The 144179-nt window shown below is 41.9% G+C and overlaps 1 protein-coding gene across 6 annotated transcripts; it reads left to right on the top strand.

Annotated features, from left to right (window-relative positions):
* The first annotated feature begins 47675 nt into the window (after positions 1–47675).
* Positions 47676–127520, top strand: gria3b (glutamate receptor, ionotropic, AMPA 3b). Of its 6 annotated transcripts, XM_076738445.1 has the most exons (17): positions 47676–47936; positions 48423–48581; positions 71742–71981; positions 88121–88308; positions 99103–99156; positions 100150–100311; positions 101093–101260; positions 101727–101831; positions 103863–103967; positions 105828–106034; positions 109016–109389; positions 109830–110028; positions 117980–118227; positions 119004–119144; positions 122492–122606; positions 124087–124334; positions 125713–127520. In XM_076738445.1, exons 1-16 carry the CDS (start codon positions 47858–47860, stop codon positions 124330–124332), a joined length of 2790 nt encoding a protein of 929 aa, XP_076594560.1. In that variant the 5' UTR covers positions 47676–47857; the 3' UTR covers positions 124333–124334; positions 125713–127520. The 6 variants fall into 6 exon arrangements, 5 of the variants coding, with proteins under 5 accessions (XP_076594560.1, XP_076594558.1, XP_076594557.1 ...); XR_013077535.1 differs by lacking the exon at positions 125713–127520 and having other exon boundaries at positions 119004–119118; positions 124087–124225; XM_076738443.1 differs by lacking the exon at positions 119004–119144.
* The last annotated feature ends 16659 nt before the right edge of the window (positions 127521–144179 follow it).

Genomic DNA, 144179 nt, shown 5'->3' with positions numbered 1-144179 from the left:
ACTTGTGGACAATTATCCCTCTGATGACAGGAAGAGTCCAATCATGGTGAGGTAATGGCATTTCGTTTTCGTTCTCTGTGAAAAGCCTCAAAATAAAAGCTATAATCACACATGCAATTACAGCCTCGCGCCTCGTTTTTCCTGAACGGTCTTAAAATTTACCGTGGAGGTTAAACTGGTCACTCACCCTCTTGTTTCTATTTGTCATTTCTATGAAAGGAACATGATTAATTTCTTAATGGGGGAACTGAAGCTTTAAGTACAGTACAACGTAAGTCAGTTAAAAAGAAGAGGTGCTGGAGAGAGTCCACAAAATGTGACTGAAGTGCAAAGACATGCTGATCAGAATGGATGGCACCTAAAATCAAAACAGGGTTGGTCCCATATGAGAAGCCCCCCCCTTCAAAAAAAAAAAGAAATTCTGTGCCCCTCCAACAATATCTTTTTCTAATTAAGTAGAAATGTGTAATTAAAGGTTGCTTTATTGCTGCAATCTATATGTTTAAAACAATTACTTCATTCCTCAGTGTGTTTTAACACCAGGAGCAAGCAATCTGTTTCAGGTTATAACAGCACAGAGCAGATCACTTACTGCTGCGTATGTACTGAGCTAGCTAATAGAAATGGGCATTACCACTGGCAGTGCTGTGTTTTTGTCTGTTTTGGCAACACTGTTGCTTTCAGTAAACCTTGATGATGAATTGCATAAGTGTGCAGTTGGCACACAGTTGATGTGATTTCATCTTTCTGTGATGTGTGATTGTTTTGTGTCTTCTGTTTTTATGAGCTCTGCTTGGTTTTAAGGCTGTTAATCATCTAAAGGTACCCTAACTTGTTCAATATCTTGATATCCGCTCTTACTCTGTCTTCCATCTGTAAATCCAGCTACCTGCACAGTAGCTGCAGCTCTCGAGTATTTTTTAAAGTGTCAGAAAGGCAGTGTCGTCCGTGAGTTGTAATCACATGTTGGGTATCTCATTTTGAGTTTGAGGTTGCAAAATGAAACAAAAAATTGAACAAAGGATAATGAAATAATGAGAAACAAAGAAAACCCACCGCTGATGATATAATGTTGCTTTTTGGTGTTATAATGGAAAATTCCACCTTAAATCAAGCCTAAAAATTCAACAGCTACATTATTCAGTTCAGACTTGTTGCAATCACCAAATAGTCTTCATGAGGAGCTCCTCCCGAGAGACAGCCAGTGAGAATGAACCACACTGTAAAAGTAAAAAGGAATTCAAAAAACAGATAAAGGAGTCACTTTAGAACATTTTATAGACCAGTGGACATCTGCTATGGAGTTTGTGAGATCTGATAGCCAGTGCCTCTAGCTTTAATTAGCTCACAACACCGGGCATGAGCATTACACCAATTATCTTTCTTCAGGCATCCACTGGGAAGAAACGTTACCCATGGCAGGTTCTCTATAGGGGATGCTTGGCAGCTGCACATCTAATTACACCTATGGGGAGAATCTCTTGGTTATCAGAATGGTCCAATTTATGCTCATACTGGGCAATTAACAGCCCCTGTATGCCCATGGCAATGACTGAGCACTTAGTTTTATTAAAAATACACAATGTCCGTGTGTCATGCTTAGACGTGTCCTCTGTGGTGGGTTGCGCCTGCTATAGGAACATTTCTGTGGACGAGTGTGACTGATGCATATGAGGATTAACCTCCTCTCAACCCTGCACTCTGCATGTAGTGTTTAATTGCATGAATATTTCAACAGATACTGCAAGTCCTTTCACATGTTGTATCAGCAAGATCTCAAGTTTTTAGATACCCACTTGAATAATTCATTCAAACACACAATTTCGTGCTATCCTGTTTCATGCGGAGCCTGGATATTGGAAAGCCCATAAGACAGATCACTGGATACTAATGCTTCATGTTATCCAAATTCTATCAATGAAGTTCATCTCTTTTCACTTCTCTCTGCAAAACATGAACGAGAACATGCACAAATAGACTTGTGTCTTTGTCTGCACAAAGAAGTGAGTGGGCCATGCAGAGATATTCATTCTCAAAGGTCAGTGGAAGATCTGTCTATTCCAACTGCCTATTTGACCAAAACAACAACAACATGTAAAATGAGAAACACACCATTTCACACATTTCCATATGCCACATGTAAAGCTGTGAGTTGAAATGTAAGCCGCAGATTAGCCCTATACACTGTTTTCAATGTATTCTTCCATTCAAAGTAATCAGAGATTACATTTTCAAAAGGTCAGCTGGAATAACACAGCCCACGGCAAACTGGAGGCACAGCGTTTCAGGAGGGTCTACGTTCAATAATGTATGAATGCTTGGTGTTTCATTAAAATATACCCCAATTCACTGATGTCTTTGAGGAATATCCCATTACTGAGATAACCCCTTAATGCAAATAAAATGTCAGTGTTTTGACTGTTTTTTTGGCCAGAATTCACAGCGAAATGATTCAGTGCCCATTTTTCAGCCGGGCGGCTTTGAGGCCGATCGCACCCCACAGTCAGCCTGCTCCTTGTAAATTGAGATGGCACTCCGAAGCCGTTTCAGCGTTACTTGTGATGATTCTGTGCTTTGTCATGCACTTGAATGCAAGATTGGTGCAGTCACTAATTCACGATAAAGCTCATACATAGTGAATGTTTTTCTTTGATATAAGAGATGATTGCCTAACTGCAGTTACTGCGAATCAGTATGACCAGATGGTGATGATCTTTTTTTCTTTATAGAGTCACATTCATCAACATATTACTTACTTTTCAAAGTGTGCTATGTGATATTAATATTTACCATTTCCTCAAGAAAACGTTTTCCGACGTACTTTGCTTTAGGTCCAATGCTATGTCAGTTTACCCATATGGATAAGCTTCATTTTTATTTAGCCTTTCAGCTGCCATGCTTGGATGAATGGAAAGAAAAGCCTCTGGGAACTCAGAATACAAATGAGACTGAAAATGCTTCGACACATGCCGTGTCAGAAATGATAAGTTTTAATATTTTTCCCTTCCATTCTCCCGGTGCCTTCCTAGACTTCAGATTACTGACAGGCCACTTCATATTTCCAGATTTTGAGCGAGAGCAAGGTCACAGGCCTCACCTATAGCAGATGACCACAGGTGACATCCCTTTGATAGAGAGGGTCATGGTCTCACCTGCTTCCCCCTCGCCACTTGGCAGCTTGCCTTTTTCAGGAGAATATCCAGACTTTTTTTTTTTACAGTCTTGTCTTGTGCGCATGACCACTGACACAGAGGCCACTGGCCCTTCCTTGTTTGTTTTTAAAGCAGTTTCCAGAGTTAGCGGAACTCAAACCGCTGAATAAACACAGAGGCAGATGCAGATGCTGCAGATATTAGAAACAAATATCAACATAAAACTGAATTTTAGAGCTACATTTTTATTTTTATCCCATGTCACATGTGGTGTCACACTGACGCACGTGTGAATTAAGCTCAAGTGCGTCCAAGCAACTTTCTTGATTGGTCAACAAGGAATTGAAAATGCAAACTATGCAATACCTGATTGCTTCATGGTCAATTAAGGCTTAGGGGAGAAGGCAGATGAGATCAATGCTGTTCTTCCTGAGGATTTATTGGAGAATTAAGACATGTTAGGAAAACCCAACATCTCCCACCATTAAAAACTTTGGGGCTTGTGTGGGAGTCTGTGTGTAAATAAAAGAGGGCAATAATAAGCTCCCTAGTCTTGATAATTGCAGTCAATTTAGCTATGAGTAGATGTGAGGGTGAATGGAGCTGGTGTTATCTACACGGGACCAGCCTGTGATAGTAACGCAGAGTCCCAGGGTCCTGGGAGACTAATAACACAGTAGGATTACTGAGCGCTCACTCTGCTTGCACCAAGGACATTTGCCAATAACAACTTTATCTGCCTCCTCCATGCGCCTTGGGTTCTGGCATTTGTAACTGCTGGAAATTAAGAATCGCTTTGTTTTGTCTCCAAGCTGGGGATTGCTGACTGTGGCTGTAATCAAGAAAAAAAAAAAAAAAAAAAGATTCTTTCAAAAACCTTTTTGATAAAACCTTGAGCAATTTCATCATGTCACTGTCATTTTGCCTCGTCCTTATCAGTTGATTAATCAGGGCGAGTTGTACGCTGAAGACAACACCATTTGAGATGTTGGAGGATTTTCTGTGACGACAACAGTCCTCATCCTTCATAGGGATGTCATTATCACACCGCCTGCTAACGTATTAATGGGGGCTGACAAAGGCCTAAAATTTTGATTTGCATACAAATAGCACAGCCATTTTAACCTCCATCATTTTATGCCTGTGTCTGGTAACCATTCCACATCTCTTCAAAATCTCCCATCATAAAATACAGTGCGTGCTAATGTGATGACACCTTTTACTGCAGCAGTATTCAACACAGCCTCCAATTTCAGCTAAAGAATCTAAAGATGCCAACTTCAGTCTGGGAAACTATAATTGGAATTTTTCACTATTTTCCGTTATGTTACAGACACTGTGATTCAGCTATTAATCAAGTAGAAAGTAATCACCATGCTCATCAATAATGAAAATAACCCGTTACAATCCTGATTTCAAAAAGCTGGGTGCTGTGTCAAACCCAAATGAAACAAAATGTGATAACTTGCTCATCCTTTTTGACAAACACTCAGCTGGAAACTGCAGTATAGATGATACATTTAAGGTTTTACCTCATCAGCGTCATTGATCTTTGTAAATTTATGCTTATTCTGAATTTGATGCAGCAACATGTACCGAACAAGTTGTGACAGGAGCAACCAAAGACTGGGAAAGCTGTGGAATCCTCTAATAACATTTCCTGTGAAATACATGAACATGGCAATTCTTTACTCCTGTTGCAAAGCATGTCTGCTCTCCACTTTGTGCTCTTCATCAGGATCCACATTGCATAGTGGTGCCAAAGAACAAGTGCTATTCCTTCGACCCCTCATACCTGAGGTAAACATGAAGATGTCGCCTCTTTAATTTGTGGCATTGTGGCACACTGCACGGTAAGAAAAATGTTGCCCCTCTTCCCTGAAATGAGCCAGATGCTCCTGACACTGCTGCACCGCAGGGAACACCTGACATTAACACAGTGTTCTTCAGGGCTGTGTTTAATATGTATAGGAGCCCTTTTCTCTTTTAGCAGACAGACCCCTCATTGGTGTGCCTCACCGTCTCACTAGCTTGAAGAGATGAATTCAAACGCTGACCCTCATCCAGCAGCGAGCATGCGCACGCCTGAAGTGATGAAGAAAAGCACAGGCAGAAATGTTATGAAATGCTGTCAGTAGTGTTAAGAATTGTTTAAACACGCTCATCTCTCACATGTCAATTGCTGGTGTAGAGTTCAAGCCGTGTATTCAGCCTTGTTCCTCCCAGGCTAAGCTAAGCTTAAGGCTTAATTGCTGCCTAGGGCTCATTTTGTCTCACTAAGAGATATCAAAAGCGATCTCAATGGACAGGTCTCAGATTTGTTCCCTTCCCCCAATTAGTTTCCATAGAAACCACAGAAAATGCAAGTGCTGCTGTACCCCATTTTTCATTGAACTTTCCACGTCAAAACATTTAATTCTAATCCATAGTCTAAACTGTCAACCTTTTATCAAAGAATACAGCCTCTCACATAACAAAAGCACAAACACATAAAGCAGGCTCAGCTGTATTTTACTAAAGCTGTTTTGTTGGCTTTACTTAATCTTTACCATTGACTTCCAGCAAACACAATGAGCTAGGATGTGCTTCTGTGTCATCTCAAATAGCCAAATTAGGTACCACGTGAGAAAGCAGTTACCTATTACTCCCGTAGATTTGCCTTTGGAGTTGCAAAGTATGTGGCAAACAGGTCATATCATATCTGATATTAAACCTTTGTGCGTAGATTTCATACAAAGGGCGTTTGTTACACTGTGGACCACTTCCAGAAAGGGGCGGGCATTTTAACCTAAAATCTACATCACTCACTGTCACAATATTAAAAAAGCAAAAGAGACACTCGACTGAAAAAACACGATTCTACCTCTTTTCACTCCATTAGCAGTGTAAGGGAGGGACCGTACAGTATTTTACAAAGAAATTATAACAAAAAAAAATGCATGTGTTTATTGGCTCCATGTAGGAATGAAAATATAAGCCTATGTGTGTTTTGGAAGGAGTAGCTGCCCCATAATGTAGGTTAAGTAGTAAATGTAATGTGGTTCATTCTCAGAGTTAGACAAGGGGTAGGATTAGGCATCTCAACAGCATTTATTTGGCAGAAAACCCAAAGTATATTATATAAGTGCAACAGTCAGTGCACCACAGGGCATGTCTATCAAGTACATTTACATACGCAGTAACAGACACACACACACACACACACACTGACGCAGCAGAGGGAGCTTTCCTGTAACAACAACACCAGCTGAACTTGCGTTGCAGTATGAAGTGTGGAGATAAGCCAAACTCTAACCCTACACAAAAATCAAGGTGAAATAACAGTTTGCCACATCCAGGTTACTACTGGCTTCAAATGAGGCGAAACACTGACACAGTTTCTCTTTACTGTCCCTCAATATTACATACACCAACACTGCTCCAGCGTGTGGGTCTGTGATGGATAGCTACTCGCCACATCACCCTCTGAACCTGCTAACACCAAACTCAACAGGCTAACCTGCAAAATTAAAAATAAAGTGACCTAAAAAAGACCTAAAAAACTTCCAAGTTCTAAGTTTGAAGTTGGTATTGATCCATTCTTGACCTTCAGTTTTGAAGTGAATCCCACTTTGTATTGGCTCTCAAAGCAGTCCTGAGTAAAATGATTAGTGCGCACACATCCAAAGAGTTTTCCGGTTGTTGTTGTGGAGACATTTTCCATCAAGTTAAACGTATGGGTCTCCGATTCCTGGGACGGTGGGAGCAGATTTCTTTGTTCGTTCTTACAGCCAACAATAGAGAAATTGGGACGCAGTGCTCACAATGTTACCTTCCACATCTCTGTATTACTGGAGTCAACATTATAGTAAGGAGAATAGTAGTTACTAGATGTAACTCCAGTTCTATGAATGCATGCGCAGCCTTATACCTGCATGTTTTCGCAGCCACAGTAAAGCACATTATTTTTTAATATGCTAGAGCATCACGATAATGACAGTAATTTCTCATGATGGCCCTACTGCTGTGTATGAGTGGCAGTACATCAAAGGGCAGAATCTAACAATTGAGAGGGGCCATTTATATACCATGCATGACATGAATACAAGAATCAAGGTTTTACTGCCAAGAATCAATTGAAAAGAATTTGATGAAGAGCAAGCACTCCATGTCAAGCTGCATAAATAGCAAAGAGAAAATTGACGATAAAATATTCAAAACTATTAGAAAAATATGTACAATACATTGTTTAAATGAAAGAGATGTTTATATATGCCTCAAACAAACCCTGTCACCTCATGGCAGTCTGGTCTACTTAATAGCCCAGAACCTATTACTCACTGTGACCTTTCAACTTTCTCAAACATCAGCAATTAAAAACAGACAGCATGTGGCTCCAGAGTAGCAGAAGAAGTGTAGCTAGCACATGGAATGGGGCTGAATGAGAGACCGAGAGGAGCTGCTGTAAAGTGAAAAGCATTGTAACGATGCATTACATAACAAAGATAAAAGGGTGACATGAAAGAGACATTGTATGATGGCATGAGATGAAGAAATAGAGATGCGGGTTGCGGCTGGCTTGCTCAGTCTCAGAGCTGATGGGGGTCTGAATACTGAAGCTCAGTGGCTATTTCAGTGCTTGTTCCCATTGGGGATGGGTCTTAGCAACATGCCACAGGACATTATTTCATGCATCACTGAGCTGCCTTGAAACTAATGCAGCCAGTTCTTGATTTTTTGGCTTCAGCAGAGCTGACTTGTTATAGAATATTTTGATACTTTTGTTGCTCAATCCATGTCACCTCACTGTGCCTTATCCATGTGTGAACCTGTTGGTGAATTAAAAAAACATAAACTTTACAAACTTGCAATGGAGATTCTTGTTATTCATTCAGTATCAAAACAGGAATGTGTGGTAAAAGCACAGCACTGGAGACTGAATTCTCCACTTGCTGCATGTGGCAACAAAGATAATGTGAATTAGCATTTTACAGGTCCTTTCTTTAGACTGTGAATGCCATTTTAACTCTGGAAAACAATGGACCTCCAGGAATAATGGTTTCAGCAGTAGCTACACATAAAACTCAGTTGAGACCTGTAATTTGTGCTTGTAATTGTATGCTGTCTTGCTGTCCAGTCCCCATTACTCCATAAGAGCCTGCATAAAACGTGATGCTGATCTTCTGCCTTTGCTAAAGCACTGGGATATTTTAATTGCACAAAATAATTACTGGTGTTGCAAATTGTAGATATGCAGTTATTTATTCTGTGAACTGCGGTCATTATGTTATTGTCACAATGTTCTTTATCTTGACAATACTCATTAGCTCCGTCCTGATCCACAAAGAGAGATTCAGTGCGATCTGCTTGTGTGCGTCCATGACCGCAACCTCTGAAAATGGTGGCAAAAAAGGAACAGGAAATCCCAATATGAGATGACATGACAAATAGACTGTGAGGTGAAATCGTGAGAAAGGGTTTAACGGTTTCAGTTTCTTACACTTGAGAGCCTATGATTATAAAGCTAAAATTGTGCATAGAGAATAAGCTTTTTCCCCCCTCAAATACAGGATCTCACATTATAGCATCCTAATTATAGTTTAAACAAACTAATATTTGGGTTTTACCACTTCCAATTTGACGTCTACCTATATTCTGATACTGATAAGTGGTCTAATTTGAGGCTGTATTTTAATGCTGCGATGCATGTTTACAAAGGAACCACAAGTCCAACCTTTCCTGATAAACCTCCCACCTTTACTACACAGAATAACCTCACTTCAGAAGGCACTCAGCAACATGGTTGCTCTATGAGAAATTATACACCACATATGTATTTATGTATCGGTTTTCCAGAGCTGAAAGTATAAGAAATGAAAATGCTACGCCAGTAAAGATAAGCTTTCTTTTCTAGATAAAGTACAAATTCTGCTCTTGGAGATGGACCAAGGCTAGCTTTGCTCCAGGTAACATTAACATTACTTGCATGTAAGTGGGTGTCAAAACGGAGACACGCACACAAACACACACGCATCACAAACAGAGAAACCACAAAACAGGAAAAAAATTCTTGGCAACCCCTTATGCTCTATTGTGATGCAACTATTGCCCTGACTGTAGGAGATAGCACTTCCTTTAAATGTTAATCACTGGGCCAACATAATTAGCCGCTGGTCCAGTGTAACACCCCGTGTCAAATGAAGAGCAGGACTTTCCAGTGGAGAGTGATTGCACTTGAAAGTCTGGAAGATTACCACACATAAGCATAGCCTCAGACAAAATTTCCCGGTTGGCAAACTTGATATTTGCTATGCAATTGCCTTGAAGGTTTTGAAGATTTAGCAGAGAAAGTTGTGATTGTTGGACAGAACATCTACAGAGACGTTTGTGTGAAACTCCACTCACATACTGTAGACTCATTTGAATTCAGAGTGGACATTCACAGCCTGACCGAGACTCAGAGAGAGAGGCTTGATGAAGCTTTAAATCTTAATTCCATGACTTGTTTAGTCATATAAGAGTGGACACATCAGCAGACAATAACATTAAAATACAACAAGACTGTCCCAATTTATGTCCTCGTCATTTTCCTCACCACAGACATTTGTTCAGGCCCTTGAGATGTCACATCTCTTGAGGCTTTGTTCATTAAATTAATTGTTAAGATTCTGGCCTGCTCTTTCTCATGATAAAAGGAATTAGACTGTCAAACAGCAATAACCCTTCGCAGTGCCTCGCTGTATTGATTTTTGAATCTTGCTTTGAGACACTGTGACAGACTGTGTTTCTGACTGTCTCTGAGTCATCTGGGATACATTTACCAACTTCTGACGTGGTTATCTCTGCACAATACTTATATTTCTCTCAGGGGAAATCAAAGAGAGGTAGAAAAGAATGATTGGAAGCTACTCGGTAACTCCATTTTGGTTGACCAAATAAAAGGAGGCTAAACTAACGACGAATTAAGGCACACATCTGTGGTGTGATCCATGAGTTGCATGCACAGTCAGTTGACTGTAAGTAGTGCAGAACCTCGTGACCTGGCTCCAAATTGCAGTCTGGCATACTAAATATTGATCAAAGAGGCAGGCGCTTCCACAGGCTGACAGATTTTAAAGGCAGGACAGGCCAGACAAAGAGAAGTGGACAGCTATGTGGATGAATATATGAGTGCCTCAAAGACACACACACATGCACGAACACATGCATGCACACACACACACACACAGGCGCAGACACACATACACACAATACACTGTGAGTCCAACAAGATAAAAAGCACTTCAATTAGCGCAGGAAATATTGATCGCTATGCTTTTCTTCATGTGTCCATTGTAAAATGGGAGACACAGAGCATCAAACAGAGAGAAGAGCCAGGGTGGATATCTGCTACGGCATCTAAATTTCTTTGTCATTGACACATATGCACCCTGTTGGTTTTCACCACATTCATTACACACAATTAGAATATTTCACCAGAGTCGCCGGTTTCATGTTTGGTAATCTGAAGCTGTTTTGGGGACTGCTTCTCAAGGGCCCCAGCCTCACATCCATCATCACAAGGCTTACACTTAAGAAAAGCGTTCCATGTTCACTGCCACCTACATTTTGCTCTGTGTGCTTTTTTCCATGACTATTTTAGCAACACAATTATTAATGTGACAGCAGTGTTTACACGTGTCAGCATAAATTATTGACATTTGCACGTGCTCAGCTATAAATAGTGTTGCGGGAGAGGGTTTGTGCCTTTATCCTTTGACAGCCTTTCCATCGCTGTCACTGGCCACTCTCAGTTTCTACAGTACAATAGTAAATGGGCTTACAGACAAGGAAGTGCTTCTCTCACACTATTCATCTGTGAGGTCGTTCTGTCGATCTGCGCTCTGTCTGTGTTACATATATTACCACATTACTGCACCTCCCACAAATGGGATAAACAAAATTAAAATGTGTCTTGAACTTATTTTGTACATGTTCCATTTGAAAACATCACCTCTGCCTCAGTAAAAATTGTGAGGGACATTGGTCTATTTTCAGACTCTGATAGGCAAAACAGTTCATCAGTTTATCGAGATAATATATCAGTTTAGTAACTGTAACTATTCAACGGCAGCTTTGCATTTCTTTACATGTGATGTGCATGAGGCCTAAAGCACAAGAGCAAACATGTGAGCAAAAGGTTGAACATTGTCTTTATCTGTTCTAAATGTTAGCATGTCTGGTTTATTAGCATACTAGCTACAGTAGTAACCAAGCGTTATGTCCAAAGGCAGTAGGCATGTTATTAGCTATCTACATTGCTCAGTGGGGTTACAGGTAACATTAGAAAAATGCCTCTCTATGTCAATCTGTGAGCCAAGATGCAGATATATCAGAATTCAGAGTAATGACAGCAGCTCTGCCACTGTAAACTCCATATGTGCAGCGGCAGAATGTTAGCATTATGTCAACCCCTGCCAGATATGTTTGACAGTTTTCAGCTATCAGAGGTCTATTACCACGTATTGTCCAGTATGGCGGCTGAAAACTAAAAAGACATTCGATGCTAAAGATCTTTTGAAGACTTTAAGAGACAGTGTCACCAGTTTGTAAGCAGAAAGCACTGACACATTTGTTTTTCACCTGTGAAAAGTCCAACATAGTTTATCTCTTGGCCACAACTCATTGATGACCAAATTTAAGGAAATCTTATCTAAACTAACTGTTTCCAAATGACACAGTTTCATACCTATGTCACAAAATCATACTGTTGTGCAGACGTCTTAAACTCACATTTAAGGTGAGCACAGAGACACTCCCCTCAACAGACAAATCTTAAAACAGCCTTCTATCATCAAACTAAACATTTATCCTTCTGCACAGCGAAGGTCAAATATCCAAGTAATGATATCAGCAGAAGACATTTTTAGGACTTTTGAACTGTCAATGACGGAGTGATGATTTAATACTTGAAAGTTTAAAGCACATCTACATATCTGTGGACCGTGAAATTTAACTCCGCTCTTAACTTTTGATTGAAGACAAGGGAAGTGGGACATTCTGATAAATACAGCTGCATCAAAATGAAGAAAAAGACATTTAAATAACTGGTTCTCTCTTCTCCTTATCTTTTCTCTTTCCCTCTAACCCTTTCTGCCTTACTCTAGTAATGATCTGGCCTTATCATTCATCATATCTTTTATTTGTCTCTTCCTTTCTTGTTCTCTCTGTGCCTCTTTCTGTCCTCTGCTTTTGCTTCCTACTCACTACTGCAGCCTTGTTGGGTGAAGTCAGTCAAAGCCTGGGGATCTTCGGAAATCCAAACAGATTAGACCATAAGAAGGACCTTGGAGATCCCAACTTTCTATGCCCTCTAAGGTGATAAATGTCGGCCCCGGTTTTAGCCACGACAATGGCATGCGTTAAGAGGGGGCATTCCATCAGACCTGTTCGTCCAGTGAGATTCATTGGTAACAGTGACCGTGTTTGAGATATTTACCACAATGGCTATTGGATTTCAAAACAGATTACACCTGACATCGGTTTTCCTCCAAAAATGTTAACAAGCCAGATCATTTTCCCTTGACTACAATTACAGGTCTTCTGGTGAGGATGGATGCCGAATCAGTGGCTGTGGTGACAAGCTATGCTGGGGAGCTGCATGTTGTAATGGTTTACCATTGCTCAGTGTCTGTATGAATGAGAGAGCATGCCATTAGCACCACAGGCTGCTCCATGTCTGTGTCTCCAATAATGGGCCAATCAATGGGGACACAGGACTTGAGAGCACAAAAAGAAGGAATTGAAAGCATTAATGATGTCCATCCAAGGCGCTCGGACAATATGTCTGCAAATATGTGATAGGCCTTTATAGTGGTCTATCACATATTAGTGCACATGAGTGTGATGATGTTGAAGATGCACGTCCAGTCTGCGCTCATAAGAATAAGAGCTTTTTGGTGGCATTATGAGGAGAAATTCTGCACTGCGGCATTAATATTTTTGAACAACAGCACAGTCTTCTATTGAGAGTGCCAAGCAGAAGCTGAAATCTAAAAAGACGTGACCACGCGTTCCTTTCCCATTAGGAAGAGAAAGGGTTTTGGAGGATAGGCGCTCGAAACTCTCCACATCCAACAACAGATCCCAATTATAGATCAGGGCTGTGCCCGTCTCAGTCTGCTTTCCTTCAGATCACACTCTGGAGTGCATGCATTTTCTCCCTCAGCAAAACAAACACAAAACACATTCACATTCTAAACTGCTTGCGGTGAGGACAGCGGCAGCCAGAGAGAGCAAGAGAGAAGGACTATTTGAAATCATGTCAGTATGTTCTAGTTGGGAGATAGTTTTACCCAGAGCTCTCCAGCATAGGAGGGAGAGGCCCACTGCGAAGATGGAGCTTCAAAGTGAATAACTGTGTGAAACTACCATCTGTTTGCTCAGACATATGAATTCTGCACTTTAAAAAAAAAGGCTTATTTTAAGAGCAGGGTGTTGTAGGCTTTGATGTCGATAACATGCTTATGATGCTTTAAAAATCTCAGTAAATATAGATATTTTGCCTGAATGATGTTTTCTCGGACGGTGCTTCACTGCAAAATAACAGAAAATGCATAATTTTTTTTTTTTTTTATCATCATCTGGTTTATTTCTGTACCTACATATTTCATAAACTCCACTGGCCATCTCTGTTACACAGCATTGCTATATTGGTGCAGCGGGAGCTTATTTAATTTGAAATATAGCATATGCTGTTGAGATCCCTCTGGTGCGTTGGTTTTGTTCTCACTGGAACATCGCTCTCTTCTCCTTTTTAATTGAACAATCAGTTTGTAAACAGAGCAGACATGTGTCACCCCCCGCCGGTAAGGCTGGACACCAAGTATCACTGTGGGTCTATTTACCCAACAGACAAGAACACAGACTCTAAGTTCATCCATGTGTCAAGCAGAGCATATTATTTTCTATAAGGATTAATCAAGTGATATTTTTTCCCATTTTATCTTCTGTCTAAAAGCAGCTTCTTAACATCACATCAACGCTGTGGACAGCAACATAATGATGAGAAGTCTCACCTGCTTATGTTTCTCTCAAAGGTCAGCTGCACTTGTTGGACTCTTTGCCTTTGAGAAGAACTGCTTCTTGAAGATCAGTGTCAAATCTTCCATGTCCATCCATAAATACGCAGCTTCTTCCTCTGCAGTATACTCCAACCAGTGCGCACCCCAAATGGCACTCAGCACTAATGCATTTTACCTATCAAGATGCTGATTAGACAGCATGATTATTGCACAGGTGTGCCTTAGGCTGGCCACATTAGAAGGCCACTCTGAAATGTGCAGTTTGGGGGGGTCTGGCGGGGGTCAGAAAACCAGTCAGTATCTGGTGTGACCACCATTTGCCTCATGCAGTGCAACACATCTCCTTCGCATAGAGTTGATCAGCTTGTTGATTGTGGCCTGTGGAATGTTGGTCCACTCCTCTTCAATGGCTGTGTGAAGTTGCTGGATATTTGCAGGAACTGGAACACGCTGTCGTATACGCCGATCCAGAGCATCCCAAACATGCTCAATGGGTGACATGTCCGGTGAGTATGCTGGCCATGCAAGAACTGAGATGTTTTCAGCTTCCAGAAATTGTGTACAGATCCTTGCAACTTGGGACCGTGCATTATCATTCTGCAATATGAGGTGATGGTCGTGGATGAATGGCAGAACAATGGGCCTCAGGATCTCATCACGGTATCTCTGTGCATTCAAAATGCCATCAATAAAATGCACCTCTGTTCCTTGACCATAACATATGCCTGCCCATACCATACCCCGCCGCCACCATGGGCCACTCGATCCACAACGTTGACATCAGCAAACCGCTCACCCACAAGACGGCACACTCGCTGTCTGCCATTTGCCCTGAACAGTGAAAACCAAGATTCATTCGTGAAGAGAATACTTCTCCAACGTGCCAGACACCATCGAATGAGCATTTGCACACTCAAGTCGGTTACGACGACGAACTGTAGTCAGGTCGAGACCCCGATGAGGACGACGAGCATGCAGATGAGCTTCCCTGGGACGGCTTCTGACAGTTTGTGCAGAAATTCTTGGGTTATGGAGCAGCTGTCAGGGTGGCTGGTCTCAGACGATCTTGGAGGTGAACATGCTGGATGTGGAGGTCCTGGGCTGGTGTGGTTACACATTGTCTGCGGTTATGAGGCCAGTTGGATATACTGCCAAATTGTCTGAAACGCCTTTGGAGACGGCTTATGGTAGAGAAATGAACACTCAGTTCACGGGCAGCAGCTCTGGTGGACATTCCTGCAGTCAGCATGCCAATTGCACGCTCCCTCAAAACTTGCAACATCTGTGGCATTGTGCTGTGTGATAAAACTGAACATTTTAGAGTGGCCTTTTATTGTGGCCAGCCTAAGGTACACCTGTGCAATAATCATGCTGTCTAATCAGCATCTTGATATGCCACACCTGTAAATTGAGATGGATTATTTCAGCAAAGGAGAAGTGCTCACTAACACAGATTTAGACAGATTTGAGAACAATATTTGAGAGAAATGGTTTTTTTGTGTGTGTATATAGAAAAAGTTTTAGATCTTGGAGTTCAGCTCAGGAAAAATGGGAGCAAAAACAAAAGTGTTGCATTATATTTTTGTTCAGTGTATGAAACTATGTGCTTTATAATAATCGCTATGATGAGGGTGACTTTTCCACAGGGTGGCTTGCCTGTTTGCCTTGTTTGATTTTGAGGGTCTTAAGAACCTAATGTTGCCTCAATTAAACCTCCACAGTTAAGCATATGATGGACAAACATTTTCATTGGATTATAAATCAGCATATGCACTCAAGCAATTCAGTTGGAAAATAAGGAAAAATAAATACCACGTCCCATTTAAAAACTGGTCCAGCTTAAATTGTTTACTGTACTTTAACAAACTTGCCTGGGAGCAACAAGGATACCTAGGTAAGGTTTTTGTCTGCAAAGTATTTCATGAAGTGCCAAGCAAACAATATTACTAATACAGCGCTTTATTTCATGGGGTAAAGAGAAGATCAAACAGACTGCACAGTTTGTCTCTCAGAATTAATAGGCATTACATTGTGGATCTCCCTAGTGATGCCAGCAGCACGGTGCCTCTGCAACACCTCTGCTATGACTAATCATTCTTTTCTAGTGGCAACAGCCTTAAGGCTTCAAGCATGCATTGACATTTCATGGCCACTGTGTGAAAAATGGCAAGATTAGACCACATGGTACATACTGGATAAAGTGTTGTGTATGTTTTTTTTTCTGTATCTGGAATAAATAAATAAGCAAACAAAGTTTCATACAATAATATTCACTTTTGTCCTGGGATTGCTGAAGGCGATTGAATTCCTTTCCATTGTGAAGGGAAACAAACACATTTTCATTATTTTGCAGGAGCAGAATTGCAATGATATACAGTGTGATGTACAAACTACCTCAATACAATGTGATGGAAAATGCTCATAACTGCTAAATTTATCAGTAGTGCACAAATGGGCAGCAGCAGGGGGCGGCTTGCAATAGCTGTGACCACCCTGGAAACCTCCATCTATCTTAATGAAAGTGTCACTCAGTCAGTAGAGGATGAACGCTAAGAGTTATTTGAATGACAATGTTTAATTTACAAAAGGAGATAACAAAATACATGAACATGGCATTCTTTCTTTTCTCCATAGTACTATATGCCCTAAATCACCATTATGTTACCCTGACTGCCACAGAGAGGCGCTGTTGCACATTTACATGCAGTGAACACAGAGTTTCAGATGTCGTGCCAAACAAATTAGAAATTCATGAACCCTCAGTTGTGGAATCGTGTTATTTGTATTTAAAAAGAGCAAATGAAGAAAATGACACCTAAAACAATAACTCTGAAGAGTTAATGAAATGACAGTTAGTGTCGCTAGCTAGCGCCACTGACATTAATGACCTATGCAGCCAGCTAGCATTAAGGTCCAGTGTGTAGGATTTAGTGGTATCAAAATATGTAGATTTCACCATCACCCTCCCTTATGATGGGCACTAAACCTGCAGAAGACGCTTGCTAAAGCCAATGTTTATATGTCCCTTCTTGACTAGTATAGAAACATGGCGGCACAACATGGCAGACTCTGTGGAAGAGGACTCATCTTTACTGATAAAATCTTGTATTCATACATACTGGTGCTTATAAGTGGTGAAGCATTACCTACAACCATGCAGCTTTTGAACAACGTGTTTTTCTGTAGCAATTTTTGTTTTGTTTTTGGAAATGGCATGGATTTCATGTAAGCTGCCAATGTTAAGGGTTAGGGGGCTCCCCGCTGTGTGCTGGCCCAGAGTCCTCTTTGCTCGTAATCCGTGGTTGATGGCAGCTTCATCTCCTATATTCATCACCAAGAAATGGTGTCTGCAGAGATGAAGAGAGTACACGACTTTAGAAGCTGGGCTAGATGTGCTCTTCTCTTATCTATTGCTGTGTGTGAAAGAAGATTTGTCAGATTTTTACATCGCTGCAATATTGTGTAATTCCTACTGTTTGAGCACTTACAGTTATTAATGTTTCAAGGGTATGCTTGGTATACATCTAGGTATTTAAGGTGTGTGGGCAGACATTACCACACACCTGCATTGCAAAGCTGTACATACTGTATGGCATAGTTGACTGTGCTCACTGTCTATTCACATCTCAGTAATTTGGCTTTGGGGCAAATCATTTCCATTTAGACCTTTGCTAGCTTTTTGTGTTTCCTCCACAAGTCTTTTCAGTGTCAATTATACCTTTATTAAAACAACCTTAAAGGTCAAGGCTGACAACTATTGGAAGAACATGGTGTTTAGACTTGTCTGTCTATGACTAGATGACTCACACTGATACAGACGGAGGCACAGAGTCTATAGAAAGCCAACAAAATGCCAGTGGTAGCACTAAAGTATATGAAAAAAAATCATATTGCAATTATTTTCACTGATATTGTGATTACAATATGAGTCGAGATTTTAGTGGGAATGGTAATTCTTGCCTTTCATTTTCACTGAAAAAAATCAAATGGAAATAATAATTATGTGATTTTTGCTGGGGTCTGTACCAAACAAGCATGTTCTCTTATGGAGAAAGGATTTGTAGGCGGAGGCCTCTCTGTGGCACCAGAATGCTGCATTTATAATGGTATGTTTTTCCACATTTTATCTTTATCAAAAAAAAAAAATTGCAGCTACTGTGATTTGAATATTGCATTTGGCCACATTGCAACTTCATCAGTACAGTATTTCAATGAACTGTTTGCCCTTTTCAGCAGACACAATAAAACTTCTTTTAGTTAAGTTTATAGCACTGAAAGCAGCGAAACTGATCACATAATAATAAAATAAACAATCACCTACTTTGGTGGAGTTGTGCTGTTATAATATGAGACAGGCATCTCATGCTACATCTCACTCAGGCTATTGTACTTACAGTAGAAGACATTGACGTGCGCCAGTTGAAATGCATTGTTTGGTGCTCCAGCCCTTCCCTAATTATAAAATGCCAAACTTCATTCTGTCTGGTTCTCTTTCTTGTAGGTCGACAGCTAGGCTGTTCATGCTTCATAGCACTTCCCTCTCTCAAGCTATTTCCCCCATAGCCTAACCTAATATTGACTGGAATTGGAAATTCAAAGCTGCTGTAAACATTCAAATGTCTGAAAAGCCCACTTCCAATTTCACAGATACAGACCTGGGAGTTATTATGGCAAAACAAACTGCAATCTTGCTGTGCATGAAAGAGAAAAAGACAATACTGTTCTGCTTTCTGTGCAAGGTCTTCCAATCTTGTACAAGAAGTAATATTTTACACGGAGAGCTAAATCAAAATATCTAGTTGATTTGTGTTTTCTCAGTAACACACCATTTTGCAGGTTAATGCACTGCCTCTGCAGGGAGTTTGTTGAAAATGATGGTAATAATTGGCATTTAAGGAGCCAATGTTTACCTTTAAGGCTTATCTCAGCTGGGGTCAACCCCATGCCTCGCTACAACTTGAGTGATTCTGGCCCTCCTGTACTAGCAGGCCTTGGAGGGGTCAGAAAACCATGTCAATGTGTCTCTCAGTTTAATTCTATTAAGCACAGGTTCAAGCTCCAAATTAAAATGCAAATTACCTCCATAATAAAAGTGAGCGAGAGTACAGGCAGAGATAAGGTACATCCTTCCCTTTCATTGCCAGCGCTTATGAAGTACAAACCTTGTTTTAATGTAAAACTTAATTTAATTCTGAAGAACAAAGTGTCTCAAAACACATTGTCTCACAACAGGTTCTGTCCAACTTGTGTCATGTTTGAAACAAAAAAGAACGATGGCTTCAAAGCCTGCATTGTGTCTTCTCGCATTTATTGACTGGGCGTCTGAATTACACGGACACTTTCTGTGCAGTTGTGTTCGTACAATTAAGCCCAGCTGCATCTTTAAGATGAGTGTGCAACTGTCATCAGGATTTGTGCAAAATATAAAATAAAATCTGATTAATTCAATCAAAATGAGAGCTGTCTCCCTTCGCCTTGTTGGGTCCCTGCAGCTGTCTCAGTGAGAGCACTGTACCTTTTGGACACATGTTACCAAGTATATGAGGTGAATGTCAGCATCAAGGAGATAACAGCTTGATGTCTCGCTGGTCTGTTATCACTGTGCAACGCTCTAGAGCAGCACAGCTGCAGGAGCAAAAGTCTTATCAATCTCAGAGTTAAGGTGAGAGAGCAGCAGGAGGATGAGACGCGAAAACCAACTAGCATGAGCCCTTCAGGCTCCCCTCAGTGACGCCCTCTGACTCCCCACATGCAGATAGTGCGACTAATATTCCGAAGGACCGACCTTTGCATTCCTATAAGGAGAAAAAAGGGGGGAAAACAATGTCATAATCCAAGCTCTTTAGTCATCCAAGGACAATTAGTAGGGTGCCCTACGACACAGAAGGTGACGCAGATTCTTTGACGGCTCAGTGCATACTAATTACAGCTTTTGCTGTACAAGGTAGACAAACTGTACACCTCAATTATAGGTCACCTCAAATCTCTGGGCTGAAAATAAATTAAGTAATTAAAAACAGACAATCATGCCTGGCACAAACAGAGAAGAACATGATGAAAGATGCAGACAGAGATTCGCAGACCGTGATGCAGACAAGCATCAGTGTCTTCAGTATATGACACAAAGATAACATCACCTTGGTTATCTCACACCAAAAATACAAGACAGTGTTGCATATTGTTCACAGTCACAGTGAGTTGTTGAATAATTCAGTATAGGTGCGCTGAAACGAGCAGAGCATTTTAAGTGAATATATTTTGTTTTATAAATGAACATCTGGTAAATGCCTGCAGGCTATTCTTCACCTTTTTCATGGATACATTACTTAAGCTGAGCGGTAAACAATACATAATAGATAGCTCTGTACTGTGAAGTGTTTTGGCCTGTATCAAGGCTATGTGTGAATGGTTGCATGTCACAAGCTATGTGAAATGACAGTGAACTAAGCAAATGAGAATTTCTGCTGCCCCTTTTATTTTTAGATAGCACTCACAATGTATACCAAGCTGTTAGAAAATACCCACTGTGGTTTTCTGCATATAGTTTTTACAGTACTGTGGCATCTACCGCTTTAATTTGGGCCACTTTACATAGGCCATTGTGGACAATGCTGCAAATCAATGAACAGGCCGCTTTTTGACAGTGCTACATTTTTATATGATTCTTGAATCAATGCGATATGTCTTTGTCAACTATTTAGACTGCTGGATTATACCAAAACACACATTCTTGTCTTCTTGTTTTATCCATGAACAGTTTTTCAATTGATTTTCCAGAAATTACATACACTGTGATGGAGGACTGTGTGTGTGTGTCACCCACCCATCATGCTCCTCATACTGGTGCCCGTGGAGGCTGAGTAAGGTGCAGCATTGACCAGCGATTTAGCATGGCACTGCTCACACACACACTGTCATACTCATGATGGACAGTTACAATTCCAAGTATTTTTCTTCTTGTCATTACCTGGTGCCTTCATTACCCACAATGCACCTGACTGCTAGCAGCTTGGTCAAAGATCTGGATGTGTTATCAGTGTTTCCCCAGTATACACTTCAGTCACTTTCTTATCAACATAAAAATTAGCATCAAATTAAATTTGTTTTGAATGCCAAAGGAGGGAAGTCCTCCTTACTAATGAGAACATATTTCCTTGTCATTTATAAGTTACTCCATTCTGTTGATGTTTCGAGTTTAGAAGAATAAAACAATTAGACTGGTCTAAATTACCTCTAAGTTTTTCTCAATGAAATCAAGCTCTCTGCTGTGATGTTAACCTTGCCACCGCATGACCTTCTGTTCACATTTGAGCGCTCATTATGAAAGGCTTGGGGAAGTGCTTGCTCATTGGGTTCTGGTATTACATAAGCGACTGTGCAGACGTTGAGGGCGAGCCAAAAATTAATCGGCACGATTAATTACAAGAGCCATATGGTCAGTGGTGTCTCAGTGCCATTTCCAGTTAGACTGCTAGGGAGGTGCTGGGAGGCCTGCTGACATTTGCACAAAGTCCCTGAATCCAACATTCGTGTCCCGCTACAGTCTCTTTCTCTGTCACACAGACACACACAAATAGTATTGTATAGGTCATATACTCTATATTTGAACTGCATTACCAATACTACACCAGCATCCATTCATCATCCAGCCATGAATGTTGATGGAATATTTAAAACATTGCTGAGCACCCAGAAAGAGACAAGTCATTAGAGACCAGACTTCAGAAGAAGTCACAGGTTTTATCCTCTCCTCCATCTAGCCTCAGTGCTTGACTATGTATGGGAAAAATGGAAATTGAAGTTAATAACACCAGAGAAGATTCAAGAGCTTACTCAATCAAAATGACAGGTGATCGTACACCGTTAAAAAAAACGACAAAGCAGAGGATGGCACCAACACGCTCCTCAGAAATGAAATGGATATTGTCCCACCTGCCAAAGGCTGTATGAATCACGGCAGACGCTGGTTATATGGTGACTGTGCTGTGTACACACAGGCTGTATTAATCATGCATACATTCCCATAGGGAGTATACTGACTTTTCAGCTGAACTACATCTTCCTGATGATAAACACTTTGCTTTGCCAAAGGTGCAACATGTAGGAAATTAAGTATATACAGTGATCCGCGCAGTTGCTCAAGTCAAACATGCCATTGCGGACGCTTGAGAATGTGTTGTAATGTTGCGTAATTGAAACTATGAAAATGAAAAGAGAGCAGGACAAAAGACTTTGAATAATTAGAAATTAATGTGTTAAGGTTAAATGTAATGATGTAGATTTAAACTAAATGAGCTCTGGCTGAAGCACAAAAGCCATAACACTCATCAGAATAAATTTAGGTGCTGCTGTTTAACATTTTTATTGTTAGAAGCTCGAATCAGTACTGTTGATGTCCTCATTTTCAGTGTCAACACTGACTACATGTACACACACACTAATAGTCGGCTATCATTCGGAATATGACAATATTTTTTGTTTGTTAATAGAGTATGCATGGCTGCAGGCAAACAGGAATATTATTACAATATTCATTGAAAAGCTTAGGAGGAGTAATTGCAAAAATGTAGTTAGTGTTGGCTATCATGGAGCACTTACCATCGAAATTAATTATGTGGTCAGTGTATTTACTTTTTTTAAATCTGTTTACTGACATTTACAGAATTGTGTTCGTGTACAATCACATTTTACAAATAAATCACCCCATTCCCTCCCTCCCCACTCCACACACTGACCATCTAAATGAAATATAAATTAGAAAATTAATAAATTGCTCACAGCTTAATCTTAGACAGAGAGAGAGAAAAAAACAGAGGGCAGTAAGTACACAACCTCTGAGTCAATAAGGAAAACAAACAGCTTCAACATTATTCTCTAAATATACAGAAGAAGTACTCCCATCCTACAATTAATACAGGTTGGGCCATTCAGGTTGGGAGGTATCCCAACTTGTTAAATTGCTGAAATCAGGAAATGCCTTATTGCCCCTCAAGGTGAATTTTACGTTCACCAACTCAGGCTGAAACATGGTATCCCTGATCCATCTGACATGGGATGGAGGTTTTGAGCTCTTCCGCTTTAAAAGTATTAGGTGTCGGGCCAGTGAAGCCTCAAAGGCCACCACATTATGCATTACGTCTATATAGAGTCATTGTCTAAGACATCCAGGTTGTAAATTGTTATAAAAAAGTGACAGGAAGCAAGTCTGGCAAGAAATGCACACAAAGAAGTCACATGATCAGCACATGACCTGAGATATAAAAGTCACAGGAATGACTGAAATGTCACTGATGCCACAGGAGATGGTATTCCCAGCAGCATATGAAAGAAACCATTCTGAAGTGGTTTGTCTAAGCACAACATCATTGTATTTTAAACCTATGAACACGCTAAGGCAGCGTGTGGTCCATCCCAAGGACGGCTTCCAGCTTGACCAGTCAGTCCTGTGTCGTAATAAAACTTTGTACCTCAAGAGGCAGTCTGATTGTACCTCGAACTGTAAAAAAAAAAAAAAAAAAAAAAAAAAAAAGCAGGAAAGGAACTATTCTTGCACCTATTTTCCTTTGCACCTTCTGAACTCCAGTTTTTCAATTCTACAAAACTAAGACCATCAGCTGCCAAGTTAGCTCATCAATACAAGCTTCACTCAAACTTGACAGAAACAAATTAGAACTCACCAAAACTGTCTTGGTTATTCTTGTTTGGTTGGTTGGCTCTCACTCGTTCACATGCAGACCATTAACTATGCTCTCTGACCTGATGCATTAATAAGAATGAGCTCATAATCTTTATTTTCAAATTCCTATTTCCTCATGAATTCCTTAGAAATTCATCAGTGTCTGTTACACAAAACCAACACTAAAACAAAATCCACCAATGCTCATTTTCAGCAAATAGCTGTGCAATGTTTTGCAGGGAACTCTTGGCCCCACAGCTCATACTGCTGCACTACCGTCTTAAGTAGTTCATTTCTCAGAGGAACTGGTGACTTATTTTAAAATCACTTAACAAATGGCACACATCAAATTAATTCATCATCAAAGTTAAAATAAGATTAAAAAAATAAATAAATAGAGAGGAAAAAGTCCCTGCAGATGATCTGGTATGGCCACTATGATTGCAGCACTGGTGTTCAGTGCTAAACTGATGTTACATCTACTCTACTGTATTTCCTATCTTGCTCTAAGTAGCTGTGGTAATAGGCAAACCAGTCGAGGACTTGTCAGACCAGATCCAAATATGCTGATTTTCTGTGCAGTGATTGACAACAGCTCCTAATGCCCTAGGATATTCTGTCTTCCTACCATTCCAGGAAGATAGGATTGAATGACGGCTTTTCTCTCTTTTCAACAGCATTTTACTTATTAATCACATTGAGAGTATGAACCGTGAAATGAAAGCCATCCCGCTAAACTACTCCGGCCTTGACTAAATAAATGGTCCTCCAAGGGAAATAACTTTTCATGGGATTGGTTTGGTGGCAATATTCCGAGACTATGCAAAATACCCCAAATATGCTGTAAATCAAACTCAGACATAAACCTCGAAGAGAATTAAACGAGCTGCTTCTTTTGGACTGGTTTCAAAGAACTTCAGATTACTGGAGATAATTTTAAAAATAACCAAAAATGATCAAAATGAGCTTCAACCACCAGTGCACAGAAGAGGAGGCTTTCTGATAGATTGTTAATTTCTTTCTTCTTACTTCTTTAGATATAATAATGTAATATAATGTTGTGGTCCAGGAAAACCTCACATGCATGTGCAAAATCTCAGTACTTTTATTGTTAATGTGGTCCAGACAGAGGCCTTGGACATATATAATGACCTCTGGGTATTATTTTCTGTTACATTCAAGTGACATTATGTAATAATGTCCAGTGCAAAAGCAACACACCAAACAGAAGACACACTCCATACACACTGTGGAATCTATAATGTTCTATGTTTGTAATAGAAGCTCATCACCACTACTGTATGTTTAGAGTCAGCAGAGAAGACCTGAATTGGAAGCCTGACTTTTAACACTTAAAAATCCCTCCCCAACTCCCTCTGATGCCACATTCTTCACAACAATGTAAATACAGTAGGGCCTAATACCGAGCAGTGCTTGGCATCAACTTTGCCATACTATATGAAAATGAGTCAGTTGCATCTTTTGATTCATTTAAATGAGCTCAACGAACTGTGAAAAATGTTAATTTTCTTCATGGGGGCCTTTTGTGTTCCACATCCCTAAGGGAATGGCAAGAATACATTTCCAAAGTTGGACCAGCTCAAACTTGGTTCAAATTCAGAAGTGATGTCACTCTGTGGGCACAGTAAAATGTGTCCTTATTTTAGGCCAGCTTTGCTTCACTGATCTTACATGGTGCTTTGGGTCCAACATAAAGGCAGCTAACTTTGAAGAAATGGTGATACATGGGAATAACAATATATAAAAACACATTCCTCTTAACAACGACAGCATTTAATCTTGTGACACAGTGTAATCTATTTTCCAGAGAATGAATAATACACATGTATACTGCCTAATTGGCTTGTTATATTTGAAGCTAAACTCTCCAGTTCAAAAATAGTCTTGGCACTATCATAAAGTGTATCACCATATGTTGTTCTTGCAGGTGGTTCTGTATATATTACAGTACATCAAGCTTCACACGCAACACCAATCACCACTGGGTTGCATATATGCTATCTGCAGTGCAGAATAAAAACAATGTAATTGACTGATTTTGCTTGAGCTTTGTACAATTTTTCCACCTACTCTCTACACATATGCAATATGGTGCATAGTTTTACTGAAGATCAGAGACTTCTCTTATGATTCAAGATACAAAGGATCATATATGCCCCCTGGTATCCATCGGCATTGTAATGTGTAAAGTGTTTAAGCTGTAATTATAAACTATGCATGTCCATGATCAACTCTGACATCTATAATCATCATTATATAATCCATCAAAGAAAATGTGACTCTTCTAAGACCTTTCATCATAGTTCAAAGAAACCATGTCAGTCCCATTTGATATGTCTTCTGCATTATCTGATGGCTCCATTTGTAAGAGGCTTTAAAGCTATGTAAAACTCACATGAGTGGTAATGACACTGCTCTCACTTAAGGGTCTTTTTTCATCACAGTCCTGTGTCAAAACCATTGTGTTTTAAACAAATAAAATCCACGTTATCACTTTCTGCACCCTGCAACAATTCCTTTTACAGGGACAGTGACGTATGAACAGACTTAAAGCTGCCAGGGGAAACACAAAGGGGGCTGAGGGGGACACAAGCATTTGTTTTACTGATAAATATAGGTGGCCATTTGGTTTGTAAAAGTGAATGATGGTCAGAACCACTTACTGTTACAGTCAGTATTTACCAGGTGTACTGTAGACAGTAATTCTACCATGTGTTAGTCTCATTCATGGGACAAAGAGAAGGGACAGACAGAAGTGATGGCCATGTTTGTTATTATGAAACACTGTTGTACAGTCCCACTACCACCACTGGCTGCATTAATATGACCAGTAAAGTCATAGTGAAATATCTTTTCCTGCTGGGCCTTGCATGTCCTACTTGCATACATGACACTCATCACAGATCATTGGTGCACCCAGAAAGAGAGAGAGGGCATCATTTCTGGATTTGAAAACAACCAAACCTGAACCGGACCCGAGTTGAAAATGTGTGCAACTAAACTACCCAGACCAGAACCCAGACCTGATACTGTGTCTGGACGAGGAATGCCAACAGTTAACCACAGATAATATTGGTGACAGGTTACACATGTTGGTCTATTGGTTAATTTGCATACACAGACACCAAACTTCATTATTGGCTTAGCCTAGCCTAGGGCTAGCAGCTCCCTTAGCCTGGGGCTAGCAGCTCTCTTAGCTTTAGGCTAGCAGCTCTCTTAGCCTTAGGCTAGGTGCAGTGTAAAAAGCCTATGGGGAAAAAAAAAATGATGCATGCTAAAGAAATCTCAGTGTATAACATTTCCTACAGAAAGTCAAATGTAAATTGTGAGATGCTGCTCTTCCGTTTAGTAATAGTACTAGCACCATGCTGTACGACATTAAGAACAAGCACCTGGCTGCCGTGTCAGAGGATGATTCACAGCCAAAGAGAGCTAGCCAGCGGGGTGAAAGTGTGATGCCTGCCAGTCTGACGCCATCACCCAGTTGGTCTGCCAAATGATTGAGAGAGATATGCTGCCAATGATTGCAGTAGAGGGTGTGGGATTCATAGTGCTGGTTCGGTACCTCAAGCTCGAGTACGTAATGACATCCAGAGCTACTCTGACTGAACACGTTGAAAAACACTATGCAGGGAAGAAGGACGTGATAAAGGTCAAGCTAGCCAAACAGAAACAGTCCAGTCTGCTCCTCAGCTCAAAATCAACCGGTTAGTTACTGATTCATGGCAAATGCAAGGTTAATCAAAATTTCCATCCCTATTCAGGACAGATAAGGCTCAGGTCAGATAGGTAGCTTGAACACGTTAATGGGGCAAAATATGGTGTCACACAGACTTCATCTGTGTAAAATGTTTATATTTCGATATATAACGGCATCTAGGTAATAACTGTATCTTGATATGTGTAAATTACTTGGTTATCACATTTTTAAGACTTCATTGACTGCATTATGGCATCATGAGATGATGTGTTTAAGTCTCTATGACTTACCATCACAGGCTACCCTGTAGGTTTGAAATCATACATAAACCCATACAAGCCAAATGGTTATAACCTTGTCGTCTAATACCCCGAACTCTATAAAACTGGCCACAACCAAACAGGACTTTCACCTGACAGCAAAACAGCCCTGTGCATCAGCGCTTTCATAACATAAAAACAGCTGGAAATAAATGTAAGTCATTAATTTTTTGTGGACAGTTAGTTTCCTTTAATGGAAAAAAGACAAATGACCTTTCTCGTCGGTGAGAATATTAATGGAGATTTGTACCTTTAGGTAACTTTGAGGCCAGCCGCCTTGATGAATGTACACCAGAAAGCAATTCAGGAGGCCGTTAGAAAAGTGTCAGGTTTGTGCTCTTTCAGACTCCTGTCACCGAAGATGAGAGTGGGTTCATGCGGTGCGATCTGTGACAAGCCAGGGCATTGATGAAGGAAACAGCAGGGGCCACACACTCTACGTCCCATCTCCATGGTGCAATGTATTAAACTCTCATTTACTGACAAAAGACATTCAGCCCTGCTGTTAGTCACACTAGTGCTACAACAAGTATTGGCAGAATGAGAGATGGCCTCTCTTTGTCTTAATCACCGTTAAACATATCTACTCTCTAGCTTTTCAAGCTTTTCATTGGCTCGAGGCCTAAAATATGAAATGCAGAAAGGACAAACAAATTATAGAATTCGTACTGAAGCACTTGCCATAACAAGCAGAAAGGTACATTATGCTGCTGAGCACTGTGATTGTATTTTTTTTTTTTTTTTTTTTTTTTTTTTGCATGTTTCACATCCAGGAAATGTAAATTTGCTCCACACAATTTGGTTCCTATGTTGATAGAGTTACTGTTTTCCATTTCAAACGAAAATTAGAGCGAGAATCCTTTCAACGGAGCAGTCTAAATTCCTACAGAACAGTAAGTGGTTTTAAAGCTGCGGACAGGGATAAAAAAGTGACTGTCTGTTTAATGGGTGGATTTTGACATAGAAACACCCTAATCTGCTGTTACTTCTGTTGTAAACAGAAGTGTTCAAGACAGCTTTGTCAAAGGAAGCACCGTTGTTTTATGCTGCTGCTCCCATAACTGATCAAAATGCCGTCTGGTATTTTCCAAAATGCATTTTTTCTTTTTCAGCGTGCAGTCATTTCTAATGGCAGAGGTTGATTGTATATTCTAGCGCATTCAAAGTTCAGCTCTGCGTATTAACTCTGAAAGGGAATATCAGAGGCTCATGTCATGCTTTATTGTCAGAAACACATATGCCACAAACCCTTTTCCCTCCATATTTTACCAGAAGAAAAAAAAAAAAACACACTGTAGTTGGTGTTCCTGTCAAAAACCCCGGCTCACAGAGCAGAGTTTCTGCTGTATTCTGCCACATTGGAGCACGGCGTGAATGTGCAATGTAAGAACAGGAAAGAACAAACAAACTGGAACACAAAGTGAGGCTGCTCTACATTTGCCATTATTATACAATGAAGAGGTAATCCAAGTTTTCTGGTTTGATTTGTGTATTTAATTATTCTCTCTTCACTGATGTAACTACGCTCAAGTTAGGGGTTCAAATTGCATCATGAATCACACAGTATAAATGTAGCTATAGAAAAGCTACTTTTACACCAGGAGTTTCAGAGTTTCACTGTGTTTTTATGTGACTGTCACCTGTGTGACGGTGAAGCTACGCAGTCGAAGATGTATGTGGTGATTTTTTTTTCAAAAATACAAAAAAATATTAGCAAAATGTGCTGAAAGTATCAAAGTACTCATTATGCATCTGTGTTCTGATGTTATATATTATGATATTGGAGTATTTATCCGATGCATTAATGTGTCAGCAGCATTTTAAAGTTGTAGCACATTAAAAGTATTTCCTTTTAAAATCTAGTGGAGTGGAAGTATAGCGCAGCATAAAAACTCAAATACCTCAATATTTTGCTTAAGGACAGTAATTATGTAGTTACATTCCACAATTGAATACAGTACAAAATGTATTATTTCTTATTATTATTCCAACAAACGTCAAAATTTCTAGTTGTAAAATAAACAGAAAATATAAATGCTGTTAATTTCAAATTGTTAGACTACTCTTCTTTGCATTCACTGACATGTTTCCACTGAATTGCAGTGAAGCTGTCATAGCTTTGTTGTTCTTACCATGACAGCACATTTAATTAAGACCTATATATTACAGCATTAGTTCAATCAATGTAAAACAAGAGTCACAACACACCCATAAGCTCCCATATGTCCAGCTTGTAACCAGCATATGCCAAGTTGTTGGAAGAGAAATTTTCTCTCGACTTTAATGAAGACTGCCGGAGCAGCGTTCCATTTCTGCCTGAGGTCCATAAACTTAACAGAGCTTATTACTCCCCTTGGGAAATTTGTCTTTTTGGTCACTTTGTATATTAATGCTCAGGGGGCAATTTAACACAGACAAGCAGCATTCACATATATCATAAAGAAATCGTTCAATTATTTGAAATCAGAGATTACATGTGCATATTAAATGTGCAAATTCTACAAAAACAAAAAAATAATCAGAAAAAAAAGAAAACAAAGTTCAGAATGCTTCTTTCCTTGTCTGTTTGGACCTTTCCTGTAGACCAAAGGAGACTCTGATCATTCAATAGTTTATCTTATCTCTCCTCATGCAGGCTCAACTCTGCAAGGTGTCTCATTCTGCAGAATAGTGCAACACCAGTATTTTAAGAATGCCCTGATTCAACTGAGTACAATGTTTTCTACAGCACGACCAGGAACTTTTACAGAAACCTTTGCAGAAACAAATGTTTCTGCAAGATAAACAAGACACAATAGTCAAGTTCAACAATAACAGGCACCAGTTTCCTCACTGTGCCAAATGACTACTGCTGCCTAATCAGGATGGAGGCTTTAAGGAGCCGTCATAGAAAAAAAAAAAAAAAAAAAAAAAAAATCAAAATGGCAGAACTCCAGACATAGAAGGACAAAGCTGCCAGAAGAGAAAGAGAAGACAATCGGAACACACATTTCTCAGCTAATGATAATGTAAAAGTTTGCCCTCAGGTCCTTTGAATACCACAAATCATGGAAAAAAAAAACAAAAAGCCCAGCTGTAAACAAACTGTCCCTTTTCTCACAAAGTCACACTATGTTTGTGTAACATAGCATATTATAAAAGTAGAGTAGCAGGACTGGTGATGAGACTCTCTTTATTGCAAGAAATGAAATGTAATTTCAACATTTTCTTGACTCAAAGCCCAGTGTGTAATCTGTATTCCAGGCTGGAATGGTTCTCTGCTATTGCCTTGTCTTTACTCATTCACCTTGTTCACAGCAGCTTTGGGTGACAATCCCAAACAGAGCAGAACACATTGAGGAGTGCTGCGGGAAGGGGATCAGTGCCCAGGGAATGAAAGCTGTTCGCTTCAGACACGCTCACGTCAATGAACTGTGATATCTTAAAGACAGTGAGGACCCACTGGACACAGTTTGAACTGTGAGAGACCTCAGGGGGGAGGCCGGGCCCGATGGAGAGTGCGCTGCACTGCCAAACCTCATCTAAAGCTTGGTTAAAAATTCATAGACATGAGCATGTTTATTACATGGACATGCTTGTCCGGTGCTGATTGGATGATGCGACCAGACAACACATTTTCAACTGTTTGCCAAATAAATGATTAGCTAACTGGTGAGGGAGGGCGAGTTTCATTTGGGTTAGGATTGGGTTTAAACAGCTCAAGTGTTCATTAAGACTGCATGAAGGTTTGTTGTGTGGCCACAATAAATAGCTGTCAATCAGGGAAGTTTATGTTTCGACTGTAAAACGTTTCAGCATTGATTAATGAGCATTAGAAGTGCTGGTTAGTGGATTTTGTTACATTTGGATAGAGCCAGGCTAGCTGTTTCCCCTTGTTTCTAGTCTTTATGCTAAGCTAAGCTAACCAGGTGCTGGTGGTATCTTTATATTTAGCGGTGGTATTGACCTTCTTATCTACCTGTCTCCATCAGGCCCATAACTTAAACCATATGTTTATTGTTGTCACCATGAGAATGATGCTCCCATCATTTTAATCCAAAAGATTATCTCATTTTTCTACCAAACTTCAACCATCATGTTGCTACATCGTAAAGCAAAAAATTTCAAAAGGAAACGAAATAAATGGACATTTTATGATTTAATTTGGAGGAACTTCCACAAATTGTTTAAATATGATATGAATCAACATTTTTAGCCCTGTGTGCATCATACTGTCCAGTCCTTGTTGTCCTTGTCTCACTACACTATTTCAGCTTTTCTTATATTTTGACACTTTGCTGTTTCGTCATTATACAAACTCAGCGTGTCTCTTCCATGCCATGCCATCCCCTCATGTGCATATTATAGTGGTTATACGGAATTACATTACATTTCTCACAGAGCTCCACAGTGATAGGTTATTCAAAACACACATGAAGTCCATGAAGACAATTTTTGTCTTCTTTTCCTCTCTTTAACAGAGGAGGTACCTGCTGATTTAATGGCCTTTAATCTGGTCATTTAAAGTCGTGTATTATTCCAGTGCACAGCTGCGGGTGGCTTGTGTCATACAGTTTGTGTTAAGTTAATTCGGTGGAAAAACAAAGGTGTTGCAATTGGGGCCCATGTAGAAATAAATCATTTTATAGTACATTGATGTTTTGACTCTCCCTTTAGAGCTCAGTGAAAATCCCATTACCAATTATTGTAGCAGCCTGACAAGTTACCACATGAGAGTAGAGCCTTTATTTTAATGCAGGTTCATTTTTCAGACAAAATACTGTGTGGCAACAACTAGAGGCAGGGCCAATTATTTATACAAATTACATTACTTACAGCCGTGTGGAAGCAAGAACTGTAAACAACAGCAACACTTGCACAGCAAATATAAACATATTTGTGATTATCCTGGTTGGATATTGGTTGGATTTGTTGGCAGGAGTGGCTGCAGAACGGATGGAGCCCCTCAAACACTCACAGCTCTGAAGAAGCTTTTTGTGTTAAGGGCCAAATTAAAAGCACAGCTGTCCTCGTCTTTTCTTCGCTTCATTAGAAAGTATGATTACAGCAGCTTATACAATCAGAGAAAAATAATTAAAAGCTGTGTGACTTTCAGTGGGAGAAAGTGTTAATGTCAGTAAATTTACCCACGGACATTTACTTTACTGGACGCTTTCCATTTTCTGCTACTTTGTGCTTTTACTCGAATGCATTTTTACTTTTTACTCCACTTCATTGATAAGTACAGCTTTAAGACTTCACATACAAAACAGATGACCATCGTGTAAAATAGGATGCACTGATTTACATTAAACTACCTAATAAATATACATGTGGTTTAAATGACTTTCACCTCCATCAGCTACTTTAAAATGCTGCTTGCACATTAATGCATCAATACTGCTAATTGTTTTATTTATTTATTTATTTATGGATTTATTTATTTAGTATATATTATCGGAGCCATTCTGAGAAGGACCACTTTTTCTTTTGATACTTTAAGTGCAGTTTGATGATGATTCTTCTGTATTTCAGTATAATTTCAGAGGCTCTGAATCCTCGATCCACCACTGGTGATTTTAGAGGTATGGGGCTGTCTCAGGGGGGATCCAGTGTTTAGTCTGACATGAAGGCCACAATGCCTTGTTTCAGGCTGCGATTAACAGTTACTTTCATTTTCAATGAGCCTACCAATTTTCCCAATCAATCATTTGGGGGATAAAAATTGCCCCTGACAATATCCTAGAGTGCAAAGTGATCAAAGTGATCATCAAATGCCTGTTTTGGTCTGGCCAAAGGACAATATACTAGACTGTTTACTAAAATGCAGCAAAGTTAACACATTTTTTGTTATTCTTGCTTGAAAAATCACCTAAATGATTAGTCAGTTATTAAAATAGGTAAGAGTTTTCTGTTGACTAGTGGATTAATTCATTGATTATTGCAGCTCTAAAGGGGTTTATTATGTAGTATCCACGTATGGATTAACAGGACAGCTGGGCTGTATTATAAGCAGCGGTGTGTGTCAGTCTTTAAAACAAAGCAACAAAGCAAACAAGCAAAAACCAACACTGATTATTATGATCATAATCATACAAAAGTCAGACCCTGCTGTAGGCCTTTATGCCCTTCAGACCTGTCTTTGCCAAGTTTCATATACTGTCGTACTTTAAATACTGTATACGTGCTGTGGCCAATCTCAGTGAGAGACTTTCTAAAGACTTCTCAGCGAGGTAATCACCAGTGCACTATTCTGCTCCACCTGTTTCAGATTTCATCTAGATAGACAGATTTTCTGTGGCAAGCTGTGTATTTATAGCAAAGAGGAAAAAAGCTTAGTCAGGACTCAAAAGCATAGACTGAAATATCCACATATTTATCAGTCCTTGGCCACAAAGCTGCATCATAGACTTCATTACTATAAAATGTACGTCTCATACAGGTAAGTAAAGTGTCTGGCACTCGTCCTCCCCATTCCACAAATACGATACTATACATTACTATTATAATTCGATATTCCCTAGATTTTATTCTACATTACACTCTTTATTATGTCTTACAATGCATTGCTGCACTATGTTAAATTACTTACATTACAAGATTCCATCTTTATTTAGATATTTTTTTTAGCCCATTTTATCGTAGTATATTGTATTACACTATATCATATTACATTATACTGTTTCATTAAATTATTTAATATATAATATTCCTACACAGGCAAACACTTATCAGTCAATCATATTCTCATTGTGCTGTATGCTGTTATAGTAGATGGTGTAATATTACATTTTTACATCCATTAATGACACCACCATGTCACTTCACTTCAGACACTATTGCACTACTATTAGTTTAGGTACAACACTATTCATGGGCTCTATATGTATATTACCTGTCATGTAAGTTTGAGTTTAAATGCTCTTGTGTAGTTTCTGCTTTGTATTTCTGTTCTTATTTTTATTTTATATACTTCTACCTTTATTCATTGATTTACTTTTGTCTACTTATATTAAATCTGTGCGATCCAATTCTTACCTTCATAATTTGCAAATACATATGTATTATTATGTTGCCATAGTGGCACCTGTCTGTTGTGTTATCTTGATCCATCAAAGTTGCTTTGACCATTTTTTACAGCACACGTGATCATAGTCAGAAAATCACAGGTGTTAGAAATAACATTAACTATGGCTCTGTTCATTTCAAGTGTCCCAGTCAACCATGACAGTGGGATAGGGAGCCAGCATTCACGGTACCAGGATGCCGAAAGTGAAGCAGCTAAATGGAATCCAGCCATCGTTCTTTTTATTACTTGTCATGACATGTCAAAGTGTCCTCTGTGAAATACCTGAGATGGAATGAAAGGCAGTCATCTGTGTTGTGTTGGGTTAACCCCCTAAATAATGTGCTTAATTAATTGAATTTACTCTGAAATCTGCTATGTAATCATATTGCATGTTCCGTAATTCTGTCTGTGATGTGATGATGTGCTGTCACTACCGTCTCGGCAGAGTCTTTATTTGTGTATTACAGCAGCGATCTGCTGCCGTGTTTCGCTGCTGAGTGGGAATACATAGAAAACCCATCTACTGATGAAGTGGAAAACTTGTTGTACATAATAAGATTAATATTGAAACGCTGAGGAGAAAAAGCACACGCTTAGAGAGAGTCCTTGTTTACTTCTTCAGAAAACTCACCAAAGCACGTAAACATGAACGTCTTTGAGCACAGCTACCGTTCGCTCCGCCTGCAGCCTTCCCGGTGTCTCCTGACAGCATCAGAAGGCTAAGCTGAGCGAAAACTGTTTTCAGTTTCAGGACATTTTCTGCAGGCATGTGCCCACTCTGAAGTGGCAACAGCAGCCTGGATGGTGCTCAGGGCCACTGCATGGGCAGATTATATAACGTCTTAATACTGTACAGCAAGGCAGATGAAATCTCTCAGTGATGTGTCTGCTTACCCCTCGACGTAGATACTACATGATAACTAATAAAGCCAGACAAACAAAAGCAGCAAAAAAAATCAGAAGTAGCACAGTGCATACAGTGTTAATTGTTCTTGTCAGTCTGATTTTTGAATTTAACGAATCGTGAAATGACATGCCAGCATGCATGCTCTCATATTTAGGGCTACTGGTAAAAGCAGACGATCTTTTATTCCTAATCACAGTGTTCCTGCAGAATAATGTTTTTGTTGGTAACATCTCCGCCGCCAGCACTTTTCCCTGGAAACTCGCACAAAACACAGACAAAGGCAACCACATGCAACCTCTACTCCTGCGCTCCAAATAGTCAACCACCAGCAGTCTGCACGGTGACAAATGAATGCTGTCACTTGGCTAAACACCTACTTGCACTTTTATTACAGTTATGTACTGTAGTTCTGTTTTGTTTTGCTATGTTTGTGTGTGTTTGTGTGTGTGTGTGTGTGTGTGTGTGCGTGGGTGTGTGTGTGTGTGTGTGTGAAATGCCCAAAATAACACACTGAGATTTTTCTTTTTCATACAAAAGCCGAACCTTGCTCAAAACTCTCACACACCAAACACAGAAGATAAAAATACAAGGTTTGCCCTCAGCTGCATGAAGAATGGGTTTTTTTTTTTTTTTTGAATAACAGCAGGGTCTTGTATCACTGATATCTGGGTGTGAACGCTACAATAATAGAACACATTTGACTGGATAGAGATGTGGTTGAATAAAACTGTAACCCTGTGCCCTTCACGCCACCCAGTTTTGCTCGTCTATCTGAGGGCCATTAGGAGAGTTGCTGAGAGAGCGAGTGTCACTCTGCATTAGTCCACCGGTCTCGTCCGTCCATTCCATCCTGTCTGATAGGACACAGTCTTATATCATAACCCGCTGTGTCAAATCTGAAATCACAGTCTCCACCGAGCATTATCGCCCCCACACTGATCCTAATCACACTAATGCTTTCTTTTATGCAAAGGCGAGGACATGATGTCTTGGTGAGATGATGTCCACACACGAGGATCCTGGTAAATCACCGTATCTGCAGCTGCTCTGTGTTGCTGCCATGTCCAGGCAGCAACACGAGCCTAGTTTGGAAAAATCACAATTTAGTGTAAATTGAGCAGAAACGGCTCAGGAACAAGAGGTCACGCTCTCCTCCTGTTTGACCCGGAGAAAAATAACATGAAAGTGCACCAGTTTACTGTAATATTTCTGCATGTGTGACAGTTAGAGGGGATGTTTCTGCGTGGCCTGGGGCTCGGAGGCCATGAGTAGTAGGGTTTGTTTGTGTGGGTGTCTGTGCAGAGAGCGCAAGGACACATTGCTCACATTGTTACATGTGATGAGATTTTCTCCGCTTTTTCATTTTGGCAAGAATGTATGTCTAATATCCGAACAATAGGCTGAACACACCTCTTGAACCTGTCACTTCAGTGCATCGTGTGGGTGTTTTATAAGTGATGTGATTATTATGTAAGATCTCACCACTCCAATTAGATCCTCTGGAGCGGTAGGAATGATATACAGTATATTAGAGCTACTAGTGACTGTGTTACAGTCAGTACACAGGCAATGGAATCAAGTTGATTGAAAAGCGGTTAATTGTAAGGATAAAGGGGAGTGAGGATGGCAGAGATGGCAGAAGGTAGAGAGGTGATGGTGGAAAGCAGAGTTGAAGAGCAGGAGGCAGACAGGCTGGAGGGCAGAGATCCTGGAAGCTCAAGGGCTAAAAGACTGAGGCCAAAGCTCCCAAGCAAAAGTCCTCACACATCAATTAGTGATCCATATCTAAGACAAAAAGCACCATCTTTCTTATTGCAGTGAGTGACACAGCATGATTAACTTACAGAAACTGGCACTATGGAACTGCATTTCTAATAGTGAGACTTAAACTACACATCATATTACAGTATTTCCTCCCTCTATTACTGTATCTTTGATCTGACCTGCAGCCACTGCTTCTTCCAAAGTGTTTCTCTAATATTTGTGAGATATGTCTCCAAAATGATTAGCTGATCATTTTCTCTTTGGGAAGAGATTATTTAATTAGCTTGCCCTTTCCCGGTAGCTTAACCTTTCAAAATGTCAGGTGAAAGGGTTTTAAAACAAGTGTGCCATATTCTCAGGAAATTCCTCTTTTAGGGGGCTCATGATGACCTATAGAAGTGTGGCGAAAAATAAGCTCTGACAGTGATGAATCTTAGAGCTCAGAGCAATTTGTTATAGTCCAGATATGTTCTTGGAAACCCCTTTCAAAGCACAACTCCCACTGAGCTGGACTGACCTGTCTGTGGGCTTACATAACAACCACCTGTCCAGACTTCTGAAGAACTTAGAAATGTTGTCATATTAGGTTTCTGCTCAATATGGTGCTTTATTTCTACATAATATAAAACAAAAAATCTGGCTTAACTAGATGGGCGATAGAGGACAAATTATAACTATTCCCCACAGTGACAGGGCCATTTGTTTGCTCTAAGGCAGATCAATCCAACTCTATCTTCTCTGAATTTCCTCTGCCTTTGTTGTCACCACTCTTGCTGTCTTAAGTAATCATCAGCTTTCATGTCAAATAAATGGGCTGTTTTATTGCCAGCTCCACCACTGGTCAAAATAAATGGAAATGAATAAGGGTTGCCTTGCAAGGACATACCATACACGCAGAGCAAACGTGGCCGAGCAATAAAGGCTTCTGCCAGAGTGAATTGGATCACATGGATGACACATCTACTGCACTTCACCTCCAGAAGAAAAAGAGAAAATATGTGAAAATTTAATGAGTCTAAGAGGAATATGGTGTTCAGGAAAAGTGATGCGATAAACTGCAGCCTGTCGCGGAAATGTCACAAGCACACGATGTTAAAATAAAACGCAAATTGTGGCTAAAAAAAAAAAAAAAAAAGGTCTTGTTGAGATCTTGTTGTTGAGTCAGTGTTGAGATTATGTTGTCAGTTATTTTTTGCTCAATATTGCAAGCAGATCGTTTTTACAAACCACAAAACAGCATGCGCACCTGCCACGACAGCTCTGTGGTTATCAGTTCAACTGCAAGCAGTAATTGTTATGAAGACTTGAGTGACTATAGAATCAATTCTCCAGCTGTCAGGTGTACTGCATATTCTACACATACAGTAGAGCATCTGCCTTTACTCTGCTGGCATCAGTAAATAATGCACTCCTATGCATCTGCAGCCCGACTTAATACATAATTCACACAACGTATGCGGTGAGCAGCCCTGATGCCATTCATGGGAACTGTGCTTAAACCTACAGCACTTCTATACTATAATCCTGACCTCTATTAGCTCCTTGCAAGTTTGTTTTGTGTATTGTCAGTAGAGCCATTATCATCAGCTGCACCACTCATCTATACCACCCATCGTTGAGCTATCGTTACAGAACATCTTAATGCAAAGAACAAATGACTTTACTCTCAAACATTTGCTCAGAGTAACACTAATAGAGAGAATAATACACAGCGAGGATGTTTTAGGGCTATGTTTGCTGTCTTGCTGTCTATTTTCTATTTTCTTTCACATTATTTTATCACATATGAGTCACCGCTGATGGAAACCTTTCTGAAACAGTGCAGGCTCTGCTACAGTGTTTTACAGAGTCACGCAAGCATGCAGAGATGGTTTTGAAGGCCTTGTGTACCGCAGGTGGTGTTTATAGGCCGTCAGTGGCCTTGCAGATGTCCTAATATAATTATAGCAATAGTTGTCTGCAGAACTGAACAAACAGTGAAGCCTCTCTGCGCTCCACCACCACCACCCGCTGCTGCCACTGACAGCACACTACATGAGAATATGCAAATGCGCATCAAACCTGAGAACATTTCCATTAAACTTCATATTTCAGGGGGATGATTCGTATTGGAAATAAAAAAAGAAATGCATCATTCTCATTCGCGTGCAGGCAAGCTACCTGGTCTTGGCCCTGTCAAGCACTCGTCAGCATCATACAGGAGAAATGTTGCCGTTGAGACTTGTTGGGTTCTGTTCAGTCAGGCAAAAAGAAAAAAAAGTGGCTTCATTTCAACTTGTGCTGCTAAACTATTCTGTTGAGAGCATTGCATTAGCTTGATTATAGTTTTATCTGTCAAATGAATGCACAGAAATAGCTGACATAACATTATGTTGCAAATCCAATTTCATATTGATTGACAGTGCGAGATTCACCAAGCCCATGTTACGGCTTCCTGCACTATTAGAGCGTATTGCGGTGTTATTTGCTTTGGAAAGAGAGGGCATTTGCTGGGAGTAATTAGTTAAGCTCCTCTGACTTTGGAAATTTAATTGCAGGTACAGTAGAACCAGCTAACAATGGGATAACTGAAGCATTACAGTCTGTGAGGGACTAACAAACAGCAGGAGCCTCCCTCCTGACAAACAACACTGGAACACACAGACAGACACACACTTACATGGACATACGCTGACACACACTTTAAGAAAAAAGCATACATCGCCTCCTGCCCTCTTGATTCTTTGATCCATTAATGACATGCAATATTTATACGCGCAGCTCCTGAATGTTTCATTATAACTGCAGAGATGTGGAGTGCATTACTAAGAAGTATGGCACAGACCACCTACCAAATGTTTATCATTTATCATGCGTCGCTGGCAGGGGCCAAAATTAGCATTGGCCACTCTCCAAATGCAAGTAAAAATCTACGTCGACGAAGAAAATAAATGAGGTCAGCTGCCATTGGCTGGTTGTTTGAATCGCACTACTTCACAACAAACTCTTGTCACTACAGCACATAAGGTGATTGACCATGTTTTGTTCTGCAGACTGGCGGCGGTATGCAAAGTATGACCATCAATAATTGTATCCCAATTCTTTGACTGACCCTCGCTGCTCACCCTCGCTAGCATTACGCTTACTTTTATATTGTATTTCAGCCGCTGTATTGTTTTCAGTTTACCAACCATTGGCAACTAGATTCATTATGTGCCCTGGCTGTTAGCTTAGTGTGCTGTTCCTATGAAAAGCTTGACCTTGACTGCTGCTTTCATGCATCCCCATCAAACAGCAGGGGACTACCATTAGGGACTACCATTAGGTTAATATCATGTACTAAAACCTGCATGTCAGGTTACATAAAGATGAATATTTCCCTTGCTTTTCCAGTGGTTATCATTATTTGCCACAATTTATGAACATGTGCTGCTCATCATGTTTGCTGTTCAGCCTACACAAAACCTCTTGTAATAGAGTTGTTAAATCACCTTAAACTGTGGTATTTGCTCGTGGAGAATATCTATCATACATTTTAATATGCAAGATTGATTTCTCTTTACATTAGCAGGTTTATCTTAACACCCATAATAGCTGGGAAATCAATCACAGGAACAGTGCCGGGAACGTGACACAGTGGACACTGGTAATTATTTAAAAGGATCACTGACTATTAATGGTATTTTGCCTCACCTTTCCCATTATCTGTAGCAACCAGTTTGTTTTCCTCTCAATTAGGCACGCAGGCAGTGAGCAACACCCATCTCCTATTACTGCGATATGGCAACAGAGGCCATGGGGGAAGGGAAAATAACAGGCTGCTGTTGTTGTTACCGCTGCTGCTGCTGCTGCTGCTGCAAAGGGATTGTTTTTAGCATTTTCTTGGCTACATTTCATTTCACTTTATTCTCTCCACCATAACTTGCCTCTGCTATTAAACCTTTGTCACTCCCTTTTGGAGGTCTAAAATGACTGGGTCATTGAAAGCTAACCTGAATCAAAGTCGTGATGTGTTTGGTGTGTGTGGTGTGTGTTTTATACCTCTTTGGTGTGCAGAGGATATTAAGCTGAAAAAACAAGCCTGGGATGTAATGAAATTCAGCCAGTAGCAGACAAGTGGGATTTAACGTGTTCCTTGAGCTGTAGTTATATGTGGCCCTGTTTGTTCTTTGGAAAATGGCTGTACATTTACATTAACACACAGGACTTTAATAACCACATGCAGGATCTGAGATTCAGCATTTGTCCTGTATGATCAAGTATTTCCTGCTCTGCTACAGTGACCATGTTAAGGCTGCAAAATATATATATATATATTTGTCATTGATTAATCTGTTATTTATATTTATTATCTAAAACTCAAAGATATTAATTTAGAATAGTATAAACACAAGAAAAAATGCAAAACTAGCATTTTTTGTCACTTAACCTAGCATTTTAACTAAAACTTGCATTTTTAAAGGCTAAAACTAGCATTTGTAGCATTATGTTTTGACATTTGTGTGTTTTAAATGACCAGCATTTAATCAGTTATCACACTGATGTCCATAATTTCTCTGTTGACCTGCTAATTGTGTAATCAACTAATAGTGTAAGCACTCGACCACATATGACCTTCTGATCACCCACACTTGCGCACTGATAGCATGATTAATCACAAATGCTGTGTGATTTGCATTGTGCATGTGTGTGTGTGTGTGTGTGTGTATGCAGGAACATGTTTGTCCAGTACATATTTGTGTGCTGAGGGCGGGGTACCCTTCTGCCTGCAGACGGCCTATTCCACGAAGCTCAAACCCCATGTGGTGAAGATGTCTTCCTGCCACGCTGCGCTGACTGCTGCAGTTGCATGGTTCTGACTCTGCAAAGCCCGAGGCAAGAGAGTGAAGTGTGTCAGCCTGTGCAGCTGATAACACCGCCTCTGTCACACTCAGGCCAAAGAGTGTTTGCCGGGGAGCCAAAGCGCGTGATGGGTTTGTGACGCAGCACGCAGCGGCATTCAAATAGTGAAATTGGGGTAGGCACTTCTCTCCTCATCCCTTGAACTATGTCACGTCATTTATTTTATGCCACATGATGCGTTTTCATTTTCCTCATGGGGAGTTCACAGCCATTCATCCCAAACATCTTTTCCATCACAGTCTGCAACTGCAACTTGACATAGTTTTATCCCACGAGAAATTTTTTTTATATACACTGTTAAACAAATGTGATTTCGGCATTGTACGGTGTTTGCATAGAATGTTTTATTCGGCTAAATTTGTTGTTTCTTTACATCTGTGTGACACTTTGCCACAATGGCAAGTGCTTCTCTATCTCCTCAGGCCATTGCCTTCCCCAAGTCTCTTTCATGGGAAGTGGCACTGACAGAATAAAGAAGAGCTCCTTGAGAGCAGAGTCTCTTATCAGCCTCCAACATCTGGCCAAGACTGATGGGCTCTTGGAATAGCTCTCCAAATCATTGAGTTTGAGCCGCATAATGCTTGTTTAACTGCATCCTTTCTACAATACTAATTCAACCCCTCTCATTATGTGTCTTTCACCAGAGGAACCCATTTCTATGATTACTGAATTTCAGTCCTCAGCGGGATAGGATTGATGTGAGGCGGCGCACTAAATGGTAGGAAACACAGAAATTGAAAGGTGAGTCAAGTCACATGCGAGCAAAGGAAATAAAATACAACGTGACCAGTCCCGAACATACGTTACGAGTCGGAAAGATATTCAATTTTCAAGCTGTTCAGTGTTTAAATCTTTGACATGAAAAGCAATTTTCTCTGATGTGCACACATTTTTCTCTAAATTGAAGTCATCATCGTAGATTTCAAACGTGCGGCCCTGATGCATCGCAGCCCATTAGATTGAAGCTCTAAGGTAATCTGCAGCAGATTTAAGAATTTACCCAAACACCTGCTTCTGCACGTCACTGGATGCCAAGCCTGTGATCGCACACGGAGAGAGGTTGAGCAGATGTGTCACACTAAGACGCTGTTGTTCTCGTCTCACAGCAGTATGACATGAGCAGGATGGACCAATCGATTATGTTCATGTTTTGATCACAGGGGATCAAAGCATGTTATCTCTACGTGATTCACTTTGATTTCTTGCAATCAGGTTCATAATCCATTTGCCAAAACTGCTTTTGTACAGTCTTTAGATGAAAAGGAGAAAATTCTCACGAAATTGTAATCCAACTACTAATGACACTACTGAATATTTAATGGATGTGATGGGGAGTGTTTGGTCAGTGACAGCTGCAGACAGCTCTAAAGTGTTATCTGCTGATTTTTTTTTAATTTATTTGTTTCCATTTTGGTATTTAGCCCCCCCCCCCGCCCCTTTTTTTCCCCCTATTTGTAAAGGCCAAATCCCTATGTACTGCAGAGCCCGCCGTGGTAACACCCACTGCTCTCCGAGGGTGGGTGTAGACAGCCATGTGCTTCCTGCGATACACATGGAGTCACCAGCTGCTTCTTTTCCCCTGACAGCGTGGAGCTTCACCAGGAGGGTGTCGCACATGCAGAGGTTCAAATAATCTCCTGCAGATCTTAACCCTGACTCCAGGCAGACGTCCCAACCAACCAGTCAGAGTCACCAGCGCAGTTACAAGGAACACTGCCAACTGGGTTGTGTGGAGCCGGACACACTGGAGCCGCAGATTAAAGCTGAACGCTGCAGTGGTGGGTGGGCTTTTTCGCTCACTCTCCAATGTTAAATTTAGGCAATAACGTTGCGTGCCTTGGCCTCAGAAAACAGTTTTGTTTGATTGACTGTACCAAGAGTCAGCACTACACCATGACATGATTTATCCACTTGAAACAACTGATCAGTTTAATTTTTGATGTCCTGCTTAGCACATTCTGACGTAACAATACTTTCAGGTTTATGTAAAAAAACACTGTCAGTTTCGGTTCATTTGGGTGTTGGTCGCTTGACAGCCAGTAACTGGTAACGAACTGGTTAATTTTGAGCTGAGGAGCAGACTGGACTGCATCTCTCAGTCAGCATTGATGAGGCGACATGTATAGTTTTGAGGTAGCTTTTTTTTTGGGAGCCATCCAGCAGTTGGTGGCCAGAGCTCACCTGTCTGCCCTGGCTAGCTTGACTTCTAGCTCATCCTTCCTCTCCTCAAAGTGTGTTTCAATGTGTTCAGTCACAGTCAACGACTTTATGTTCTTGGGCTCCAGGTACCGAAGTAGCTCCCATGCCCTCTACCACACTGAGTGGCAGCATATCGGTCTCAACCATTTGGCAGAGCAACTGGGTGATGGCCTCGGACATCACACGGCATCACACTTTCTCCCACTAGCTAGGAGCGTGATGTTTGGGTGTGTGCCATCCTTGGACATGTAGCCGGATGCTTGTTCTTAATATGGTACAGCATAGTGCTTCTACTGTGACTAAACTGAAGAGCAGCATCACATCATTTACATTTGACTTTGTTGTCTTTCTGGAGGAAATGTTCTCACATTGAGCTTCATTTAGCGCACTTACCTTATACACATTTCACACTGCACTTAGCCCCAGCCTATGCAGCTGCTAACATAGTGTGCGTATATGCAAATTAAACTTTAGACTGATGTGTAACTGATTCATGTTTAACCAATTAACTGTTAACCCTTGACATCCTTAGTTGGGAATCACTGCCATCAGGTATGTTTCTACCTGCGGACCATAGATAATTACCACATAACACATGCTTTTATCTCACAATCATAACAGGACAGTTTGTGTAAAACCATTATTTTGTGATACACATACACACACACACACACACACACACACACAAAACCATAAGCTGGCTCTGTCAAGATGACAGAACAATTATCCAGTAATCACGAGCAAATCAGACCAAAAAATGATTACACCCATGGCCCCAAGACTCCTGTAGAGAGAGAGACTGTCATTTTTTAATAAATGTTATAGTTTCTAACTTATTTGCTCACATATCCTCAAAGAAGCAAAGATGAAGAGTTCATCCTGTTGTGCTCGGAAGAGAAGGCAGGGAGCAAATGAATAATCCTTGCTGGTGAGGCTCTCACTGCTCAGAGCTATAGCCTGTGAATCATCATCATCATGAGATAAAAGGCAACATCTTTTCATCTGTTTTTCAGTCTTTTCATTTCGCCCGCTCGAGTAACGCTCCTGTGAGTGTTTTCAAATCCAAAAAGGCATATCATATAATTATTTGTTTTCATATAGATCATATCTGTGATTTTTTTTCACACCAAATTGAATTCCTGCAAAGGTTGAGCCTTGAGGATAACACAGCGTGGCCAAAATGTCCTAATTGCAAATAATGCAGCAGAATCATCACCATTTAATATCAATTACATCAAGGGCTTATCTAAACTGCTCGGGCTCCCCTCGTAGCGAATAATGTTTTTTCTTTATGGGTTTTGTTTGAAATGATGCATGATTAGCCCAGTTCACACTGAGAACCAGCATGCACTGTAAATGACCAATTAAATGTCTCTTTCAATTAATTGTTTTACGCAAACATTTTAGCAAAGCAGCATCACAGGTGGCCTCTCACTTCCATTTAGGCAATCTTCAGCATTTCACATTCAGGTGTGATGCGATGACAGTTGACTGACCAGGGAAGTCGGTGGGTCACAGTTTGACATTGGTCATTATGGCTTCGGCCATTAAGGTCAGGCAACCGACGTCCAATGACTCTGACACAGAGGCAGCGGGGACCACAGAATCAATGTGATGTCATCTCAGATTCATCCCCAGAGAGCCGCTGAGTTGTGGGAGTAGAGATCAACTTTGACCCCGTTTGGAAAGGAAATCCTCCCCTCTGATGGGTCACCACACATCATTACTTGATCAACACGAATGATCAACGGCACGTCCTCGGACACATGATCGCTTGTGACTCGGCTGTGAAATATAATGGATCTTAAACATTAAGCCATTTTCTCTTAACACTGATACCACAGCCCTGTGTCCATCTGTTACTGTATCGTTTCCTGGGGCAGAGCCTTCTAATTTATAGTGAGTGGCCATTCATTCTTCTTTATGATCGGGTTACACGGTGCACACCAGTTTAAAACAGGGCCCACAGTCTGCCCCATGTTAGAGGGAACTCTGAGCATTGCGGTATCAATAGCCGAAGCCCCAGCCATTTCCAATGCAATTAAAAACTCAATTTTCAAAGCGCTTTGCTGAGGGTGATAAATGGGCCAGTAATCCCTTAATTGTTCTCTCTAAGGCAGAACCACAGGAATGATAGATGTTTCATTGGAGACAATGTAAAAGTTAAAGTAAATAAAAGGAGATGCAGGTTTTACTCACAGCCCGCAGTCGGTTGATTATGGTCAAGCTTCCAAAGAATGGGTTTTTCTTTTATGTGTTTGTGATTTGTGCTGAGGCAAATAAAACGAGCCAGCCTTGTTCAGTTACTTTCAGCCTTTTCATGATCACTTTCAGGACCATAGACAGCTCTGTTGGCTCTCTGTCTCTTCCTCCCCTCCACCCTCATCTACTCTGTGCGTGTGTGCACGTTTGTGTTTGTGGGTGTTTTGAACCTTTCATCTTGCAGTCATTTGCTGCTTTACCCCTCTCTAACCTTAAAATCGCCACCGTGCTCTCAGCCACGCAGTCCTTTTGCCAAATGGATGAAAAAGACACCGGTGAACACAAACTTTTCCGACAGAGTGGAGAATGAGCGCAGGTCTCCGTGTTCGTCCCGCGTCCTGCAGCCTCTCCGCGGGTTCTAGAGACGTGCAGCAGCTGGAAGCGGCCGTGCTATTCACAGTCATTGGCCACCTGAGATTGCAGTGTTTCTATTGATTCGGCCAACAGAAGGCTACTATTGACAAGTGCTGCGCTTATTCCAGGCCGTCGTAATCTAGCAGGCTGAGGCTTTTTAATTTAACGTCAGATCAAGTTTGACCAACATTGGCCCGCCGCGACGGGTCCAATCGGAGTTCAGATCGGCTCCTCCATCCCCTCTACCACCCCACCTCTTCCCCACCAGCATAACCCTCCCTCCTCTCTCTCTCTCTCTCTGTCTCTCTCTCTCTCTCTCTCTCTCTCTCTCTCTTCCTTTCCCTCTCTCACTCTCCCTCTCTCTTAGTTGCTCTGCAGCTGGGCTGCACCTCAATGAACCTAATTGGCGCACAGTGAGCGACCATCATCTTTTCTTTCCACTGGATTTCCATCGCGCCCGGCTTTCATCCAGAACATATGAATTTGCTTAGACACAGCCTTTTAAGGAGTTGAACAGACCGGTCGGAGAAAATGGCACAACGCGTGGTTTTGTTCCTACTGTGGCTCTTTGACAGATCCTTCGCAGGATTTCCTAATCAGATTAATATCGGTAAGTGTTTGCCGTGTTAGACGGCTGCAGATTTAGGCTTTTCTCTGAGTAGATCAGAGGCAAGGTTGCAATTTTAAACCAGATTGATCCGCACGGAGCGCCGGAGCTCTGCGCAATGATAGAGACTAACTTGATTTTACAGATGCTGCACGCTTAAAGCCGCTGAAAAACTACGTAGATTACAGCTACATGTAGTGTTGACTGTGTCATTTTAATCAGTGGCTGAAGATAAGTGGAGTGCATGATAAGGAAGACGGGAGACGGTCAGTTCCCCCCGCTCGACCTGAAGAGTTACACACAGGCGCTCTGGTCAGAAATGCACGAGAGTTATTTGAAATAGCAATCAGCCTGCTGTATGTTCCAATGGGACGAATGGAGTTCTTCCTCACTGAATATAACCAGGTCCAAAGCTGATAGTAGACTCATAAAAAGGCGCAGAGCAGAGTGTGAGAGCGTTGTCTGATCTTTGTTTTTCATCTCTTCAAGGGGGACTGTTCATGCGTTCCACGGTGCAGGAGCACAGCGCGTTCAGGTTCGCTGTCCAACTCTACAACACCAACCAAAACACCACTGAAAAGCCTTTCCACCTCAACTACAACGTCGACAACCTCGAGTCGTCCAACAGCTTTTCAGTCACCCATGCGTGTAAGTGTGCTTCTATTTTCAGCCATGTCCACATTCCACACCGCTTGTGTCCACGCAGAATGAGCAGAATAATTTATGTCCAGCTCGTGCAGTGTGGAGCTTATAGAAGCTACATCTCAATCCAGGCGAAGCAGTCAAGTTCATGTCACTTCATCCTGCTTCGCAAAGTCTCAATGGGAATGATGAGAACATGTACGAGTACACATTTAGCTAATGCACAGTGTTCTTCCCATATTTATCTTGCTGAGTTTTCTTGCAAATGCATTCACCCTTTAAAAATATATATACTATTTATTACAAATAATAGCAGTAGCTATGGTTGGAAACCACAACACTGCTGCATTTTCAGCATTTGTGTCCATTTTGAGTTCTACAGAGGTGATATTTTATAAATACATGAATTCCACACTGTAAGACAAGTTCCTTTGGCAGCATGCTGTATATATGCTGGCCTTGAGAAGAAAATACAGCCAGTTACACAAACCCAGTGTCAAGGAGTCAGTGCTAGAGGAGTTCATGTGTTGTGTAGCGGAGCAAACCTGGATGGATGCAGTGGATTTTAAAACTTGAATGTTTGACATCTTTCAGTTTCATCACATAAAAGATTCTCATCCAAGGATATCAGTTAGTAGCTATTATATAAAATTAACTTCTTCCATGCCTCTCCTTGGGTCCTGTTATGTGGTTATTGTCCATCCCATTGTGCCGCTGGTACAGTGGGCGATCCATCAAATAATCTCTGTTTTCTTATAACCCCCTTGGCTGCAGTTTCTTGAAATCGGCAGAAACAGAGCGGGCAAAAAGCAGAGGAAATGGAGTCAAGAATGCCATTTTGTGATGCAACTCTAAATGATGGGATCAGTTTGGCTGAGCGGCCGACTTTGGAGACACGCGGCTCAGCCGGACTGGTGCGGTTGAGTCCCTCTAACCCCTGTGTGGCACGGCCATAATGGCCCCTCTGACTCTCCTTGTGCCAGAGCCTCCCCGCCTGCTCCATCCCCCTGACTCCCCCCTGTGTTACAGAGCATCTCCCCCAGCATTGCAGAGTCAGCTCATTAGCACCCAGCCCTCATAGCACCTCACCGTGCTGTCATTGGGTGAAAGGGGGAAAAAAATCCATAGCTCCCCAACCAACGCCAGCAAATGAGTTGGGCTCAGACCTGCAGAGGAGGTGGGTCTGAGCAGTAAGGGAGATGAAGAAGAGCGTCATATCACAGGCTGCAGAACTGCAAGTGCCCTAACGAAGGCATCCATAAGACACAATAAGCAAATGAGAGTGAATAAATAATAGATAGTGCCATGCAATTTCACGCATGTTGAAGAGGAAGGGAAGCATAGGAGAAAAAGACTTGATATCAGAATCTAATTAAATTCAGGGGCAGACAGAGCTTTAGTGAGAGGAAGGGGATCCTGTGGGAGCAGTGGCCCCGTTTCTTGTTTCTTGCTGCCACGTCTTAGCATCTCTCCATCAAGAGCACTGTCTCAGGACTGCCTTGAACTTCAGATACAAGAAAACTGTGAGCTTTTAATGATGCAAAGCAACCAGTGCTTAAAAGAAACTGATTGTTCAGTGATGCAGAAATACGAGAGCGATTGTCAAATGTCATTAGAATGTTTGGTGAGAGCATCGCTTTTGCTTTGATGTGCACATTAATAATCTGCTCGGCTAGAAATTCCTCTTCTGTGCTGAATGTGTAGCTGCTTAGAAAGGAAAGAAGTTTTACACTAACACGCTGAGAGTCCTCCATATAATTGTAAAATGATTAACAAACCTTGAGCAAAGACTACCCTGAAAACAGTCAGCGACGCAGGTTTCTTTCCAATCTGGTTTGTGTAATGTATGATCTGAGACCATTTTAAAGGTAGTGCCCTGAGACTCTTGTCAAGCTGAGCTCGCAAATCGCAGACAGCTCATGCTGAGCTCACAACAGTCCACAAGCACCTCAGATTGTCTCTACCAATGTAGTGAACAAAATAGAGACGATGGTTATTAAATATCACTTGTCTGCTGACTTCCAGGCCTTTGAGGCTTCGCCTCTGGTGAGTGAAGACCTCCTGTGTTCTGAGTTTTAGATTTGTCAGCGCTGTTGTTTGTTCTGCAAACTGTCACAATTATTTAGTGGACATTCAAATTCCCTTTGTCATCGATAGCCCCGTGTGGGTGACTCAGACCTTTGTCAGCACTAACACACATCTACTTTATGATCGGGCAAAGTAAGATTGCACAAAAGTGGCGTTTATGTGGGTCTGGGGAGTAAATCTATTTTGAGCCAAGCTTCATTGCTTTGATCAAGATGAGATCTGGCTGCCTCGGGCCTTGCAGAGTCATTGAAATGACAGCATTTGTTTTTTTTTGTTTTTTTCTCTCGTTCGGACTCCTCTTTTCTTGAAGCTGACGTTTTGCTTTAATGTGCATTCTCCCTTTACTCTGGGAAACATACTGCCAAAGCCCTCTTCTCTGACTCATCGTGTAGATTGCTCCCCCTCATTTGCTGTACATCCTTTAAAAGTAATAGAGGCCGAGGATCAAGAGGACCTGCGTACAGTAATTCAGGTTAAACTTGCATAGAGTTTATTTTGCTTTTTAGAAACAGAATATGGAAATGATGAAGGCACAGTCATGTGTCAGAACAATTTCTTTCAAGTCAGTTTAAAGCCTTATTCTATTAATTGAATTAGTGACCGCTAGCAAAACAAAGTGTGGCTTCAGTAATCCTTAAGGCTTGGCTTTGTACTGCAGAGGCATGGTGTGTGCTTTGGTGGCAAGACTGTTGTTGCTTTGAAGTGACATCAGAAATTGTGAAATGTGTAATTACCAGTGCAGGGTCCATAATCGCAGTGGGAGCTAGGAGTCAGGTATGCTCACAGAGAAGAAGGAGTAGTTCAAAGCAAAGGGTATGCGTTTAAAGAAAGCACAGCAGACAGCATTAATGTTCCTGATGGTCATGGCTAGCCAACTTAATGACATCGCCATCCTTTTCTCTCCTGTTTGCCCTTCTTCTCCTTCCTTTACCTGTGCCGACAAAAACATCAGCCCCCCCCCTCCGCCTCTCCTTGCCATGCTATTTACTAGATTACTCGCCTTGATTCCTGTTAAAGGAAAATTTTGCAATGCTTGGCTTTTGAATCTCATCTCCCTATTCCTCATTTCTCATTCTGTCATTAAGCTAATGGTCTGTGTCCCCTCTGCCAGCCTTTTTACATGTGCCTACCCCTCTTTTATTGAATCCTTCAGGTCCTTAAACCCTGGCAGTAGCAGATGCTTCTTTGGCTGCACCGTTCTCCCACCGCTGTTAGCTACTGTAGAAGAAACAGTTTTGTTCCAATAGTGTGGGGAAAATAGACAGGATAAAAGAAGTTGCTTTGAGTGTGCTCGTCATATCCAAAGGCAAGGAAAAGGAGGGGCAAGAGCGAAAAGCAGAGTGATTGTAAGGTGACGCGTGTCTTACTGTAAATCAAACGAAGATGAGGTTAAAGGAACAGTTTGGCATTTTGGGAAATATGCATATTGCTTTCTTGCCAAGTGTTACATGAGAAAATGAATACTGCTCTTATGTCAGTACGATGACTATGAAACTGGAGCCAGCAGCTGGTTAGCCTAGCCTAGCAAAAAGACTGGGAACAGGGGAAACAGCTAGCCTGGTTGCTTGAAAGGTACTAAAATGTGTCTACCAGCACCTCTAAAGCCCACTAATTAACATATTATATCTAATTTCTTTGATCTTTGATTTCTTGGCCAGGCGAGATTCCAAGAAGTTGCTGGTCTCAGTCAAGAAATAGCCTGGTGCATAGTTTCTATATGGATTAAACAAACAAAATACAATCTGTTAATTATTGAACTTTGGTGCTGCTAGGTGATTTTGAAACCTTTGGATGGAGCTAGCCAGGCTAGCTTTTCCACCTTGTTTCCAGTCTTTCTGCTAAGCTAAGCTAACCAGAGGTTGGCTGTAGATTCATATTTAGCCTACAGGCAGGAGAGTCTTATCAATCTTCTCATCTAACTCTTGGCAAGAAATTGAAGCTGTGCATTTCCCAAAATGTCAAACTATTCCTTTAACACTGCTTCAACTGAATAGAAGTTATCGTTTCGTCTGCAGAAATATGAGCTATTGCATGTAATCGTGTGCTGCATTCTGACCGGATGTTGGATTCCACTTGCTGCAGGGTAATCTATGGCGATAATGTGTGAGCCGCGTCGTCCTGCGTACAGCATCAGGATCAGAGAGAGCAGAGCTCATTAAGACTCATGGCATTTCATGTCAAAGTTGGGAAGAAAACACCAGCAGATGCTTGTATTTACATGGATGTGGGACATCAACATCATTGATTAGGATTATCATAAACACTGAATAACATAGTAATTTTTTTCTAGACACAGCACATCCTTAGAAACATCTTCACTGACCTTTATGCCCACCCAGAGAGTGCTAGCTCTGCACATGTTGCCCAGAAACACTAACAGTCTCTTTACACCGGCGGCCTACACTATGACTGAACACATGTGGCAAATGGCATATGTTGTGAAGCACAGACGAAAGAACCCTTACCAAATCTTAGTGTGTATTGTTGAGTATAGCTTTTGGGGCTGTTATTGTTGGTGGTGGTGGTGTGTGAAAAGATGGTAAACAAAGCGACAAGGCAGACATGTTTTTGCAGACAGGCTATGGTCGAGAGAAGCTCCTCAGGTAATTGTAGTAGTGCCACACTTCTTCTTCTTGCAGGCTGTAACTCAGCTTGAAAGGTGTGACCGGGGAAACATGGCAGGGGAAGCTGGGAAAGCTGGGGGGGGGGGGAGTGGTGGGAGGATAGAGACAGAGACTCAGAGACTGCAGTAAGAGAAAGCGAGAGGAAAAAGAATTTGATTAAAGAATGTTTTAGAGCTTTCTTATATAGAGAGTATTAAGTGTGTGACTGTGTGTGAGTGAGAGACTTCTCCAGGCTATGGGGGTTGTACCGGGACATGCCAGCTGTGTTGGAGGCACAGATGGAGGTTTGTTTATGGCATGTGCATATGCATGCGTGTGTGCGCACATATGCACAGAGTCTCACACACACAGACACTGTAGGCATATGCAGTCACACATGCATACACAGACACATCCTGTCTCCCTCTTCACATTTGTCACTGCCTAAATCTCACTGTTTTGTATGAAAACTCCCATGACACACTTCATCTTTCATCTAAAGTAAAGGTCATAGTAAAAGATATTGCTGGCTCACCCCGCGTCTCTTTGTGCAACCAGCTGACACAATTTTTGAAAGTACCATTTTGAAACAGATGCAGGCAAGGATTTATGTCAAATGGAAAGACTAAAGGAGCATCGAGCGTATTTGATAAGTGCCATGACAGTGCAAAAGCCTCTGAGAGGAACATGAGCCACCATACTGTAACGGTGCGATTTCGAGGCCAGCGGGCCAGGCGTGGTCTCAGAGGCATGTGGAGGGCCTCAGTCAGATGAGCGGTACAGTAACGGGCCAGGGTGAGGTTGCATGCTCTGGGAACTGCAAGGCCTCTGAGAGGGGAGCAGGAGGGGTTGACTGGCAGATCGAAAAGGATGAGGCAGAGAAAGGGTGGAGTTTTGTCAAATACAGTTGTATGTTATAATCTGATTTAAGCTTAAAAATGTCTGGCAGAGTTATTATCGTTGTTTCTTTAGGGACACTTCTACTGAATTAATTTCCATAAAAGTAATATTAATTGTTACCACAAGTGTTAGAGTAATTGCTTCTACATTTAGAGCAAAATACTGTGTGTCTCGCTGAGATTTACTCCTGATGAAATACTAATAACATTTTATAGGATTTCTTGAAGTCTTGCTGGCACGATAACGATCCCCGCTACAGTTTGTGGTGGTCACATGAGGTTAAAGGTTTTTCCATACAGCAAACACATGAAAGGCTGGAAAAATTCCAAAAGCCAAACCTCCAAAGGGAACATTATTTTGACCTAATTTTTGGTCATGAGATGCCCTCCACTGTATGTTTGTTATTTATTTATTTATTCTACAGTCAGGCGCGCAGCTGAAGCAGTAATTAGATTTAGAATAGAAAACATAGAGCACACTCTATGGCTGATTCAACACAATGAATTTTTAATCAGAATATCAAAAGATCCTCTTAAACCCAACCTGAGGAGAAGAGTTGCTGTCGAAGTGTTATTTGTCTTGGAATCAATGACGCTGGCAGATGTTGTTTGATAAAACAACAGCTTTCCTCCCTCGCTGCTGTGGTAGCTTCGTATCTCCATATATCTTTCACAAACACTGGGCTTTTGGCCATCTCAGCAGCTATGGAAAATAAAAAGCACATAGGACAGAGGCATACTGTTGATTTGGAAAGTCAGTAAATGGCAACATAGATTTATGTTGGTACTTTTCAAAGATTTCTCCAGCCCTGGCAGTTAGCAATCTTTTGTGGTGTGGTCAGACCTACTGTGGGGATGTTGGTCTTGAATTTCTTATTGATTTCCTTTATTTATCTGCCAGATTTCAGGGGATGTGATAAATTGCAAGTAATAAGAGGGATTAAGGTGAAATGATTATGGACAGTCATGGTATTCTCATTCATCAGAAAGCCTTTCAAACACGTTATTGTTGTGAAATGGTCGTCGTTTGATTAGGTTTAGGCACTAAAACATTGGTTTGGGTTCAAATTAGTACATTTATGTACATGACATTACTTATGTGATGCTCCAATGTAATGTAGGTTAAGTATGTTATGCAAGTTCACTCATGTACTTAAGTTACAGTAAGTCAACACTGACGTCTGGTTTCAAACGGGAGACAAACCCCAGGGTGAACGTCCTGTGTTTTACCCATCCATCGACCCCAATCTCCTTCATATGCAGACTTTCCGTTCTTTATTTTAGGTCACCTTGCTGTGAAATTGTTTAAATTTGATGAACCCGCAGATGGGTTGACATTGGAGTTAGCTGAAAGCCCAGCGCGGCTCGGACAGACGCTTGTACCGTGCGTGTCTGTATGAGACGTCAAGGGGCCTGACGAAATGTCAGTATTTGACTTTCTGGGAATGAGAGCGGTCTGAGATATCATCAACTACAGCCTGCAGTTATTCCACAGCCAACATAGAATTACTGTGTATAGCAACGTATTAACATGATAACTGATGTTTTTTATGTAATACAGTAGTTGTAGCTGCAGTAGGTCTGGCACACGTATAAAAACAACTGACATAGCGGAGCAATAAAAAATCTCATGTTACCGTTAAGCAAACAATGAAGAATAAGTTAAAATTGTTAAGAACAATTTGTGCAACAGTGACCCATTTGGGAGCTTTATGGCAAATCCATGAATGAAAGCCGTAGATCAAGCCCCCTTTTTCGTCAGCAGACATGATGCAACATGACATCTATGCTCCGCACATCTGTTCACCACTGCTCAAATAATGGGGCGGTTTCTGAACTATAAGTCAGCAATGACAGGCTAAGTCTGTGTTCTGTTATTGAAGATGATATCAGCACTGTGTTGTGATGAACAAGAGGAGTTGGCTGACCATATAAAAAGCCAGCGATAAACACTACAAGGGACCACACAAGAGGAGGCTGCACAAAATCTTAGTGATGCATTGCAAGAATTGGTCGCTGTGCTCTGTGTGAGGAAAAACTGTTTATGATAGAAAAAGGATGTACATGTGGTGCATTCTAAGCAAAATGAACAGGGGGCAGACTTCTGCTGTGAACTATTCATCTCAGGTGCATCGGGGATATGTCTGCCAGCAGCTCAGCTCCATGTGATGGCTGCTTTCCATTTTGTTTCCTCAATGGGAAAAAGCTCTCAAGGAGAATGGGATACGTCATTTGTGGCGGAGATTATTTGTCATCTTAAAAAATGGAATTTACCTTCATGCACCAGTCGTGCAATGGCAGAGACAGAGTCGGTAAGGAAGAAGAAAAAGAAAGGAGGAGCATTTTCAAAACTTGTCACTTGTAAAGATCTCTGACATTGCAGTCAGCATTTTTTACTTCTACTCCCCCTCTCTGTCTTTCTCATTTCTATCTCCCTCTCTTTATATATATTTAATCTCTCCCACAAAGCCCATTACATCTATGTTCCTGCAGCCGTTGCAGTCACACTCAGCTAGCTATTGGCCATTCACTAGACTCCCCTACAATACCCATAATCACTGAATCAGTAATCCCCTCCTTGAGCTGGAATAGCACATCCGCATCGTGCCTCATCGGAAGTTGCTGCATTGGCCTGGCTTCACCGGGTCCAAAAGAAAAAGAGGGAACTCTGTAGTCTTCTTCAATAGGAGCTGCTGACTGCACTGTCCTAACCAAGGTCAGACAGCTTATGAAAGGAAACACTTTTGGGCCTTTTATTATTTCTAAAGAGCCTGGAGAAAAGCATTAATTGGCACCTATGTTCTGTCTAATCTTCTCGGTCCACTTGGACTGCGTTATTAGCTGTTTATTGTTTTGGATTCCCTCTGTGTGTGTGTGGTGGAGTATAGCTTCTTAGGAAAAGACAGTCAAAAATGAGGAGGACATCAAGGCGGTGTTGTGATGAATACAAAACATCAACAGGGAGTGTCACGAAGAGCTCTCCCAACTAGTAAATATTGGATCACAGTGCTATGAGGCTTCCAGCTTCCAGCTCTCCGTCTGCCGACTGAACAGATTGATCCGCACGTTTCTGGCCTGTTTCAAAAGAGGCAGTCGCTAGCAGAGCCCTGCCAAAGCTGCATGTCTGTGCAGAAACAAGGGCTCCATCATAACTGATTGCTTGTGACAGTTCACAGTCGCCGGGCCACTGAAGCATCATAACCTTGTGAAACTAGTGTACGGGCACTCTAGCATACAGGCTGAAGGAGAGGAGGGAAAAAATTGATATTAGCATATTCCTTGCAGTGATACAGAGATGCAAATAAGACATGCCGTGCCATGAATAGCCTCTGTGGTTAATATTAAAAATGTCTTATGTAATGAAAGACATAATGCAGACCAACACCTCCGGAGACCAAGTGGATTTATAGACAATTACTGCAACTGTGATTGCAGCTGTAGATTGAAGACCTCAGCAATGTCAGAGCGGGATCTGCTGATGTGCTGGAATGAACAGTTGATGACACTGAAACAGAAACATCTTCTGGCGGTGCCCGAGGAGCCCACCCAAGCCGCTCAAATCACTTTGTGTTGTCACAGCAACAAGCGCCAATATATTTCTGATTGTTCACTGATTCACGTTGAACGCGCAAATTTAATCAAATGCGCACAAATGCTGTAAAGAGTGGCCTGATAATCAAATGGCCATAAATAATATGCTTGGAATAATTCGGTTGTAGGCGACTGTCAAGCTCCAAGGTGCTTTGACTCATCTGCTGCTGGGTCGTCAGGGAAGCGGCTGCCGTCGCCGTTCCCCAGTTTGTCCAACTTATATTAAGAGGATGTTTCTGTAGGTGTGAAGGAGAAAAACATCTCATTGTGACGCGGTGGTGTGGACTTACTTTACATGCGTCTTACCGCAGTTCTCCTGTCCCTAGTGTTCACTATCCCCACGAGTGAGAATTAAGTGAACATGATGTGCTCGCTCAACCGTCGCCCTCCTCTGTTTCTCCCTCCAATGGTTAATTCGGAGAGTGCTGTTGTGTGGCTCTTGCCATTTCACACATGGCTACATAAAACCTGTGGGCGGTTGCTCCCAGGCCGCTGTCCGTGTTTGTGTGTCCATGCATGACTCTGTGATGAAATATTGAAGTGTTCTATCATCGACCATTGGGTCGCCGGCGGCGCGATTCCTGTCCCTTAATTTTATTTTTCCTTCTTTCTTTTATCTCGCTGGCGTGGCTTTATTTTGCCCGACGTGGCGTGCAGATCAGGAAGGCAAACCTCATCTGGACCCGTGACAGAGCTAATCCATCGCAGCTGCAGAATGAAAAGGCCGTTTGGAGTGAATCCATTCCAAAGGCCTCAATGGAAAGCTTCTCTCAGATGCCTGTGCCCTTTGCAGCCCCGGCGGTGCTAGAATATGATGAAAAAGGACTTGGGAGAGTTCAGTGGCTTAGCTATGTTTATGAGAGAAGGAAATCGTGGAGGAGAGCGGTACAGTGCTGAAGATGGAGAGATGAAGTGACCAACCGCTGTGTTTGTGTATGCCTGCGTGTGTGATGTGCACTGGATTGTAAGCACATAGCACGGCTTCCTTTATCTCTGCATATACCTGCCTTCTATACTGTCCACACTATGCTGTCTGACGATGTGCAGGCTTTCAATATCAGACCCACAGTGGCTGTGATGTGGACAGTGGCCAAAAGCAGCCTGATGTCCACTTTGAAATTATCTGACCATAAAGGAACGTACTATATGTGCGAACAGTTGAAGCCAGATAGCACCTTGCTCATTCCAGTGCAAATGGTGGTGAGACTGAATAACATACCTTTCTTAAATATATCGAGGGCACAGAGAAGTCTCAGTTTCCTTCCGTTCTTCTCAACACTTTGCACAATGTCTTTTCCTCCTGCCCATTGTAGTGCTGCTGCTGCTGCCACTGTAGGCCCATCCCTAAGCTGTAAGGGGATAGACTTTGGGCCTTTTATGCATAAAGAAGCTTAAGTTTGGAATTTGCTCTCATGTGGCCGAAGTTTGTGAAAAGTCAGTGAACATTTCACTCCCAATTTCAGGGGTTTGTCTCAGAGTAAAGCTTTTTAGCCCTGGGATGCCCTGTAACTGAATGAAATATTTAGCTATAATGAAGACTCTTGTTGCATGATGAGCTTCCTATTGTAGAAGTTGTGTAGCAGCCACATTATTTACGCAACCCACCAAAGAAAGCACAAAATGGAGGGACGATTTAAAAGATTGTGTCTCACAACTAGTGGTCTTTACCATTGCTTTTATTAACCCAGGTGTTGAGATATTCACTGAGATGAATGAAGGGTTCCTTTTAGTATGGATAACCCTCAAAACATGCTGTTAAAGGAAAACCACAGTTTATTACAACTGTGCTTTCTATGATCTAGATATCATCACAGGATAGTGAGAAAATATGCTTTTTTGAAATTTATGTCCACCAACCTTCAAATACAAAATCATTATTTCATGGCAAATTTGTCAATTTAGCTTTGAAGTTCATTTACTTTGCAGTATTTTGCTTTGCTGATTGGTCTATCCTTTCAGTGCATCTTTATCATGCTGTCATGAAACTGATATCTCTAAAACTGGAACTTATTCCGACTTGACTACACGGCAGCACAGTGACCATATCAGACAAGATATCAGACTGCCAGCAAATTAGACTGAGATTTTTCCTATTGGTGTTAGTGCCCAGCACATATCCAGGCAATGAAAGGTCCACTGAGAATAAAACGCAGCACATCTTTTCATCTAATGCGAGAAAACTTCTTGCTCTCGTCTCTCTATATGAAATGGCTCTAAAGTGAAGCCCCTTGCTGAAAATCTTTATTGGTTTTTATGGGGAAATTTGCTGTAGAAAAGTAAGGTGAGTGAGGCATATTCAAGGGTTTGCATGCTGGGGACCTGGAATATATAGGATTACAGCTCACTCACTGTCGTCGCCCTCTGTTTTCCATCTCTCTGTCCCTTCTACCTCCAGCATTATAATTCAGGCATGGAGCAGGAGCACTGTCTCAGCAAGGGCACTAATAAGATGAAAAGTGGCACTGGACTCTACATACTTAACCAGGTCTGGATTAAGGCTGAAAAGGAGAGGGAATTCTTTATGTGATGTCTTCAAGGTTAAACAACTGGTCCCATCTCCCGTCCTCATTCACTTATTCCATTATTCCTCGGAGAAAGGCGCAGACCTGGGAGAGACTGGTCCTGGCGAGATGCTGTTTTAAAATTCAGCCCTGTAATCAAGCTTCACAATGCAAATCCCTCAATGGCTTGGCTCGGTTTGTTTCATTGCCACAGGATATGAATTGTGACATGTAATTTGATTAGTGACACTGGGGGCAAAGGCTTAGTTTACATGCACATGAAGTGGACCTCGTGAGAGTGGGAGATAGTCATCCCCTCTTGGTGGCCCTGTGTGCACACCCTTGACTTTGCATGTGCAACTAAGCCATGCACGAGACACTCGGATCAGAAATCTCCCTAAAGGACAGAAACAACCAGTCAGGAAGCATTAAACTCAGATGGTTTGCACTCTAACTGGAATATGGAAATTTCAAGACTCATTGCCTTCCTGTCTAGGAGCTGAGGAAAAAGCGAAAATGACAAACAGAAGCTAGTTAAGCAAGCGACACTGAAGAATAGATAGAGTTGATGTACACAGGAGGGCAGGACAAACAAAGCGGCATTTTGACATTGATGGAAAAATATATGTGGCTGCCACACATCCACAAACTTTGCTCCGGTTTTTCTTCTGCCAGGTAATTCCCTGCTGTGCAGAATTGGATTCAAAACAAGTCAGTCGGGTGCGGCACTCTTTTCTTGAAATATCTCCACAAATCTTTCCCCAGGTCGAATAATGTTGAGGTATCTTCTTAAAGTATTATTTTAATCTCTTTGATATGGCTGAGAGTTTTCTCCTTGTGTCTTTCTTTCTTGAAGGCAACTGTCATGGAGTCCTAAAATGAACTGTTTCCTCTGATTCAGCAAAGCTAATCTGGCCTGTTTGTTGTGAAGGCAGAACCCCAGACCGCTTCTGACAGCAACAGTTTGAATGTTTGCTGTTGTGGTCTGACATGTTGAACTCTGTCTCCCTCGTTCCTCTTCGCAGCTGTCCCAGACGCCCTGCCTCCTCTAGCTCGTCTCACTCCCAGCACAGAGACGGTGATTAGGCCGCGTGTGTTAGGACTCGTCGGCACGCCCTCAGCGGCCATCTGCCCCGACGCGATCTGCACCCCTCTTCATCAGCGATCCCCTCGTTCTTCCTCGCTTCACGCTCCGTTCTCTTTCTTTTTCCCCGTATTCATCTGCAAAGAAGAGCACGCTCCAGGCCCGCAGTGCTGATTGGGAGGATTAGTGGTGTGTGAGGGACTTTGTCACCAGCTTTCTTGGAAATCCAATTACAGAATATCATAAGCCTTACATGTTTCATACTCGGCTGAATCCTCCTTAAAAATGCACACAGCCACACTCAAAGGGTCAGTGTTAAGCAGCTGTCCTTGCTGTGGACTGTGGTGACATCTTCCTGAAGGTGAGAGGAGTGATCATCTTTGAAAGGATAAGACAAGTCCCGTAGCACTCCTCTCGCCCCTGCATTGCAGCAAATGGTGGACTGCATGAGCCTGTCGGAGAAGGGATTGTTATTTGTTCAGCGTGATGGGTCGGTATCTCGGAGCACGGCTCTCGAGGTGAGGCCAGGGCCAAGGGTTTAGGTTTGTTATCTGCCCGCATAGATAGTCCTTAATTGCATGTGTCAAGGAAATGACATGCAGCGGACGAGGGCATGCAAAGTGGTATTTCTGCATGTATCGTAGAGTCCTATCAAGCTGATTTTCCCTGGAGTTACTCAGCAAACCACAAGTCTCATTGCTTTCACCACAACGCTGTTATCTGGACTATTGAAATGTCTAACGTATTGAACATTTGAACAGCATTCTTGTTCAAACCTCCTGCTCTTTCGCCCAGCACAATGATTTTTGTTTGGTCAAACGAAGGGCACTGCCATGATAATGAAGACACCGCCACATGTTCAGCTCCACTGTGGCGTGTAGGTCTGTTTGACCTTCACAGTGCTTTCAGCCCTGTGTGTTGTTCTATGTTCAAACAAAAGCATGATGGTAAGACCTTGAAGGTGAAAGTATCTGTCAGAGGGAGATGGAGTTGAGAGTCATTGACTCCCTTGGGGATTGCTCACCAGCCACTCTCAGAAGTACAGGACTGTATCAGCAAGATAGCAGGTGGAGGGTAAGGGAAAGGAGCGGCTGGTTGAAGGGCTGCAGAGAGAAACAAAAGAGGAAAGAGAGTAGTTAATGAGCTGAAGTGATTGAGAAGTACGTGCTTGCAGGGCACATCTGACCATGGTATCTCACTACATAGTGCATAGTCATCTACAGCAGGCAAACCTTTGATGTGTCCAGAATTATTCATGATGAAGTGTTCCTCAGTCCATGTATTAATCTCCTTTATACAATCATGTGTTCATAAAGTGGTGAACCTCGCTCCATCCTCGCTTGTGAGCGACTGAGCCTTTCCAGGACGCCCCTTTCATACGCAACCATGATACTATCAACTGTCACCAATGAACCTGTTTACCTGTGGAATGTTCCAAACAGGTGTTTTTGGAGCATTCCACATCTTTCCCAGTCTTTAGTTGCTGATGCCCCAACTCGTTTAAAACATGTTGTGGCATCAAATTCAGTATATACATATATTTACAAAAATCAATGAATTTTATGAGGTAAAACATTAAATATCACCTTTGTACTGTTTTCAATTGAGTATATGTCAAACCGGATTAACAAATGATGACTTTTTGTTTTATTTAGGTTTTACACAGCATGCCAACTTTTTTGGAATCATGGTTGTATTATTAGACTGTTGTGAGAGTAGAAATAATATAATTAACAATGAATATTTTCTTATTTAAGTGTTAAAACTAGATGCAAGTAGACAGTAGATATCTTCATGAATGCTCCATTTCAAGGAGACATTTGTCTGCAGTCTGTCACCTGTCATAGAGTCTTAAAAGAGAATTGAAATGATGACATAAACCATGATTGCTGGCCAATCGTTGCAATTCAGTCACATCTCAAAATCTTTCAAAAACATTCTGTTTAATTGGAATTTTGGGTCAATTTAAGAAGCCGACAATTCTTCTTTGCATAAGTAATCGTCCCTCGGCTTACTTTGGCAAATATGCAAAGATTGGACAAACAGAATCATTTCACATCATTCAGATGTGATTCCTCAGCTTTTAATTCTGTATTTCTTGCTGTGAGAGCAGAGGTCCAGTCACATCTCATTAGGACTGTGTAGGTTGTACATGAGCCTTTCATCAGAATACTCTGACAGTGTGTGGCATGGAGTAAGTGGTTCTCCTATGGATGCCTTTTAGGTCTGATTCTTTAAGCTTCAAAGAGAATGTAAATCATGCTAACTAGAGTCTGAATGTTATGCTTTCACACAGATTTCCATAATGTCCTCCTCAATTGGATGCACTACTCTGTGTCGAACTCAGAGAAAAATGGAAACAAACAAACAAACAAACAAACAAAACACAGATATCCATTACTTCCCTCACAGAGGATATTTCACTGTTTACCTGAACTATGCAGCTCTGTGAACATGTTTTCTATTGACAGATACTGTGATCAGTTTCACACAAACCAAAGTAAATATTCAATGTTACCACGATGCCGTGCTAATAAATGCATATAACATTTCAGTTTGCTTGTTCACACCGATGCTAGCCATGTAGTGGGCTTCATGTGTCAAAAAATTTCCTCTTCAGATATTAAAACCATTCTATATATATTCTTGGAAAAATTAGCTTGTGTTATTTCTAACCTTAGATTTGGATCAAATTTGTAACTGTGAGCAAAAATCTCACACATGCGATTGCCATGTTGTCTGTTTCCCCTAATAGCCATCCAGGACATTTAGCTGCTTCTTTGGTCTGTAGAGGTGACATTACAGGCAGCCACTCAGCCTCCTCTTTGATAGAGAAACACTAATTTGAGCCATTAAAGTTACTGGCCAGTAACCTTTTTTGATGTGACTTTTACTAATGTATCTAACACAGAAGGAAATGCACTGTTCACAGTCTGCAGCTGAATGCACCAGAGAGATAGACTGTTGCTAAATCTATGCATGCTCTATTGCAGCTTTACGTGGCTCCAGCAAGACATATGAATTTTTATGAAACAGTATATACATTTCTGGCGATGAGTTATTCGGTCATCACCAAAGTCAAAGTTTAAAATAATAGATACAAAATATGATTTGACTTCAGGAGCTGAGGAAGTTAGAAACCTGTCCTCAGCACGTGGGGTTCTGGTGAGCTCCAGGCTAACAGGCCTTGGTGACAGAGCATCCCCAGGCCAGGCTCCTTATCCCCTATATCATCCATCATGCACTCAAGCAGTCACACACACAGACACACCTCTTAACAGATTCCCAAACTGGCAGGGTGAGCAAACTAGCACAGAGCAGTTCTGTACAAAAAGTGCGTTTTAGATGTTATCACCTGTAAAACAGCTGCTTTTCTTTAGCATATTTGAGTAGATGATAAAGATCGTTGGATTGTTCTTGTAAACAATCAGAAATTCTGTTTACCTTCAGTGTCACTCACCAAAACATATCGTATGTATCCTAACAAACATGTTTAGACCTTATAAAGCAATTTGCAAAGCAGATTTTGTTTGAACATTTTGTTTACGTCTTCATTTACTTGTGAGCAGTCTTCTTCCATGTATTTCTCTGGCACATTGCTGTGTTTCTCAGCTGCCACTGGCAATCAGTGGAATACTGTGAAACCATTAGCAGGACTGTGTATCACCCATGTGCCTCCATGTGCTTCCATTAAAAAACTTGTTGTTGAAACCTCCACAGAGTATCTTTAAATTGAATTTTTTGTGCCGTCAGTTTGGAAAACATAGCCTGTGACAGCGGGCTGGGCAGTAAGTCTGAAATTACAGTAATATGGGGTGCCACCACAGCTTGAGGGTTAAGACGCCAAAAAAAAAAAAGAAAAAGAAAAAGAAAACATTTAAAAAAGAAATTACACTCATGTCAAAAATATTAATTAGAATATTTTTCCAATATATATGATAATAAGAAAAATGTAGGCAAAAATCATAAATCAAGTTGGTGTATTGCAAAGCCCATTGTTATGCATTACCTCTGAAAAACATTTCATACTGTATGTGTAAAAAAGCTTATTTTCAATTTCTGCATTGAATCCAAAAAAATGCAACAACAGATTTTTGTTTAACAACAACAGGATCATTTTGTCTCGATACGATTCCACTGGAAGTTTTAATATTAAAACAGATCCTGCTGCACTCTATAATTACTGGATACATTCACTGTATGGAGTAAAGGTGGGAGTCTATTTGCTCTTTTTCCACAGTCTGACTGAACTCAGCAGGTTATTTGAAGTGTAAATAGGTGCTCGATGTTGATGGAGCAGGAGTAGTAACAGTTTCCTTTAACGTTGCGCGGCGCCGTTACTGTTGAGTCGTTCTTGAATGTGGGTCTACCATTTGAGTTAACAGTTTGAAGCACTTCACATCTCTATATGACAAGAGCTGATGCAATCCCCCAGGGCACTTACGAGCTATCTCCCAGTGACAGCATCCCATCTACAGAGCAGGCTGGTCCTGATGTAGGCTGGTGTGTGATTGGGGGGGGGGGGCACCAGGAGAGGAGCCGCGAGGTCCGGAGGGAGAAGGAGACACGGGCAGGAATTGGAGGACATGTGGCTGAGAGGAGAAACAACGGAGCCAAACGGAGAAAGAACGTGGGTTTTGTAAGAAAGAGGAGAGAAACAGCTAAAGAGATACAATCATCGTTGACATTTACTGTTCCCGACCCCCTTCCCAAGGCTGTGCAAAGCTCTGGCTCATGGGCTGCCAAAGAACATGGGATACTAATACTTTGAGTGCATGAAAAGGTTTTTTCTTTTTTCTTTCTTTTTTTTTTCTTTTTATGAATTAGCTCAGCATGCCTGCAGGACACCACATATCCCTCTGAACTAGCATTCCAGGCCAGCCATCTCAAGTGATGCATCAGAAATGTAACATCCCCGTAGCACTGCCAAGTGTCCTGATTATAGAAGGGAATGAGGGCGGCACACTGTGTGTGTTTGACCAGTGAACTGGAGATGGGATGCATGGTTCCCTGCAGCAGGATGGGGGGGGGGGGGGGGGGGGGTGAGGAGGAGGAGGAGGAGAGGAGACACGGTTAGCTGCAGAGGAAGAAAAAAAAAAGGAAAAATTAGATCGGAGAAGAAGGAAAAGAGAAGGAGCAGAATTATCTTTGTGTTGTTTACCTCTCAGCCCTCATGCAAGCTAATGACTCCGAGTACATGCACATGGTTGTCTGAGGACTTGTGAGTAAATTAGCATTATTGAAATTCAAGGTGACACAGAATCATTGCATTATATTAACTGATGTGTTATTTCTTCAGAGTTGGAAACAGGTTCAGCCGCCTTATTTCCACCTGCAGCGCCACATTTGTTTCATTTTAATTGAATTATTGAGAGGGATGAGGCCGAGGCTGGGGCACTGCCTTCCAGCAGCCCTCTCTCCTGACTCTGACGTGCACTTTTTTTTCTCTCCAACAAGTCCAACACCAATCTCTGCTCCACTGATGGAGCGGGGCGATATTATGGGGGAAACAATGTGAGAGGGGAAAAAGAGAGGCACTCAGGTGGAGAGAGATACTGCCATGCTTGAAGAGGGTGTATGCTTTGGGGGATGACCAGATGGCTGAGGCAAAACACAGGCAAGAAAAGGAGAGGTCAAATATGGTGGTGAGGATGGAGAGGAAGAGAGTGGAGAGAGACGTTGAAGGAGGGGGTGGGAGATCAGTACTGCATGGACAGTCATCTCTGGGAGAAAGTGAGTGAAGTGTGGGAATACATACATATACAGAATACAGCTCTTGTGTGTGGAACCTTTCAGAAACAGCTCAGTTTGGCTCTTAAGAATCAGAAATAATAGGAAGCTAAATACATAAGAGTTCAACAATGAAGGTCCAACCACTCCTTTGTGATTAAAGCAGAAGCATTTTTCTTTTAATTAAGTTATTAAGCTGAAATCTTGGTGCAATTGACTTTCCTGAGTTCGACTTGGTCAATATGTTTCTACTGATTACTGTTTTGTTTGCTATTTCCTGTTAATAAACTTGCCACTGTATGTGTTCTGCTCATTTGTTCTGCTGCCTTGTTATTCACCCTTGACTGAAAGACAATTAGAGTTTATTCAAATTGAAATGGTTAAGAAATTTACATGCGCCACAAATTAAGGTGGTAGCAAATTGGTGCAGCTTGTAGCAAAAATGCAGATGAATTACAAAGTTACAGTCTTCTACAAAAGTATGTCATTTAAAGAGGGAGGCTAGTTTGAAAAGCCACCTGCTCATTCCTCACATGTGATCCCACCAACACCTACACTGTTTCCCACTGTTTTCTCACTTCAGTTTGTGAAAATGGTGGTCGTAGCTGCCTAGACTGCCAAAGCGAGGGTAATTTTTACTGATGAGATGACACATTTGCGTAATCGGTCACAATGAACAGCACTGCGAGCTCCACCTGAAAGTTCCTGCAGCTCAGATTTACTATCACCTCCAGGCTGCAGTATAGAAACACCACCTGAACCCAGGAAGCCTCCACAAGTAGTGCTGGCTAGTTAGCCTTTGACCATGGAAATGGGCCAACAGTGATTAAGAGTGAGAAAACAAGAGCTTTCTGCACAGCACAGCTATGGCACCCCATTGAAAATCAATAACACTGCTTCCATTAAGTGTATGTAGTGTTACGCTAACTGTGGTTTGGTCTATTTATGGCAATGCATACATGTGGCTGTGAATACCACTCCCATACAGCCATGTAACCTGTCACAAATGCCCACGAGGGCACACTCTGGAGGAGGTGCAGAATGGGTTTATTGTGAGGAAAGCATTGTGCAGCTCTTGTGGCAGGGTGACTTGTGTCTGAGGGGCAGAGTTGCAGAGTTGCTGGCAGATCTGGTCCAGTGAGACAGGCTAGTGCATGCCCCCTAATCACAACAGGTCATTCTTTGTCTAGAACATCCTTCTGAAACTCGCCGCCGTGGGAGAACCTACCCGGAGCTCAGATCACTCCAGATGGCGTAGCTCTTGGGATCCCTGCAACATGCAAACCTTTCCCCTGCAATAAGAGGGCGACCCTGAAAAGGTTGCAACACAAAGACACTATCACTAACGGGAGCAAGACAAGAGCACAACATGGGGAGAGGGACTGAGATGGGGGTCTGTGGACATATCTGTTACTGAAGCTTGGGCTTGCTCAAAGCTCAACCTAATAAGCAGAGGACAGCTGAGCAGAGAGAAGAGCCTGCCAGATCTGGTCCCCTAGGATAGGTGCTGTGTCAGTACTGGCCCAAATTAAGAGGGAGTGCGGAGAAAACTGGGCCTCGACGAGGGCTGGAACTCCTAGTGGCTCCCATTCAGTCTGGGAGATTGCACCACTCACCCTGCAGCACTTACCCACAATACTGCTGTCCATCTGTTGATTCACTTATCAGGAAGCAGTGTTGTGTGTGTGTGCGTGTGTGCATGTGTGTGAGCATAGAGCTTTGCCTGTTTGTGTATGTGTGTGTTGCTGAGAATGGATGCTTATACCTTGGGAGAGGTGTCTGTACCAGGACAGATAGGGAGGGAATAGAATTAAAAAGGATGAGGCAAATCCCACCAGTGACTAGATCTCTCATTCACACAGCAATTGTGCTTCAAGCCGAGTACGTGAGCACTGTCATGTTGTCCTCTGAAAGGTTTGCACATACTGTAGCACCGTTCTTGACAACGACTCTCACCGCCAGGAAAAACAAAACAAAACATGGTTATTGTGTGTGCGTCCCTGTGTGATTGGATCTTGTGCTTGATTAGGATGAAGGCAAAAATACAAGCTGTCATATCAGTGATGAATTGTTTCCAGTTCAGCATCAATAGCCTTAGAGAATGCTTAAATGCCTTATTCAAACAAGAGCCTAAGCTACGTCTAGTGTATCCCACTACAGGAACTGAATGAATATCCCTATGCCTGTCACAGTTGTTGCATATAAAAACAGCTGGATGGAAGCCTGGCTAATGTTAAAGTGCTATATAAATAAAGTTTATTATAAATATTATTATTACTATTGGACGAGGTCTTTTGCTTCAGCTCATATGAGGTTTATGTCTGAAAGTGGCTTAAATGAACAGAAAAAGACAATTAAATCTTTAATTATTTGTATGACAGTTAATCATCAGCTTAAAGTTCATGATAGTGACAGCCCTAAATGTTCATTAGCCAATCAGGAGCAAATATTTGACATAGCCATTACGCGAGATTAGATGGAGCCTTCCGTGCTGCCATCCAGCCATTGTGCTAGAATACTGGAAAGTATTTACGGATGTTAAGAATGTTTGATTACCCAGCGGGAACACTTTCAATCAGAATAAGATGAACAGCCATTCATGATAGCGTAGGAAGGCAAAACACATCTGTAGCTCTGAATGTTAGTTTACACATTAATGGCTTCTGACTGAATGGAAGTTGCTCCTGCCTGACAATTTGCGCTGTCCCACCAGAGCGCAGGATGAATACCCAAACAAACAGAAAGTTTCTTTCTGCCTCTGAAGACATGTCATCAGATGCACATGCTGATTAAAAAAAATGCTTGTATTACTGAGATGTTCTTTCCCCCGAAGTGGTTGTTATAGATTTGTTACAGCGAAAAACATTCAAATGATTTTGTAGCTGTTTATTTTCTTTTACCTTTGGACGCCTCAGATAGTAATTTCACTGAGCAGCGTCTAGCTTTTGTGCAGCTTGTCAATAGGGTTGTTTTTTTCCCTCAAAAATGGACCTCCCGGCTCAGTCTTCTATCAAAATGCGATCTCTATACGTGTAACTGAAAACACTTTGTCATTAGATCTCGCTCGTCGTCCAAGCTGTGCAGACGTACAAAGTATCTAGCTGTGACTGACGTCGTGGCATCAACAAAAACAAATGTTGTGGGTTTAAGGTCATTGAAAGTGAAACTGTGTTCACTTTTCACCCGAGGCAGAAAGAGTCGTCTTTTTCAGCTCTTTCGTTGGAGGCAACAGAAGCGGCGACAGGCAGCGGTAGAGCTCGCAGCTGCTGTGAATGGTGCAGTGAGTCGTTCACTGTGGATGAGGAAACAGAGTGGTAACTGGCGGGGGCTCCTGGTGGGAGCTGGAGACCTTCGGTCAATGCTGTGACGTTTCTGTCCTTTGGCTGCCACGTTTCTACCAACACAAACACACGCTGCACCGCCTGCATTTACACCTGCATGATTTTTGCTGACTTCCTGTCACAATGCAGGCCACTGGAAGCCGAGCCGTTCACTCTCTGATGCAGTGCTTTCTGTCTCTTTGTGCATTGTGTGCTAACATGCATTTCTCTTATCCAGATGGAGACAATGAATATTAATACCAGGTGTAAATGGGATTTTATAGTGTGATCACTGGGGATCATTAGGCTGCAACTGTTTTTTTTTTTTTTTTTTTCATTAATAATTACTCTCCTGATTATGTTCTCTATTAAATTGGCACTCTTGTGATTTAGCAGGGACTCAAAGCAGCACAGAGGCTGAGATATCCTGATTTTTAGTCCCTCGTGTGGGTCAAACTCAAACGACACAGGCTCCAATGCTTCCCATAATGCAACTTGATAGTGTCTTTAATTAGATGCTCTCTGCCTGGGAATTGCACTCCACAGTAGTTTGTAACACTGGATTTCTGTAACATTTTTGTTGGCTCTAAAAGCGAGCTGAGATACCCCTGATGACATCATGAGGGTTATGCTGTGCCCTTTTAATTGTTTGGTCTATGAAATGTAAAACAGTGGAAATTTCCATCACGGTTTCCTTAAGCACAAGGTGACGTCATCGTGTTTGACCAACAGCCCAAAGAGATTCACTTCACCGTCACAAAAGACAAAGAAGCAAAGTTCCTACCAAAAACTAAGCATTATTGCATTTTGTTCACTAATAATGATACCAAAACCTTACTTTAAATAACTGCCATACTTTGAATAATATCAACATCTTTTTCTTGAAAGCTTCTCTTCATTTCACAATAGATGCAAAAGTTCTCAGATGTTCAGCTTCTAAACACAAAAACTCACTATTGGGCAAAATAAAATTTTCTTAATTTGGCAAATTTTGATTTAAATTAAGAGCAATCTGAAATCAAAGAAACGCAGCGATAACTCAGAAGTCTATTCATCGATCAGCTGATGATTGATGAAAACTTAATTTTTCAGTTTAATTAATTAATTTTCATAATGTTTTAAGAATAAAATGTTCATATTTGATAGTGAAGTGAAGATTTTGTGGTTTTTGGACTGATGGTCAAACAAAACAAGAAAACCAGAAAAATATTTCAGTAACTTCATGTTCTTGCTATTATTATGAACAGTGTTATTAATGTTTCACAGTGTAAAGTGATGAGGCACACATTTGTGAATGTGCGTACCCTTTTTTTAATGCTGCGTCCTCTCACCCTCTGCCGTCCCCTGCAGTTTGCTCCCAGTTCTCCCGCGGAGTGTACGCCATCTTCGGCTTCTACGACAAGAAGTCCATGAACACCTTGACCTCCTTCTGCGGAGCTCTGCACACCTCCTTTGTCACACCCAGTTACCCCACCGATAATGAGGTGCAGTTTGTCATCCAGATGCGCCCCGCCCTCCGGGGTGCTGTCCTCAGTCTGCTCTCTCACTACAAGTGGCAGAAGTTTGTCTACCTCTACGACACAGAGCGAGGTAAGTGACTGTGCGGGCCTTGAGTCGGGACTCAGAGCTTGAATTACAGCAAAGGAAATGTTACAGTGAGTCAGAATAGCAGCCGTACGCCGGGGCTAGCAGGGGATGGATTTACCCTGTAATACTTGATGAAAGCCTGCAAATGCTTGAACTGTTAACACTGCACTATTTTATACAGTAGTTTGGTGGTATGTAAATGTGAAATAAATTCACTAGCAGCTCATAACACTTGTAATAGCATATTACGCTTGAAGAAACGGCATATCTTATGAGCTATAACCTTTGGATTCTTCCAACAGTTGGCTGCTTGGTGTCACTTAATCTTCTGTTTAATCATGTTGTTGATATTGGCTCGTCTTTCATCTGAAATGAGATATGTCACAGCTGCTGCTAAAATGTTTTCTCCAGAAATCCGAGTCTCTGCCTGCCTGTGGGGGCTGCTTATTGTGTTGCATCAATGGGGGTTTTTGTGTAGTTCCCAGATTGCAGTGCCTTGTTGACAATAGACAGTGGTTTAATGCAGCAGCGTGCCGTGCAATGTGACGACCTGTCAACATGGCGAAGCGTTCATTTCTGGCTGTTCTAATGTCAAACGAGAAAATGAGCTCATTATCTCTCAATAGAATGATGATCACCTCCTCCTACAGAAATGTCAATTTGTTCAAACAGCACCTGTGCAGGAGGGAAGGATATGTTTAGGATATGACAAAGACACAATATGTCATGGGTGGCTACACATTCCTCCTGAATTGTACATAGCGCTGTGGATTTGCTATGTTTACTTGCTCATTATTGAAAGGTCCTGACCTCCAGATATGCTTCAAGCCACTGGTTTTCTCTGCTCCCTGTATGGTTCTTTATTTTTGGTCCAGCCTCACACCCCCACCTCTGTGCGCGTTGCTTTGAGGCAGAGGAAAAGTGTGCTTTAGTCCTCTGTCTTTGGGTCTCCAGGCCTGTAGAGTCCAGAGCTGAGGGCCTTAATCCTCCACACAGCCTGCAGATAATATGTGGTTAATTAGGGTCACTCTGACTAGAACACTCATTGGATCTTCCCTGAGGATGCAAGCAACCCACACGTCCTTCAGTACGACCAATACTGCCCAGCTACCGGTCCCCATCCCTCTGCTTTTCCCCTTCTGTCTGGCAAGTGAGACTGTCTGGGCCACAGTTGGACACATAGCGGAGGTGGGGAAAAGAGCCTGAAATACAAACACAGCAGAGGTGTTGGAGAGAGAATGAGTGATGACAACTAGACATATACTTTAAAGAGAGAAGAGAGGGACAGAGGGCAAAAGGTGGGTGGGGGAAGTGAGAAGGAGGAGGAGGCAAAACAGCAATTCAGTCCAGCAATTAAGGCAACAGCAGGCGCCTGTGATTTACACCCTGTTACCTGTGTTCAGACAATTCCCCGTGTACTGTACATCCCCGTGCTGAGGCCCATGCCAAGCCACTTTTACCTCTCGCCTTACAGCCAGTGGTGTAAGACGATCCCTTATTAGTGGGAGGACATTGGCCCCAGGAGGGGATTAAAGTCGTTTATTGATGCACTCCATCCAGCACTTTGGGGGGCTTTGACACTTGGCTCATCAAGCAGACAGATGTGTCAGAGAGCTCCTACCTCCGCTTATCAGGTAGTGCAGCTCCCCTGGCAATATGGACACTGCTGGCTCAACCAAGAGGAGTGACAAGGGAAAATAGTCTTCAAGGATGCTTTTTTTTTTTTTTTTTTTTTGGACCTTCTGGCCAAGAGGCAATAGAACTGCTTTTGTCTGTATTATTTTGAGTTTATTTATTTGAGTGGTTCACAACCTTTAATGGCTACCATACGCTAACCCTGTCAGATGAGCTCGAGTGCCCCTTCATTGACCCCACTCCTCACATTCCAAATGTGGAGTATCTAAGTCCTTTTGTTCATGTTTGCATTTAACTTCCACTTTGAGAGGCAGAAGCTGGACCTTTCAACCATTTATCCATTACCTTTAACTACTTGCTTAAATTGCCGGTTACTTTAGGCAAATTATCTACACTATCTATTTCTTTTGGCTAATAATTTCAGCTGTTTTAGCTGATGATTTGGACTTCTCTGTTTACTTGCTAACTTGTTTTCATGCACGCTCAACATAAGGTGTTATTTCTGACTACAAATATATAAATATGTTTTCAATCAATAGATATATATTTTTTTAATTAGTTGAGCTACTTCACACATTTTTCTCATGACTGCAGAAGTACACCCTCGGGTGCAAGTACCCCTGGGTGGGAGTCACTGATCTGTTTAATCCTTTGTTCAGTGATGCTGCTTTGGGTCACCTAATTGAGAGTCAGTGAGGGATCATTGTCTTGCAGCCCACTGTGTTATTACTCCACCGTGATTTTCATTGTCTGAAAAAGAGGATTGACATGCTGAGAAAAGCTGTTTTTTGATCTCTGACCTGACAAGTAAATAATCTTTACAAAGGTTAAGGAAGAAAATCTAACACTACAGCTGTAAGCAGCTGGTTCTGGCAGATTTCTAATTTTGCCCAAGATTAACATTGAATGAATAAATGAACCCAAATGACAAATGACCCTCTGCTCACGATGTGCGCCGCAAAGCACCTGTTGCCATGAATTATTTTTCTGAGTGCCCCTTTGCATTTCGATTTGTGTTTGATAAAAGCATTGATCATCCACAGCACTGGAAGTAACTTTGTAATTATTCTCCAAACTCTTCTATTAGGGAGGGAAAACACAGCTAACCGAGTTCCAGCAAGAGGTTTTATTCAGTCAATAGAAAAGATTAATTACAACCACACTATTCATTTGGCTCTGTTATTGGGCTGGCGAAAAATGCTTTTAGGCCTTAGTGCAGTGCTTTCAGTGGGAGAGTGATGGTCCATATGCGTCAGCCTCAGATGTATTGAAGGGAAATGGAGGTAAATTTGTACCCTAAATGCCAATATCAGACAGCTGTTTGAAAGCAGACGTTATGATGAAGGAGCTGCACTGGAAGCAAATGGAGCCTCCGTAGGCAGTGTTATACCAGCCTAATGAGTGGCTACTCTTCTTTTATCTGATGTAGTATATTGACAGGGTATGTGTGTTAACACGTGTGGGTAGCGAGAGATGAAAGAGCCAAACAGATCTTGAAGCGCATCTTTTGAATCACCCCCAAACATCACATATGGGTGATCTGAAAAACTGACAGTCCCTGCAACACTCAACCAAACCCTCTATTTTCCCAGTTCTTTGCTCTTTTTTTTTTTTTTTCTCTTCTGTCCTTTCAGTTTGCATCAGCGGACGAATTTCCCCTTTAAACTCCCGAGCTGCATAGGGTGAAGGTAGATGGATCTTGCCCTTTCTGTTGTGGCGGTCAGGTATGGGCAGATAATTGCCAGGTCTGTGCAGCAGAGACAGATGATTACAGGCTTTATTGTCTCTCCCAGGCACAATCAACCCTGATTCAGCAATCTCACCTCTACTTGATTTATGAGTCCCTCTCTCTCTTTCTCTCTTACTCACTCCTCTATACCATACCTCTTCCTTATATGCCTTTAGCTTGCTCTCATGTCCTGGCTTCCTGAGTGTCTTAGCTTTAAGCCAGCTGTGACTGTAGTCCAGCCATCACAACCTTTGCTCTCTGAAATGCTGCAGTGCGGCCAAGAAAAGATGAATTATGAAACAAGTGGTTTGTCGGCATGTACAGTGTGCAGCTTATAATGATAATAGATTTAAATTTACCACTAAAAATTCTTACTAACTCTTGGAGACAAAATCATGCTTCTCATTTCTGCCTGGCGAACATCATCAGCTGCTACTAGCAAGTTAGCTGATTGAGCTAATGTTTGCTCCATGAGCTGGTTGAAAACACCTCCAGCTGACATCTTAATGTTTCCAGCTGGCTCGTTTTGAATGGAGCACCCTGTAAAAAGGGGTCATGATTATGGCTTCATTGCATTTGCTCAGAGACTGAGGCTAAAGATAACACGACCCAGACCAAAAGTCAACATGCGCATCAGCTGATCCGTGTACATGACATGCAAAGGTAGAAACAGCATCCCGTCTTGCAGTGTAGAGCTAGTTAGTCACAAAAATGGACTAAAATAGAGTTGTACTAACACTGTTTGGCTGCTGAACTTACATACTTGTTTGTGTTTTCGAACAGTATATTGTCACTTTTAAAGTTCCGAAAGAAAAGCCTTTTAGGATGAGGACTAACCAATGTGTCTGGCAAACATAACGCTATATATTGCTGAAGTTGCTGAACTGGAAACTTCCCCAGATCTAATAAAGAGCAGGACAGAGCCTCTAATGTCTCCCTAAACTCTGACAGCACCCAGAATCGACTTCCACTCAGTCTGAACATGCTGTAGTGGATTGCTACCCATGAGTAGGCACTTTTGTAATGTAACCTGTAACCCTATAAACAAGAAGAAGAATCAGGGGGAGACATTCCCCTTTATTATCACACAACATGCACATGCTGGACACTGCACACGAAGGTGAAATTTGTCTTCCGCATTTCTCCCATCCTGGTCGTCCTTCCTCCCCGGCAGACCAGGAGCGGTGGGCTGCCATCCAAGCGGCGCCCGGGGACCCAATTCCGTTTTGTCACCATTGGTCAGGTGGTGATCTTCTGCATGTTTTTAGTGGGGGTATGTTTTACGGAGGATACCCCAGGTGAACACGGGGAGAACATGCAAACTCCACACAGAAAGGCCCTTTTTTTTCCTCGAGCAGCAGGCACTGAAGGCATGGTGGAGGACACATCCCGGTGCCCGCATCGAGAATCGAACCCGGGACCTTCTTGCTGTGAGGCGACAGTGTTGCCGCCGTGCCACCGTGCCACCCAAAGGCTGATGTTAGCCCTGATGCTCGTCTACTTCTGTAGGTTTTAAGCTGGTTAGTCAGACAAGCTACCAGTCGCATCTTACGTTAGGACAGACAATCTATTCCTGAGTCATTTCCTTTGGAAAGGCTTTAACAGGACGACGAAAAATGTAAATGCAGAGGATCACTGTAAATCTAAAGCTTGACAGGCCTGCTGTTTGGGGGCAGGGTTTAGCAAAGGTGTGATCGTATGTCTATCCTTCCTTCATTGCTCCGCTGCCTCCATGCCTTATTTTTTATTTTGTCCGTCTTGAGAAAATCCAGTTCACCTTGAACTGAGCAGCAAGACAAAAAAATAAAGCAGCGTGAATGAAGATATAAATATGACTGATTGAGTCCTCTGGCACTGTAAAAGCACTTAATATTTTCCATTGACATTTTGTGAATAGCAATCTGCAGAGAACAATGCCAGTGGTATTTTGTGGAAAGACCTGGAGCTGCCACCTTTTTATATCCATTATGGTGTTGTGAGACATGGGATTTTAGCCTGTCCCACAATATCCATCGCCATACCAAGGTGTTGATGACATATTAAGAACAATGCTGCGTCTCCAGCCGTCTCTTTCCATCATGTGCTCCACCAATCAATATTCTGAATGAGATACAGCCGTGAGAAAAACGATCCAACATGTAGCTGCAGCACAGAAGCACAGAGCCATTTACTTTTATCATTTAACTACTGACAGTTGAAGCTACAGTTAAAATAGTGTTCGATGTCACAGCCTCATTATAGCACCAGGAAGTCAAATGCACTTTGAACATAAATCTGCCAGGTGGTAGTTGTTTTTTTTTTTTCTTTACCTCTCACATTGAAAATATCTCCAGGGCATTTCTTTCATTCACTCTGTCAATATTTGCGATGGCTGCAACTGCAGCAGTCAATTCAGCAAACTTATGTGGAACAATAAGGCACATGTGCAGTATCGATCATAAGAAGTTGTTGTTGTTTGTGTAACCACAAAGGGAATAGCTTATGATGAAATATGCAAATATGTGCAAATTCTGACCTACTGTATGGTCTCCAAAGTGTATGCGAGTGCTTAAAAAGAATTCATTTAAGTCAATTTTCTGTCACTATATTGTTAAAGGTCTTGAAATGTCAATATTGAATAAAAATATAAAAATGTCTGGCAGTGTTCCTCATACAGGGAAGTTGAAATACACGAAGTCTGTCCTCCAGAGAAATCTATTTACTTTCTAAAAAGAAGTTAGTTGTTCCTTCTTTATCGCACAGGCAGCTGCGTCCCAGACAACAGTCTGAACGTAAACCTAAATCAAACAAGCCAATTTGAGTTTCTCACAGTGGAGGCAACGATGCGCTTCTGTTGTTTTTAAACACAAATAAATTGATAAAAAGAATTTGTCCTTCATATAAAGAAATGAAACTATGCAAATGTGTGGTTCCAGTCTTTTTACTGTCAAATATATTGTTGTGGGAGACAAAGTTTTTCTGTTTGAACTACTTCGAGCCCAACCTCAACCCAACTTAATACCATCAAGAAATAAAGTACTAAAATCAAAAGACAAATTGAATTGAGAGCCCCAGCACCTACTGAGTGTCCATAAAATGCGAGTTTAGCAACTGCAGTAAAACTACAGGTTGTTGATGAACTGGGGAATGAAGTGAGACTGATAGAAAGAGGCTGATCAACTTCGCCTCTGCTATAATTAGATACGTTCTTTTTCTGTTTTTCCAGGAGCAAGCAGGTTTCCCTTCATACTGAAAGGCCTCACTTTTCCCTTTAAATTATCCATTAATGTTGCATTTTTTTTTACAACTCATCACACATTTTAGCCTCTTTAATATAAGAACGTGAAACAGACACTTAAATCTACATTAAAAAGGGTCATTTTTAAGCTCCTGTTACATATTGGGGGTCCGTCGGCTCAGTCAGACGATGCTGACCGCATGTGACATAAATGACAGAGTGGAACCAGTGTGGCGCTGACAGGACATGCACACACTGCTGACACGCTGCTTGTGTGACGTGGCTTGTGTAACATTTGAGTCACGTGTAGTAACAACAATGTAGTCTAATGTCTCAAACAGTAGAACTGAGCTGAGCTATTCAACATACAGAAGAGTGAATCACTAATGTGAATCACTCAATACAGTCCTGACCTGCTCATTCGAGTATATTCAATTTTTCTCTCTTATTTATCAGGTGCATTAAATAACATTAATCTTTATTTCATTATTGTATTTTCGCAGCCTTTTTCAATTTCAATCTCTTGGGGATACTGTAAAGATTTGGACTCATTTCATGCAGAGGCGGATGAGAATCCTGAACATGCGAGTTCCTCTGTAATGGCTGCTAATGTCAGTGATAATAAAATCAATTGCAAGCATGCTAAGACATAGAAAACATCCTCTATCAGATTCAGAATATTCTGGTCGCATCAATCAAAGGCCATTTGGCTCTGTATTAAAGCCTCATAACTCACCACAGACACTGCTGATCAGCTGTTAAACAGGCAGACAAGATAACTCCAGCCTGGCACAATTGGCAGAGTGATGTGCCAACAGGGCCAAGAGGCTTGTGAATGGGAGGATTGGATGACCGCATGTAGTTAGCCTCATTTCTGCTAGTTCCTGCCAAGCTACTGCAGATAGAAAGATAGATATGAGGGGGTGGAGCTGGGGGGGCAATCAGGCAGAGTCAGATACACTGTAACTAAAGTGAACCTTGCTCCCTTTTCCTCACCAATCCCTCTAATTGGCTATCCAGAGACAGTTGCCTTTGTTCCCTAAAAGAGTCAAATAATTAATGCCTCCTGCTGCTCTCCTGGATGCCTTTGATGGAAAACCAAATCAAGTCTGTCCTTTGGTTTGATTGTAGTCGTTTGGCATTGCTCTTACCGTTGTAAACAACATAACAAATCAAGAGATGTGACACAACACCAAATGCACTAAGGATAGTCCAGACTCCTGTGATAAAACACATGGAGACAGGCATGAAATGGCTTTCCCTTTTGTCTCCTGCATGACCAGCTAAGAAGGTGTGGTGACATGTCGTCGTGTGCTTTGTCTCTCTCGTTTGCATTTCATCTTTTAACCACCATTAATCTGCAGATGAACCAAAGCCGTGTTTTTCTGTGTGAAACTTAAAACCTTCGGCTGCTTTTTGTTTCTCCTCCTTTTCACTTTGTTATGCAAGTAATTTTTATGCCATTCTGACACATTTCACACAAATAATTTCTAGTCAAGTGCAATATTGTCACCCACAATTGTTGATTTATCCTCTCTGTTCACAATGTGAGATAATAAGTGTGAATGCCAGCTCCCGACTGCAACCATGTCTATATCATAGACCGCAGCTTGTTTCCTCGGCTTTGTGGTCTCATCACAGCCAATATAATGGCACATCAGCTGCACCCAGCTGGGACTTTATACACGCACACACATATGCCTCTTGTGCTTTAGTGGCCCTCTCCTTCACGCCGGCTTCATAACAACTAAATTATGCATGCATCAGGAGAATAAATCAGCTTGGACACGCTGACAAGAAAGGGCACATCAGAGAAGCCATAAAATGCACAAGAAAAATAATATTAAAGAAATATGGATGAAGCTATGCATCACTGGCTTTTTTTCTCTCTTTTTATTTTGCACACATAAACTGGTATCACTGGCAAAGTGACATCCCAATATACAGATAGCCCAACCTGCAGCAGCATCCTCTGTAATTCAGTAACCCCTTGAAAAACTACAAGTCAAGCACCTGTGCCTTAAAAAAAGTGATACGAGTGCCATCGTCTGTCACAATAAGCACACAATAAACCTCTATGCTCTCTCAGTGTCCTCTTTTAACTGAACGTGGAATAAAGCCATTTTACCACCTACCCACTGCGAGCTTCAGCAGCCATGAAATTACTGCTGGGAGCTTTTTCTTTTTTCATTATAACAAAATGTCCTGGCCTTTGCTTCAAGCAGCCATAGTAGAGGTTGATTGCTTTGATGTTACACCATGTCACAGGGCCAATTTGTTTGTCGAAACAACAAATGAAATATATACGTCATCCTCAACAGTAAACAGGAGAGGAAAGTCATATTTGGGCTTTTTTCACGAGAGGCGAGCCTTTTGTCATTTTTCCTTCAGTTTCAGCCGATCAGCCAAAGCTGCCCGGAGAGTTTTGTGCAGCACTTGATCAATCCCTTCAAACACACACACACACACACACACACACACACACACACACACAGACGGGATTCTTGTGTATGTGCTGATATGTCACAGTATGCAGTGTGAGTGAGAGAGAGACCAGGGAACAAAGACAGACAGGGAGAGATGGAGAAGCTCTGAAAAGTCTGTGGGTGGATTTTCACAGTGGAAAAGCGCCACTCTCCTCCCTCCTGCATGTATGCACTTCTAAAGATACAGACAGCATGCTGCTTCTGTTTGATTTGACATGCGCTGTCTTTTTGATTAGGACAACACTTGGCAGTGAGACTGTTTTGGTTGTAGGCCTACTGTAAACACCACATCAAAGCTTTGGCTGCATGCTGTTGGGCCAGTTTGGCATTCGCTTCACGGTGAACGCTGTGTTTCCACCATCGAGGTAAACGCCTAAAGCTTGCTTCTCCCGTGGGCAGGGAGACGCGGAGGAGCTCATACTCCGACTGTAGCCCCGACTGCTTTCACGCTACTAACTTTTATTTCCTCCTCTGACTTCCATGAGTTGAATGGGCTTTTTTTTTTTTTTGAGACGATATTTTCTTCCCGGTTTAATTGTCAGGAATTAAACACTTCCCCTTCCCTCAAAGGCACCTCAATTACCACGTCTTTACAGCTGCTCAGAGATGCTCATCTCATTCCTCATCAACCATCTGACATTTATTGTACTTCGCCTGTTTGTTGCTTCTGTATATCGTTTGCTGGAGAAGTCAAGAGCACAGGTCATATAATCCCAGCAAACCGCAGCTTATTTTACATAAATTGTGGGCCTATACCAGATGACTAATGAGAGGAAAAGCCTTCTCTCTCTCCCAGCCCAAGACTTTGATCTGCACTGCACAAACACTGGAGGGATCCTCAGAGCCCTGTGAGCATACTTAGCCCAGGGGCAAACACTCACCAGGCCCTAAATACTGTAAGTATTTATTTAGGCTCCCTCAAAAGACAATGGAGACAAAGCATCTCTGGGAATATTTATAAATTAGAACATACACAGGGATGCAGTTAATGAAGAGTGACAGTTTGACAGCTTGAGAATTTTAAGTAGACATTTCTAGTGTGCTCACAGCACAGAGAGAGTGAAGAGAGCACTCAGCTGTTATTGCGTGACCTCCCGACTTGGAGTGGCTGTTTTGTCACACTGAGTTCCAAGGCCATTTGGTTTTCTAGGATTTACAGTATTAGACACATTTCTTTTAGCTGAATCTAAGTTTTCTTGTGAATTTACAAGTCCAGGAGACTGGGATGATATCCGAGACTGGTCCATCACCGCCCTGATGTCCTATTCCATATTACACACTAGATACAACACGGGGAAAAGTCCGTCTCTATCAAGTCTGCAGACTTGTGTAGATCTTAACTAGTACCAAGATTTAGGAAAAGATTGTTTTCATTTTATCAAGCAACAGCTTACATCGCTAGTGCCATCACTAATGAAAATATATGTGACTTGAATGTACTAACAACATGTACATAAAACTACTGCATGAACTTCACTGATTACAATTTGCCAGACACATACATGCTTACACCCCCTCATCTTAACTGCATATACGCTGTAATATAAGTACAAACAGACATCAAAAATTAAATCTTTAAGATAAGATAAGACTTTACTGATCCGACACTGGGGAAATTAAGGAAGTTTAAAGGTATACTATGCAGGAACTGTTGGTTACTGGTCCCTGTTGGTCCCTCCACCGTAGCTCCATAGCTTGTACACACACTGCACCTTTCATACAGGAATTGCAGCTCAAAGTGCTTAACAAGATAGAAATCACACACGCCAAGTGAGTGCAAAACAGAATGGACATAAAAACAGATAAAAAATGAGTTAAAGTAAGATTGAGATAAGGATGAAAATAAAAATAAAGACAATGGAGAAGCCAATCCCAGCTCTTCACCCCCATCCCCTCCTCCAGTGCTCACCAGCAGGTGAAAGCCAGCCCCAGATTTGTAATTTTGCCTTGCTATATTTGCGTTTTTTCCCTGCTGTGTCCACCATTTTTGTAGCTTCTTCTGGAATGCCTGCTGCTTGCTTACGGTCTGGCACCTGCTCTATACTGTTTCATAAAGTCCTGACCTCACCTGCTGTTATTAGCTGGAGGCTACAAACCCACTGCCCAAAGGTTGCAGCCCAGAAAGATCCCAAACACTGAAAAATAAGAAAAATATAAGAAAATACAGGCAGAGGGCAGAGTCTCTCCAGATAAACACACAAGACACTCATCATAAGTGATGATTGAGATGGATTGTTTTTGTATGAGCCGATGCTTTGTTTTAAAGGAAAACCTTCATAGTACACTTTGTAAAAAAGTAAAAAGTAAAAAACTATATTCTATTCTTATTTTTACACCTTTCTTTAGTGGTATCAAGCCATTGACTTTAGTTACCCGTGTTTTGAATATTTGTCTATAAGATTTGTGCCTCCACCAAGATGGAGACATATTGTAAAAACCTGGACAGAAAGTGACACAGTAAGTAAGTTTGGGTGAACTACCCCTTAAAGGGATATACAGTTACATATGGCAGGAAGGAAATTGCTGTGGCATCTCCAAAGTTCACTTTTCTTTAGATATTCGGTCCGAAGCTCAGTATAAAGCCGGCCCCACAATTATGAGACGAAGCCATTATCTTTGTGGTTTCAACTCAGTTGTTTCTGATGCCCTCTGAGACCCTGGACAGTGCTCAGCAGGGCGTTTCGGCCCGCCAGAGACCCTCATTTACCAGAGGATTGGCAAGTTAGAAGGAAGAGCAGCCACATTTACTTTTGTCTCAGTGACCACCGTCTCTTTTTCGTGTGTGATTTTGATCCCTTAAAAATCAGTTCAGTTTGTGTTTTGTGATGCTGCTTTGTGTTCCCTTCATTTAGTGTGGAGTTGATGGTGATTTATTTACTTCAGGATTAAATTTTGTATTGATGTGGATTAATGCAATACCAACAGTGATACAGTGTAATCATACAGTGTTATATAAACAAGTGCTATAGTCGTGCCTCTAAAGCCGACAGTCAGTTGTGGCTAATTCCAAGGTGTATGTTTAGAGAAATCTGCAATATGGTTCCTCTGATTTGCCCAGTTAGCCCAGATGAGCTGCGAGATATGAGTGAGAGAGAGAGAGAGAGACAGAGAGATGGAGGCCTGTGACACTCTGCACCGTACCCTAATGAGAGGCAGGGAACCAAAGGAGCTGGGCAATGAGATTAGATGCAACTCAATTCAATTACTGCTGAGCCGCCACGGGTGACGCTTCAAAACTCATCCTGTTAAGATCTGGTTCACAGACGAAGAAGAGGAGTGCAGCTCTCACTCAGCTGCTGTATGCTACGCTGCCACAGCATCTCATTCGCAACAGCTCTGATTTATAAGCACACGGGGCGTCATTAGGCTCCGTCGGGATTTGATAGCAGACTCTGCAATGTTCTGACATAGATTTAAAGGAAAATGCAGAAATAATTGAGTTTTCACCCATCGCAGCAGTTTATGCACTGCTCCACAAACTACGGAGCTGTTTCAAGTGTGTGTTTGAGATTAGAGAGACGCTTAACACTCCATTTTAGTTGGAACACACTGTTCAAAAAAAGGCTGTCGGACCGGGACGCACACCCCCACGGCCCTGCCCTCGCTGTTACCCCAGAACCGGTGGCACTCCCGCTGCCCTCTCTTCTATGCAGTGACTTGCAGCGTGGCATACTCTCACAGCTGAAAGACTAGAGCCATGAATAGTAATGATTATGATAAAAAATTTAAATAAGAATACAAAAAAAGATATTCAAAAAAATAAACTCTGCAATTTTGCAGCATATGAAAGTGCAAAATACACATAGAAATAAAATGCATATGTCACAAGTTATCATTCAGCACAATTACTAGTTCTTTTATCTGTATATGAACGTGAACACACATATATAACAAGAACAGCAGCTCCTGTGTGTCTCGAGTTAACATACCAAATGTGTACAAGTATGCACAATGTACTATGCAAGCATTGTTTGTATGTTTCTGTGTTTACAGAACATAATGTGGCTGACGGCAGCGTGCATTACAACATGTTAAAATTCTCCCTGTCGCAATGATTAGCTGTGAGGGCCATGATCAGCAGAAGCTGCTGCGTGCTGCTGCTGCTCTGTCTGTACAGCAGGGATTTATAGGTGGTGATAAGGAAATCTTGTTGTTGTCTTCCATAATTTATGTAGTTGACTGTGGTACATTTTTAGATGCAACACAGCTGTGGGGCTCCTGAAGGCCCAGAGGTGAATGGGATTTATAGCTTTTCTGCATGTTGGAAGTAAATATCACTAGCGAAAGCATTTATGAGGGACTCCAGTGCTGGTTAGGAGATTGAATCCATTGATTGGCTGAAGCTGAAATGGACTGATCCAAGAAAGGTGACTGGCAGATGTGAATCTGTGCAGAGAAGCATTTTGTTACTTGCTGGAAGAGATAAAAAGGAGCCGTCAGTCTCGTCGCTGCTGTTACATTAAATTGCGTTTACAGGATTTTGTTTTGATTTTAAGTCTAAATCACTGAACATAAACTTTTCTGCTGACTCGTGTAAAAAAAAAAAAAAAAACCTGAAGCAAAAGTAATCCATTTCTGGGCAAACTATTTACCACCACCAGATTCCATCTCTTAATTTCCATACAAATGTAAAACTAGGCAGGCATGGAATCTTCTGTGAATCTTAAATGAATCCAATTGTTCCAACACAGTTCAGGGTTTGCTGGAGGCAGGAGGAGATGAGCGCCGCACAAATCAGCTATTTCAAAATAAAAGCCCTGTGTGCTTCTAATCTGATTGACAGGACATTGTTACCTTCTTTCACATAAGAGTTAGCATAATTCATGTTCTTCTTGCACCTCAGAAATGGAAATTTGAAATGCACAGATACTCACATGCAGAATGTGATGCACAAATCCCCAGAGCATCCCTCTGAGCATTTGTATTTTTCTTTTCTTCTGAAACATGTTGTGTATTTCAAGCAGCACAGGAAACTGTGATTGCACTGGTACTTTCAACCCTGAAGCAAATACCCACCTTGTCATTTGAACCCATACGAATAGCGTGTTGCACACCCCCCTGTGATTACTGCGCAGCGAATGGTTCATCAGCATTTTTACCTTTCTTACCAGTCGTATTCTTGACAGTTTCCTAACCAACAGAGACCGCTTTGACCCAGTTAATCTGTGTGACATCTCTTAATGTGAGAGGCTTTTATTGTTGGGAAGACTGCCATGCTATCCAGCTGGCTTGTGGTGGGTGAGGTTCTGAGCATATGCCTGAGGAAGATGAATAATGCATCCATGTTATTCAAACCTTCGTTCTGTAACTTTTGCTTTTGGTCGGGGAGATGTGAGGAGGTATAGTACATGAGAGACTGCTGTTGCTGTGCTCATGTAAAAATGATGGTACTTCAGAAAAGCTTCAGATATTGTCCCTTAGAGGAATGGGGCTTTTGTCCAGGTAAAAAAAAATAGCTTCATATTCTTATTGTGCCATGGTTTTTCTCTTCAGATGTGCACGTGTTGCTACTGTTAACCAGCTCTGAGACCCAGAAGCCATAAAGGGACTACATGTGTACCTCCGCACGCTCTCCACATATCATCTGAACTCAGTGTGGCGCGACAAGCAACATTCATAAACTATAGGCCGAACTCCTCAGAGATGTGACCTGATAACCGGGTTGCCAGATAACCTTGAGGTCTGGCAGGCTGATGTGTCCAGGCGGTACGCCGTTGCTCCTCTGGACAGATGACACACTGTGCGACGCTCTCTGCTACTCGCTGCGCCGCTCGCCAAAAGATCATCTGCCGGGGTGCAGACAGGCATGGCGCAGAAGTCTCAGGAGCATTTACAAGTCAAAAAAAAAAAGGCTGCTTGACCATTCAGATGGAATGGAAAAGAAGAGAAATGCAAAAGCAGAGAAATGAAGAGAGTCACAAAGTGTTTTTCTTGTTATTGCTGTTGTTGTTGTTTCTTTGGTCTCTGTGCTGGCTTTGTTGGCTGTCTGCAGCCGGTTCATAGAGATAAGGCTGTAAGGAGAAATGTCTCACAGAAAAAAAAAAAAAAAAAAAAAAAAAAAACATATGACAAATGTTTACTTTGCCCACTGCTGCTCAGACAATTTGCATAATATCCAATCACACGTAACGTTATTAATCGTCATGTGAAATCTCTACATGTCTGCATGCGTGCCAGAATTTGCTGTTGCTGCAAGTTTTTCTCTTTCACTTCTTTATATCAGTTAACCACACGACGTACGTTGAAAAATGAATAGAGATATGGGAAAAGAAGCTTATTGTACATACAGCTTGCAATTGCATTGTCCGTGGCTTAATGAAATACCAGCAGTGTGCTTGATTTTCATTAATAACCTTCATGTTCATTTCTGGCCCGTTGTACATTGGAGAAGAGTTAAGCCATTTTTATTTCAGCTGGTGCTATGTGCAATCTATCCCTCCAGAAATAGGACTACATTATTCATTCTGTGGTGTGTGATTTGACCATGGTGTTTCTGAGCGCTCTGTTAAATGAAAATATTTCACGTGTGAATTAATCATTAGAAGGGCTCATTCTCCATTCTTCTGGTAGCATAATGATCTCTTTTTACCACTGGCCGGGATGAATCTTTCATTGTCTTAATCTTTAAATGAGTTGGCAAAATCCTCCAAGGAGACATGGGCCGCGGTGATGTGTTTCGCTGCACTGTCAAAGTTAACATGTGGCTGAGCTAAATGCCATAATTTAATTGATGCCAAGCGCAATAACATCACCCACTGATCTTTTAATAATATGGAGATATGATTCCTGTCCTTTCACTTCATTATGATATCGCCTTCTCAATATGCAAATGTACATTCACACACACTTAAACACTGGCACACAAAGTCTAGACTCTGGACAATATTTTAGTGGGCCTGGAGACTTTGGAATGCTATTTTAGATTGTAATGAGATGGCCTTTAACCTTTGGATTCTTGCAAAAACCTCTCTAGAATAAATTAGCAGCCACTTGGTTCTTGCATAACTGTTAACTGTGTGCCGGTCTCTTTTGTGTCTAATCCTCTGGGTCGCTCTCTCCCTCCACCTCTCTCCAGGTTTCTCTATACTGCAGGCCATCATGGAGGCAGCGGTGGCCAACAACTGGCAGGTGACCGCTCGCTCTGTTAGCAGCACAACAGATGCCGCCGAGTTCAAGCGCATCATTGAGGAGATGGACAGGAGGCAGGAAAAGCGCTTTGTGATTGATTGCGAGGTGGCCAGGATCAACACCATATTAGAACAGGTGAGCCTCAGACTCACTGTACATGTGGTAACGCCTGTAGATTATATAACCGAACGCCTACACTGTGCATGCAGCACTGTTGTTGCTTCCTGATTTAGTCGCATAATTGCCAAGCTGATTCCATTTAGAAAACAGGCATTAAAGGGCCAAAGTCAATTTATTGGTCATGTTGAATGCTACTCAGCCTGTTGCATCATGTCCTCTGTAGCTCTGAGGTAATTATTCAGATAGCATCACTTGAGTGGCTACATGTCAACAAGGGTGTGCAGAGTTTTAAAGCTGTCCACAAGGCAAAGAGGATCTAATAAAAGATGCTCTTGAGTTGCACTGTGGGAAATGTAGTAGCAACTAAAAGTCCATTTTGACCACTGTTTTTTAAAGCTGTTCCAATCAATCAAGTTAAGTATCAACAAAGGATTATATGACGTAATATGACACAACCCTAAAGAGAATTGTAACCTGACTTTGCAGTTCCTCATAGCTCTGCAGAGTGTTTCAGCATCTTTTAAGTCATTGTTTTGGTTTTAGGCCCCACAGCTTTACTGTTTTGGTTCACTCTCACCACTCATGAGCATACTTTCAAGCCACAGTAAGCGGCTGTTTTCAGAAGAAGAGAAGCAAGCTATGCACTTGCTGGTGAACATAGCCGAGAGTTTAACAACTAAAGAGACAGAATATTCCCTCAGGAGCTGGTGGAGAGCAAAACAGAGCCAAAAGAAGAGTAGGTATTGGCCTCAGGTCCAGTCTAAGGGAATGCCAATGTTGCACCATGGCTGCTCCATGCTTCTGTTTGCATATCAGCTCTTTAAGGTGATGATGTGTCAATGTTTTTCCCCAAGTAGCCAAAAAATCTGCTTTATATTTAATATTTCTAATGTGAGTCCCTTAACTTCATGGAAGTGCAGCATTTAATTGCAGGGTGGCCCCTCATTCAGTTAATTAAAAAAAAAAAAAAAGTTAACTTTTGTACTTCTGCTAGTTTCGATTGCGAGTTCTTAAATGTCGCTGATACCTAATTTCGAAAACAAAACCAAGTTGTTTTTCCTGATGCAAGTTGAGTTTGTGTAAGCTCATTAAGTTTTAACAGTGTGTTAAGTTAAATATTAGGCACAAGCAGTAATTCTGCCTGTATGAGGAGCCTGGCTTGATGTTGTTTGAGGCTGCCTTGTTTGAAAATCGGTGTGTGTTGAAGCTGCCCAGGAGCCTGAGGTTGAGAGGTCTGAGCGGTGAGCAGCCATTTGGAGAGACCACTGATGATGCATCCTTTTTAATCCTCTTCTAACAACCCCAAACCCCTCCGTTCCTCTATCACGTCCATTGCCTGAGGAGGAAATGAAAGGTCCACCAGTCCTTGTAGTAGGGGAAACACAATTACCATGAATAGATGAGTGGCTATTATGCCATGCATCTTCTCTGTTCGCCTGCCCCGCTCCACCCTGAACCTCTCTGCTTGCTGCTGCAATCAGCTCCTGAATTGGATTCTGCTCGTTAACATTCATTTAGATATTGGCTTCTCTCTGCCTCACAAGATCCCCTCAACGACTGTTAGTTTCACTTGTTTTTTATGAATCTAATTTGATCCCAGAGTCATAGTTTAAAACAGAATGGCTTTTAGTATTAATTTGCTGTGTCTAATTTAATTCTTGTGCTGCAAATTTTCTCCCTTTACAATCCAGAGCCTATACTGAAATCTGCTTCCTTTTTGTGTTAAGAATAGCTTTTAAGAAAAGCTCAGAATATTCATAACAAATCACATGTGAGCCGTATTAATGGCTGCGTCTTTAATTGCTTTCCCCCCCTCTTGCAAACAATAATAAGGATGCAGGGCAATAATCTGTTTGATGTTTTCCTGTTTCTGTCTTTGTTCCCAGTAATGAATTATTTCTTTTTCTTCTAGAGGGAGCTCTTTTCCTTCCTCCACCTCCAACTGTCACCATCATGCATTTTTCCGTCTAAACTTTGTTCTCGTGCAGAAGGGGAAAATAAAGTTTTTACAGCAGCTAACCTTCAAAGCAGCAGTGTGCTCCATTTTGCCCCTTGTTTCAGTGACAACCTCAGCGTGGGATTTGCTTTTTTTCTTTTTTTGGGGGGAGCTAATTGAAATAATCTGGCTAGCTCTGCCAATATGAATGAGTCACAGGCATTCAGGGAAGCTGCTGGACTTCACTCTTCAGTTGCCCCCTACTGGGCCATACCATTATAAACTGAAAAAGGGATGGACCGTCTCCCATGAGGGCAATCACGCCAAAAACGGCATCCACTGTCAGCAATGTGGAAACCTGCGGATTCTACCTGCTGCTGTAGTTCTATTAACCAATGATTGTAGACAGATTGTGTGTCATCTCTGGAGGACCGGAGCGACAGTTTGAACAGACCCAGTGTGCCAAGGCCAGTGTCTGTGTGTCGCAATGTCGACATGTCGCTTCAGTCTGTCAAGGTCACTGCTGTTGAGAGGGGATCATGAGGCAGGACTGATCCAGCTAGCTGATTGCTGGGGGAAATGGGAATCAGCTCAGTGGCTTAGTTTTATGATTTCAGTCGGAGTAATTCCACCGCAGAATGAAAGTCTTTGTCCCAGCCAATGAAGTTCATGGAGTGTAGAGTTATCTTGAATAGGCAAGTGTTGAGCTTCCACAATTTGGTACCATTACGGCATACAAAGGAAACCCTCTGTGCTGCTCTTCATTAACACCACTTTTGATCCAGTCGCTGTTCATGCTTTGGTCCTGCTGAGCTTTTGTTGCTCGACTAGTTCACCGCACTGTTAGAGGTTTTCCATGTTTGAATAACGTTCTTAAATGGTTAAAGGGGCACCCAGTGGTAATCTATTACCTTATGCTTCTGTACCACTGGACTTCAGAGGAGAGGATTTTACTTTTTACACCCCAACATTTATTTGACTGTGGCGATTTTCATACAAAACATATGAATTATAAAAGTGACACAACATTTTAGATATATAAAGCAGAAAGTTAAATTTAGCTCCACAGCAGCCAGCTACAAGGCTGAAATGCTGCTTACATGTGAATGCATGAGAAATGGTAAATAGCCATAAAATATATATATTTATATTTATATGTATATGTACAGTATATATGTATGTATGTATACACGCACACGCACACACACACACACACACACACACACATTATTACATTACGTACTTTTTTTTCTTTTGATTTTTTTTTGGTTTAGAATGGCAGAAAACAGCAAATCCTCACACTTAAAGCACCTAAAAGCGTATTTTCACAATCAGCTTCTTACTATGAGTGATGCAGTCTTACAAATCACAGCACATCCTGCCAGTATTAGAACAGCTTTGGCTGTTAAACAGGTGAGATTTCTATATGTGTGTGTTTTTCCTGCTGCTTTGAGGTGGGTGGGGCTCAACTGTAAAAAGGTGATGTCACATACTCCTGTGCACCAATCACAGTTTAGCGACTTTTGAATGGAAATGTGATGACATTTATGAGTCGTTTGCTTGATGCAGTCCTGATGAAGAAGATACGCTGAGTTTTGAGTGTTCAGCTATTAATGTTCAGCTTTTAAAGTAATGGCTTTAACTTTGATTGTTGCTTATTTGACCATGAATTTAATGTTACGGAGAGTCTTCAGGGGCTCTAAGAAGCTGGAACCAGCAAAATTTTTAGCTTCATTAAAATACTGAAACAATTTTTCAGTTTCATTTTCTCTCAGTAAACTAAAAAGTGAGTTGACTAATGGTTTCAGCTCTAATTTTAACCTGCTACATACACAAAAACATTGGACATACCTCCACTTCTGTTGTGTGCACACTCAGCTGACTGTCACTTTTATTAGCTTCATTTATCACTTGACCTGATGTATAAACGCACTAAGAGGAGCATTTGCATACTGCTGCATCAGGCGTAGTTTTGTTGTGCTTGTATAAGAGCAGAGTGAGTCTCCCGACAAATTTGTTTTGGGATGCTGAGGAGAATGCTACACCCAGGCTATTATCATTTTATGCTGTAACAACCACTCAGGATTTATCGCCCATAGGACTTTTCCATCAATACACTGCACTGCAGATAAATTAACCCAATGGCAATCCTTCCCTTACGACAAAAATGGGAGAGCCTCCACCAGCTCTGCTCTCTGAATCACATCCAACGAATGTGTTTCATTGAACCATCTAGGTTTATGATTTCATATGCTGAGAAAAACGTCTGTGGCATTAAAGAAGGGCAGCATAAACAAGATTGACTATAAGAAAATCATCTTTGTATTGCCACCACTCGTCATAATGATGATGTTTCACAGTGAGTATGAGCATGGCGTCTCTTGAGTGTGTGTGCATGTGCCTGCGCGTGTGTTTGACTGTACGCATGCTGCTGCCTAATCTGATCCATCTATGAGATTGCACATATAGCATCATATCTGCCTTTATGCTCCTTCCTGGCCCTCTTCCCTCCTGGGATTTCTGTGCTGGAGTCTGCTCAGAGGCAACAACCTGCTCATCACTAGTGTAAAGAGAGGCAGGCAGGCAAAAAAAAAAGAAAAAAAAAAAAAAACACGGCGTCTGGGACAGGCCCAGGGCACGCAAGCTGTTCAAAGACAGGCAGGCAGTGAGCGCTCTGCCAGCCACAAAGCTGCATTTTCATGCAGGGGAAGAAAAAACAATAAGAAGTGAAAAGGATTCACAGAAAGACGAAAAAAATGAGAGGTACATCTGGGGATTTGTTAGAACAACATTCTGCCGCCTGTGGAGGCATGAAGGGTGGCCATATTGCCTCCCCATGGAGAACTGGAGATCCTCCATATCCCCCTCTCTGCTCTTGAATGAAGAAGTCGGAGAAATCCACAGTTGGATGTATTATAGAATGTGAAATCTTTGTGTATATCAAATTCAGGAAAGGGAAAGAAATTTGACCAAGGGAGATAAAAAGCGTGGGGGGCAGAGAGAGAGAGAGAGAGAATGGACGATAAATTGCCAGCAGCTGATAGCAGAATGTCAGCAGTAAAAAGAAGGTCCTCAATCCTGAATATTGTCACACAGTGAAAAGAGGGACCAACATTGGCATTTGTAAATCAGGGGATGCCATGTGTATGCTCATTTAACATCCTGGCAAACACAGGTGTAGCTAGAAGTATTACAAGCTGAAATAAAATCTGAATAAATGTATTCTGGCATGCTTTGGTTTGAAGTTACAAACCCTCTCACGCATACAAAGCTGCTTTATTGCTTTGACTCTGTTTTCTGGTAACACTACCTTGCACGTTTCTCAATTTGTTCTGAAAGATAGAGGAGAAAGCAGCAACGTGAGCTAATGTCTTCACTGATAAGAACGCTGCTCCTGATCCCAGCATCCCAGGCTACTGAGAGGAGGGGCTGATAGAAATATAGCCAAACCATTCCTGCTGGAGGTAAAGCCGGGGATACATAGTCCTTTCAATCCCTGGCACCAACCCTGGCTGTTGAGGGCCATTTACAAACTGCGATTATAGAATTAAATGGGATTAAAGTGTTATCATTAAACAGAATGTGACCTGCTGACTCAGCCACTGAGTGAGTGGCTGAGACCGGTGTGCTGCACATGTAGTTAGAAATGTATCAGTAATACAGTCTTATAATAATAGTGTGTGTAAACCAGAACTTTGTTCCATTATCAATCGAGAAAAACGACCCCGATCAGTTTCAGTGAAAACAGAGAAGGACATCTCACTGTTTCGAAGCCAATTTTTGGCACACTAAAACAAGAAGGCGCCTCAGCTGCAGTGTCAGCGATTCCTTCCTCCCAAGGTATCAAGTCTCACATTATTCTCGTATCTCGGAGCAATCATCAGCATAATCATCTGAATGTGAGTCAGGTGTTTCGAAAATGTTCTGATTTTGGTGGAAAGCCAACACTGGAGGCCCCTGCTATCTTCAGAGGCATATATCAGCTTCCCGCAAAAGCAGCTCAGCCACGGCCACTGCTGGCTGTTAATTAGGGAGTGCTCCACCAAGAGCACTTCTACCAAGAGCGTTGAAGCAGAAATGCAGACTGAAGTAGAGGAAAGTCCTTTTGTATCAAAGCATATAGCTCAAATTCACCCTTCAGTCCCACCCTGTGTGAAGTGGAACACTTTGGTATCTCTGCAGCTTTTAAATCTTGTGTAACAATTCATGCAGCTTGTTATTAACACTCTTATTAATAATGCAAATATGATTTCTAATGTAATTCAGTGTTTCAGTCAGACTGCACCACTGCGACATTGACCCCCCCTAAAACATAAAATGTCCTGTCACTACAGCCTCGACCCTGCGCCCAGTTATCGGCCATAAAATCAAGGGTAGGATCAATGTCGCTGGCAGGCATTGCATTTTTACATTTTTTAAGCTGTATCAACATTTATGCTAAGATGAGATAATCCTTTATTGATCTCCCAGAGGGGAAAATGGGCTTTTATGTGAGTTAATCAAACTACAAAATGAAAATGTTTGTAAGAGAGGAAAACAGCTACCATTAGCTTAAAGTGAGTCATTTTCCTGCTCCAGCTTAGTTTAGATGATGTCTGATATCTTTGGCTTTCATTGTCAGACATGACTTGGCAGCATTTTCTATTATTGCCATGAGTAGACGACACACTGTAGCAGTCAGAATTTTTTTTCATTTTTGAATGTAATGATTTGAATAACTAAATGACAATGTAAGGTATTGTAATGTAGCTGTCGTCACTGAATGTCTGCCTTTTTCGATACAGATGAATTTTCAAGTGGACTTCAAGCAAAATAGAGCCCTGATCACTCTATTTTTGGTCTTTATGATTTGTGTAATTTCCTAAAAGTTTAAAATAGTGATAGTGTGTTCTAGTGTAATATCTGATATCACCTCTCAAATCATTTCATTTGTTTGTGGCACTCACTGGGTGTACAGCTTTCACAGTATCGTTTATTGCCCCCCATTGATGGAGCAATGATCCCCTACAGAAGTACGACTGAGCCAATGATCCTCTCCTAAACACTATTTATCTTTACAGTTATTCCATTCCAATTAGTGCTGGATTATTATTTGAGTAATGGAATACGCACTAATAATCAACAATTTTGATAACTGACTAATCATTTAGGTCATTTATCATGGAAAAATGCACAATATTGATTGTTTTCGGATTCTCCAGTATGAGGACTTGGCCGTCTTTTTTCGTTGTATTACTGTAAGTTTTATATGTTTGTATGTGTGTGTGTGTGTTGGTTGGACTAAACAATCTTAAAAAACAGCCCCTCAGGCTTTAAAAATTGTGAAGGTCATCGTTTTTTATTGATTTTCTTTCCAGATGAATTGGTTAATTGCAAACGTATCAATCAATAACCAACTATCTGAATGTGAAAATATTCAGATCAGCCCTGATGTCAATGACATACCCTCCCAGTTCGGTTATGAGTCTGTGTGGCCTTTGAGTCGTCATATTTCAGGAAGAGGCTAAAAGTAATTGCATCATTATTTGCTGGTCTTTCATATGAATGGTATGTTATTTACAAACTCTGGGGAACCTATCATTTTCAGTCTGCTTCTTCCTGTGTTGTGGCAAACTCGGCAGTGGAAAGGTCAGACTCGGAGGGAAACAGTCTGACGCTTACTGAAAATGTGTAGCTGTAGTTTTACATTTAGGGCTGTCTGTCTGGCGGGGCTGAGGCACAGCGAGTCTGGATGAGGGTGAAGTCAAGGTCATCCTGGTTGTCTGTCCCCATCAGGCTTTAAAGAAAACTCCACTCCGCCAAATGCTGGCTCTCCATCAGCAGCAGAACAAAAGGTGGTGGAGCCAGCTAGTGGATCAATGTGCAAGAGGATACACTGTTTGAAAAAGAGGAATTGCATTATTGAAGGGGTAGCACACTAAACACATTTCTTCTCTTCTGTGTCACGGGGAAACAGAGTAATTGGTTAGTAGGCTTGTGTTTGTATGTAGGTGCTCTGAAGTCGATTAACAGCAGCAAAATCAATATCGAGGAGAATGGGAGGCGAAAAGTAGAGGCTGATGAAAATCCGGGAATATTTTTTGAAAGATAATGCAAAAGAGATCACTGTGCTTTTGGTACATATCCATTTTAAGATGAAGATGATTAGCAAAGGCACAGCAACAAAGTTAATGAATAGTTTAACACTGTGGGAAATACTCTTAATTCACCATCTTTTCTGCAGTGAGATGCCAAGATTAATCTCCTTCTCATGTTAGCTTAGCTGTAGTTTAGCTCCGTCCAAAGTGAAACAAAAAACATCCCTCTACCTCTAAAGCTCACTAATTAACACATGGTGACTGTAAGTGTTTAATCCATCCACAAAGTGTTTGCAGCTGGATTTTCTTTTTTTTACTGTCAAGCCTGACTCCAGGCTTTCAGTCTCTATGCTAAGCTACGTGTAGACTGGCGTCGTCGGTGCTCATGTCTTACCAATAACAATCTGTCAGTCAGACTAGATTGCATATTTGTTTAATTGTAGAATCATATTTAGGTATGAATATTGTCCCACAATAAATTAATAATATTTTACCTTTTTATCCATCACATAAGTCTTGACGTTAACATTTCGAGACACCACATGTTAATTAGTGAGTGTTGGTAGGTGTATTTATGAACTATGAGCAGAACCAGGTCAGCTGTTTCCAGTATTTATGCTAGGCTTAGCCAATCACATCCAGACAGCAGCTCTATAGGCACAAGGTTGGCTTTGATGTTGGCAAAAAGAAAAAAAATAAATTAGTCTATTTCCCAAAACAGTGCCTTCAAAGGTCTGTAACTTCACAGAATTCAGAAATGTGCAAGTAAGTTTATTTTGTGATGTCTAATTTGAGGAAATTCTGTTTCCAGTAATAGCGTCTTTTTGCTCAAATAGTATTACATTGTAAAAGGATGTACAAGCAAATAAGTTTGTATCAACACTATAAAAAGATAGTCAGCGCCTTATCTGAGGGTTTTTGTGGACAGGCCAGTCAGCGGTGCATCACAGCTAGACACAACGAAATCTGTCCATCTCAACGGAGCCGGGTCTGCCTAATTAAAGAGGTGAAGGGGAGAGGTTGGTGTGATCTGGCCGGAGGTTTTGTGTATCTCTGTGTCATCAGTGTCTTGCTGTACTTCATCCCAAGGTTGCTGCATGTAGCCGTTGCCAGGCTGGCTGTGAGCTGCAGGCTGCAGGTGGGGGGCGAGGCCTTTCTCTGCCCAGCTCCAGGGCAGGTGCGAGGAGGCCTACGGCCAGAGTCAAGGTTAGCACACAGCGAAGGAGTGTGGAGCTGTGGGGTTTGTCCAAGGAAATGCAGCAGGGCTGAAACCCAGACCTGTGAGTAATTACGGCGGCAGTAGCTGTGATCCATCTCGCTCTGATATCGCTGCAAGTGTTGCAGACATTTCTTTTCATAGAGCTTTCTGTCACTTATTCATTAGATTGATGGATTCTAAAAGCCAGCTCCTGCTATTTCTGCATTATAATCAGCTCATTTCCACTTTGTTTCTATTTTACTTTCTTGGTTTGTTCCCCTCTGTCTGACATCCTGCAGTGGTGGAAGTTTAAAGCCTTAATGATGGGGAAACTGTCAGAGAACGCTGACCCATCCAAGCAGTTTGATAGCGTGAGTGAAAGGCTCTGTGTGTTTGTGCTCCCTTGTGCGCCGTTCTACGGGAAAAACACCAGCAAACTCTCTTCCCTTCAGCGGACAACCTTCAGATGTCCACAAAAGAGGGGGAGAAGTGGTTTATTTAATTTGGGAGGGTGCTCAGTCCAAGCCAGGATTAAATTGTTTGCTGCTACTGTATACTAGTGCGCCCAGTTCAGCTGAAGTTCACCGTGGCTAAATTAAAAGCTGTAATTGTAGTTGAAATGGGTGAAACTGAAAACGTCCTTCAAAGATTCTTTTGCAGCCTGAGATGTGAAGGTACAAGTTTGCTTTTCATCACTCTCTCCTACTCAGCGGGAATGTCGTAAACGATCCACAGTAACAAATATCCAGCGTCCCCGGCCTAACACGCACACACAAACAGATGATGAACCGAAGGTTTGTTTTTGTGACAGAGCCCGAGCCAGAACATGTGCAAACATGCTGATTTCGCTGTAAACTTGTGTTGCTGTGTTTGTAGAAGGCAGATGAAAACCGAGACATGGTTGACAGGTTTCTGCATGGCAGCCGCTCAGAAGTCCATCGACAGCAGACTGCAAACTCATAAAGAACAGACCTCATGAGGCCCAGCTGACAACCCTGTCCAGCATGTAATGCTCAGAAACGCCAGGACAATTCAGAGTTTGGCTATTAGATTTATCTGGTAGGCCCAGAACAAAAGGAAGAATCTAGAATAAAAGGCAGCATATGGTTTGTACGGCAGTGATGGAATGGCTTAGAACACCACTTACTATTTTCAGACAGGCTGCGTGGGTTGAAACATGCTGTTATGCTCCAAAGGTGTGATTTTTTCAAAGTGGAGTGAGATCTACATCTTGCTGTCTCACTGTAAATTCCTTTGAAATATTTTTTCCTATTTCTACCTTCTGTCCAACAGTTGCTGAGGACTGAAATTCCTGCACCGTGAATGACTTCAAAGTGAGCAGACTATTGGAGGATGTTCCTCGTCGTTCCCGTTTCTCTCTCATTATCAGCGCCTCCTTAATGAACGCTTCCTCTCTAACCGCTCCCTCTCTCTCGTTATTCCATAGCCAGCTCCGCTTTGTTTCAACTCCAGTGGCATCCTGCGCACTCACAGGACATTACTGCATTTACACAGAGTGTTGTAGCCACTTATGCAAGCCCTGGCTCGTCCCGTCCTTCTCATGGGTGGTTGACTGTATCGATGTTTTTCTCCCGTAGGTTGTGACCCTGGGGAAGAACAGTCGTGGTTACCACTACATTCTGGCCAATCTTGTGAGTAATAACCAAGCCACTCCCCTGGGATTGAGTGGGACCTGCTTTTTGCTGCATGTGATGGGACTTAGTCTCAGCCATGAGCATAAATGTGCATGCAAAATAAGTGGATTATAGGCTTTTATATGAAACCAGAAAAAACAGACCTGTATATATTTGTTTTTTTCCTGCTCATCAATCACAATCTGGCAGTCGCTGCATATTTAGCTCAGAGAATATATTCATTTTTAGCAATAAATTAATGTCCTAAGTAAAAAATAAACAGCATTTAACCTTTTTAACCATCTTTGGAGGGCGGCCATCTCTTCCTCCCCGTCTGGGGAGGAAAGTATTCATTTAGCCTTGATATTAGCATGAGGGTTTTAAAGTGGAGGCCGGCCCTGCTCTCACTCGCTGATCCCCCGCTGCTGTTTCCCGACTTTAGAAGACGTGATTATGCAGCAGTCAGACACATGTCCTTGCACGCCGTGACACAATGCTGCATTTAAAAGACAGCAATTTGACCATAAAAAGAAATAACTCCATGTCATGGCTCTAAGGTGAAGGAGGAAATTTAAAGGCAGCTGAAGCAGCAGAGTTAGTTAGTTTTTTGTTGTTGTTGTTGTTGTTGTTACATCGGTGAAACAATCTGAATGAAAGTAGACCAGCTGGTTCAAGTAAAATGTATTTAGTCTTCTGCATGATCAGGCACAAACTCTAAAGTATCTAGTGGCAGGTTGTTTATCTGTAAGTGAATTCAGGTTACACCACAAAGTGTGAAAGGAAACATTTTGCTTCAGAGTAATGGCAAACACATGTTGCTTTCTCACACAGCACAGGGTTCATAATAAAAGGCACCTTGCACACTGCCAGAATAGCTGCTAATATTTTGTGGTTCTTCTCCCCGGGTGATTTAAAAAAAAAAAAAAAAAAAAAATCAAATAATAAAGAAACTCAAAGAAAAACAAGTAACATGACTTCTCTCCTCCCTCCTCTCCCTGTGTCTCATCTCAGGGCTTCTCTAATGTGAGCTTGGACAAAGTCTTCGCCGGTGGAGCCAACATTTCAGGGTTTCAGATAGTCAACCCTGAGAACCCGATTGTGCAGCAGTTTATGCAGCGCTGGGAGCGGCTAGATGAAAGAGAATTCCCAGAAGCCCGAAACACTCCTCTGAAGGTACTTTGCTTGCAAGGCCTTTCATCGTGCATGCAGAATACAGCGACCATCCCTTCTGAAGTGCTCTCTCTCTGTTCCTCTCCTCCTCTGCTTGCCTTTGTCGTTCTTTCTTCCTCCCACCCCTCGCTTCCTCCTCTTTGCTCTGCATCATTCTCAGCAATCAATATATTGATAGGCGGTGCAAGGCAAGGTTATATCGCAGCTTCAATTTACATCTAATTAAACAATGATCAAGAAAGAAATGGATCTTGAATGGCATTTAATTAGATTTTGTCATGGTGCAGTGGTCCACAAACAAGTGGCTCAACCCTCGGTGGTAGAAAGGTCAGGTGAACTTGGAGGGAAGTGTGTGGGAGATAAAAATTGCGCATTAATGCTCTATTTTCTCCCCAACTCTGCACTGAAAGTTTTGAGAGAGTTCCTGACCATCAGACAAGTCTTGGCTTTTCTGATAAAATCTGTCTAATAATGCTATTTTTATCATGAGCAAGGTGGCAGAGCTTGCACCCACGCCACCTGACCAGGGGGCGATTTTTCTATGAGCAAGAACTTATGCAAACAAAACCTTTAGAGAGATGAAAATCACATGAAACATAGTTAATGTAAACAACTGATTTTTTACTCTCAGTATAAAGTTGTTTTGTCCTGAACAACCAACCTCTACAAAAACAGTAATATCCCCTGCACAGTGATATCTCTATATCATCTGCCTCTCGCCATGTGTTTCGCTCTCACTGTGTGTTCTGCCTTTTCTTGTTTGTTTGATTTTGTTTTTGCACAGTACACTTCAGCTCTGACCCATGATGCCATTTTGGTGATAGCAGAGGCCTTCAGGTACCTGCGGCGGCAGCGTGTGGACGTCTCTCGCCGGGGCAGCGCTGGAGACTGTCTGGCCAATCCCGCTGTACCTTGGAGCCAAGGCATCGACATTGAGAGAGCTCTAAAAACGGTAGGGGGGTGAAGAGAAAAGGAGACTGAGAGGGCGTGGGTGTGGGGGGGGGTGCGGGGGGGAGGGTTGGCAAGCTGATAACTAAAGAAAAGGCTAGAAGAAGTGAAGCAGAGATAGCGAGTGAGAGTGTGATAAAGATGGAAAGTGACAGAGAGAAGGGAAGAGAGTGCGGAGCTATTCTCCTCCCTCTGCCCCCAGATATCTCTGCACAGAGCTCGCTCAAATCCAGGCCCTCATTACCATAAAACTACATCTTTTATTAAAGCGTATCCAGTTCATCATTTGATTAACAGACTGCACGCGCTCCAGTAGCTCCATGGACACGAGCACCTTAATACCAGCTATATATGCAAAGTGATGGCTATTACACATTCCCCTGTGTCTTTGTGTGTGTGTGTGTGTGTGTGTGTGTGTGTGTGTGTGCGTGTGCGTGCGTGTGTGTCTGTCTGTCTGTCCCTCGCGGCAGGTTCAAGTGCAGGGTATGACTGGGAACATCCAGTTTGACAACTATGGCCGCAGGACCAACTACACCATAGATGTTTATGAGATGAAAACAGGTGGGCCGAGGAAGGTAAGAGGGAGCGCTGACCTCTGTCAACTCTCACCCATCAACTGTCACATCCAAACCTGATCAAAAATCCTGGTCTTTATCAAAACACAGCCAGCAGCTGGCACACATCAAGGTTTGCTTCATTACTCGTCAAAAACGGTGGCATTCGGCCAATGTGTAATTTCAAATGATTCATCGATCATATGGGCTAAAGAACAAAACTTGGTGAATGCTGGCCACATGTTCAGGTACGCCAAAATGCTGCCATGAGCTGCTCTGAAAGTAGAAAACGTTTTTAGATAAGCCTCTACCTCCATCAAGTGCTGAGGGCTTTTGCAGTCATGTGGGACCAGCAGGGCTGACAGGACCGTGCAGAGTAATGCTGATTGCCTTTCTCTGCCTCTGTTAGGTAGCAGCACTGATGAGCCAACTATCGCAAGCCCTACAAATCACACACAGCCTGCCATCTCATCACTAAAAGTGTCCCATCAAAAGAATGATATAAGACTATTTTTGTGCCGTGGGATAGCGCAGATATGATTTGACAGTAATTACCATTCGAATAACCAATTACTATAAAAGGGATCCAGGAATTCCTCTGGCTCCTCACCAGAATGGTAATTCCCAGTGGTACATTCACATTATAACCGGTACCATATGATGACCTCTGGTTTTATATCATAACCTCACCCAGTTCTAAGAGACAGCTGTGAATATCTCGTTAGCTGGATAAGTGCGGGCTCAGTCTGATATGACGTGTGATTATGCCGCCTGCCTCTCAGACCTCTGAAGTCCACACTTTAGTTCGCATCACACAGCCCTTACAGCCGTCCCGCACAGCCAGACAGAGCTGGAGAGAACAAGGAGAGGGATGAAGACAGAGTGGGAGAAAGGGGGTTTGGGCAGGGGGGGAGGAGGAGTGAGGGAGCGAGTGAAGATGAGACAAGCTGGGCAGCAGTTTGTCAGGACCTGGAGCCCCAGTCACCCCACTGACAGTTAGAGGATGAAGGTTCTTAGCCGTGACTGTCACGAGTGATGTATGGGCTGATATCCTTCCCAGCTGCTCAGGGTGAGATCAGGACTTCGCCTCTGGAGCAGCACTCCATGACACAGCTCCCCACAGTCTCGTCCCCCTGAGCAGCGCTTCTCAAATATCGCTGCCGGACAAGAGAAAAAACATTTAGAGCTTGCTCCAGTCTGGCAAGTGTGCTAACTGCAGCCACAACTGTGAGCACAGTTTGAAGCAGTTTGAAGTTTGCTGCTTTCTAGCGCCTCCGCTTGGTGTTTAAAAGCTCTGCACTGCTGTACACCTGTCTAGCCCAAACATTTAAGGATCTGAGGCCAAAGGGAAAAAAAAATGTGGACCAGATGTGACAAGGAAAATCCTAGCCAGCAACAGTTAGACTATTGGCAGCAACATATGCAACACGTTTCATCGTGAGCCAGAGCAGCCATTATTTCAGATGGGCAAACAAACACTTGACATTGGTTTGACTTAAGCATCTGTACAGCAGAATGCAGCGTAACTGCAATGGCAGGACTGAGCAGAAGAAACTGTGGAGCCACTGGAATATTATGCTAAATTATTAAAGGTGTATGCAGTTCACAGGCCTGAATATCAATTATTTACAATAAAACCTGGGAAGCTGAAGGTGGAAAGGATTGAAGTTGTCTTTCTGTATGCTCATGCAGTTCAGCTCCTGCATGTGTGGCTATTTGAACGGATGTAGATCATAAAACCCAACAGTATATTTTCATAATGTCTTTGATCATGACACTGACTACATGTTGTGTGTAGAAATAGCAGCTCTTTGTTTATCCCATGCTTAGATTACCAGGCCTCTGCTGCCGCGTTAGTATTCTGCTCATACGCTGCTGTTTTGGTCGAACTTTAGGGCAGAGGCAGCAGGCCTCTGGGAAATGCAGTGCTGTTTTAATGAGCAGTGCATCGCTGCAGTTCCCTGTAACACTTAGAAGTACCTCTGCTATATGCTCACTTACATATCTTCAGTGGGTTGGAATGCATCACTAACCACTGTTTTCTCTTTGCAGATTGGGTACTGGAACGAGTACGCGCGATTTGTAAATATTATGGACCCGCAGGTCTCCAACGACTCCTCAGTGGAAAACCGAACGATTGTGGTCACTACTATTATGGTACACTTTCCATGCAGTTTTAAATGTTTCACGTATTCTGCCACTCAAGGTCATGGTGTTGATTCCAACGAGTGATACATTCTGTCCTGGGCGGGTAGAACCACATCTTTTTTGTGTTGCTTTCCATCCACTCACTACATGTTGAAACAGTCGGTCCAAAGCGGGGGAGTGTTTCAACTGTATCCGTGTGGGTGTCAAAGCATTTTGATTTTCCATACTTCAGTGGCCTGTCGTAGCAGTGACATCACAATAATGGTATAAATGATAATGGTTGACTCCATCAGTTACAAAAAGCATACAAACGCATACGTAAGTAGACCTGTCTGTCCTCATCAAGTAAATGTTCAATGACACTTGGGATAGACTGGCCGAAGAATGACTAGAGGACGATGCTGCAATGGTTTCTCCAGCTGGGCAAAGCAAAATAAACAGTATTGGAGGAGGGATAAGTAGGTGTGGTGTTTGTCCTGGTTATCGCCTCTCCAAGCTATTTTGTATTGCTCCTACATGTGTTCTGTGTTGAAGTATAACTTCCAGTCAGTGATAATTTTCTGGACATTTTCCCAGACTGAAGTATGATAAACAAACAAAATACCTTAGATTTATTTATTCTAATCTGTATTTACTCAGCTAAATGTTTCAGGCTTATTGCATAGCTTCTATTGCAAATGCATTTACCGACTGTATAATGGCATTGTAATTACCTGATGCAGTACCTCATTCTCTGCAAACAAACACTTTAAAACGATAAAGAAAAATGCGATAAGGATCTGTGGCATTTATGCACCGTTAGATTTCATTTGTATTCTGAGGTGTAAGCTGGCGTCAATAGCAAGAAGACACATTTAACATCTCGAGATGAGAAATACAGTCAGGATCAGGAGGTAAACGTGTTAACCGGAGGGAAACACTCAAAGGATCCAAGGTTAGGGGATACGTTCAGCACAGAACAAACAAACCATTGCTCTCCTACTTGCACTCTAATTGTGTGTGGCTGTAATGACAATGCCTGCTCTCCTGAGCAGTCCTATTGTTTGGTAATGATGATGTGCTCAGTAAGAGAAAAGACGAGCTGCACCAGCGTTTTGAAAAGGAGAGGAAAACTAGCACGCTCCCGCTCTCCTGATTTAATTATTTTATTTCATTTTTCTTTCTTTCTTTCCTTCTTTTTTCTTTTTTTTGCATTTTTCTGGATAGCAAATAAAAGCTCTTTTTTTTTTCTTTTTTTTTGTTGGAATGAAACAGCCTTTAACTGCGCATTGGTGCAATGTGCTTGAATATGTTGAGATACGATGGGCACTCTCTGATCCCTCTCCTGTCACTGGCATTTACTTATGAAACCCATCCCCATTCCCATCCCCACCCACCTCTGAGCTGACCCACACCTTGCCTACCAATGACTCCCAGCCCTATTAAAAACTCATTCTGGCCTCCTGTCTTCTCCCAGAGAAATGAAAAACTTTGTTCTCCCTTCCCATAACCCTCTTTTATTATGCCACAGAGCCGTACCCCTGGGCTCAAAATGGGTTGGTTGCATTGGGCTTGGTGTCTGCTGGCTGCCACGGCTTGATGAAAGCAGCGTGACCACATGATCACGCTGCTGTTATCAGTGTATATTTGTGCATTCGCAGGGCATCATCTGTATATGCATGACTGCATGAATGTGGTTATAGCAGCTTATAATATTTTTGAATCTCTCTGTGTGTGTGCGTGTGTGTGTGTGGCTGTGTGGGTGTGTGTGTGTGGGTGCGTTTGTGTGTATGCACGGGCGCATATGAGTGCATGTATGCATATTTCTGTATAACTGAATGTGTGCTAGGGCATGGGAGTGAATAAACCAGTGTGTGTTTGAATCAACAGGAAGCTCCTTATGTGATGTACAAGAAAAATTATATGCATCTGGATGGGAATGACAGATATGAAGGCTACTGCGTCGATTTAGCATCTGAGATTGCCAAACATGTTGGAATTAAGTACAAACTGTCTATAGTAATGGATGGGAAGTACGGAGCCCGAGACCCCGAGACCAAGACGTGGAACGGGATGGTGGGTGAACTGGTCTATGGGGTGAGTACTGGGAGCCTCGATTTCGCTGATTACATGACAGTTTGCAAGGAACTTCAACATGAGAGGAGATCTCATTTTTCTGTCTTAAGGTTATCGCCAACCCGTTGTGAACTCATCAGCTCTTGCCCAGTTCAAAGCCTAATGCTGCCTCAGGAAGCTCAGCTGTGAGTGAATTTGTCAAATGCAGCCTCAAGCATTGGGGAGTTGGTGATCATCTTGAGACGGAGAAAATGAAATCATTTCTCAGTGCTGTTCGTTGCAATTAATCCTCCTTGCTTAGCCTAGAAAGCTCTCTCTCTCTCTCTCTCTCTCCCTCTCTCTCTTACAGTCGAAACAGAGGTAGGTGCATGAAAACAATGAGTCCATATGGCAAACACACTGTAATCACTTTGATGAATGAAAGATTGTATGCCTTTGAAGTGATTGTGTAATTATGTTCAATGTTTGATGTGTATGATGAATATGCCACATTGTAAATTCACAGCTGAGAAAATCTGCTTTAGCATCAACAGCTAAATGGTGGTTTGCGGTTTGAAACAACAAGATCCATATGTGTTGCGCTCCATAAAGGTTGAACCTCTCACATTAGGGAAGGGTCGTGCCGTGTTTTACATCTGACAGAGCGCTCGCAGCACCTCAAGCATTCCTAAATTAACACCCCCCCACCCCCACCCCCGTTCCCACTTTCTTGCCTTTCTCCGAGGCCACAATAGTTGAACAGGGGCCAAATGCAAAATGCATGAGGGGTCAGGCTTCCTCATCTGTTCAATTTCCCAACTATCAGCCTGAAAGATTGCTTGGTTTGATGTGCTATCCCCACCAAATTATCTTTCAAATGGGAAAAGTCCACTCCCTGCAGATGGAAGGTGAAAAAAATACCCCACTCACGTCGCTGTCAAGTCCTTCCAGGCCCGTAATTTTACAGCAGGTGGGCCGGGACTAATAGTTTTGTACATTTTGACCTTTTGACCAGTAAATTAATTTGATTTTAGTTGTCTTTTAAAGGTTAGGCCCGAGGCTGCTCTTTATTGCTTCGTTTCTGTCAGCATTGATTGAGTGCTGCTTACGCCTGCACGGGGATTAAATGGTTATAGCCCTTCACAGTGTTGTGTTGACAGGGTAAAGAAAACAGTCGTGTTTATTGGGTCTATTTGTGTTGCTCCTAGTTTGACCTTGTAAGAAACATTCTCTGCCTCGCGCTGCTTCAATCCAGTGTTTCCTCCATTTCGACATAAAAAGACAACAGAGCACAATGCAAAGAATTGTCCTTCACCAAGTGGCTCCTTTGAAGAGGAGCAGTTATTTAATTAATCACATACACGCGAGCTGCAGTAACACTGTCCGACGTGATTAATTATTTTCTTCCGCTTTTACAAAGAAAGCCATTGTGATTTGTAAAAAGGCAGCACCACCTCCATGGATGTGTTTTGATAACATAATGTGATTGAAGCAGCAGAGCAAAGGAGGGAGATAAAGAGAAACAGCTTGGAAAATTAAAAAATAAAGCTAATGCCGGGATAAGCCATGTTTGGGAAATCCAGCTGACTGAATGGCATCTGGCTTGCTTTTTTTTCTGCAGTAACGTCTTTGCTCTACATTATGCAGTTTAAATTATAACCATTTACTTATTAAAGGTTACACTTGTCATGAAAACATCAGACAGCTCACTTTCTTTTAATATGCAGTTTTAATGTACCAGCAGTCCAATAAAAGCAGTCTCATGGCAAGATGTAGTATCAGTTGTTTTTTTAAGGAATCAAACAATTGAAAAGTTTTCCACTCTCCTTGGGTCCTGATTGTGGAAGCATTTGGTCAAACATGACTCAAACACCCATCTGCCTCGGTGGATTTTTCCAAGCTGTCTCTCTGAATGTCTTGCGGTGGCCATGTGAGCTTTTTTTTCCCTCTTTCTTAACTCCCAATGTGGCAACATGGCAGTAAAAAAGTTTGATGAACTTTACAACCCTGATTCCGGGAAAGTTGGGACACTGTGTAAAACGTAAATAAATCAGAATGCAGTCGTTTGCAAACAAGCTGTGTTTACTGACAACAGTGTTACAAAGTGTTCCTGAGCTCATGTACTAATATCTTTTATACAGTCATGCGTTCACAAAGTGGTGAACCTCTCTCCATCCTTGCTTGTGAAGACTGAGCCTTTCCAGGATGCCCCTTTTATACCCAATCATGATACTTTCACCTGTCACCAATCAACCTGATTACCTGCTGAATGTTCCCACAGGTGTTTTTGGAGCATTCCACATCTTCCCCAGTCTGTTGTTGCTCCTGTCTCAATTTGTTTGAAATGTGTTGCTGCATCAAATTCAGAATAAGCAGATATTTACAAAAATCAGTGAAGCTGATGAGGTCAGACCTTAAATATATTGTCTTTGTGCTGTTTTCAAAATGAGTGTGTCAGAAAGGATCAGCAAATGATCACATTCTGTTTTATTTGTTTCACACAGTGTCCCAACTTTGTCCAGTTTGAATCTCTGATGTATTACAACTAACATTTGACGTCAGAACACTGTGCAAATGCCACTCTACTTTTTGTGTGTGTGTCTGTGTGTGTGCATATATTACTCACATTGTGGGGACATAAATCAATTTACAGAGTCTCATTGTGGGGACTTGGCTTCCTTATGGGGACCAAAGGCAAGTTTCCATAATGTAAATAGTTAAATTTTACAGTGAAGACTTAGGTTAAGGTTAGGGTAAGGGTAAAGTTATGGTTATGGTTAGAGTAAGTCTCCAGCAGGGAGTGTGTGTGTGTCTGTGGGTGTGTGTGTGTGTGTGTGTTTCAGCCTGTCTTCAGATGTCACAGCCGGAGGTTTATTCCTTCTAATCATATTTAAAATGTGTGATAACAACATCATTGTTTCCTTCTCTCTCTCCAGCTCCAGTCACTCACACATACATTTAAAGTGACCCGTTTCTTTATGCAGGTCATGACTAACGCTTGCTGTGCATGTCCCTGTTTCCAGAGAGCAGATATAGCTGTTGCGCCTCTCACCATTACTCTGGTTCGAGAGGAGGTGATAGACTTTTCCAAGCCCTTTATGAGCTTGGGCATCTCCATTATGATAAAGAAGCCGCAAAAGTCCAAGCCTGGTGTTTTCTCCTTCCTGGACCCGCTGGCCTATGAGATCTGGATGTGTATAGTGTTTGCCTATATTGGGGTGAGCGTGGTCCTGTTCCTGGTCAGTCGGTTCAGTCCTTATGAGTGGAACCTCGAGGAACAGGACGAGACCAAAGACCCCCAGACACCCCCCGATCCTCCCAATGACTTTGGCATCTTCAATTCCCTCTGGTTCTCTCTGGGCGCCTTCATGCAGCAGGGCTGCGACATCTCTCCCAGGTGGGTCGGCTCCAGTAGACTCCAGAAGTGGGCAGCAGGGATAGAGTAGAGAAGAACAGACTGCTACATGAAATTTTAACTGAGGTGATGAGATGCTCCATAAGTACACAGAGTCACAGCAATTATACGTGAGATAGCCTCACCAAATTGTTTCATCAATAACTTTCTTCATGCTATGAAATGAACTTTGACCCTGATTGTTTAACAGCCAATTAAAGACTCAGATTAGAGTACATTTTAAACAACTTGTACTACTTTTCTTGGAAATGTGCAGCTTTAGAGTGCTGACACAGTACCGTGTTGATTTACAAGGAAATTCTAATGACAATGCAATTAGGTACTTTAAACACAACTGGTAGATCTTAGCAGGCTGATAGGCACCACATGCCACTGTGTAATTACATTCTGTGTTTTCCTGTCATCAACCTCCCCTCTCGCAGGTCTCTGTCAGGCCGCATTGTCGGTGGTGTGTGGTGGTTCTTCACCCTCATCATCATCTCCTCTTACACAGCCAACCTGGCTGCCTTCTTGACAGTGGAGAGGATGGTCTCTCCTATAGAAAGTGCCGAAGATCTGGCCAAGCAGACAGAGATAGCATATGGCACTCTGGACTCAGGCTCCACAAAGGAGTTTTTTAGGGTGAGTAGAGTCAGGAAACTGTTTGGTTTCACACACACAGCACCTTACTAATCTGTTTGCTTTCAGCTTAAAATGGAAAAACATGCAAAAGCCTGAATATTTTGCACTCAGGCTCATTGCATCATAAAAACTACTTTGTGTAATGCCCTTGATAAACTCCTCCTCGCAGCTTTTCCATTTTGTACCTTTAGCAGAGCACTTGTGACCCGCACAAGATTGCTCCAAATGAGGCATGTTGACAGAGAAGCAGTTCTTGAACTCTTATGACACGAACGGGAAATTTATGCGGCAGTACTGCAGTGTGCAACCTTGAGGCACCGGGGCTGTCAGCAGAAAGTGTGATAACAACGTGGAAGACTCAGAGGTGATAAAAACAGGAGGCTAATCAAAGCACCCACATCAGGCTCAAACTCAGAAGGGTCAGCTCATGAAATATAATTAGCTAGCCAGCCATGGCTGGCAAATTGGACCTGATGAAGACGGGCCCTCTAGGTCAAATAGAGTAGTCTGAAAGATGGTTCAGATGGAATAAGCAATATGTCTGTCGGCTTGAGGGACTAGCCAGGCAATTAAGTCATAAATTAACTAAAATCTGAAGCGAAAGTGTATTAGTCTCTGAAAGGCAACCACATGCTCACCATGCAGGAGTTAAACAGCACTGCATGTCTTTACATGCATATCTTTTCACCCATCTGCTGCAAAGGTCAGATGTCTTAGCTTGTGGCGTGGCTCCATCGACTGTCCAATCCTTTGCATTTGCAGAGCAATAAGTTGGAAAAGAATTAATGAAACAGCGCTCTGCCTGTGATGACGAAAAGGCAATATGACAGTCTTTTATCTTACGCTCCTCATTACTCATCAGCAGGAGAGAAACAATTCATATGTTTCACAGCTGCAGCCTGTTGGCAGAAAGAGCAATTCATTTGTATTACCCCTGTGTTGAATTGCTCAGAACAACAAAACGCAAAATCAAGCCCATGTTTTTTCAGACAAAGAAGGACAAGATAGCCGAGTTTGATATTTAAAAGAGTTTTGTTTTATGTCTGTACACTCTGGTGCAGCTGGCTGAAAAAGTCTGTAGAAGATAATATATCCTGGGAAACATGGCACATGACACACACAGCAACGGCACTCTATTCTCCGTAGAACGCCTCAATACAAAGCCTGTCATCGCTGTGCCTTTCATCAGAGATGCTGCTCAGGTGTATTTACAGTTTATGTCTTCGTGTCATAGACATGATGGATGCCAATTACAGATGAGGCTTCCAGCTTGACAATGGAGCCACCACAGGTCTGCTGCTAGAACAATCGAAGAGGTGGTCGGGGAGTCGCAGTTTCCTCTGCTCTGTATAATGAGTGTCCTAGTTACATCCCCAAGCCTTCAAATAGGAAATGACATGTGTGAACCGCAATTCCAAGGGACTTTTAATTAAAGCTGCAGAGGGTTGACAAGAAAAAAAAACACACTGATTAATAGGAGTTAAAGTTCTATTTCAGATCTGTTTTTCAGGAAATACATTCGGGCTTAATTAGACCCATACGGCATCAGCCAGCTGGAAATTTTAAATCAAGTCCAATGTTTCAAACAAGACATATGTCATCATCTCTGCCACCCCCGGCCTTTAATTTTTGATGATTTCACCTGGTTCATTTTACAAAGCTGCCTGACAAGCAGAGCAAACTCACTAATGTTGTACATTTGTAAAATACTTTTTTCTGCTCCCTCTCCAAGCAGAAAGTGCAAACTAAGATACGGTGACATGAATATGGCTCGTAATAATGAGCTACAAAACCTTCATGTCTTCTGTGGTTGAAGATATTCCTCCAAGGCTGTTGATTTAGCTCCTGAAACATTGACAGTTTGGACACGTGGCTCATTAACAGACAGTGACAGTGTTCGCGTCACCGTGTGTGTCTTCATTGCAGAGCTGTAGAGGAATTTTCAAAGAGAGAGGTGTTAGAGTAGATCCCCCTCGAAAGCCCCTATTCTGCTGTTCACAACCAACTAGGACAGCTGGCCTGGGAGCCCGTTGACGTGCCCAGTGGAAGCCTGAATGGCTCGAGGCACTTGGCATGGCGGCTCGATCCACTCTTGGCTCCTCTTCCCCAGACTACCCTGCGTGTTTGGGCACCCTCTTCTCCTCTGTCTCCAGCCTGTCTGTTGCTTTACCTTGAGACAATGCGGGATAGCTTCAAGCTTTGTGTCGCTCTTCCTCAACATAGCAGCTGTCATGTGCCACTGCACCACTGTGATTTGTTTCATCATTTTTAATTCCTGTCACGGATCTTTTCATGCAGTCAGTTGAATATTTGTGTTTTGGATGATTAGAAAATGATGAGTTGCACCAGCGAGGCCATGTTTATCCTCTTGATGAGGTTTTATTCCATCCAAAGGCTTGGCTCAGTTTCGTTTTGAGATGTACATTGAAGGAGAGGCTGCATTGTAATAATGGCTGAGATGATAAAATGGGCTGATGTGGCTGTTTAATTACGTGTAAAGACCGGGGTGAGACCATCAAAGACAACCACACTGCTGTCCCATCATGCACCTCATTTAGCAGCGTAACAATGAAAGAATGATAATTGCACAGAGAAATGAGACCACAGCATTGTTTTCTGTTCCCCTCAAAAGATTATGCATTACCCAAAGCCTCAACAGCAAACATCATGCATCTTACTGATCTGCAGGTGTGGTGGAGATGGGTACAACAGCTTGGGTGCAGTCAGCAATGCATTTTACGAAGCATGAAAATCAATTTCAAGGCTCAGCTATTGTGGCCCAGACAGCATAGCTTCCTCATGGTCCAAGATAATGTTTAATATGTGACTTTTTCATGCAGAGCAGACTAGGGATGCGTCAGTATACCGGATTCTATACCAAGATACCATGAAACCGATATTTTCCAAGATGGCTATCGTTCTGTAAAGATCTCATACCATTGCGACCCTAGAGCATTACAGGCCAGGCCTGCAAGAGGTTGAAGGTCAAACAGGAGCAGGCATGAAGATTTGTACAAGAAATCTTTAGGTTGCCCTGCAATCATATGCAGCGCATTGTAACACAATTCCCCAAGCTCTTGTCACTATGTGGTTCAGTACAGTGCAGAGTGAAGGGGAGGCTCCTATAAAGATTAGAGCCTGTTTGCATAAAAGAGAAAGCTGACAAAAGAGATGATAGACTAGTGTGAGATAGGCGTAACCTCTGAGGGAATGCGCTGTCCTCAGAGGGCCGTGTCGAACTTTAGATGAGCGGCAACAGCAGGCACGAGAGGAGCTATTGGAGTCCAGCAAACAAGCATCAAAGACGAGCGTATTGGTATTCAGGGCGTAGCATGTGGTACTTCAATGACAAAGTGCACCCCCAGAGCCTCAACTTTCATTTCTGCATACTTGAGATACAGGTAGTCCTGGCACACAGGATATTGGGGGAATGTGGTGATATCCACAAACAAAATGGAAGGGAAGTTAAGTAGAAGCAAAATGTAGTGGTGGGTGTTTGGAGATGGCATTTAGACACACAAGCAGTGGAGCGTATGTGGGAGAGGCCATAATGAAAGCAGCCTGTGACGCCAAAGGAAGAATAAAAAACAGGCTGCAGTTCGAAGGGCAGTGGACAGAGGTCTGGAAACGCTGCATAACTCAAAATCAATACAGATTAAGTGGTTGTTTAGAATGGAGAGGGCAATTTCTTTGACTTTGGACTTTAATCTCTTGTCCCGTCTCAGACATTTTAATGACATTGGTGGAGACTTCTGGGACAAAAAAATATCCTGTTTCTAGATTTACTAATGATTTCAGAAAATACAGAGCAGCAGATCCTTCCAGTCTTTCTTTCTTTTTGTCCATTTCAGTGCATCATGGAAGACTTTAAAAGCTTTAACTCTAGCCAGTGTAATGTGTACATATCTTTAGTGTAACAACCACAGCACCTTCACCTTTGTGTGTAAATAACACATACATCCCCATTCTCATAGTGCAACAACAAGAACAGACAGTAGTATAAAAGACTTAGAGTTAGCATTTAAAGGACCACTGTGTGGGATTTAGGGGGCGCTATAGGCAGAAATTTAATATAATATTCATAGTTATGCTTTCATTAGATTCTGATCACCTGAAAGTACGAATCATTTTGTTTTCATTGCCTTAGAATGAGCTCTTTATATCTACAGAGGGAGCGGGTCCTCTTCCATGGAGTCCGGCATGTTGCACCACCATGTTTCTACATTAGCCCAACATGGGCAAACCAAACTGGCTCAAGAGAGTGCCTTTCGTGTTTTTTGTAAGTTTTGCGGCCACCTTAGTTTCTCCTACATGCCTGGAAGGGGAGGCATATTCAGTTGATCACAATCTGCAATGTAGATGATACTAAACACCTACACACCGGTCCTGTAAGAATTACTGCTTAGATTCTAATGGGAAAAAAAGCGCTAATTACTGACATTACTTGCCTAGCAGACAAACAAAATCGGCAGCTCGCTGGTGATGAAGTGGCCCACACAGTGGAGACCAAAACAGAGCTATAAGAGAGCGAATATTGCACTTTCACTCATCGGGTGGCCAGAAACTCGACTTGACTGCAAATGTTGCTCCATATGTGCTGGATGTATAAATAGGCAACTGTTTGCTAACAAGTTCGTCAGGTAATCTTAAAAGCTGAAAATGTGACAGTGTTTTGTTTACAGCTTGTTTCTGCTGCCCCCAAGTGACCAAAAGTCAGTTACTGCAAGTATAAGAAAAACTACACAGGAAAAATATTACGTACCCACATTTCCACCACCCATGTTAAACTAGAGCTTGGCCCCCTGTTAAAATACGTGAGAATTAACTGGCCGATGCTTGCACCTAATTGCCGACCCCTGCTCTAAGGAAGCCTTCATTTGTATGTGCATGCATTAGCGTGCCAGAGTGGCCATATCTGCATGTGATTTGGATGTGGCAATTTGAAGACTTCTCCCCAGAAGAATAATAAGCACCCACCAGACTTCCTCTGGGGTCCCTCTGACCTTGTCTTGCTGACGGCATGTCCTGTTCTCTTCCCTCCTCATGTTAGGTCACCAGGCTGGAATAACAGACCTCAGTTTGTCTTTATTTAAAAGACAGCAGGAAACTCACTGCTTCAGACAGATTTGCAGGAGGAACACCTACACAGATGATGTAACCGTGTCGCTTAGGTAGGAGGGTTGGCTGCAGTCGACTATGTAGGTACTTCATTATGAATAGAGCAACATTATGATTGCTTTAGTATAATTTGAATACATTAAAAGGAGGAGGATTATGCTGTTTGCAAGTTACCCAACATAGACTCCTGTTTCTTTTCACTCTGTACAATAGCTATCAAATGCAGCCGCTCCTTCTTAATTGTCTGGAGCTCATTTAGTATAGAGCAGTATGTTCTAACGGCCGTTATATGGTGTGAAGGCGAGCCACATGCATAAAACTGTATTTATGGCAGTATAGAACTGTTCGACAAATTGTTCATTGGTGATGGATTTTTTTTACTCATTATGCCTAATTGAATTTTAAATGACCACTGTAGACCAGAATCTGAGTGATTACATTTTAAAGGAGATGACTGTAGACTTTCAATGTATTATGGTGTGTTCATGTGTGTGTACTGTATGTGTGTATGTGGGTGCCTGTCTTAGTATGCACATTTGTGTGCCAGCAGTCAATAATCAAATATCTCTCTCTCCCTGCTGGGCTTTCTCATTGTATCTTGTTTTTTTTCTCTCTCTCTATCAGAATCTGCCTTTAGCGTCTCACTGGTGACTTTAGTTGCGGTGGAATCGGCCTATTTAGGTTTTGGTCGCACTTCGTCTCTGCTCTGATATTGATGAATTGACTTCATAAAGCACTGAGGCAGCACACTCTGTCGTCAGTAATCAATGCCCAGATCCATTCTTTTCTCTTCATTTGAGGAGGCGGCTGGAGCTTTCCCACTGCTGAGCAGATGAGCCCCGGGTCTTTGGGGAAATTGTCCTCCAAACTAGTGTCCTTTCCATGATGTCTGACACATGCAAATTGAACTCATTGAACAAGATTGTCAACAAAAACATCACATCTAAGTCTAACACCCACCGACCCACCCCCCCATCCATTGTGTTTGCATCAAAAGGGAATGGCCAACTTCAATACTTTTTCATCTGAGCAGATGACATTCATCATGCCGACTGTTTAATTTGTGCTATCTTGCTGTCTCATCTCATCCTCACCCTTGGCCTGATGCACTGTGACAGATGCCTACAAACAAATTGTATATGATTACATAAAGCCAGTAAAGTACCTTCATTAGGTCAAGGTTAATGCTTTTGTTTATTAATAGAAGTGCATTAGAGATGGATATAATCCTGTTAAGGGGGGGGTTTACTCATCCAATTCAGGGCAGTGATGCGTCTGTGTACTGATCAGTATGTTTGGACATGCAGAGCCACAGAGCTCTGTATCCATAAGCAGTTATCTAAATGTACTTTAAGTTTAAAGCTTTACAATACTTTTTTTTCTAGCCTTCAATTAAGCGCATTAAGTCTACAAAATGTAGAAAGTTGACATTTTCAAATTGCTTGTTTTGACCAACAAATAGTTCAAAAATCCAAAGAGAAAATATTTGAGAGACTGATTCTAGTTCTTTGGTTTGTGAACAAATACCTTCAAAACTAATGACATTCTAAGATGGTGAATGTGGTCCATTGTACCTGCGAAGCATCAGCATGTCAGCATCGTCTTCGTGAGCATGTTAGCGTGCTGATGTTAGCATTTACCTCCAAATCTGTGCTAGTGTGGCTGTGGACTTAAAACAATTACCTAGCTATGAAAATCAATGCTGATTATTTTTCTGTCAATCAAGTAATGAATTAATTGGCCAATCATTTAACATTTTACTCTGCTAAACTGATGACTTGTGGCTTCATAAGGTCAGAACCGCCGCAGGGAAGTATCTCTGACAGATGCTGGTATATCAACAGCTTGTCTGTATTCCATTCACAAACCCTCTGGTTGACAGTAGATCTTTGAATTCAGCCGGTTCTTGAAAACCATCCAACCCCTTCGTCTTTCTCTGGCCTTTGCTAAAAGAAAGTATCTTTTTATGTGGGATCCAGTCTGCAGCACACACAGTGCCACTCGGGAACTGGCTCATCACTGGTTGGACCAGGATCTGTTCAAAGTGTGAAATGCCTATGCCAAAATAAATCCAGCGGCATTGAATAATTTAATTGATGCTTATTATAGATAGCGCTCAACTCCCACAGATTTTACAGGCTCGCTAAGCCTGACCCCAGGCGCTGGGAAAATGCTCATCTGTGTCACTTTGCGATGCCTTGTGTCTGTGTAACTCGCTTTCTTGTTCAGTTCTCTTGCTTCTCATGCGCTTTACCTCTGAGTCACAGTAGGGATGTTACATTAAGCACAGTGTTGTTGAAACGAATGACTGTGATAACTTCTGCAAGTTCAAATTAAGCCCATAAAGCAAGGTTCAAATTCACTAACAGAGATTGGTCGCAAACTTTTGCAAGTTTCCATATAAAATATGATAACCCACAATTCACTGTTACAAAAGTTTCATTATTGCAGATATTTTTTCATAACCAAGTCTGCAAATGCCTGTATTTCTACTAAAACTTAATTTGCATGACATTTATGTGCTGTAAAGGTGATGTGTGATCCTCACTCACACTTAGTGGATTTGAGCCTCAAGCTACAACACAAAGAAATGAAGAGAAATGGATTTTGTAAATTCTTGTACTTCATGATCCCGTGAAAGTCCAACAGCTATCTTTTCTGGAAGTATTTAAAGATATCACACTGCCACTTTCCGAGATGTCTATAAATACTTCACGATGCCAGTTTAAATTGAAACGATCATTAGGCACAAAAATCCAACAAAGTCCATTAAATGCGTCTGATTTTGGAGATTTCTAAACCGCTTCTTTTCTCCTTCTTCTTCCCTGCACAGCGATCCAAAATAGCAGTGTATGAGAAGATGTGGTCATACATGAAATCCGCTGAGCCCTCAGTGTTTGTTAAGACCACACCCGATGGCGTAGCCCGGGTACGAAAGTCAAAGGGCAAGTTCGCCTTTCTCCTCGAGTCCACCATGAACGAGTACATCGAGCAGCGGAAGCCGTGTGACACCATGAAAGTGGGAGGGAACCTCGACTCGAAAGGCTACGGTGTGGCGACGCCCAAAGGCTCAGCATTAAGGTGGGTGGAATAATATAACAATATTCTCCATGTTGTTATAGTATTCCACCTACCCTGATGTCCCCCTGTTGTCATTGTCTTCTCTTCCTCTTCTTGTTTTTTTTTTTTATGGACACAGAGGTAACGGTGGTATGCCTTTCAATGCACTTGAATACAAAGGTTAAACAATGATAATCAATGTTTTTCAGTATTTTCTATATGTGTATTAACAGCTGCTAATTTTCTAGAGGAATCAGATCCCGATGATAAGGCTAAAGCTAACAATCACTTCATATTTATGTCTCTCTTACTGTTGCTTTTCTCTCTCCTTCGATCTCTCCTTCTGTCCCGTGTGCTGTCCTACCTGACTGTTGTGTTGTCACTTTTAATTTAACAGTTCAATGGTTTTTCAATTTAGCCTTTAAAAGCTGCGCTGTCACTTGTGACGAATGTTAATTGCATGATGTTTGTTGTTGTTACTTTTCTTCTCAATGACAAGTGTCCCCATCCCGCACACTTCAGTTTCTAAACTACGTAACCCTTCATGCCACCTTTTCCAAGATTTAACACTGTCTTTACCTTATATGAGCCTTTCTTATCTCTCCATATTCCTTAAATTCTTAAACAATTTGTCCTTTCCTAGACCATTCTGATTAACAGACTGTGCATAAGCCCCTGCTTTGACACTGGTAGTCTCACTACCATTATCATTATGATGCTTAGTACAATCATTACTTTGCATTAGATTTCTCACGGACCTGTGCATTTTCTTACAAGTTATGTTTTATCGTTTCAAGAAATGCTGTTAACCTGGCAGTTTTAAAACTGAATGAGCAAGGCCTCTTGGACAAATTGAAAAACAAATGGTGGTACGACAAGGGAGAGTGCGGCAGCGGGGGAGGTGACTCCAAGGTCAGCCTCGATGTCACCACAATCGGGTACCATAGTGCAGAGTAATCGGCAAGGCTGTTGCAACAACCCAACCATAACCAAACCAACTGTCCGCCCCAACCAACCTGCTGCTGCCCCACGGCAGATTACCAAATTAACTGCTAGTCTGACCAGACGCTTTAACAGCTCATATCAAACTAAGGAGCCTTTGCTTGGCCAACAGAAAAATAATGCTTGTGATTATTTAGGCTGTAATGTTACTGGGAGACTGTTCGGCATGGTCGGACTGGCCATCGGGAGCACTGCGAGCAATTCATTACTCAAAAACAAAAGTGAGAGAGATGCGTCGTCAGCCCACTTTGACTAAGTCCACATCCTTCTTCTCAAATCCTCAGTATTGGGGGGCCATTTTAGCCCCAGTCCGACCCTGCTAGTGAGGGACTGCGGCTGCCCTGCAGTTGTGAAAGGTTGAGCTTTATTTATTCACCCTTACACATGTGCAGGGCAGATCACCTGGTGTCAGTCATTAGGACTTTGTCTAGGTAGCTTAGAGAGTTTGAGTAACAGAAGCTGATAAAGTCACGCGCGTGTGATTCAAGAGGAAGAGAGAATATTTTCGATCGTAAAGGCCGTAAACCTCCAGCCTTCCGTCCTGAAGGTGAAGTTTGCTAATCCAGTAAAGTACACGGCTTTGCAGTACTTCACCGCACAGCTGCTTCACATCCGTGACACTGGCCCAGAACCCATGAGCTTTAAAGCCAACGTGATAAATTCTACTTAACACCTCAAAATGGCTGCTCAGCTGAGGCCGACAGGAAAGCAAGGGGAACAGCGGCGTCTTGAGGGGACTAAGCATTGCAGGCAAACGTGAGAATTCTAATTAAACAAAAGAATTATGATTTTCCTTTTAATGAGTCTCCTGATAAAGCACCTGTGGTTTGATTTCACTACATGCAGTTCCTACCCCCCAACTCATTAATAACCCAGCTGTGACCCTTTTGACCATCAGATCTCTCCCTGTTCTTCTGTGGTTAAATGATGAATGATCCATTGTGGAAGCTAATGGTACTCAACCATGACGAGTTTGCGTAATGTTACATAGATTACATGCCATGAAGCATTGTGCTATTTTCACTAGATTACCTATAAGGCGAAGCATTATGTTCTTCACAATGCAGGTCAATTTAATGACAAATGATGCTGTCAGCACACATGTGACAATATGGGTCAGGTAATTGGCGAGATCACAGATGAGCGGCAACGTCCCAAGGACTCCAGATTGTGTCATTACACTCCTAATGTCATTTGTCATGGATTGGCCAAGACCTCAATGAACAGTTAAGCTGTTAAAATAGCGTCCACACAAGAGGGTGCATGAGGAATGGATCAAATGATATATGTCTAACTGCCTGTGGTTCATTTCTGAAATGGATTTTGTGTTCAAAAGTCACCTTTTTCAATGTTTGCATTGCTAACATTGCTATATTCTGTAGTAGCTGAGCTCAGGAGGCCTGCCTGTGCTACTGAGAGCTCATGGTCAGGAGCCGTTTGAAAGCATCAGTGTCTTACGCTGTCATCAGTCTTTTACCGTGCACAGGTATGTACTATCTGTCTGTTTCCTGGCTTGTTTTAGCTCCCCAGGACTCAGTGGAAAGGCCTGATTAGCTGGAATAAAGCGGCCTGGAGCGCTCCGCTCCAAACAGTGCATCTCTTGGCCCCGTCCCGCTCGCCGCTCCATGTTCCAACAGACATCGGATAGTCATCCACACGGCTGCATGCACCCCGACTCGCACACAGTTAACACAGCTCTTTCCTGCCCTCAGGCACAACACAGTGCAGCCTTGATTGAGTTTCAGACACAGAGCATGTTACAGGGTAATTGCACTGTTAATCAACGTCTCTCCGAGCTGAGACAATGGTCTGGGCTTCACAGTCCGTTTCTCCAGATTAGCTATGAGGGATACACAGTGGTGTAATCTTCTCACAGTGTATTATACATTGCATGGATCCCCTCTGGGGATATAGTTGGCAGGTCACTTATATATCGATATGCTGTTTTTCTCTTTGACACAGAGAGACTGACCTGAACCGTAAATGTTACCGAACAATCACAAAGTGTGATCTTTCTCCAGCTTTGCAATTGTTTCTTTTTTCTTGATATAATTTGGTGCAGTAAAAGATTATGATCATTTAAATTTACATACAGTATTTTAATCATGTCAGTCATGCTGTACCACACTGCAATTACTATAATATACATAATATAGTAATGCATGTTCTATTTGTGCCATCCTGTGAGAACCACCTATCTCCAAAAAGTCTACCTTCATGAGCTCCAGCTAATCCAAGAAGTACCAGATTTTTCTCAACCCTTAAAGAAACATGTAATACTTCATTTATCTGAGAAATAAAAAATCACCATATTTGGAGATACATGGTTTGTGCTAGACTGGAAAGGTCTTATGTGTAATCTGAGAAGTAACTCGTAACTAAAACTGTCAGACAAATCAAGTGGAACACAGTATTTACCTCAGAGATGTAGTGGAGTGGAGGTATAAAGAAGCATGAAATGGTAATACTCAAGTAAAGAGCGAGTGCATTGAATGTGTACTTCAGTACAGTACTAGAGTAAGTGTAATTAGTCACATTCCACTGCTGACGGCAGGAAACAGCTGTGTCAGACATTAGATTATGCAGCTACAGGCGAATATGAGAGGAATTATTCCGCTGATACTTTTGAGCTTAGTCCTGCAGCTCTGTGCAGTTTGGTTGGGACACGCTTCATCTGACACTAATCTGGCGTAATTGGGAGATAAGGTTTTCTTAGCGATATGTCGGGATAGAACACGCAAGAATTAATTAAGCTTTCACTTTTGGGCATAGTTGCTTGGATATGAAATTGCTTGTAATACCTCCAGAATTGATTGTTGTCATACTGGTGACAGTCGTATCAGCAGTGTTAGCCATTGCAGGATTAAGCTGATATTGTGGAAATGGAAAGGTAGTGTCTATCGCTTTGATTTTTCTGTCTGTGAAGACGAAGCTCCTGTTGGACTGAACTTGTTAAATACTGGTCAGAAAGCCCCTGTGATCCATCTCCTGCCCCCAAACCAATGCACCCTGATGCTTTTTAATCCTCACAGACTTGCAGATTGTACATTCAGTACCTGCTCGTCGCCCTGTTAACAGCGTCTGCCGATTACTCAAAGCGATATGGGTAGGTCCTGGCTTTAGACTAGGGGTTATAAAGGTAATAGGTAGAATGCCTGCTCTCTGTGATGTTGACATAGCCAGGAGCCCTGCTTTATCGCTTTGTAAAGTATGTAGTAGTTTAAAAGTTGAATAACATAAAATAACATAATATAATGTTATTTATGTTATTTCCCACGTGAAGAACTCCTGTAAACCTTGCAGTATTGAAACTCAGTGAACAAGGCATCTTAGACAAGCTGAAAAACAAATGGTGGTACGATAAGGGTGAATGTGGAACCAAGGACTCTGGAAGTAAGGTCAGTCGCTGCAGGTCTTTTGTACTGATTCCAAATTGCATTTTGACGTACTGTTCATATGCAAGACAAGACTTCTCTAACATCTATAGTATACATTTTGTTTATTTGCTACACATAATTTTTCCTTTTTTCCTTTTTTTCTTTTTTAACATTTCAGTCTTTCCGCCACCGACTGTAACACAGTTCACATGTGGCTCTAACACAAGGCACTGCTTCCCCGAGTTCATTCTCTTCTTTTTCATGCCATAGAAATGAGACACTTTTTGATGCAATTTAAAATGTAGAGACTCTCTTTTTTTTTTTGTGAAAACTGTAATGATAACTCTGAGGGGAAATTGCTAAAGTGCCTTTCAGATACACTCTTTCAATTGAATCACAGCAGTTAACAGTTGTTGATAAATGCTATTTTTGCTCATTTTCACTCTTGACATTCATGATACTTTGACCATTATGCTGCTGTTTCTATTTACCAAACTGTTAATGAAAATTTGATTTATTTGTGTTGTTACTAGTTTGCATCGAGATGTGTCTATTAGATTCTTTGGCCTCCTGTGGTGTGATGAACAAGCAAAGCCTCTTATTGTGACGAATTACTCAAATTCAACTTTTCTCAGCGGCGAGAGCGCCGTAGGGTGTCCTCTAAAGCTTGTGGCTGCTCGGAGTTGAGGTTAGAGGCTCTGTTTGCACATCACAAGAAGTCGAGGAATGTAATAAACCCACTATTTAACCCTCTGAGATACAGTTGAAGCCTCAGACTGCAGGTTAGGGTTGCTAAATAGCTTTATGGTATCTCCATGCTCATAGGGTTAAACTGCAAATAGTAAAACTCTAATGAACAAATTTTTAATGAATATGTTTGGTAGGTAAGCAGCAGCAAAATGGTTTGATCCTTAGTGTTTTTTTTTTTTTTTTTTTTAACTTTAATGGAGCTATCATTCATCTAATATGAATTTGACTGTACTGTATGACAATGTTGCCATGAGAGTTATACGTACATGTCGTTAAGAGGATTAAAACAGACAGGGATTTTCAGAGCTATTGACCTATGCGATACTGACCAGCTTCCTAACATGGTCACAAGCAGAAGCCATTTTACATACATGCAGAGAAGGGAAGGGAAGGGAAAGCTCTACATTCACCAGCAGATAGAGTATTAGGAGTTGGCTTCTTTCTCCTTAGTGGAGGACGGTTTGACTTTGGCTGTCTGAAGTTCCTTACAACTTTGTGGCAGCCATCGGAAAATCAGTTCAGTCGAAATTCTAGCCGTAACACCTCATTACATCTTCAATTTTTGGTTGCTTGTAGCAGTTAGTTCATAATCTGCCACATGTAGTGCCAGTAAGATAGAGTATGATGATTCACTAAAGCAGTTTTAAGTCAAGGCAATGTGAGGCTCAGTTTGAAGGATGCAGGCTGCATTTTGTTCTGCTGCCCTTGCTCCACTGCAAAACTCTTAACTATGTTATTCACTTTCCCCCAGGACAAGACAAGTGCTCTCAGCCTAAGCAATGTGGCTGGTGTCTTCTATATTCTGGTTGGAGGGCTGGGGCTGGCCATGATGGTGGCTCTGATAGAGTTCTGTTATAAATCACGGCAAGAAACCAAACGGCTGAAATTGGCCAAGAATGCCCAGAATTTTAAGCCGGCTCCCCCGACCAACACCCAGAACTTTGCCACATACAGAGAAGGCTACAACGTATACGGAACCGAGAGTGTTAAGATCTAGAGGTACGTCACCTCTCCTTACTGTCCACAGCGTCCCCGAGCAAGGCGGGAGATGAATCATTTAGCTTCCTGTCATATCAGCTCCAGTAAATAATTCATTTGTATGTGTTGCTGTATATAGCTGCTGCTTGTGAAATTGTTTGCGGTTGTCATGTCGGGCACAACAAAACACACAAGCCCACTCAAATACAAAACTCTGAGATGTTGTTTATGCCTTGTAACGTATAGCTGCATGGATAGTGCCTCAGGCTGTGTGAAGGATACAACACAGGATCGTAGCTAGTTACTGGATGCACAGCCTCTTGTTTCGTGCAGTATCGGAGAACTGCTGCACAGAGCTGTTTCGCATTGTGTAAGAGCTTAGCTTGTTATTAAAGTGTGTTTGATTCCTTGCTTGTACTGCGATCTGATCTTTAAAGGGTCAGTTCTCCCAAATTACAAAGGAAAACAAACATGTTTTCTCACTTACCTTTAATGGTATCTCTAGCCAAGCAGACATTTTTGGTTGTACTTCAGCCTGCATTTCAATACAAGAGAGGTGAATGGAATTTAATTGGCGGTGCTCACAGCATTGAAAAATGACATTCAAGGCAGTATTGAACAACATGTAAACACAACATTTACATATCATCACCTTATAAAGCTGATGTAGTAAGTAAATATAAGACGTTATTGATCCCACACTGGGGAAATTTACTTGTTACAACAGCAAGAGTGAAAATGAGAGGTAGAAAAAAAAAATAGAAAAAGGCACAAAATCAAATCAACTATATTCACCAGCTATTCCCTTATTTTATCTGTCATTTCTCACATTACACGTGGTCATTTAACTCATCATAAAAATAAATATACTGACTAGTGCAGCTTTAAAAGCTATTAGAAAGCAGTGTCCCTCTGAATAATCCCCAGAACAGAGCACACTGTGAACAGCCTTCATATGGACCGAATATGTACAGAATACAGCTGTGCAACAAAGCAACATCATTTAAAGGCCCTGAAAACAGATTTTCTCAATCAGTGTATGTAAGAAACGCTGAGTGACGGGCAGAAAGGTTTTGATTGTTTAACATGAGAAACCGTCTGTATTTGGTTTTTGTCTGCACTGTGATCTGAAATGTATTTTCAACTGTTGCTTATTTAGCCACAAATGTTTGGTGTTATTGAAAAAATGCAAGACTTGAAACCAAGTTTTCAGGGACTTAATAAATAAAGGCAATAGAGTTTTAAAAAGCAATCTGACAACAGCTTTCATTCATCTTGAGGTTGACACTTTGAATTCAGCCACATACTTTCTCCCAACGTGCACAGATGCAAATTTTTCCTGACAATCATATAAACTGAGCTCTTCTCATGTTTGCTTCTGCTCTCTATGTCGACACAGGTTTAGGAAACATTTCCATTGTCCCTTACAACTGTGACTAAACATCTATGAAAGGACGGGATCACGGGGATTGAGCTCCAAGCCAAATCCTCTCGGGCGGATACGGCACGATAATCTGCAATGACGACACGACTGGACTGGTCATGGGAAGAGCCGATGCGGTCCCCTCCTCTCAGTGCCTTATGGAACTCTGAGTCCAATCAATGCAACTCATTCACAACGATATTGCTTTTTGCTTGAAACTCATACAAAACAGAAGAACGGTGCAGTGATTTATATGTGTATATATATATATATATATCTGTATATATATATGTATATATAAATATATTTGACATGTTACGATGAATGAGAGAACTAAAGCCATCATTTGCAACCCTAAGCACATTTTGAAGTGCCAGATAGAGGACGAATCTTATATGACAAGTGTCTAATTGGTTTCTTGTAATCAATATGATCAGATTACTCTTCATCCTTCTGCTGCCAGATTTTCACTGGTTATATGTGTTCAAATAATTTTATTAGATCTATTCAGTGCACTGTAAGACACTGGTTATTAGACAAAAGCTTTTATACTGCTGTAAGTCACTTATAGTGACCTTGTACTTGTTTTAAAAGACAGATATTATTGGAGTGAAATGCCATTTAGCCCGAAAACAATTATGAGTGTGTTGTTTGTACTCTAAACTCTGGTGCTGCTGCCACTGTCTTCTGAACGTTCGATGGGACTCGTGAAGATGAGATAATGGTCTGGTTTGGCTTTTACGCACCACAGAACCAGGTCATAAGTCGCACTTCCAATACTGCCAAGAGTGTGTTTTGTATGACAAAGAGTGTGTAAAGCAAAGTATTCATGCTTGAGTAAAAAAATCTGTTTGTGATTTACGGTTTGTAAAATATCAAAGGAGCACAGGCTCGCTAAGGTTCGCTGCTCCAAACAGTCTTTCCCTGAAGTCTAGAGTCTTCTGTACATGAAAGTAAAACCAAACAAAAAGGGTAATTCAATTGTAGATTAACAGCAATCCAATTAAAGGATAACAGTAATGGCTTTTAAACTGTAGTATTTTGGATTACCTTACCATTTTCTTTAACAATTGCACATTTTACAATGAGCTGTGGTTTGCTTTTAATTTGATTTCCTTTAATGAGCATTACAGTGTTTGGTGACTTCACTTAGTAAATGAAAATATATGAATACAAACGGAAAATAGATTTATACAAGGTTATACCAGGGAGAGTCCTGAAGCTTAGCACATTTCCATATTGCCGTAATCATCTTTTCTTTCAAAAAGACTGTGATTCCATAGGATTTAGGAGGTAATTATCTAATCACCTGAAACTATGGGCAGATAGTTTTATATATAAGAAAAAAAAAAACAGATAATGTGAAGAAAAATAAAGATTGATTAATGAAAGATGTGTACATTTAGATAAATGAGAATTATTTATATTCCACAATGAAAGATTGGCCTCCCTTTTTCCCTTTTTGTTTTCTAAGAAATTGCATGTGAAATCAGTGATGCTTGACAAGCTCTGCTACTGACAAACGGACCTTAGGTCGACGTTAGAAATCCAGCCCTGGTTTTTCTTTTCAAATCGGTTTCACCTTTTTCTTTTTGTACACCTCACCTTCTGCAAAAAATAAAATAAAATAAAATAAAATGAAATAAAATAAATGAATAAAAAATTGTCAGGCATAGTAGTGGGTGCAAAAGAGAAGAGATGCATGCATAATTTGCTGAACCTCATTAGTGAGGCACTGTACAGAGAATTTTAATACATTTTGTAAATAAAATGTACAGAAAGGGTCCCGCGTCTGTGTCCATCTCATTTCACAACGCTGTTTGAACCTGTTTGCCTTCAATAAAACACTGCACATGATTTTGTGGCCTGCAGGGATTTACAGGAACACATCTCGGCTCAGGTTAAACAGGCCGCATACTTTAACTCAGCAGCGAGTGTCAGCAGCCTGGGCGCCCCCCCTGCAGACAGATACACAAAGAGGGGAGTTTTTCCTGTAACAGTCCAATATTGAGCTGTTCGTCAGTGGAAGCGTGTGTGCATGTTTTGGATCAATAGTAAGCACCATCTGCCTCACTCTCACTCTCCTGCCTTGCATCCCCTCATTGAGGGCTGCACTGACAGCTTCATCTGGCTGTGATCTTTCTCTCTTTGTAAGATGCTTTGTGACGCAATCAGCAATATATTATTATAACCACCAACTGTTTGCAAAACATACTGCACACGGATGCTGTGTCGTATATAATTTCAGCATGAGTTTTAAGCTTTGAAAGTATATTCAAGGGAGGACATTGTCATCAGGATTTACTTGAGTAAATACAGCAAAGGGACAGTTAATCATTTAAACCTTAGCTTATTCCCACAGTGTAAATTCTCGAATATACAGTAAATCAGCACAATAGCTTGCCCAGACAGTCTGTGTCATGTTACTGGTCTCTGGGTCTGCATTGTGCGGTAAAAATGAATTCCTGCTTCCAAAGATCCAGCCTGCCACAGCTCAAATAACAAATCCAACAAACATGGCAAAAGACCAGTGTGGTTTTTTTTTTTTCTTTCATTTTTGGATGCAGACACTATGATTCAGGATTATTCACAGCACCAGTCCTGTGGAACAGACTCAGGCTGTATAAAATGCTACTGTACGATCCAAACAACCCATTTCTGACAAAGCATGAAAGGATATTGCTTTTTTGTTCTTCCTTTGCTTCACTGCTTCTCCTTTTGTGTTTTTTTTTTCTTTGTTATGCCTGGACTGCTTTCAAACAGGACAATGTGGGGGAGTGGTGCGCGAGGATAGCACTGCACTGCAGTACATGATGCTCATGAGACTATTCTCTGGAATTAGTTTACTCACCTCTCAGAGGGGGCGACACAGTGTTTGTCCTGCAAGAAGAGCAGAAAAACAAGAAGCAACAAGCAATTAGGAGGAGGCCTTTTTCATTCAGAAAGTGACACAAGCAGACGAATGGTTAATCTAGACGCAGGAGCAGGAGAGCACATTTCCTTCCACCAGGAGACAGCTAATCATCCCCCGCTGGGTCGTCGCACGCTTCTCGCATGTGTCAAACTATGCAACTGTAGGCCGGCCTCTCGTGCTCGGTGTCTCTTCAAGCCTGTGGCTGTGACACTTAATCTGATCTAGCATGGGCTCTGTCATTAAGGGTTGTAAGTGTGCGTGCATGAGAGAAGAGAAAGGGTGTGTGTGCGTGAGAGAGGACTCAAAAGGCAGAAGGATACTTTGATTACAGCCACAGGAAAGAAAAAAAAAAAGCTTTCTGGTTCACTAGCTCCCTCACTTTGCAGTGTACTGCAGTGTTTCACCCTATCTCGCTCTCCAAGGACACAATGAATAAATCAGATTCCAGCTCAGTTGTTCCATTTCCCTCTTTTCTCCACTTTGGCTCTTCAGCTATCTTCAAGTGCACCTGAGGAAACCTGCACTTGACATTCAGGTTCGGGTGACATTGATCAGCTTCCCAAACATGTACCATGTAAAGTTCAAAGACTTTGAAAAGAAAAAGAAAAAGAAAAAAAAGGAGGGAGAGGAGGATATTTTCAGATAGCTTTTTGACATAAGCAGTGTTTCACATTTATGGCTCTTTAATCTGTTTGCCACACTTGCCTCATCGGCCTTTCTCAACATTTTTAATTAAATTCAGTTTTTCTGTTGATTCCACTCTTTAAAGCACATTTTAATGACTGCAAAGACAATAAAGATGTAGAGATGACACATGGAGTTCATATGTGGAGCCTTTAGGGCATGACTGAAACAATGAGACATGAAGAAAACAAATATTAGCACACAAACACCATTAGCATTCTGCTCCGAATAAGCGACGACAATTTGCATGAACTGTGGCTCATTCTTTAGCATCGAAATGGTGACACAAAAGATGTACATTTGCCATGATTTGTCTCCCATTTATGCAAAACCCCACTTCTCCAGACGGTGAGTAATGCAAGTGTGACTCACAGACAGCATGCAGATAGCAAAGAGGAGATCCTGTTACTGTTTGACTAAACCTGAATGGGCAGGACTCATGATTCGACTTTGAGCACAGTGTGATCGCTGGCGAGAGATGTGCCACTTCCAGCATCTGCAGAGACAGCTGTCCTCATGGGAGTTTTGCGTGCCACAGATTCGGGGTCTAGAGTTAATAGAGAATGAGTGCCGCAATGTAAGAAACACACACAGCCGACTGCAGTCCTGACACCAAAACCACCTCAAAGAGAGAGGTCAGATGAGAATGGCAAGGGCTGCTCAAGCTGATCACAAGGCTGACCACATGCATTCAAGTCACAGCCCGGAACCTAAAAATGCACCTTGTCCAGCAAATCCAGCTTTCTGCTGCTACAGGCTGATGAAACTAAAACCTGTGTCCACCTGAGCAACTTGTGATTAAACACTATTGTTTTGCAGATGGATTTCTCCATGGCCTCACTCTGTCTTTGTCAGAAAGACACTTCAGCCAAAGCACACGGCCTCTCCTATTTCAAGAATGTTGCAGCAGATTGAAGAAAAAGTCAATTTTCAGACCCTTTAGCTCCATAACGTATCGTCAGTGTTGTTTTCATTTTCCTTCAACCTGCCTCAGTCATACCGCAGGTCATGGTTTCCTACATTTCTCTCATTTCCATCCAAAAAAGGCAAAGTCGTGCTCAGGGAGGCTTTATGGAGGATGGTGAACCTCTTGCTCAAAACGCAAAACATCTTGCGGCTGCATTACATTATTGATTGTTGATGCTCCGTGGAGAAATTGGTATCTCTTACTCTTCAATGATAATTTCTCACAGAAGCGCCAGTGCAAAATGGTGAGTGCTCTTTGATTCTGAGGGGCAGACAGTCAAAGCTGATGGGTGAACGCTGCTGTCTGATTAAAAGCTGTTGTGGCTCTGCTGTGATCTCCTCTACATTTGCACTTATCCTTAACTTCAAGATGAAAAAAACAAAACAAAACGGTGACACCAGCATTTCTAAGCAGCACAGACAGTAAGCACACTGTATGGTGTAATGCAGTTCTAAGTAGATTACCTTCAAACATCTATCAAGCATCTGTAATTGGTAACTGTTAATGATTGATTTATACATCACAGCATGCATAATCATATTTAATCATATGTGATTACATGTTATGAAACATTTCTTAACACTATTCGCAGGTGCAAAACATTGAAGTTCGAAGGAATCATGACTAGTATACTAGATGTTTTCTCTGGTTTTCTCTTTAAATCTGCTCCAGTGGTTCCCGGATCTTATCCTGGTTTATGGCAGATTGTTCATGTATGGAGTTTTGTACTTCCACTGAACATGTGGAGGACAGAGGACGGACTTGCCGTGTTGGGATCAGAAAGAAATGAGCAAAAATAGCAGGGGTGTAAGTCCTGCAGAGCTTCATTAATACGCCCCATTAGAAGTGACAAGTAGCTCAGTGTGACTTCACATCTGGACATTGCACTTCTTCATTACAGCTCAGGCGAGCACGCTTCTATACAGCAACGGATTTGGCGGACGTCTGACTGCAGAAGTATCCCCTTTGAAGCAGATTTCATGTTGACCCAAATATATTGCACAGCTCAGTCTACATTTATGAAGCGATCATCAGTCATCAGCTGCCACCATGCAGCAAGTTGTTTTATTTCTCACAAAAGGAAATTGCTTTGGTAACTGTTTGTTTGGGTCACTGGTCTTCAGCTTTGGCTTTTACAGTCTAATGTGTAATCCAAACATCATAACAGTTTCTCTATGATGTTATAATTGCTCCCCACAATAACAAAAGGGAATATGAGTCAGCTGTGGTCCATCCCTCCAGAAACCACTGATTGGCTTTTGATGAAAGTTCAACTGCATGTTGTTGCTCAACTGCTGCATTTTTTAAATGACGCTGTTTGTCCGACAGAGTGGGGGTGAGGGTGGGGGTGTAAGGGGGCCAATGGATTTTTACTAAACGGTGGGGAATGATAACGTTCTCACATTTTCAGAAATAAACAGATCAGCCCGTAGAAAGGCCACTACATCATTTGTTGACTCCTCTGTGAGTCATATGCAATGATATGTGATACTGATCAGAGCCATGTTTCCCAACAGCACCTTGAAGCCTAGATGACTGTTGCACACAGGCGTACAGACACAGTAAGGTCGTCTCATCTTAGAGAAATAGTTTGACATTTTGAAAGATGCATTTAATTGCTTTCTTGCTGAGAGTTCAAGCACTTTGGCATGGAGAGTGATTTGTAGGGCAAATGATTTTATTCAAAACATGTCATTGAATGTAACGACACATATCCCAGCAAAATTTTGCTCTGATCACAGACTGTATATAAGCAGTGGCCAGAGCCACCATCACGTCACCCACTGGTTTGTGGACAACAGGGGCAAAAGTGACCATACTTGGGTGAAGTTGGAGAGGATACACATTGCTATTCCTCTCTTCTGATTGGATCTGACTGAGAACCAGAGGACACCTGTCAATCACAAGGTTGCCACACCCTCAGCATGCTCTGCTTTATTGTCTATTTTACTCTAAGCGTGACCAAAATTTACAAAATGAACATCATGATGTACTGAAGAAGACTTGAAACTGTTGACATGTGGCAGAAGCTTGCGCTCTTGGAGTCCATAAAAGTCCATAAAAAAACAGCCGTAAATAAGAATACTAATCTACATGAAAAGGCCTTTCAATGAGAAGATTAAAACCACAGTCATATCTGTGACTAAGCATAAAGGCTCAAACCAGGGGGAAGCAGCTATGTTTGCCATCCCCAAAGTTCAAATATAACAGCTCCAAGGTTCACTAATGAGTGTGTTGTATGTGTTTCAGGGCTTGTTAGGGGTGCTAGTATTTTGAACTTATGAAAAGGCAGGTTTACATTACGTTAACTTGGCATTTATGACACAGACATGAGAGTGGTATGAATCTTCTCATTCAAGTCTATTTGGAAAATTTTGGGGAAAATGATACATCATTTCGCTGCATACCCACTTTAACCAACTTTTGACTTTTGAATCTTTTCAAACTCACAATAATTAGCCCAAGGCAGAAATACAATTACAATTACTGACTTATCACTCTTTGCCCAAGATAGAGTCTTAATTAGATTACAATGAAGGTATGCTAAGCAGGAATTTCCTAAACAAAAAAAAAGAAAAGAAAAGAAAAAAGATGTCTATGGCGGTGTATTTATATGCAGAAATTCTGCCCTCTGTCTATATTTTCGTCTTACTCTACTGTGTTCAGGGCATTTCTGGACTGCAGCCTTTGTGCAGTGACTGTGTAGCCTTCAGCTAATAACAGTGTACAGGTAGAAAAAGGTAGTGATCAGTTACCAGCATGCATCCAAGAAGAAACTGCAAAAATGACAACAGTTTACTTACAAACAGTAACCGTCTAATTAATTATATTTTTTTATAAATCATTTCAGAGTGTATAATTTACAGTGTACTCAAAAGCACATTTTCACATTCAGTGAATATGGACTCTTCTCCTCTGTTTTAGAGTCGTTGCCAGTCCATTAGAAGCTCGGTGCATCAAAAGCAAAAGGCTCCGTTGGCACTTGACAGGGGAAGAGGCCTCATCGTTGTTTAAAAACACCAGGCTTCTACTACAACTCTCACAACAAAGTCGAATGAGGTGCAGGTCGAGACATTGCTTGAATAACAAGAATGAGCCGAGTCAGAGAAGTAATTTCATTCATTCACTGAAGCATCAGAGGAGAAACCCAGAGTGTGTCTGTGAGAGAGTGTGAGAGGAAGAGGAAAAGATGTGGTAATACTCTGGTTGTTTGATGTTTCTATTCACAATTGACAGCCGTTACAAGATAATGGCAGTGCTTTTTAAATTTGACAAGCCCTTGAGCAAATAAATACAATGTACCGTCTGAAGGCGAGAATGTAAAAAACAAAACCTGCACGAGGCGAACAGACAGGGATGTGCCCAGCTCATTACTGCTGGAAAAAAAAAAAAAAAAAAAAAACTGTGTACAGTAGATGAGCAGCATAGTCCATGTCTTTGAACAGGTAGTGATGTTCCTGTCACAGTCGCTCCTCCAGAACCTAATTAGAGCTGTAAAAGCAGAGCGGCTCTTTCTTGTCGTCCAGGTATGTTGCGTAGGTATACCTCAAAACACCTTCGAGCAGTGATCAAAAGTTCAATCAAAGCCTCAATTTAAATTGCCTTTCTATGCTGCCTTTAATGACACACACTAGGTTACAGTGGATGAGATATAAAGTGCAAACGCCATCCGTGTTTTGCATACAAAGCAGTTCTGAATCTCAGTGCAAGCACACACGTGAAAAAATATGACAGGATCTAGTGCAAAGAATCTCTGCAAAATTGTGTTTTTAAAATCTGTTTTGGTACATTATCCAAATATAGCGGCATTGTAAGGATGCCAGAAGTCTTTTAATGAGCTATTTCAGCCTCTGCACGCATGTTGATGAGCTTAACGCTAAAATGCCGTTGGTATTGAATGGGAAATTAACGAGGTGCTGTTTTATTCTCACATTTTTTTCAGTAAGTGAAAGGTGTTAAGTGGCTCTTAACCCTAAATATCAGCTTTCCAGTTTCATTCCTCAAAAGCAGCGTAAGGTCAGGGTAACCATGTTTGCCAGGAAATGTGCATGACTTGGTTTTCGCTCAGCCTCAGAATTGGTTCAGTCTGTACAGTTTGCTGACACAGGGACATCATGTTGTTGTTCTATAAAATGTTTACATCCAAATATTTATGTATTCCCACGTTGTGCTGAGGACTGACTGGAATAAACAAAAAAACTGAAATCCAGCCTTGTTTGGAAAACACAGCCTGTCGTGTGGTCTCAGACACACATTGTATCCATTGCTCTGGACAGTATAATTTCACATCAAGGTGAAACCCCTGCCAGTATCATGGGAAACCCTGTGAGGCAGTGTGCGTGTGTGTGTGTGTGTGTGTGTGTGTGTGTGTGTGTGTGTGTGTGTGTGTGTGTGTGTGTGTGTGTGTGTGTTTTGGGGGGGTGGGGGTGGGGGGTTGTGATGGAAACACCGCTCTTCTAAATTCAGAGGAATTGCTGTTTCAAGTGGAGTCATCAGCATATTTTCAAATTCACTGTCATTTCCTTCATTGACCATAACAGCAAAAACACTTCATCTGCTCCGCCGCTTGACGGGCGCTATTCAACAGGGAGCGACTGAATAGAAGCGCCGAGCCTGCAGGATGGCCTTGTCCAATCACAGGGCGCGGAGCCGCCTGAGAGAGAGAGCCGGAGCAGCAGGAGAGATATTCTTATTCAGAAATTGCATCACAGGAGTGTGTGCTATAACAATAGGAATGGCTCTGGCCGACACATTCTCTCTAAATGTCAGAGAGGCAGTGCCGGTTACCTCATGCAAACTTAGTTTCTTCAAAAAGAGTTTTGAAGAAATGAGCATTCAGCTGCTACCTGGAGTGAAATGCCTGCATATTAAAAATGCATAGCGACCACCACAGCTGACCTTACATACCGCGGACTCACAGTCACACTCTTTTTTTTCTTAGCACAAAACATTTTCTGCACTCAGAAGGTAATGAGGAGGGAAAAAACTTCAAAGAAAGAATCCTTTAGGAAAAATGTTTTACAGGGCCAAATTTATGGGATTTTTCAATTGTCTGTGCATAACACCCGTGTCTTATGTGGAAGGCTATATTTGAGCCATCTCCCTCAGCAATAGCTCAATTTAATAGAACAGTAACGGGATACTAGCCTAGAACACTGTTCAATTTGATTACGCAGTTCATGGGGACTGCAGACTTTGATAAAGGATTGATTTATTTTGCAGGGAGCTTGAAATAATAATCCTCTGCTAAACCTTCATGGCCTCCAGGCTCAAACTTTTAATAACATTATGAGAGAGATGAGAATATAGTGCATCACTCCAGGCCTGGTGTGGCTCTGCTCAGCCATCCTGTACAACAGGCTCTTCCCATAGCTGTTGGTGTCCCTGCATGATGGGTTGTTTGTTTTTGTTTGTTGGTACGCTGCTGAGCCATCCAGGAATTTGCCCTTGGGTTTATCTTAAAAGTCATATGTGCACTTATATAACCTGTGCCATGAATCATAGTGGTGTTGAGCGTTTACAGAGACAATAGTTCTTTGTAAAGGCTACAGAAACCTTATAATGGTGCTGGGGCTTATTATTAAAAACCAGAAGGGAACAAAGAGGTTATAGGCTTCACAGGCTGCAACCAAATGCAAAATTAAGAAAGGCTGGGATGAGGGAACATAAGGGAGATTGTGATATAAACAGGCTGAAACTGCCTTGAACTGCCACTGGGGGCTCATAAAAACTGAATGGAGACTGTGCTTTGTGTGAATTATTTAAATCCGGAGGGCAAAGACCATACAGACGCTGCATTCTCGATGAGTATGTGTGAGCATGGACATCATTTCTGACATGACAAGCAACCTGCAATCCCAGAAATGATCAGTAGAAAATAAGTCATGATTTAGTGATTTTCAGAAGGTGTCTAGTTAAAACTGGGTTCATTTCAGCCGAGCCCGGAATAAAATGTCGGCATCGTTTGTTTCTGCAAACCACAGATTCATTAAATTTGTACATCTCATACCTGTCATATCAACAGTTCTACAATAGGTATCAAAGCACTGTAGTTCAGATTACTGGTACATGTATATGAGCTGAGTTTGTATCATCAGGAGGAGGAGGGATGTATGCGTGACAGCAAGGTGAGATGGCTGCCAAGCAGCAGAGTACTGTTCAAGCCATGTTTGTGCCTACAAAACTGGGTATTTTTAACATGCCGTTGGGATATTTTCCAGCTGTGCTTGTGGAGACTAAACCAGGTATTTTAAGTCAAAACATGGTCTTTTCATAACCCATTTCTTAGGCGTCTAATTCTGAAAGCTTTTAAAGATAATATTTAAACATGTACTCAGGATATGCGTCACACCAATAAACAGTCATTTTAATGAATATATGGGAAACATGATAATATGCTATCTTCACCAAATAAACTGGATTTGACTTGACATCTCTTGAACTGCAAATAACCAAATCAGTGCTCTCTGAGATGCTGAAACCAGCAAAACCCCCATAAAATATAGTAAAACTTTAAAACCTTTCCAGTTTGCGTTAAGTGATTTTTTGGCCACTTGGGGGCAGCAGAAACAAGCTGTGAAGGCAACACTGACATATTATCATGTTTTCAGTTCAGCACACACAGAGCAGCCAGACCAAGCAGTTGAAAATGACACAATGAGAACAACATTCATTTCTATACATAATTGGCCAAAAATTACACTATGAGAGAGAATCAAAACAGTAAATGTTGGGTGCCATAGAGAAACAATGAGCTGAAACTTGCTATAAAAGGGTGATATTCTCTGTATTTTCATCACTGCAAGAGAACCCTTTGACATTGTCACATTGTCCCCACACTGTCATTTGATTTTGTTATATAAAAATATTGACTCTAGCCACTTTAAATTTGCATAAACTAATTTTTGGGGGGAGCAGCAGAAATAAGTTATAAAAAATGACACATTATCAGCATGCTGATAACAAGCTGATATGGAGAAGCAATAATAGCATTTATTTGTCATCGTGTTTCTGGCCACCCAGTGAATGAAAGTTCAACATTCATTCTCCTTTTTGCTCTGCTTTGCTCTCCAGCAACCCCCAAAGGATGGGACTCTTTAGCTGCTAAATGCTCCTCTGTGTTCAGATGGGAAACATTCCCAACAAAGCTGGCAACCAGCCAGTTGCCAACTTTATCTGTTGCTTTTAGAGTCTTTTGCTGAAAGCTGCCTGAAAATGCTCGAGTGTGTAGAGCTGAAGGGAACTGCAGAGCTGGATCATGATTAGGTTTGTCGTTACGGGCAATCCCTACATTACAGATACTCATTAGATCGCTTTAAAATACTGATTATAGCCACTTTAAGGAAATAAACTAATATATGATTTCAGCAAGAAAGGCTGTCAAATGAATTATCATAACTACTATTTCAGCACAAAAGGAAGTGCTGATGTTTCCATCTGACCAATACTGAGTTATGAAATACTGTATACCAATACTACCTCCCACACGTCATCATATCATTAGATTGGGATGAGATAGGTGTCTGGTCTTAGCTGCTATCATCAGACCAAGATGTTATTATTTCACCAGCCGGCGCCTGTCTCCCACGGCCACAAAAGCTCATTACAATTGATAACTGATAGCATCGCTTAATCATGAGTGGACAAAGGCCATGGCCATCCAAACAAGTCCCCCGATTGAATTAATAGTATTCATTAGACCCCCAATGAGAGCCTTTACAGATGCCGCGACCTTATCCTGCCACTTCATCTTTTTGGGGATTGACTGAGGTAAAATATAAGCTCAGGAGGGAAATGAGGTGGGAGAAAGAAAAAGAGATTGAGATTAGAGGAAGATGAGAGAATGAGCCCAGAGAGAAGGGAGAAAGAGAAGGCTGTAAAGTATGAGAGGTGTTTATTTCACTGCTAGTAGATCGACACATCCCCACAGGGGGAGCGGTGCCAGCACAGACTGTCCCAAAGCGGATTACCATCAGCCTTGCAGTGGCTTGGAACATGCCCGGACTAATGGCACTCCAATGCCACATTTCATCAAAAGTCTTGTGGAACATATGTGAACAACATTACAAAGAGGGGAGGAAATCACCTCCTCCTCATTAATAGGACTAACCTGAGGCATAATATCCGCTTGGGGACCCCAGACCTTGAGTTAGAGGACATCACTCAGCTGCTGCTTTAAAATCAGCACTACCATGAACGTGCTTGCCTGTACAATATGAATCATTTACAGCAGTGCTCTAACAGCTCGCGAACACACTGCCGTGCTCTCGGACTCCCCCAAGCAACCCTGGACCAGTAGGAATACACAATGATTTTGACCCCAGAGGTCCATACAGAAAAGCAGTGTTATGCAGTTAAGGTAGCATTGCACACTGCTCACCCCACTGGGGGGGCTTAGTGTTAGGTCGGGGCTGACTGCACTCTTCTTCTCCTGATGGTGGGTTGGACCTGGGTTAGGCTCTGCCTCACGGCAGGTTCTTCTGTGGTCTTGTCACACATGTGCTTTGTGATCCCAGGAAATGGACTGAGACCTTTTGAGAGCTCAAAGTAAAAAGAAAGACATGTAGCACTGTTTGACAATTTACTCCCAGAAATATCTGTTATGCTTATATGCTGGATGAAAAGTGGACATCCTAACGTGATAGACACAATTCAAATATTGCGACAAGTATTTGCATCATAGATATATCATGGCTGAATATTTGGACTTTACAGTTGTGAAGTGCACTCCGTGTAATTCAGATATAGGTAACATTTACATAAATGATCCTTACAGCTTTATTCAGATATGACACAATTGCGAAGAGCCACAATGCTCATTGCTATATGTTGGAGGCATGAGTTTGTTTCCTGCAGCATGCTGTGGTTGTGTGTGTGAGTGCGCTGTCATTGAAAGGAATCTTTTCTCAAATTCTTGTTATTCAAGGCATTTTCCAAATTGACTCTGTGTCTCTGCTGCAAAGACGTCTCAGAGACAACAGCAGGAAATAATGCCACTATCCAACTGATGGAAACGCTATGTGTAGCTAAAAGAGAAATATGTGGAAGCTGGAGAGATCACATGGTGCGCTTAGACGTCTTCATGTCAAGACTTTTATGTAAAGGCTGTGTGCGAGGGTTCACTCAAACATGAGGCAGACATGTTAAACTAACGTGTCACATTTATGTAACGTGATGAATGTCTGACAGGAGCTATCAAGAACTGTTTCTGAAGTGCACAGAGCCTCTTATTCTCCATGTTTGATTTTGTGGCATTCTCATGATCCAACCAAAAAGATTCACTTTTAGACAGACATTTATGGAGACTGTGAACATAGAGAGGCTTTTGAATCTGACAGGAATGAAGAGGATTGCATTTAAAACATTGATGGCCCTCTATAACAGCAGATAGCAGTAAAACATGAGTGGGGCAGCAGGGTGAGTAATGATTTATGATCAGCTTCATTAATAGTCCAGTGACTCTACAAGTGGAGATACTGTACGGGCCAGGACCTTCTGAAATTAGTGCAGTGTGTCAGGTGAGCACAGTCCTACTAAAAATCAGCAAAACAGTCTGAAGACACCCACACAAACTTGCTACCATCACCAGCCACTGCAGAGACACACATGTGTCTCACAAGTGAGGTTAAATTGAACACATCAATGCTGTTAGATTGGATAAACTGGGTTACTCACACACATTTGAGGTCTCTCGCTGCTGTATGTTAAAACTGTCACCCAGCTGCTGGCTCTGTTTAAATAGCAATTCTTTGAAGTGAAGACATTTCTTATTTATTATGCACTTGATGTACAGACACATATGAGAACAGACATGTGTGTGACAAACAAGCACAAGTCTTTGGGGTTTGTAAAAAGGATGCAAAATGTGCATACACACAGAATTTAGGGTGACACTTGAATTCAAGATTTAAGATTTTTGGAGGACAAATTGCCCAACTGTTGTACACTATAGTCAGGTCTGTGCATAAATAGCACTCACCCTTGTGAATCATATAGTTGACTAATGCATGTGTGGTAAACACACCATTTCTTTCATTTAATCACAGTTCAGTGTGTAATTACACAGAGGGATGGCTATCAGAGTAGCACTCACAGTATAAAGCTTTATTGGGTCATCTGTAGTGAGACAGAAGAGAGAGAGGGAGAGACGAAGTCCTGCTCAAACCTTTCAGGGTATCACATTTACAAGCAGCAGCGGGAAGTACACATGGGCAAATGAAGAAGTGTTTGAGCGCCGCGGAGGAGCTGCTAAATGTGTTTGTAATTATCGACCCAGTTGTCAAAATGCTGTCGTTAATAAACAAACCCAATTGGAAAAATTGCAGTCACCTGTGAGTGCAGTTTTCTGGCATTTGAGAGCTTCTGTCTCTTTTTCGTGTGCATGAACGTTATTGAGTGAACTTACCGTTTCCAAAGAGGCTCTTAAGTTCACAGGTCAAGCTACTTTATTTTTGCCCTCTCCTTTCTTCTCTCTTCCTTTTTCGTCCTCCTCCACTATGACTGGATAAGACAGCTACGAATCATCTCTGAGCCTTTTAATTAGTCCAATCACTGGCAAACAGGCCTGCGTTATCACTGCAGCACGACAGTCTTTCAGAGCTGAAATTAAACCATGCACACTACTGTTTCAGTGCCAAGGGGAGTAGAGATTTAGCTCCACTGACACCGTGCATGGATAAATCACCCCCACTAAGCAGCCTGTAGCATTGCCATGGTAAAAAAAGGAGAGGGCAAATAAAGTGTGCTGCTGTTTATGACAAAAAGACCATTATATATGATGACAAACTCGTGATGAGCACTTTGGTTCAAAGAGAAGCTGCTCCGCAGCTTCAAAAGGAGGAAATGTCTGTCAGAATAAGAGTGGAAAGACAAAAGAAAAAAGAAAAGACTGAAGAAGTGAGCAACTAAGAAGAAGAGAGATGCCAAAAGAGCTTCTGAAAACCAAGGTCTCGTTTTATTGAAGGAAGGAAGATGAATGGCAAAAGATGTGAGATCTAAATGACAGAGAGAATGAAGGACAGCAAATGAGAAAAGGCAATGATTGCAAGTGTGTGCGTCCATGCGCGTGTGTGTGTAATAGGCATGTTAGTGTATCTGTGTCTATGTGCGCAGCTGTGTGCGTGCCTGAATGTTTCTGGCCCAGACTTTGGGTTGTGGGAGTATCGTGAAACTGTGTTTCCCAGCTTAGGCCCTGTTTACTCCCCTTAAAATGCAGATGTGGGTAATAAATCCTGCATTTGCTCATTTATTTGGGGGGACTGCACCTTGCTTTATTAAACCCATCTATCACTCAGGGCTCCTGAATCAATGGGATGCAGAGGAAAGCAGTGTCAGCACAGAGGCACGCAGGGAGAATACCAGCAGCCTGTACAAGTCAGAGAGAGGAGCATTGAAGCAGGAATAGATCAAAGTATCTGTCACACATTGTGAAAATGTGGTGACAGAGGTCAGTTTCTTGTGTGCATTAATGTAAAAAAAAACACACTCAGACTTCATGGGATCTGTGCGCCATCCGCTTTCGTGTTAATGAGAAATGTCGTTTAAATTATGCACATTCTGAGCAGGAAAAAGTGTCAGGTGCTGTATATAAATACAGACCAAAATGCAGTCAGGTAATTAATTACCCTCAATCTGCATTTAGTATTCAGATATGCCGTGTTATCCCGTATGGAGCTCATCTAGGGGAACCAGGGATGAACTGCTTCAAACCGAGCCCATCTGGAGACCCCCTCCCTGGGATTCACTCTCCTGTGGTAGAGAGGGCCACATCAACCTCTTTTCCACAGCTGCCACATCCACCACCCAGCCTGCCAGGCCTTGTTAAGTAAGTCTGTCTTCAGCCTGCAGACCTGCGCAAGAGGAATATGGAAGAGACCTGGCTCAGCAGAGGGAGATGAGAGAGTGAGGAGAGAAGAAAGTTGGAGAGCAAAGTGAGAGTGGGAGGGGATAAATGGGCGGGAGGGAAAAAACTAGTCAGTGGTGAGAGGCGAGCGAGAGTTGCCATGCAAACGGACATCAAAGGCTCAAGATTTGGTTGGACTTTTTTGTGTTGCTGCTAATCGGCTAACGGAGCGACACAGCCTCCACTTCAACAGGAGGGAACGCTACCTGAGAAGAATTTTCTCAGAGATGTTCGGAAAGCCTCCCTACATCATCCACCCTGAGCTGTCAATCGCTATAGTCCACGTTCAGTAATCTGACTGTGACGTATGTGTCTGTCCACCTGAGCCTGCTGGTTTATTCATCCACAGTGTGGACAGAGACAAAGGACGCACACTTTCACCAGCATGTGGGAAACTGGAAACTTGAAAATTGACTCTCATGTAATATGTACATGTTCGCAAACAGTTCCACATCCAGCAGACACAGAGCAACATTCAGCATTCAGCTGTGCTTTGGTTTGGTCCTCTGATGAAATCTGATATTGACTCTTTTTTTAATCTCTGTCATGGTCTCTACCAACTCCTGCGGGAAATATCTGGCTCTTTAACAGCTAGATGCTCCACTATGTTTACCAGCTACTCTCTAACTTTCTCTTCCTGCCGTTTTGTGCTCACAGCTTATGTGAACGAGGTTGATGAGCTGTAAGAGTGAAGCAAAACAGAAAGCTTGCAAGCCAAAACACTGAGCTGAAAGATGCTTGGTTAGGGTTAGATGGTTAGGGTTAGAAAAAAATGTCACAGTCAGAGCCAATCCGAAGCAGGGTTGGGGCGGGTCTTAGTGCAGGGAGTTGGAATAATTGGCCATCAGAACATTGGCATGGCATGCCTTAAATAGGGTTTGACTTGCTTGAGACTTGTGTCCCAAAGACCTTTACTTGACTTCAGACAATTTCATAAAAAATAAAAAAAAAATTAAAAAAAAGAACAGGACAGTGAAAAGCTTGCTGTGCACAGCCACACAACTGGTTTATTTCATTATCAGGCCCATTGCTTTGAAAGGACTTGGTCTCAACATGCGAGGACGTTGTAAACACAGTTTTGAAAGGAACGCGGTCAAACGCTGTGTCATTTAATGGTCCTCTTCACATCTGAAAGACTTAAATCGTGACCTGCAATTTTCCTATAAAGACATGAAACTTCACTTGGACTGTCCTCAGTGATTTAAAAACAGCTGAAGTGGTTTGCTTCACAGCAATTTTGGGGCACTTGTACTTCACTTCTATGCTACTTTACGTCTACTTCACCACATTTCAGAGGGAAATACTTCAGTTTTTACTGCACTACATTTATCTGACAGCCGTGTCACTAATTATGTGCAAAGGAATGTGCTAACACATTAATGCATAATTAAGAATAATCTTAATTTCAACTGTACAATACATGCTTTTACTTTTGATAGTTAAGTACATTTTTATTGTTAACATAGAATATGAATACAGGGCTTGAGCCTTTTGATATGGAGGTATTACTACTTTAAATAAAAAGTCTAAACACTTCACCCACCGCTGCACACCCCCGAGTCAGGCGGTTGTTAGTAAAAGGCAGCAACTGTGGAGAAAACTTGGTAGGAGGAGTAAACAGACGAGTGCATCATCATCTATCAGAGCTAACAGGAAAACTCTAGGGCACGTTGCAAAGCCACACACACGGGGGCTGTCTGGGATGCCTTGTCTGTGTTTATCGAAGGGTCAACACCCTCATGAGAGGAGCTCACTGGAAGGTCAATGCACACATCACTCCTGTGACTCTCATATAACCATCAATCACCGTCCTAATTCAAGTCTATTGCTGGCAAGTCAGGCAATTATGGCAGCCTAATTGCAGGTAATGTCAGTGAAAGCCCAAAGTCAAACAGAGCTGTGCAACAAACTGAATACTGAATGTAGTCTGAACGCAACTTGACAGCTTACAACATGTTTCCTAATGACTTTGTACA

Source organism: Chaetodon auriga, chromosome 9 (genome assembly GCF_051107435.1).
Source record: "Chaetodon auriga isolate fChaAug3 chromosome 9, fChaAug3.hap1, whole genome shotgun sequence".
Lineage (NCBI taxonomy): Eukaryota > Metazoa > Chordata > Actinopteri > Chaetodontiformes > Chaetodontidae > Chaetodon > Chaetodon auriga.
This window is presented reverse-complemented; position numbering and strand designations above follow the sequence as displayed.

Bases quoted from the DNA above. Each gene is read 5' to 3' on its own strand.
- gria3b (XM_076738445.1), top strand. From the start codon at position 47,858: ATGGCACAACGCGTGGTTTTGTTCCTACTGTGGCTCTTTGACAGATCC. The intron at 48,582-71,741 runs GTAAGTGTGCTT...CGTCCCCTGCAG, and splicing joins CTTTTCAGTCACCCATGCGT to TTTGCTCCCAGTTCTCCCGC. The intron at 118,228-119,003 runs GTGGGTGGAATA...TATCGTTTCAAG, and splicing joins CCCAAAGGCTCAGCATTAAG to AAATGCTGTTAACCTGGCAG.